We start from the raw sequence: 142,897 nt of genomic DNA, 5'->3' as shown, positions 1-142,897 counted from the left end.
TCTAAGGCAGTGGTTCTCAACCTTCCTAATGCCGTGACCCTTTAATACAGTTCCTCATGTGGTGGTGACCCCCCAACCATAAAATTATTTTTGTTGCTACTTCATAAATGCCATTTTGCTCCTGTTCTGAATCGGGTGACCCCTGTGAAAGGGTCTATTCAAGCCTGAAAAGGGGTCGCGACCCACAGGGTGAGAACCGCTGTTCTAAGGTATCCACTTTCAGATCAGTTGGTCGTGATTGCAGGGCACCTTCGAGTTCTGCTCGCAGGGTCATGGGGCATGATGATCACATGGTCCAGAGTCCACTGGAGCAATTGTTTCCAGAATGTACATGGTCCTTTAACTATATTCCCCACAAACGTTTTGAAGCCAGCTGGTACACGTTTCTGTTGGGTGTTTTGGCTGGGTGTTAAGTAACTGGGTCATTGTCATTGGTTGGTTGGTTCTCCACTGAGGGCTCTTTTGTCCTGGGGGAGACATTTTTAGTTGGCACACTGGGGTGGGGGTGCCACTGTCCTCTAGTAGGTGGAGGCCAGGGATGCTGCTAAACATCCCACAAGGCACAGGGCAGCCCCCGTGACAGAGAATTGTCCAGCCTTAAGTGCCATGGTGCTCGTGGTGAGCAATTGCTCAGCTTCCCTGGGGACTGCCAAACTTCCCCAACAGGCTGTGTGCACCTTCTTCAAGGTACACACCTTGTCCTGCCGCGTGGCCTCCCATCCACTCCCTGTCTACTGCTTTTGCCATCGTTTGAGAGGACCTCATGTGCGCCCAAGTAACACTGGGCTCCGTCAGGTTTTCGGTGGCTGGCTTTCAGAAGGTGACCACAAGGCCTCTCTTTTAAAGACCCCAATCTCCAACCTCTCGGGTAGCAGCTGAGTCCTGGCCACTTTTAAAGAGGACGCCTCTTTGCATATAGACGCAGTACATCCCTTCTCTCTCACACGCAGTTACCCTTTCTGGGACCCCAGGCAGTGAGGACATGACCTAAATTTAATTTCCATGCATTTCCGGCATCCCTGCACGCTGTGCAGTTTCTCCCTGACTTACAGAAATAGCTCCTGTCATCTTGGCCTCTGGGGAGACACACAGCTTGAATATATGGACACTCGATCTGGAAAGATAAACAGGAAATCCCTCTCCGCCTGGGAAAATGTGGCCAGGCTCTGGTCCAGGGAGTTGGGACTTGAAAGGCCAAGTGTCTTCCTGGGAGCCAGGGGACCAGAGGACCTAGTGCTGGAAACAGGCTGACCCGCCCTGGGGAGGACAGAGGACTTTCTCCCTGAAGGCTCCCTCTGGATCCTTTCTCCTTTGAAATGCACCCTCTGACATTGCAGGCCCTGCCTGTCTGCTTAATATTCAAGAAAGGGGCGAGACTCTAATTTCAGATGCACCAATGGCAGTTTGCGAGGGACGGTTAGCCCGTGGCCGATCTTCAGACCCACCCAGTGCCCCTCGGAAGAAAGTCCTGGCGATCGGTTTCTGTAAAGATGACAGCCAGGAAATCCCAGGGCACTCAGCCCTCCCCCTCTGACACGTGGAGTTACCAAGAGCTGGAGCCAGCTCGGTGCCAGCTGGGGTGGGTTTGGGTTTTGATTCCTTAAACTTGAATGAAACCAAACCAAACTGGTGGCTGTCAGGCTGGGTTGATTCTGACTCTCAGCGACCACGTGGGACAGTAGAAGCCACCCATGGGGTTCCCAGGTTGTCATCCTGACGGAAGCCGAAGGCTTGCTTCCTTTCTTGGAACAGCTGGCGCTCATTTTGATCTTCCTACTTTACAAGCAGTTGGACCAGCAACGTTGTATGTTGTTTGAATTAATGCTAAATACGACATGTGCAATACAGCCAACAGAAAGGGAGCACTGAGATAAACACGGCCTGAGATTACCAGGCAACCAGACTTCCCGCCAAATCCATTCCGACGCACAGTGACCGGAAAGGACAGAGTAGGACTGTCTAAGACTTCAAATCTTGACGACTCCTGTGAAACCTTATCTTCTTTTCAGAAAAGAAATCATTTGATGGGGACTCTCGCAGCTCTTAAAACAATCCGTGCATATGTTGCCATCATCATTTTCAAAACATTTTCCTTCTAGTTGAGCCCTTGGTAGCAGCTCCTTTTCCTCCCTTCCTTTTCCCACGCTCCCTCCCCCCCCCCCCCCCCCCCCCGTGAACCCTTGATAAATTATAAATGATCATCACTTTCGGATCTTACACCATTTGTTTTCTCCTTTCACCCACGTTTCTGTTGCTCGTCCCCCTGGACGGGGGTGTAACATGACGATCATTGCAATCAGATCTCCCTTTCTCCCCCTTTCTCCTCCCACCTGCCCCTGCCCCTCATGGTATCGCTACTCCCATTACTCTTTCTGAGGAGTTTGTCCTGAATTCTGTGTGTCAAGAGCGCTTATCTGTACCAGTGTACATGTCCGGTCTAGCCAGATTTGTAAGGTAGAATTGGATTATGATAATGGTGGGGGAGGGAGGTGAGGATGGAGGGAAGGAAACATTGAAGAACTAGAGGAATGTTGGGTGTCTTGTGGGTGCTATACTGCACCCACGCTGACTCATTCCTTCCTTGTGACCCTTCCGTGAGGAAATGTCCAATTGTCTACAGATGGGCTTTGAGTCTCTACTCCGGCCTCGCCTCACCATGGATGGTGGTAAAATACACATAACATAAAATATGCAAATAAAACCATTTCAAAATGTATAATTTATTGGCAATGAGTACATTCTTTTTTTAAAAAATCACTTTATTGGGGGTTCGTACATCTCTTATCACAATCCATTCAGTGTGTCAAGCACATTTGTACATTTGTTGCCATCATCATTTTCAAAACATTTTCTTTCTACTTGAACCCTTGGTATCAGTGCCCCATCCACCCATTCCTCCCTCCCCTGCCCTTGATAATTTATAAATTATTTTTTTTTCAGGTCTTACACTGACCAATGTCTTCCTTCACCCACTTTTCTGTTGTCCGTCCCCCAGGGAGCGGGGTTCCCCTTTCTCTCACCCCTCCCCCTCCTGGCATCGCTACTCAATGAGCACATTCTTAACATAGTGCGACCACCAGTGCTATCTGGTTCCACCACTTCTTCCTCACACTGAAAGGAAATCCCACATCCGTGGCTGTCAAGTTGATTCTGACACATGGCAACCCCCAGGGCTTCCAAGGGGTGGAACAGCCCCATGGGGCTTCAAGGTGGTCAGAGTTACAGAAGCAGACTGCTGCAGCTTTCTCCTGTGGGACAGTTGGTGAGTTTGAACTGACGACCTTTCCATTAGCAGGAGCCACGTGGCTTAACCACGGCACTACCGGGTCTCCTTATCCATCCAATCACGGCCTATTTCCCCTTGTCTCCAGTCCCTGGCAGGTACCAATCTACTCCTGTCTCTGTAGATTTGTTGAGACACTTTATACATTTGGCCTTTTGTAACTGACTCCTGTGACCCCGCATAATGGTTCTGTGACGTGACCACGTTGTGGCACGTGTCAACACTTGATTCCTTTTGTCATTGCTGGGCAAGCTTCAATCGCATGCGTCCCCAACTGCCTTTTGGACTGTTTCCATGTCGCGCTATTGTGAGTAGTAAGGCAGTGAGCGTTAACGTGTGAACACCTGCTTTCAATTCTTTTTCATTCGTGATTCCACAAGCTTTTTGGAATAGTCTATTCTCCTATATACTCTTAAATCATATTTAATAATTAAATATAATTATTCAGACTGTGGTTTCCATTGGGAGCCCTAAATCCATTTTGAATGTTGACCTAAGTTCAGCCTCCATCTGAGTTTATGCTGACCATTACCCATCAATTAAATGATATATATATATATATATATATTTCCTTATAGTCTATAGATTCATATTGAATTCTATTATGTATATATACTTGCAGTTAATTATATATTATACAGTTATTATTATTTACCATTATTCTTTTTTTAACTTCCCAATTTCTTCCTGATCACAATGCATATCGTTTTGTCTCTGTAGATTTGTTTTAGTTCGGGTCTATAACTTTTTTTAAATTTCTGATCTTATAGTTTTCTACTGAGGCTTCAATGAGTTCCTATATCAATGAACGAAAGAAGCACTAGATGGGCCCTTTCCCAGGCTTTGCGGGGCTGCTCCCAGCTGGCACGGGCGCGTGAAGTGCTTCCTGGACTCCTCAAAGACCTCCGCTGGTGGCTCTCTGTGTTATGCTTCATCTGCCTCCTGGCGAGGTTTGGTTTGGTTTGGTTTGGTTTGGTTAACAACCAGGGTGCCGCTGGGGAGGGCGTTGCTAGGGTGAGTGCCTTTTTGCACCTGAGATGCAATGACAGTAGCGTTACTTACTGGCGTGAGTAACTTATGGTGTTATCATCACTCTCTTCGGGTCTTGTTTCTGTGGTCACAGTGTGACCGGCCGACCTCTGGGCCCTGGTCCTACTCCATGAACCGATTGACATCAAGCGCTCGCTGAGTGCGGGAACAGCAGGAAGGGGCCCTACTGTCTGCACAGACAAGGAGCACCGTGCGGGCAGAGCGGTCCCATCACCACCGTACCTCGGGCACCTGGTCTCTTAGCCCCTCAGACTGCCAGGATTTTGACTTCTTCCCTCCCCTCCCTGCCTTCTAACCCATCTCCGTCCATACACAGAGGTCTGGCTATTGAGTCATGGTCCCCTAAGTGCTCTCTAAGAGGCACCTGTTGCTTAGGAAATGGACTTGGGGAGAACAATGGATCCCATAATGGGTAACTTTCTGGGGATTTTTGGGCCCTGGGTTTGTTGGCGAACACTGATACATAGACCGTGCATGCTCTCAGAAAAGGGGACAGAGCAACATACACCTCGGGGGAGTCAATAAATAAAGGGGTGTGGGGTCTAACAGTTTCACCAGCACAGGCAGGCAAGCAAGCAAACACATTGCCATTGAGTTGATTCAGACTCACAGCAGCCATGTAGGACAGAGAAGACCCACCCCGTAGGCTTTCCAACGCTGCCATCTTTATGGGACAGACTGCCACATCCTTCTCCGACAGAGTGACTGCTGGGTTATAACCTACGACCTTTCGGTTAGCAGCCCAGCACGGATCCAATGAGCCAGCAGGACATCCAAGATTCCAATAGTCACATTAAAGGGGCGGGGGAGGAGTAAAAAACCAAAATTTAGTAACATAATTTTTTAACCTAATCCATTCAAACGATGACCATGTCAACAGGTGTACAACCCCTGCTTTGCTCATGTTCACAAGCCACGCGAGACTAGAGGCCTCCGTGTGGGAAGCACAGCCTAAAAGATGTCCGCACGGGTCCCTTCACCAGCAGCAGTGATGGCAGGAGTGAGTGAGAAGCAGATGAGCAGGATGAGCAGGGCCTGAACCAAGAACAACGGTCTCAAGTGCGGTGCCGGCAGATAGGCACCTGCTCATGCCATACCCCTGGCCTGGAAAGCCTCTTCTCTGCCCACTGCCCTCGACTTTTCCTTCCCCGCTCAAATGCCACCCCTCAATTTACTTACAGCTACCAGCTGTTGGGCACTTGTTATGCGCCAGGCACGGAGCTGATGGGTTATCCTGAATTACACTATGGGAGTTCACATTTGTGATTCTCATTTTACAGAGGAGGAAATGGAGGACCAGAGATGGAACGGTGCTTCCCCACATTCACTCAGCTGGTAAGTAGAGCAGCCAGAGATTGAGCCCAGTATTGTCATCCGACAGAGCCTGGGCTTTAGGTGCCTGGCCCCTTGCTAGTCAGTGTGTCGTCCTTCAGCCAGCAACATCAGCATCACCTGGGAGCTTGTGAGAAGTGCAGAATGCTGGGTTTTATTGCAACTCGACTGAGCCGGCGTCTTCACTTTAATGAGCTCTCACCGGTTCATGTGCACATTACATTAGGAGAAGCACTGGTATACCGACTCACAGTGACCCCATGGGATAGGCAAGAGCTGCCCCTGTGAGTTTCTGAGACTATAACTGTTTTCTGGAGTAGAAAGCCCCATCCTTCTCCTGAAAAGCTTACTGGTGGTTTTGAACTGACACCTTGTGGACGGCAGCCGAGCTTGTAACTCTGGCCAAGTCTAGCCTGCGTTAGAGTCACTTGCCGCTGTTTGTTGCCCTCCTAGCCCTCCAGCCCCTCAAGGACCTTGTCTTTTGCACCTGTTCCCTGAACCCCCAATTCAGAGAGCCCAGCATAGTAGACTGCAGAGAAGGATTACTGAATTGAGTTCCTCCCCAGCACATTGTGTTTCTATAAACCAGCCTACTTCCTTTTTCTTTTGCTTCAAATCCTACCTGGAGAAAAGGAACAAGAACACCCTGCGCTTGGCCACTTCAGAAACGTGTGTGTGTGTCCTCAACATAGATGGCTGCACTTTAAAAGAGCAAAGGTTGACAGTGCCCTCAAGTTCCTAGCATGTAATATCATCTACACTAATGACAGTGCTGGTCCCAACACGTAGTTGGCAGTCAAGACCAAGACTCAGCTGTGCCAGTCTGTGGTCTGCCCTTTAGGAAATTATTCCTTCTGAATGGAACCTGCTCTGCTATTTCGCCTTCTGCAAGGATTACACCTGCAGGTGAAGAAAGCAAAAATCATCACAAGTGGACCCATCAACCACATCAGACATGGAGGTGAAATTAAAGTTGTGGCTGATTTCATTCCACTTGGATTACCAATCTATGTCCATGGAAACAGCAATCGAGGCATCCAATGACACTCCGCATTGGGTGCATCTGTTGCAAATGACCTCTTTAAAGTTTTAGCAAGTGAAAGTGTCACTCGGATGAGCAAAGTGTGCCTAACTCAAACCCTGGTCTTTTCAGTCGCCTCAACTACATGCAAAATCTGGACAATGAGAAAAGAAGACATGAGAATAATTGACACATTCAAATTGTGATGTTGGTAAGGAATATGGGCTATGCCATGGACGCCAGAAAAAGAAGCAAATGGACTTAGAAGAAGAAATACAAGCGGACTGTTCCTTATAAGCAAGGATGGCAAGCCTGCGGCTCAGCGACGTTGTATACATCCTCAGGAAAGACTGGTTGTTAGAAAAGAACATCATGGTTGGTCAAGTAGAAGGTCAGTGAAAATGAGGGAAGCCCTCAAGGAGGTGGATTGACATTGAGTCACAATGGACTCAAATGTGCCAATGGTTACAAAGATGGCACAGGGCTGAGCAACTCCCTTTTGTTCTTTATAGCTAGTTGCCATGACAACCACAACACAATCTTTGACAGCTACTCAGCAGAGATAATTTCCAAACAAAGAAGGACTTGCGGTTAGGTAGACTGGAGACCTTGAAGATGTGGTCATTTAGCACTACGTCACATTAAGAAAACGCCGGTTGAATTGACAGATCTGGTGGCCCCTTAAAAAGGCCTATCTTGAAGATGAACTTTTATAAGATTTAGAGAAACTAAATAGCAACCGATGGATGACAAAGACATGTAAAACTCCTTAGATACAATTCATTGACATTAAATAAAATTTATAAAATAAAAAGTTTTAAAAAAAAGAAGAAAGAAAATGCTGGTTGCCCATACTGAAGAAGAGGGTAGCATGATGAAATTGAGGACATGTAGGCTCCATGCCCCAGCACTGATCTTTTGGAAGCCACCCCTGTATTTAGGTCTCATGAGAGGACACAAGTCATTGGAAGACGGAAATTTGTGGTTCAGAGTTGGCCCTAGCCAATCTAGTAGGATCTTAGGATCTTCGAACCTGAGAGCTGGCACTATCAATGTCCTTCCTTTACATGAGCATTGACTGTGGATCCAAGCAAGATGAAATCCTTTCTCTGTTTATCCCGATGCTGCCAATTGGCTCAGTTGTGAGGACTTTGATTGTCTTTATAGTGAGTTGTAATTCATACTGAAAACTGCAGTCCTTGATCTCTATCAGCAGGTACTTCAAGTATTCTCTTTCAGCAATCAAGTTGTATCATCTGCATATCACTGGCGGTTAATGACCCTTGCTATAATTCGACACCAAGTTCTTCTTGATAAAGTCCAGTTTCTCAGATTATTTGCTCAGCACATGGATTGAAGAAGTATGTTGAAGGGATGAAAACCTGACATACACCTTTCTTGATTGTAAACTGTACAGTACCCACTTGTTCTGTTTGAATGAATGCCTCTTGGTCCATGTACAGGTTCTGCACGAGCACAATTCAGGGTTCCAGAATTCCCATTAGTTGCAATGTTATCCATAGTCTGTATTGATCCCTATAGTCTAGTGCCTTTGCATAGTCAATAAGACACAAGTAGGCATCCTTCTTGTACTCTCTGCTTTCCGCCAAGATTCATTTGATATCAGCAATGACACCCCCTCTTTCACGGGGCCTCTTCTTTTCCGGCATCTTCCTGCTAATGCACCCCTGCAACCACTGGTGAATTATCGTCAGAGTTTTACTTGCATGTGATAATAATGATGGTTTTTGATAATTGACCCATTCTGTTGGGTCACCTTTCTTTGAAATGGATACAAATATGGATCCCCTCTTGGCACAGATGAGTGTGTGCTCACCGTGCTTCATCAGCTTCTTAAAACGTTTCTATTCGTATTTCATCAAATCTTGGAACCTTGGCTGTTGATAATGTCTTCAGTGCTCCTTTGACGTCTGTCAGTCTCATTGGTTCTTGATCACAACCTCTTGAAATGACTGACTGTCAATCAATCCCTTTTGATGCGTCACTGTGTATTTCTTCCGTCTTCCCTCAGCGCCTCCTGCATGTTCACTTGTTTACCCATAGGAAACACCAAAGGAAGAAGGAAGGCCAAGACCCTGATGGAGGAAGACCTTCCCATTTGTGAGTTGGGGCTGAATCCCAGTCACAGTCACATTCTCCTGATTAAAAGTCATCCCCACAATCGCCCCCCATAAGAGTGCTACTTAAAAAAAAATAATTTCATTGGGGGCTCCTACAGCTCTTATCACAACCCATACATACATCTATTGTGCCAAGCACATTTGTTGCCCTCATCATTTCAAACCATTTTCTTTCTACTTGAGCCCTTGGTATCGACTCCTCATTCCCCTCCCTCCCTCCCTCCCCCACCCTCCATCCCTCATGAACCCTTGAGAATTTATCCTTTTTTTTCCCATTTCTTACACTGACTCATGTCTCCTTTAACCCATTTTTCTGTTGACCATCCCCCTGGGAGGGGGTTATATGTAGATCACTGTGATCCATTCCCCCTCTCTCCTCCCACCTTCCCCTTAACCCTCCTGTTATGGCTACTCTCAATATTGGTCATGAGGGGTTTAACTGTCCTGAATTCCCTGTGTTTCCAGCTCTTATCTGTACCAGTGTACATGCTCTGGTCTAGCCAAATTTGTAAGGTAGAATTGGGGTCATGATAGTGGGGGGGTGGGGGAGGAAGCATTAAAGAACCAGAGGAAAGTTGTATGTTTCATTGGTGCTATGCTGCACCCTGACTGGCTACTTTTAAGGTGGTTTTTATAAGCACTTGGCTCCTTACTATACGTCTCAGGCTTTATTGTCCGTCCCTCCCAAAGTCCAACCAACTCCCTTCTGATAATGATCATAGATGGCGCCCCCTAGAGAGGGCTCAGGGGCATCCAAGGTTAAGCTGCCATTTTAATCCTAGTACCTGCCCAGCCTGTTCTGTCTGTGCCCCTAGTACCTGCCCACCATGCTACGTATGTGCTTGTCAGGGCTTGCTGGCCCCAAGACTATATAGGCCTGTTATAGAATACATGTGCTCTCTTTCTTGTTCTGCCTTCATGGAAAGGCGAGCACCCCACATACTTTGACCATCTCACTATTTTCTCTCAATTACACAGCTGCTCCTCAGGACCCTCTCCTTTGTAAGGCTGGACCTGATGATTCCATTAGGCAGACTAGCCCAGGGATAAAAAATGTCCATTAACGCATGCCCAGAGAGCCAAGCACAGGAACAAGGAGTGGCGCACTGCACATGCTCAGAAGTTCAGGTTTCCTGCCGGTAGGCATGGGTGGGCGCTAAACCTGGATTGACCCACCTAGGCCAGGTGAATTCAATTCAGCCAATGGGGTCGATCAGGGGTCGTCCACCACGCCTCCCCGTGGAATCCTTGAAAAGGCAGGAGCCCAGAGTCAAGAGAGAGACTTTGCGTGATGCTGAGCAGCTTCCCCCAGGCTGCGTGGTGCCGGGTAAACCTGAAACTTCTTCTAACTCTCATAAAACGCACTTGGATCACGAACCAGGCTTCGGCGTGAATTCTTTCTCGCGCGGGGCCAAGGACTGAGGTGTAACTGTAGGTCCAGAGAGCTCTAACAATTCCTCAATCCAGGAGACAGGGAGCTTTGACACCAGAAGGCTAGTGATTTGGCAAAGATGGGGGACAGCAGGACCAAGAGCATGAGACAGAGGGGTGAGCTTCTGAGCTCATGTAGCAACAAAGCAGATTGTCTTTGGGACAGGAAGCTGCCTGGTAGAGTGGGTGGCCTGCAAGCACCTGATCAGAGGAAGATACTCACTGCCCTCAAGTTGATGCTGACTCTTAGTGACTCTGTAGGACAGGGTAGGACTGCCCCTGTGAGTTTCCAAAACTCTACACTCTTGACAAGAGTAGAAAGTCCCATCTTTCTCCCATGGAGTAGCTGGTGATTTCGAACTGCTGACCTTGCGGATGGCAGCCCAACATGTAACCACTACACCCCCAGGGCTCCTTAAACAGAGGGAGACAAAGTTGTGGATTCAGGGAGCTGAGTTGAGCACCTTTGGGCTATGGCTTACTGGTGGAGTGGGTGTCCAATTGGCAGAGCTACACTCACCTAAGCAAGCAGGGTAGAGGTTAAGACATCATGGGGCCGGGAGGCTCAGAGCTACAAGAGCCTGATCATGGTTGTCCCGGCTGGCTGATCATTGAGGACAGAGAGACGCATACCTGCAGGCATCACTGAGAAGAGGCTGTCCTGCTGAAGAACCATATCCAGAACATTTCTTATCCTGAATTAGAACCTGCTCATTTCCCTAATAGACTCATAATCGTACGCATGGTCTGTCAGTTCTATGTGGTCATTGTCATGAATGATTTAACCTAGCAGAGGAGTAGAGAGTGCCTTGGGAGGGACCGTTAGTGTCAGAATCAGTAAAGAAAATTGGAAGGTGGAGGCATGTCTGACCGCCACCTCATAGAAATCAGCCTTGGGCTGATGAATTCGATTCTCCATTCCCCTTGTGAACCCATAGGTGGTCAGACACATCCCCACACCATTGTTATACATGGATTTTTCAAGAATTTGTAATCACACTTTGTGAAGCTATGCTAATCTTTTCTTAATTATTTTAGTTGGATGATACTTGAAATGTATAGAGATTTATATTAGGCTGAATTCTCCAGATAAGTCCAATCAGTCACCAATCACATATTCACACACACACACACACACACACACACACACACACACACACACACAGAGAGAGAGAGAGAGAGAGAGAGAGAGAGAGAGAGAGAGAGAGAGAGAGAGATCCTAAAACCACAGCTGTAGAAGAAGAGGATAAGTCCAGTCTGGTTTCAAGTCTGAGGATCAGGTGTTAAACTGGAGGCTTCTTCTGACTCACAAGCTGATTAACCCAGGATCAGCAAGCAGAAACCACAGGCTGCAGAGGCTGATGGTCTCTGCAGGTCAGGCTTGTGACTGGAGAGGTGAGTGAATCCAAAGTCAACAGGTCAGATGGCTTGCTGCTATTGGCTCCTGGGGCTGGCAGGCCATATGGCAGGCTGTTGGCTCTAATCCAAAGAACCAGAGATTGGCCAACCCGATGCAGGATCCAGACCAAACAAAAAAGCAAGCAAACATACCCACAGCTCCTCCTATAGGAAGTAGGCCACATCCTCGAGGAAATCTTCCTTTTAATTGCAATAGGGCTGTGTCTGAGTAAGGGGGCTATGTTAGGTTTCTCAGGTGAGAACTACCTGGGGTCCTTGGCTTTGTAGCAGAAAGAATTCACGCTGCAGCCCCGTTTGTGATCCCAGTGGGTTTTTATAAAGGATGGAAGATGTTTCAGCTTTTACACAGGCGCCCTCAGGCACTTCACACCCACATGTGGAGACCTGAGCCCAAAGAAACTGCAGTACAGTCCAGGAACACCTGGAAGAGAGGAGGCCACCCGCACAGCGGCGCAGGACGACAAGCCAGCTGCGAAGGACCCCAGCCCTGCGACAGTGAAATATGTAGGAGCTGCTGGGAGAGGGGGAGGGGGAGGGGGGAGGGGAAGAGGAGGGGGAGGGGGAGGAGGAGGGGGAGGGTAGAGGGAGGGGGAGGGGGGAGGGGAGGGGAGGGGGAGAGGGAGAGAGGTGGTCTCAAAGTTTCTGGCTTTCCAGCCCTCCGTGGGTCTTTCCTTGCCCCATGTTGGAGGTGTGGTTGAAGGTACTGGTTGACCCCATTGGCTGAATTAAACTCACCTGGCCCAGATTGCGCAACACTCCTCCCCCCCCACCCCGCCCCCAACCAGGTGTACCACCTCACCTGGCTCGGGCCTGAATGTACTGAATGTCTGCCCTCTATCCTTTATGGCTGGCTGGGCTCACCTGATTCTCTGCAGCAACCTCCTGCAGGGGCGTCTTGGCATAGAGAGGGACAATCCCTTTCCGGCTACCTCACAGTTGCACTTCACCCTAATCTTACAATGGCTTAGCCGCTAACAGCAAATCCCCTTTTTGGAGTTGATTACATTATGTTAGGTCACATCACGGGGTATTACGAAGCATCAGTCCCCAAACCACTGACCTTAAACCCCACACATTTTTCACTCGAAACTGTAAGAGTCCACTCTTTGTTCACAGTGAGTCATGTGTGTGCATCGCGGTGCATAACTCCGGGTGACACTATTCTCTTGTCACCTCTGTGTATAGTGCGTCCTAGGGCTGTGCTCCCTGCTGAGTTGGCCCTGGCTGGCCCTCAGTGTCCCCATCTGCAGATTGAGCTAGTTGTTCTGGAATGATTCTGAGGTCCCCTCGGAGGCCCGGTCTGATGCTGGGACAAAGCATGCAGATTCATGCGGAGAATGTGAAACAGACAAAAGACCCAGCTGGAAAACGTTGGCCTTTGGATTTCAAAGGGTTTCACAGACTCAATCATTTTGTCCAGGAAGCCTTGCTGGTTTGCCCAGGTGCAGAGTGGGGAGGGCTCTGAAATGCCCCAGGATGCCGCTGTTTTGACCTTGGCCAACAACCTAGAGCTCATCTCATCAGGGACAAAGCACGTCCTTGTAGTAACAGAAAAGTGTCCCCTCTTCCTCATCAGATTCACAGCGAGCGGGCGTTAACCCTTGAAGGACATGATTGATGGGCACTGGGCCTGCTCGGCATTGGCATGACCTTTCTTTCCGTATTTGTCTAGTCCCTGGAGGACAAGCCCTCTGATTACATTCTCCCAGCCTGGTGTGGAGCTCCACAGGCAAGCTCCTGTCCTGGGCTGGCTGGCTGGGTACTATTTCTTCTAAGAATCTAATAAGGCCCTTTTACAGAGTTCAGCCTGGGAGCGAGAGAATGAGATTCGGCTCAGCGTGCTTCCCAAAGCCCTGCAAGAAGGGAGATGATCACGTATGATCTATTCATAGATGTATTCCATCTGAAAGCCCTGACCACATACCTTTTCTCTTTGGTGCCAGCCCAGGCCGGGCGTTTCGCCCAGTGGATGGAAACAAAAGATCCCTGCCCGCCTTGGTGGCAATTAGCCACACATCACCGATCTGAGCTACTCAAAGAAGAGACATTCAGCCCGTGTGTGGCAGGCCAGGCTCTGTGCTCACCAGTCCCCATCTCTTCCAGCGGCACAGATGGTGTGCTCTCGGCCACTGACCTAGAGATCCCTGGTGGCGCAAGGGTTAAGCACGTTGCCGCAGCCCGAACAAAGGAATGAAAGGTGGCGTGCCAAGGAAGAAAGTCCTGGAGTGCTCCCTCCAACTGCTTTTCTATGGCCCAGCGTTGCCAATTCCCGCTTTCTGTTGCAAGCCAGGCTTCCTAAACTTGAATCTCAAGAGACATGGCTGGCGAATGCTGCCCTTTGGATCTCCAAGGACCCCACAAACTCAGCGATATCCCCCAGAACGCATGGCCCGAATCCAAGTTCAGACCCATGGCCATCGGTCAATTCCAATGTACAGGAACCCTGCAGAGCAGTTGCACTGCTATGGATTTCCACAGCTGAAACCTGTATGGAAGAAAACGGTTACTTTTTCCATCCCCCCACCCCCCAACCCCCACTGCCTCTCCCTACAGAACAGGTGGAAGCTATGGACTCCCTAGCTATGGGTTAGCAGCTCAGGCTTAACCCATGAGCCACCAGGGCTCCTCCACAATGAGGAGAGCTAGAGAAAGCCCACCATGAGCTAATGTTGACATGATTGGTCGAACCCCCTTTAAAAGAATTGACTATCAGTTACTTCGAACTTAAATTCTGGCGTGTGGAAGGCTCTGGTCCACAGCTCCATGTTGAATTTGCTGTGAGCTCAGAAGCTATTGGGGCTCTTGATGGTACTTCCCCACTGCTACTGGCCACTGTGGTTGCGCTTAGGCACGTCCAGGGCAAGCCAGTGACGGCAGTTTGCTCTCGGGAAGAGTGTGGTTGAAGTAGATGAGCCAGTTTGCAGAAAGATGCTCATGAAAAGGGAACTTGCTTTTCCCAGGCAGGACGGCAGAGTTCGACTCGACTACTCACATTGCATACTTCTTAGATGGCAGCTAGGCTTTCCGCTGTTTGCGTTTCTCTCCGTCAAGGAGCTATGTAACAAGAAAGGAAGCAGGGTCTTTGTGATAGCCACATGGCAGAATTTGCATATACCACAGGCTTTATTTATTCCGATGACTTCAGTTATTCCTTTTGCGCTGAGTGCAAAAGGAACTACACCTGTACAATCAGAGCCCTGGTGGTGTAGTGGTTATGAGTTGGGTTGTGATCCGCATGGTTGACAGTTAAAAACCACTGGCAGCTCCTCTAGAGAAAGACTGGGCTTTCTACTCCTATAAACAGGTAGGCTCGGGAGCCCACAGAGGGTCGCTATGAGTCAGCATTGACTCTGTGGCAGAGAGCTTACTGCTGCACAACTAAAACAACTTCAAACGGAATCAGCTGTGAAGATGTTTGAAAATCCAGACGCCACAGGGCAGCTGTTATTTGACTCCCTGGCAGACACATTTGGCAGAAATAATTACAACACTGTACCAAAACAGCACTACAAGCATTGCCACCAAATCCATTTCAGCTCATGACAACCCTAAGAGGACAGACGAGTCAAACTGCCATACAGGGCTTCAAAGATCCTAAGAATCGCCGGTGGTTTGGGAGCAGCTGATGGGTTTGAACAGCCCACTTGGTGGTTGGCAGGGCAACACTCAACCCACTATGCCACCATGCTCCCAGACACGATCCATGTATGAAAAAATTCAATATGCATCGGGCAATTACTCAGGAACAGAATATCTTGACTTTCTTTTTTTAGAGTGCTGTTTCCAGGTGGGTGTTGAGGTCACTGTGGGAAACACTGACTTCTGACATCTTAATGCAGAGCGGGGGACAGTGTTGGAGGGACGTAGGCAGAGAGGCCGGTTGTGTGCCTTCTTCACTCCCGCCTCCTCAGCAGTGAGCACAGCTCACTCCTAGACCTTTGGTTTCTCCAAGCACCCCACAGGCCACTGCAGCATGGCTGGCTTCTTCCTTTACAGTCATGATATCTAAGCACAATTCAGACAGCGTGTCCCCGTACTCGTGCTCTCCCCTACCTGGCTGCAGCAGTCATGACAATTGAGATGTTTGGAAATGCCTGCAGGTGCTAATGTAGCCAAGGTCATTCAACCGAAATCTTACACATATGAAGACCAAACGACAGAGCGTGTGGAATGCATACATGTTCCGTGATGGGGGTCAGAAAAAGCGGAGGGACTGTGAATCAGGGCCTGTGAAGGACTTCTCCTTGGTGGTTTGTCTTAAGAGTTTTGCAGAGAACACCCAGCTTCAGATTTGAGACTTTCTGTCACCTCCCACCAGCGTGCCAGTGTTCACGGTGTCAGCCGATAAAGTGAACGGGGCCCCAGAGGAAGCCGAAGAGGCAGATTGTGAATTTGATGAGCCACACGAGATTGGATGCCAAGATTGGTTCTAAATTAAGGCACGGGGTTATGGGTAACAATACAGCCTGGCCCTTTCATCTCAGCCAGTGATTGAAAAGGCCCAAACCCTTTCATTTAGAAGCCAGATGTGGCCATGAATATTGAGAAGAAATGTAATCGGAAGAGGAGGTCAGAGGCTCCTAACTGGGCATTTCAGGACTCTAACGTCTACTGAAGAACTATTAAAAAAAAAAAGACTAAAAAGCTTAAGAGGGAGGCAACCATAAAGCCACAATGCAAAGCGTGACTCGCGGTTTAGAAACAACAAATTGAGTCTCCCTTGTGGAGATTTTGAAGAAAATCTCCACGCTTCCTTAAAAACCAGCCACAAATGGAAACAAGGGCACGTCCCTGGACATTTACCACAAGCAGCCCATCAGACAAGGGCTGACCAATTTAAATCGCAAAGGTTGGGGGTCCTGCCTTGGCTGGACTCACCTGGTGGCTATGACTCAGGGTTGTGAGTCCTACACCGGGGAATCAAAGCCCCAGCACCAGCCCTGTCATGGCAGCTGTGTTGGAGCTCCCTGTGCCTGTAGCCCTGGCTATGACCATGATGGGTTGGCCGGCCACCAGCCGTGCTCTTGTGATGGTTTCCTTTGTTCTCCGTCATGTCATGAACTCCATGGCAGGTGTTTGGAGCGTTCCATCAGCCTCTCGCAAGAAAGATGAGGCTTTCGATCGGCCGTCTTGGACACCCACAGGGGCAGCGCTACTGTGTCCAGCAGGGTTGGACTCAATGGCAGGGGGGTTGCTTTCTGGGTTATTGGCCTGGCTTCTGTGTGCGTGCACTTTCCCGCCTTCACATGATCATGTGGGTCTTGTCTGTGTCCTGTGTACGGCTTCATCAAAAGGTCTCTATAGAACTGGTTTGAATCTTCTTTTTCAAAGTGATGTAACCATGGAATTATATGATATGTGAATACTATATCAAGAAAACTAACAATAAAAAAGAAGCCAATGGTTACCATGGACGAAGGAGAAAGAATTGTTGTTTGGGGGTTGGTGGGGGTGGTATTGGGTTTATGTTAATGGTGGGGGGATAATTTGGACAAGGGTATCAGTAATGGCTGTATAACATGAAGAGTACATAAACAAACAAACAAACATGAAGAGTACAATCAATGGCCCTGAATTCTACACGTAGAAGTTGTGACATTGGAGAATGTTTTGTTGCGTGTATCTTTGGCACAGTTCAACTCTTCTGGGTGTGAATGGACTATTGACTTGTATGACATGAGGATGAACTGTTCAGAAAACTGTTTTCAAAAACCAACAAAACTTATTTGAATCGGAGGCCTTTCCCCCTAGCACCCAGTTCATATTTCCACGCAGTCACATCGTTTGGGTTTAAGGACCGTTTGAGCACGTAGCCACTGCACACCCAAGCCGAAAAACCAAACGCGCTGCCATTGAGTCGGTGCTGACCACCAGACACCCCTGTGGGTTTCCAAGACTGCACGTGTTTAAAGGAATAAAAAGCCCAGTTTGTCTCCTGCGGAGCTGCTGACGGTTTCGAACCGCCAACCATGTGTAACCACTACACCGCCAGGGCTCCTCATTCTGCAGCCCCGGGGCTCCCTGACTCTCTCTTGAGAAGGAGTATGCGTAGGGGCACCCATGAGTTGATGGACAGCGTTGTATCAGTTCTGTGTGCTGGAAAAAAGACACCAGCTTATTCCTCACGGGCAAGTTTCTTGATCTAGGAAGCGGGTCCCAGAGTCGGATAATAGAGATGGGAAACGAAGAAAATCCCTCTTTTGAGCACAACAGAGTCATCGTATTTTTCAGAGCCAGCCAGAGGTCTGGATGACCTATATTCCAAACGGTCTCATCTGATCCATTGCACCGGTCCTGTCTGGATGACTCATCCCAACACAGAGCAGGATAGGGACTGAGGAGAGCCAACGGGGTCCTGCCACCAAACCCCTAAAACCCCCCGGGACGCAGTCAGCTTCCGCAAATTGTGAGGCAGCCTGCTTCATGAGCGAAGAATCCTTTGTTTCCTGAGTGTCTGCTCCGTCCTCTCTAGTCTGATGTCCTGTGTGTGTGTGGCTCCCTCTGCTCTGCTAGCTTTTCTCCGAGGAAGAAACGCCGGGTGACACTGACATCCAACACGGCGCAGTATTGGGGTGTCAAGTGTGCTCCTGGGGATTTCTCATTGATGTGAATCTCATCGAGAGGTTTTGACAAACGGAGCTGACTGTCTGAGACAAGGGGGGGTGGTTGTGCCTGATGAGACGTGGGTGGGAGGAGCCCACCTGGCCTGAGCAAGGAGCAGCCTGGATGGATCCCACTACAAGAAGGAAGGGATGCTGGCCTATGTGGCCGACGCTGTCTTTTCTGAGTCTCCTTGTCAGCGAGGGCCATGCCCTTGTGGTCCAACAGGCAAAATGAGACAGTGCTTTGGGCCCAGCCAGTTAGGACTGTCACGAGACAGTCAGGGGACACTTCGTCCTTCCCAGTGCCCAGGACTGATCCTTAGACACAGTGGACTGTCTCAAGCACACCGTCTTTGCTTCCCCAGCTCTCCATGCCCGGTCCACGTTCCGCCCCGCAAGACTGAGCAGCAAGGGCATGGCCCCATTCCCTCAGATTGGGGGTTCTCCCGCAGGCAACGGGTGCCATGGGAGGTTGGTAAGCTAAGTCCTGGCTTGCTTCCCTCTCCTCTGCCACAGCCCCCCACATCCCACCCCCAGGGCTGTGCCTGCCTCACAGAAATGAGTTGTGCTTGTGCTGTGTAAGACACGTGATCAAAGAAGTGTTTTAAACAGGGCAGGACCATCTTAGCTCATCTTTGAATTCAGTTTTCCCTTGAAAAACAAACAAACAACAGGGAGAGCTGTGGGGATTCTGTGCCTGGCTTCCACAGTTGTTGTGAGCTTGGAATGGGATACACTCACCTCGTGTTAAATTTAGGCCAGGGCTTGGCCACAGCGTAAGAAGAGAATGGATGGAAACAGTTCTTATTAGACACCACCAGGTGGCAATGGTCCTGCTGATTAGGGGGCTGTTCACGAAGCACCTTGTTTTCCACTGGAGTCCCAGAAAAAAAAAAAAATGTGACCGTGTCTGGGCCTGGCTGAGAGTAATCACCAGAAGAGATACACCTAGGATAAAGTTCTCCACATGTCACCTAATTCACAATAAAAAGTCAAACAGACAGACTCCAAATGCGCGTTCCTTCTGCTTACAGCGTTCTCTAGCCTCAGTGACAGATTTCACCTTATGGGGAAGCTGGTTTTCTTTGTAGTTTTCAAAGACTGGATTCAAAACTGGATTAAAGTTGGGGTGGGTGAAAGAAGAGGCTATGGGGCATCCTGGACCTGGAGGAGAAGGGGTACCATCATACTTAAGATGGACAAGAATGAGAATTATGTCCTTTTAAAAAAAACATTTTATTAGGGGCTCATACAACTCTTATCACAATCCATACACACATCAATTGTGTAAAGCACATCTGTACATTCATTGCTCTCATCATTTTCAAAGCATTTGCTCTCCACTTAAGCCCTTTGCATCAAGTCCTCTCCCCTTCCCTCATGAGCCCTTGATAATTTATAAATTATTATTTTGTCATATCTTGCCTTGCCCAATATCTCCCTTCACCCCCTTTTCTGTTGCCTGTCTGCCAGGGAGGAAGTCCCATGTAGATCCTTGTAATCGGTTCCCTCTTTCCAACCCACTCTCCCTCCACCCGCCCAGTATCGCTACTCACACCCCTGGTCCTGAAGGGATCATCTGCCCTGGATTCCCTGTGCCTCTACCTCCTATCTGCACCAGTGTACAACCTTTGCTCTATCCAGACTTGCAAGGTAGAATTCGGATCATGGTAGTGGGCGGAGAGGAAGTATTTAGGAACTAGAGGAAAGCTGTATTCTTCATCGGTGCTACATCACACCCTGACTGACTCATCTCCTCCCCTAGACCCCTCTGCGAGGGGATCTCCAGTGGCTGACAAATGGGCTTTGGGTCTCCACTTTGCACTTTGCCCTTCATTCACTATGGTAAGATTTTTTTGTTCTGATGATGCCTTATACCTGAACCCTTAGACACCTAGTGATCGCACAGGCTGGTGTGCTTCTTCCATGTGAACTTTGTTGCTTCTGAGCTAGATGGCCGCTTGTTCACCTTCAAGCCTTTAAGACCCCAGACACTATCTCTTTTGATAGCCGGGCACCATCAGCTTTCTTTGCCACATTTGCTTATGCACCTGTTTGTCCTCAGCAATCGTATCATGGAGGTGTGCACCCAATGATATGATTTTTTGTTATTTGATGCCTGATAACTGATGCCTTCAGCACCTCGTGATCACACAGGCTGGTGTGTTCTTCCATGTGGGCTTTGTTGCTTCTGAGCTAGATGGCCGCTTATCTATCTTTAAGCCTTTAAGACCCCAGACACTATATCTTTTGATAGCTGGGCACCATTAGCTTTCTTCACCACATTTGCTTATTCACCTGCTTTGTCTTCAGTGGTTGTGGCAGAAAGGTGAGCGTCATAGAATCCCAATTTAATAGAAGAAAGTATTCATGCATTGAAGGAGTACTTGAGTGGAGACCCAATGTCCTTCCTCCACCTTAATACTAAACCTATAAATATAGGCATATAGATCTATTTCCCCATCCTCATATATACATATTTGCATATGTACATGCCTTTGTCTAGACCTCTAAAAATGTCCTTTGCCTCCCAGCTCTTTCCTCTATTTCCCTTGACTTTCCTCCTGTCCCACTATCATGCTCCGTCCCCACCTGGGTTTCAGCAATATCTCTTCGTTACATTACCCTTGATCATGCCCTACCAGGCCTGCCACCCCCACCTCACCACCAATTTGGATCACTTGTTGTTCCCTTGTCTCTGTGTTTGTTAACACCACTTCCTTACCCCCCCACCTCTCCCTGTCCCATTTCCCCCCGGAACTGTCGGTCCTGTTGTTTTTCCTCCAACTTGTTCATCCAGCCTATCTTATTTAGACAGACCTGCGGAGATAATAACATACACAAAAACAAAACAGAGGAAAACAAAGCAACAGTATACAACCAGACAACAAACAACAAAAACAAACCACTGACAAAGAACAAAACAAAACACTTCACAAAAGAAAAGCTTGTAGTTAGTTCAAGGATCGTTTGCTGGCCCTTAGGAGTGTTTTCCAGTCCAGTCTGTTGGGGCACCACGCCCTGGCCCCAAAGTCCACTTTCAGCATTCCCTGGGGACCTTGCCACTCCATTCCCTTGCTGTTCCTCTGAACTCCCCCAATGCTTTGCCTCAGTGTGGTGGGATCAGGTCAGGTGCAATTCCCACACTATGTCTCCGGTGCTGTCCCCCAGAGGGCCATGGATCAGTGAGGGGGCGTCATGTTTCATAGTGGGACCGGCCATGTGATCCTCTCTGTGGACTGGCTGCTCTAATTGGGAACATTGTCCTCACGGCCTGGTGGGCCAGGATGTGCTCCACTCTCTCCTCCTCCCCCTTCATCTGCTCCCGTGTGCTCCAATCAGATATGTCCCTCTCCCAGAGCTGCAGATTCAATGCCGTCCTTTGAAATAAATTCTTCTGGGGGGAGGAACAGGCATCCACTTAGTATTTGGTACTGGGGCCAGCCCCCCAGACCTCTCTACTGGTTCCCTACTCCACGCCAGAATGTCACATTCACACCTTGGGGCACCGGGTTGAAGTCTGGTCCCTCTTTCCCTGTGGAGATATAAACAATACCCTCCCCTTGGGTGGGTTAGCACCCCGTGCCCCCGCTACCCATTTCTTCCTCATTTCCATCCTTCCCCCCCCCTTTCCCTACCTCCTCCCCAGTTGTCTACCATGTGCATCCCTGGATTTGATCTGGTCCCTGCCATACTACATGGTCCTAACCCAAGAATGTTTGTATACAGTAGCTTTTCCCCTATGCTCCCTTTGCGTTTTGTTGTTGTTGTTGTTAATGCTTACCTCAGCAGGCTTATGTTGTACTTGTCCTTTTGTGCCTGACTTACTTCGCTTAGCATGATTTCCTCCAGTTCTTCCCATGCCGCTATGTGCCTCATACGTTCATCACTGCTTTTTAGCGATGCGTAGTACTCCCTTGTATGTATATACCACAGTTTTTTAATCCAATCGTCAGTTGATGGAATTTTGGGTTGTTTCCAACTCCTTTCAATTGTGAACTGTGCCGCAATGAACATTGGAGCACAGATGTCTGGCCTTGGTTTGTTTCTTGAGGAGAATTATGTCGTAAAGACAGGACTGGTTTTATGAGTGTGAGGGCCATGTAGTCACACGAGACTCCTGCTCAGAAGGGTCCCCACCTCCCGTGCCTGGTGTGGTCCTCTACTGTTGCCCTCTGGAAATTGTTAATATTTTAGAACAAAACCCCCTGCATTTTTATCTTGCACTGGGGCCTGCTGATTGCATGTAGCCAGTCTTGTATAGCTATGAGGGGAAGGAGGGACAGGGATTCCCCACTGAGCTGTCTACTCATGTGGACCATCCACCGACCATCTTTGTAACCCACACACCCCAGAATCTTCAACCAAGTCCCTTTGAGTGGACAGAAGGGACGTGGACACCAATTTTAAGGCAGATCTGTAAATAAGCAGGTAGAAATTTCCTTCTGAGCGACTATTAAACTCTTCACCAATGAAGAATTTATGCACATACAAACCCACCCAGCTCATTTCACATATAGGACAGCATGTCCCATGGGGACTTTTTTCTGCACAGAGGAATAATGAATGCGCTCTGGTGTTTCTGCCTTCTCACCATCTGTCTTTGGCTGGGTTCTCTGGAGAAGCAAAACCAGTCAAGGATGACTAGGTATACTTCTATAGAAGCCCAAGGGCCCATGTGAGAGACATCAGGCTGGAAGCTTTTCCTGACTCGGGCTTCTGGAACTGGAAGTCAGATGGTGAGTACCAGATGCAGAAGCCAGAGTGAGTTAGTCCGGGTGGACTGGAGAAACAACTTCATAGACTTGTATAGGTGTATAAGAAAGAACTTTATCGCAGAGTGGAGACCCAAAGCCCATTTGTCTGCCACTGGACTTCCCCTGGCAGAGGGATCTCGGGGAGGAGATGAGCCAGACAGGGTGTGATGTAGCAACAATGTAAAATACAACTTTCCTCTAGTTCCTAAATGCTTCCTTCTCCCTCAGTATCATGATTCCAATTCTTCCTTGCAAGTCTGGCTAGAGCAGAGGATGTACACTGGTACAGATAGGAACCAGAAACACAGGGAATCCAGGGCGGATGATCCCTTCAGGACCAGTGGTGTGAGTGGCTATACTGGGAACGTAGAAGGAGGGTGGGTTGGAAAGAGGGAACCGATTACAAGGATCTACATGTGACCTCCTCCCTGGGGGATGGACAACAGAAAAGTGGGTGAAGGGAGACATCAGACAGGGCAAGATATGACAAAATAATAATTTATAAATTATCAAGGGTTCATGAGGGAGTGGGGAGCAGGGAGGGAGGGGATAATGAGGAGCTGATGCCAGGGGCTTAAGTGGAGAGCAAATATTTTGAGAATGATGAGGGCAATGAATGTACAAATGTGCTTTACACAATTGATGTATATATGGATTGTGATAAGAGTTATATGAGCCCCTAATAAAACGATTCATAAAAAATAAAATAAAAAGAAAGAGCTTTATATAAAAGAGTAATTGTATATTAAGAAAACATCCCAGCCCAGTCCAGATCAAGTCCATAAGTCTGATATTAGATATTAGCCCATCTGTTTTTTTAATCATTTTATTGGGGGCTCGTACAATTCTTATCACAATCCTTACTTACATCATCTCAAGAACATATGTACATTTGTTGCCATCATCATTCTCAAAGCATTTGCCTTCTACTTGAGCCCTTAACATCTGCTGCTCATTTTCCCCCTCCCTCCCCACCATATGTTTGATACCAGTCTATAAATTCCTCTTCAGACTCATGCAGCGCATGCAATGATGCTGGGTGCAGGAAGATCACAGGCCAGTAGGGAGAAAGTCTTGTGGATCCAGTGGTGGTGGAAGCATCTCAGTACTGGCGTACATTCCACATGGCTCCTCCAGCTCCAGGGTTCTAGCTGCCATCACCATAGCTCCATGTATCTTGTCAGCAGGAATGTCTCACAGGGGGAAGAAGCAGAGAGTAACGTGTCCTGCCTCCAGTGAGCTATTTATCTCTCTAGCGCTTCCAAAGGAGGTCATCAAGCAGAGACCTGATTGACAGGCTAAACTCCGCCCCTTCCCTCTTCATAGTCCCCAAATTGGCACCAGATTATTGTAACTACCACACAGCGTGAGCAAAGACCTACAGACTTTTGTCCAGACATCCACAGGCAAGGGGGCTTCACAAAGTTCACGGAAACATGAAATGAAAGGATAAGGAAGTTTTTCTGTGAACTTTTTGAAGGGTAGACCCCAAGGAGACTCCCTTTCATTGGATCAAGGCTTTGACTAGATTAAAGATGTTATACACACACACACACACACACACACACACATACCACACCCCCCGCCCCCCCCCCCATAGGCTTACATCAGATCAGAGATGATCACACTGGACCCCAGGGCTGGGGATGATGGCAACATGACACAACCGCTAAGTCAGAGACTCATGGGCCAGCCAAGCTGTCGCAGCTGCTGTCTTGTTCCCTGGGTATCCCATGAGTTGCCAATCACAGCCCAGGGCCACAAACCTCCTCCTCACACTCGACTGGCCCAGGGTGGTGGTTTAGGGCTGCTGAACTCGGGCCACCTTTTGTCCTCCTGTGATTGCCCTGAAATGAAATTGCAGCCACAAACAGGAAGATTGATTGGAGCTGTTTCTCTCGTCCTCCGTCTCCTGAATTCACAATGCAAGATTGCCCTTGTACTCTTTGTTTCCTAGGTGAGTGTCATGTTCGTCAATTGTCCAAACGGGCTCTGATCCCCAGGGTTAGTGCCGTCCATGCAGTGATGGGGTCAAACAGAGCCTTGCCCACAGCTTAGAACCCAGGTTCTGCAGATAGGATGGGAACCGGTTTTAACAGGCTGGGGTGTAATAACCTCTTATTGTATTACTTAGGGCAGAAGTTAGGCCCCCAGTCACATTCCATTACAACCTTTCCTTATATCCTCTGGGGGACTGATGAGTCCTTTTCCCTGACCTTTTTCATAGAAACAGGGATTTGGAAAGTGAGGAAATAGACAGGAGAGACTTCGCGCACACAACAACAACACAGCAAAACAACAACAACCTTTTAGCAAGGGCTGTTCATTTTGTTTTACTTTTATAAATCTAAAATTATCTTTATTATGCCCCACATTTTATTACAATGTTTTATTGTGTTTCCAATGAAAGTTTACCTAGGAAATTAGATTTCCATTTAACAATTTCTTTGAGAAAATTTTAACCAGTTTTATTGGCATATAATTCACATATCATACAATAGTTCGATCTCACCAAGAAGAGTTGTACAATCATCACCACCATCCGTTTTACATTGTCTTCCTTCTCACACTCATCGTTATTGGCTCCCCATTTGCCCCCGGCCTCCCTGCCACACCTTTAAGGACCCACTGACCCAGCTACAGTCTCTGTAGATGTATCTCACCTGGTTTTTGTGTTCTGTAGTACTGCTTAATGACCTTTTTCATAGCAACAGGGAGGAAACAGACAGGGGAGGCTTCGCGCACACACAACAACAAAAACAACAACCTTTTAGCAAGGGCTGTTCATTTCGTTTTACATCTAAAAAATTATCTAAGCTGTAGATTCGTCTAACCTGGTTCCCTTGTTCCCAGGGTATCTCCTGGGGTTGCAGGAGTGTACGACAAAGGGAAGGGGAACTAGACATGGATTAAGCCTCGGGTGACCCCTCTGAGCCTGGACCGGAATGTGACTTACCTTGCTCTCCTGCAGAAGGCATGAGAAAGTGTATTGTTGCAGTTGCAGTTAGCTGAGAACTCTGCAGCCTATCACCCAATCGCCCTTATGACCCATTTACATTTGTTCTACTTTTTAATATTTCCTGCTTTCTTGTCAATTGAGGTCTTTACCTGTTTTACTTTGGTATTGTTGTTTGTCTTTATGAAATCCAGAATAGGTAAATTTATAGAGATAGGCACTGGATTACTGGATCCCATTGAACAAATTTCTACACAATATGTTTAGTGATTGATTTTGGTTACTTTCCCACGCTGTGCCAACTTTCTCATGATTTCCATTCTGGTTGCCCCATTATCAGTGATCTAGTTTCCCAGCCTCCTTGCTCATTTCATCTTTTAAGGCAGCTTTCTACATGTAAAATTCACATACCGTACAATTCACCTCTTTTAAGCCAACAATTCAATTGTTTGTGATTCACGGAGTTGTGAGACCATTGGCACAACACAGTTTTCCTGTGTGTCCATCACATCACCTCCACGCACACACACACACACACACACACACACACACACAATCTCTCACATCCCATTCCCAGCCCAATCTCCAGGCAATTATTAATTTACTTTCTGTCTCCATAGATTTGCCTTTTTTGGACACACGTATAGATGGAGTCCTAAAATATGTAGTCTTTTTGTCTGACTTCTTTCCCTGTGCAAAATGTTTTCAGGGTTATCCATGCGGTCTCACCAGGAGCTTGTTCCTTTATATTGCTGGCAACTATTCCGCTGAGCGGCTAGACCACATTTTGTTTGTCCAGTTCCCAGGTGATGAACATTTGGATCATAAATAACGTTGCTGGGAATATTTGTGTACAAGCCTTCGTGTCCAACAACTGCTCTATGGACAATGTGGAATTCTTCTTCCTAAGCACAGAGAGACAAACCCTTTCTTGGAAAATTATGTAGGCCTCAGTGCACCTGGTATGAGAATACAACGTAGAACATTAAAACTTATCTGCTCTCCTTGCGAAGGCAAAGCTGAAGGCTCCTGCTGGCCCAATGGTTAGATGCTAAACTGCTAACTTAAAGGTTCACGGTTCAAAGACGCCCATGGGAGAAAGTCAAAGACACCCATGGGAGAAAGTCCTTGTGATTTTCTCTCATACAAATGACAGCCTAGAAAACCCTATGGGGCAGTTCCACTCTGTCACCGGGAGTCACCATGGATCGGAATCAAAACAATGACACTTAACAACAGAAAGGGGGTCTCAGGTCTGATACTGGGGGTTTTCCCACATGTCCCTTAATAAGTAGGAACAAGTCCCAAGGAGGACACTTCACCCTTCCCTGAACTGACAGATGTGGATGACCAGTGTGGCGGAGATGTCTTCTTTCACTAGAGTTGCTAGGTTGGGAAAATGTAGAGTTGCTTCCCACAGGGCCTGTCAACAGAATTAATTTATCAATCAATCAATGAATTGCTAAATAAATACATTGTACATCAATATTATTTCACCCAAATACCTCAGAGGCCTAGGCGGCTCAGGACCATAGTGTCAGGGGACACCAAGGTCGACTGGCATCCCATCATTCACAAAGACAACGTCATACAGTCTACTTAGTGAGCAGCAACCGGGGGCCTTAAAGGCTTCTGAGAGGCCATCTCAGACTCAGCTGTTGGTCTCTCCCCACCCAGAGCTAAAAAACAACAACAAAGAAAACAAAAAATGCAAGGAAACAATTAATCCAAAAGACAAACGGACCATGAGAACTCCAATGTCCGTAACTCTGACCCAGAAGAACTGAACGGTGCCTGGCTTCCATTGCTAACTACTCTAATGGGAATCACAGAAGCAGGTCCTGGGCAGAGTGGGCGTAAAACTATGGACAAGAATTCAACATGATAATTAAAAAGACCAGGCTCACTGGCTTAATAGAGACCGGTGGAACCCTGCGACTATGGCCCTTAGACAGACTTCAGACCTGAAACGGAACTCTCTGGTGTGTCCCAACATCCCGCCGAAGAGCAGACAGGGCTGTAAAATAGACGAGAGCACCAGGGAGGTATGCGCTTCTTAGAACCATCAACTCAACCAAAAGAGAAGGCTCAGAGGTAGGAGGGGATGGGAAAGGAGGGATGAGAAGCGAGGAGAGACAGGAAGTGGGAAGAGCATGGCCACGTCATGGGGCTTGCAATCCAGACCCCAAAAACCAGGCGTGCATGGACTGGGGAATGGAAAGCCAATGTCCTCCGTACACTTTCACCCAGACCACAATGTAAACGCTCAAAAAGAAATGAAACAATACGTGTCGAGGGGATGTCATGAATGGATGATGTGGTGGGCTGTGGATGGAAGGTTCGCAGTTTGAAGGCACCAGTCTCTCTTTGGGAGAAAGAGGCGGTTGTGAGGCTGTCTGTTCCAGTGAGGATTTACAGTCTCTGAAGCGTCCAGGGGCGGTGCTCCTCTGCTAGGGAGTCAGAGCGGACTGGACATCCGTGTGCGTCTGAATGGACGGACTCCATGGCAGACGTGGTATCCACCCGGCTCTAAGTGGAAGCCGTTGGTCAAGACAGAGGAAGGCACAGGAAACCCTGTGTCCTGCATGCTGGGGGGAGGCCCCGGTCACCAGCCGCCTCCACACCATCCCGGGGGATGCTGGAGTGAACGGACCATTGAAAGGGTGTGAAATAAGTCACGTGACCAAATGGGTACCGCATTCGAAACACTGCCAGAATCTTCCCGCTCCATTTCACTAGTACTTCCCAACCACCCTCCTGGTGTCATGGTTACGCATTGGGCTGCGATCCGCATGGTCGGCAGTTCAAAACCACATCAGCTCCTTGGGGCGGGGGAAGACTGGGCTTTCTAACCCTCTAAACAACGCCAGTCTTGGGAACCCGCAGGGGTTGTCTATGAGACAACACTGACTGGAGTCCCTCCCCCGGCCCCCACTCCCCAATCCCGGGGATGCCTGCTTACTGACCTGACAAGGTAACAAGCTCAAAGGACTGGTCAGTAACAGAGCCTGGAGGGAAGGAAGCCCAGGTGCCCAGGACTCCACCCACTCCACTGCATCCCATATCTGCCTTGAGCCAGGGTCTGCCTGCCTGCTGGGAACGTGTGTGGGAGGGACAGGCAGCCATCCTAGAGCCTCACGACTCACTCTGTGGACCAGCAGCATCCACACCAGGTGGAGCTTATGAGAAAGGCAGAGTGTCGGGTCCAGCCCAGAACCACAAATCAGAAACTTCAAACAAGGCCCCCAGGTGAGTCACACATGCCACCTGCTCACTCCAGTGGTGGCATTAGCATCTCAGGGAGGGGGTGCTCAATGGCAGCTTGCTGGGGCCCCTTTACAGTCTCTGATTCAGTAGGTGTGGGGAGGAGCCTGAGAGCCTTTACAGAAGGAGCGTTTCCCAGTCAGACGTTTCTCCTTGAGACCACTTTGGTGCCTACCTGCTGACGCCTGACCTGTGGCTCTCGTCTATGTCTCAGGGTTTCACAAGTTTATTCCATTTATTCCCACCCCAGATACATGCCGGTTCTACCACCTGCAGAGAATTTGTCTTTGCGCTCCAGATGCCCGGACTCAGAAGCACCTTTTTTCACAAGATCAGGTGAGCATCTGTGTTGGCGTAAGGCATCACCTGGGGGACCTTGTGAAACCATAGATTCAGAGTCTATGTCTACGGGGTGGAGATGCACCTTCTCATCGGGGAGTGAGATGGGAATTGAGCACTTCCAACCGCTGCTATTTCTGCCCTTAAACCCCATCTCGGTTCCTTCTGGCTGTGCTAGAGAACAGAAACAGGTGGCCACCAGCTTCCTGTGAATAACCCTTCACACATTTGCAGGCTGTTATTAAATCGCCCTCAGATCGTCCTTCTTTGAAGACTAAACAAGTAGCTACCCTTCTGGGTGTCATGGGTGGAGAGGTTTTGGCTGGGTGTAGCTATCAGCCAGCACACGCAGTGGAAATGCTTGAGTCAGTGTGGATGCGGAAGTGGAATGGGTTGGGGTTTCCTGGGGGCTTCAAAGACTAGATCTGCAGACCTCCGCCTTCACCTTCACCTTCACCTCAGCCTCAGTTGGTTTGCCCACAGACAGCAAGTAAGACCACAAGGTGCCTGGCGGGATGAGGGGACCAGCTGGAGGTAACACCTCACAGGTGAGTCCAATATCCTTTCTGGGCTTATGAATGCTATCAGTGCAGCCGCCTGCCTCTGGGGATCCCCCCACCCTGAACCGCTCTAGCCAGAACTGTCCCTTGTGCTGTGCAGCGGGATGGCAGGGGCAGGCAAGCTCTCAGGGCAGCCTGACTGGGGACGATGGCTATCTTCCTCGGTAGGAAGTGGGTCCCAAAGAGAAGGTCCTAGCAGGTTGACGAAAGGGCTGAAACTTGGGCCACCAACATCCTAACCTCCTCTGAGAAGCTTGTGGGAGCATCCAGACTCCCCATCCTACTGACGTAGAACTTCCTGGTAAGGACTCTGGGAATCCAGTGAGTGAGGACTTTGACCCCGTGGTTGCTGTGCATAACAAGTTGGAAAACAACTGTCCCGGTGTCTGATGTGGGTCTCTGTCCTCGGAGTCTAGTTCAAGAACAAAGACTGTCCAAGGTGAGTTAAAGCCCTTAAGATAGCTTCTAGTCATAATAGCTACTTGCCTCCTGGTGTGCTCACATGTTGAAAATAAAGCTGGTAAAGGCTAACCTTTACTGAGTGTCTCCTGGACGACAGGCACTAGGAATGGAAAGAAGTCTCTGTTACCTTAGAGAGCACCTGGTACTTGCTTGCTCACAGTGAACCCAAAGGTTGGTGGTTCAAACCCACACAGCAGATCTTTAGAAGTGTCTTGATGATTGGTTTTCATACACATGGACCTTGAAAAGTCTCGGGGCCAGCTCTGCTGTTGCAAGGGGTCATGAGAGCCAGAGCCAACCAAGTAGCCCCGAAACATACCATAAAACACGCCAAAGCCAGAACCCATGTATGCAAAAACCTCATGAGAAAAAGAATGTGTGAATATTTGCCACGAATGGGAAAGTGCTAAGACTGTACCCTGTCAAAGGAGGAGAGCTGGTGACACCTGGGAACACAAGAAGTGTCATCGAGTATTGGGGCTCACTGTTTGCATGGCATTAACTTGCTGACACTCCATCTCCATGAAGTAGTGACTATTTTCCCATTTTACTGACGAGGAAGGTGAGGCTCACAGAGAGGCATGGATACGTTCACACAGCGCAGGTTGTCAGCCAGTATTGTCAACTTGCCTCCAGTTAGCAAAGGGGGTAGAGGCACCAAGGTCACAAATCATGCTTTGGGGAAAGGAAACAGGGACCCACTAGATGGGAATAATGTGCCAGTGTTTCATAGGCATTTCAATGTTCCTTGTGGTAAAACATATATAGTTGGCCCCAGCATCTGCAGTTTCTCGTGCGAGGATTCAACCAACCGTGAATGGAATACATTTGGGGGTGAAATAGAAAAGAAGGAATTCAGCAACCAAAGTAGTCCCTCCAGGGCTGAGGCAGGCGAGATCAGGTGAGGTACTGTTTGCATAACATTTACATGGGAGTAGATATTGTAAGTAACCTAGAGAGGATGGAAAGTGTTCAGGAGCATGTGCACAGGGCATAGAAATGTCAGTTGTGGATTTGGGTATCTGCAGGAGGTGCTGGAACCAACCCCCCCCCCTCTGATATGGAGGGATAATGGCAACATGAAATCTGTTTTAACTATTTTGAAGAGTTCCGTTGAGTGGCATTACCTTCCCCATGTTGGGCAGGCGTCACCATTATCTATTTCCAAAATGTTCCCATTGCCCCGCGGAGCAATGTGATGTCTCCTTAGCTTTAGTACACCTCCCCCCACCTCCATCCCTCAACTGCCCCAGCTCCTGGAAACTTCTTCTCGACACTCTGCCTAGTCTAGATCATGCAAGTGGGGTTAGACAGTGTTTGTTCTGTGTCTGCTGGCTTCACTCAGCCTCAGGCTGTCCAGGCCCATCCACAGGTAGCACATATCCGAACTTCACATCTCTCTGCTTTCCCCAATAGCTGTTGTGTCCGTTCCTATGCATGGCAGCCCTCCAGGTGAAACTGTGCTCATAAAGGCCTCATGTCAGGACCTTCCCAGAGCAGATTGTCAGGACTTTCTTCCAACACACCTCTGGGTGGGTTCACATGTGCCCATCTTTTGGTGAGTAGCTTAACCACTGGTGCTCCCCACAGTTCCTGACGGCTGAGTAACACACAATTGTCTAGACATCCCATGGTCTGTTGATCCATTCACCTGTTGATGGGCATTTGGGCGATTTCCACCCAAGTGGGCCACGTGCCAAAGAGTGGGATTGCAGAGCCCGAGGGTAATTCCCATATTTTTAAATTTTCTTGACCTCACACAGTTCCAGGAAGGAAGGCAGACACCCGTTGTGCTGGCGAGGAAAACCGGGGCTCTCAAGGTTAAGTGGCTTGTTCAGCCCCTTCCCCCCCCACACACACACTGTATAGGTGAGGCTGGACTAGGAACCCCATCTCTTGCTATGAAACTAACTGCCCCGGATGAGGATGGACGTGATGGGGGCCTGACTCTGATGCAGTGACTTGGCTATGTCAGGTCTGGGCTCACACTTAACAGGTAGCAGCCCTCCTTGTTCCCAGACTCGCTAGTTAATTAGCTCTGCGCCATCCGATCCCCTGACATTCAGCAACACTGCCCAGAGTACAGATCCAGCTAATGCGGGAGCTGAATGGCATGTTCGGGAAGCTGTATAATTACGACGGATGGGGAAGACAAGTGCTGGCAGCCTGCATGGCAGAAACGGAAAGTCATCTGAGCAGAATGTATGCTCCCATATGGATGCCAGCCACTGCTTTTAATTATAATGGGCATCCTGAGACTGGGTGGCATCGGTGGCACTGCCTGGGTAAAGACCCCCTGGGGAGAAGACCAGTCCCTCCGGCAAGTGCTAGCCACCCAGGGCTGGCTCTTCAACAGGTGAGCTCTAAATGAGGAATGAGCAACAGGTGAGCGAAACTGGAGTTTGTAGGGCCATCCTGTGTTAGGAGGGCCTGAACATTGGCTACCTCTTCCTGAAAGGCCACAGACACCTCGTGGAGGGCATGTTGGTGCTGCCTCCTGGCTGCTCACTCATAAATGTGGTTTTTGTCATGGAGGGAGCTCATGGTGCCCGGGCTTCCCAAACATGTGATCAGGCAAGCAGAGCACCGAATCTTCTGGACGTGGTGGTTGGTCCATAGACAGGCATGTGCCCCCATTCCTCCACACCCCCGCCCCCAAGCAGGAGCCATTCGTTCCTACAGGAGTTTAAGTGCTCAGCTGCTGGCCAAAGGCAATTGGAACTCACTAGCTGCTCCGAGGGAGGACGTGGCAATCTGCTTCTGCCAAGACCACAGCTCAGGAGGCCCTCGGTCTGGGGAAGTTCTAGTCTCGGCCAGAGGGTCTCTGTGAGTCGAGATCAACTGGATGGCACATGACACCAGTGGACTTAGCAGTCTTGGAGTGACTGATCGCATTCTCCCATCCTGGTAGGGCAGCACAGTTCTGACAGAGAGAGCTAGCCAGTTTCTGCCACGTCTTACTGATGCCCGGGTGAGCTCCTGGGAGGTGCAAACTGTTAACACCAGCTGCTGACCTTGAGGCTGGGGGTTTGAGTCCAGCCAGAGGCGCCTCAGAAGAAAAGTGTGGCAATCTACTTTAGAGAGCCGCATCATTGCAACCCCCCACAGCATACAGTTCTGGGGTGACCATGAGTCAGAATCAACTTGAGGGCCACTGGTACCTTGGGAAGATGACCTCATTTCTCTGAGCTCTACTTCCTCACCCACAAATGAGGGACGATAAGTAACAGTACTCCCCATCCTCAGGCGGTGGTGCGGATTCAAGAAGAAAGCATGCAGAAAGTTGAGCAATTGCCTTAAGAGTTGGAGACATCGTGGTCTGCGTTTGCTCATCCACCAAGTCTTTCTGAGCACCTATGGGGGGCCAGGTGCAGTGTGGTATTAGCCCCATTTAAAATAACCTCCTTCCCTGGGGGAGAGGTGCTCAGTATTCTGTTTCAGGTCTCCATGGATGAAGGTACCAAACTAACCCTAAGGGACTCCCACCCTATCTGGGCTCCCAAGATCCTGCACTGAGAGGCAGCCTGCCATGGGTAAGGGAAGCCCATCAGTGTGCGCTATAGAGGTTTCTGGCGGTGCTATGGGTTAGGCACTGAACTGTTAACCATAAGGTGAGGACTCAAGCCTACTCGCCACTCCTAGGGAGAAAGACGGGGCTACCTGCTTCTGAAAAGATTTAACTCAAGAACTTGCTGAAAATCAAGTCGATGCTGACCCCGTACAGCAGGAATGCTGACCCCGTGAGCAGTGACTGGTGGTTTCGAACTATGGGCTTTGCCTGAAAAGATTGGCGGACTTGCAAATGGACCTCGATGAGTCAGAATCAACTCAAAGGCAGTGGGTTTGGGTTGGTGTCCCAGCTCCTGCAAGCCATAAAGTCCTGGGTAAACCATGTCACCCCCTCTACCTTTTTTCTCTCATCTAAGGAGATGGGTCAGAATAAGTGCCAACATCTTAGATATCAGACGATGGAAAGCCAGAGTCTCCATAAAAGTTTACATTAAAACAGTGCCTGGTACACAGCCCTCAAAAATATTCGCTATCATATTTTCATGGGAATACAGAGCCAACCCTCTCACCTCCCTCAGGTGTCCCCAAGACACCCAAGCAGTCACCTTTCTTCTGTGGCCCTCCTTCCCCCCAAGCAGGCTCACCCCGCTCCAGTGGTTAGGAGATCAAGCTAGAGTCAAACGCAAGGGCATCTACCACCCTGCCGGAAGCTGGCATGGCAGGTTCTGGTGAAGTGGCTTTACCTGGCTGCACCTCTGTTGCCTCAGCTGTAAATTGGGGGTCATGACGGCCATCTGCCGCAGAAAATTCAGGGGCGTCAATAACACATTCCGGGTGACTGAAGGGATCAGGCACTGGGATGGCACAACAGCCGTGAGTGAGCAAGGCAGGGGACATGTGTGGTTTGCACCTGTCCTCCTCCTAGGCATATAATGTTTGTCACATGCTATGTGCTGCAAACGAAATGTGATTCCACACTAAAACGTGTCTAGATACACAGACTCGATTTTGACATCCAACTCCTATTCCCACGCATCTTCTCAGTTATTCCTACACAAATGCCCTGTGTTCTGTTTGCGCAATGACGAGGCACAGGAGCTGGGCGGTGACAAGGTTGAGCTGGCCATGGTGGACAGAGGAGTTCCGTTGGTCTGCATTTTAACGAGAAAACCAGAGCCGGCCCAGCCCACGCTCTGTGGCCTTAGGGGGGAAGGAGCAGTTTCGGGGTCCGGGTCCGAAGAGGCCTACCAGCAGGGCACCCCACCATGCAGGCAGGTGGCTCAGCGGACACGCCCAGGGACGCTCCCTCGCTCCCTGGCTGGCGCGGAACTTCGAGCTGGCAAAGGCGCGCACTGCCCCGGGCATGACGCTGGGTGGCGCTGCTTGGCCGCCCCGCGCTCGACCTGTTGCGCCCAGGGCGCAACTCCGGCAGGTTGAGGGTAAAGGGACGCTTCCCACTCTCTCCGCCCACCCACCCCCGCGGTACGGCTGCAGTACCTTCCGTGGGGTGGGGTGGAGTGGAGTGGAGTGGGGTGGGGGCGCCCTACGTCTCATCTAACTTGGGGTTCCCATTCGTTTGACCTCCGTATTTCTCTCCCCACCAGTTCTAGGCGCGTCGGGTGCACGGCGAGAATAAAGTTTTGCCAACCAGGGTCCGGGGAAAGGGTGCCATAGAGGGGCCCCCCCGCCCCGCTCCAGACGCCCTCGCGGGCTGGGCTCGTACCCCCGAGCTCCCCAGGGCTCTGCTCTCCGGAGGCGCCAGCCCCCGGACCGCAGGATGGGCTGACCCGCGCACCGCCCACTCCCACCCCTTCCTCCCCCGCCGCCGCCACGCTCGGGCCCCAGCGTCTCCACCCCGCCTGCGCTGGGGTCGCCGCAGTCCCCGAGGCCGCCCCGCGCTCCTGCACGGGCGCCCGGCCTGTTTCCAGCCCCCGGAGCGCCTCGCGGGGGGGGGGGCGGAGGAGGGACCACGAGCGAGGCCAAGCTCCCCTAACCTGGGAGGCGGCCCCGAGTCCCGGAGCGGAACGCAGGCAGTCGCAAGGACGGGGCGGCCGGCGGAGGGGCGGGCGCCGCTCATCAGCCACGCCAGTCACGTCTGGGGCCACCCGGCAGCCTGTGCCTTCCTTTCCCCCTTTGCCTTCTCCCTGCTCTCCGGCTGGCGAGGGCAAAGTGGCCGTGGCGGCGCCATGCCCGGGCCGGAGTGAAGTGCGCGCGGGCGAAAATGGCGTACATCCAGGTAGGGGGCTGAGGTTGCGGGGCGAAGTCCGGGGTCTGGGTGGGTGGGGTCTGTGCCCCCGCCGATGGTGAGCGCACCGTGGGCACAGAGCTAAGCTCCCACAAACTTGCCTCGAGAACAAGGGTGCCCGGGTGCAGACAACCTGTGCACTGGCTGGGGTGCGCCCCAGGAGGCGAGGCTGGGGACCCCGGGACCCCAGGATGGAGGACCCCATATGGGCACTCTGCATGCCAGCTACCCCCACTCCTCGCCCCGACCTCGCCACCTAGGGGAATAAGGCGGGCGGGTGGGTAGGGGGGAATGGGGCGGACTGCTCTCTCCTTCCCCTCCCCTCCCCCGCCTGCACCCCACCCCAGGGGAGGGGCCGCGGGGAAGGCGGCCGGGGCAAGCCAGTCGCCCGGCCCGCCTGCTGCTGTTGCCGTGGTGACGGCTGGGGCTAATTGGCCGGCGGAGCGAGCCTGAGGCAGCTGTTCGGACCAGGAGGGACAAGGACATCGCCTTTCCCGGGCACTGGGTGCTAAGGGATGGAGGGGGGGAACACACAGAGGTTTGAGGCCCAGCTGGCGGGAGCTAAGGATGGGGGGCGGCGGCAGCGGGTTACTATAGTCCACTCTTTTGGGGTCTGGGAGTTGGGGGTCCCCATCACCTTGGGGAACTCCTCAAGGATCCTGGGGCAGAGTAATTATCCAATACCTGCTTTGGAGGGGTGTGTGCTGCTTGCCCGGGAGGCCTCTCTCCCCGCCATCCCGGGGAGCAATGGCCACAGGTCAAAGCCAAGGTCAGGCAGTCAGCTGGTGCAGCTGCTGCCTTCTGGGAGCCTCTGGTCGAAAAGCAGGGCACTTCTGGGCCCACTTCCGCCTGCAGCCAAAGTGGGGGCCTGTTGGCCCCCATTCCCTTCTAGCTCACACACCCTGTCCTCTGGTCTGCAGACTTTTCTGCCTGCCAGGGACTGGGTTCTGTCAACTGGTGCCACGCCTCCTATGCCTGGCACCTTGGGTCCGTTTTGCTAGATGGTCTTCCCACACACAGCCATCGGTCTCTTCTCAGCTTGGACTCTTCAGAGCCTTGTATTGAAAGCCACATTTCCTGTACACCTACTGTGTACCTGATGCTGTTGGGGGCACTTCAACAGTCATTGGCCACTCGGGTGAAAACGGCACAGTCCCTGCCCACCCAAATGCACAGTGGAACGAGAAATGAACAGAGCAGGCTTGCTCAAGGCTCCGCTGAGTGCTATCACAGACTTGCCCAAGGCCACATGGCTGAGGTGGTAGAGGGGCGATCCACAAGTAGCGTGCCCGGTTAGGGTGATGGGGGCTGGCTGCGGACTAGTGGAGGGTCTGGTAAAGGGCCCTGGTGTTGTAGTGGCACGAGCTCAACTGCTAACCAAACCCCGCAGGAGCACCTGCCCATCATGCTCACCCCTGGATACGACCTCCTCTCTCAAGATTACAGCCTGGCAAACCCCAGGACAGGCCGTGGTCCTCTGTCATGTAGGACCTGTTTGGGCAGGAGTCGACGCCATGGTGCCCAACAACAATTGATAAGCATCTAATATGAGTCTGGCTTTCCTTCGAGAACAAGCTGTCAGATTTGGGGGTGGGGGAGTGAGGGAGGGGACGGAAGCCAGATGGTATATATTTTTGCCTTCACCGGCCGGGCCATCCCATTGGCAGCACTGAACTCTACTGCTGTAGCACCCAATAGGTCTGGGCAGTTCATGAGTGAGCGGGCGTGGCTGTTCAACAGAATGTGTTACCTGCAGACATTTATTTTAAGAACTATTCTCCGAGGGGTGAATTTTGGTCATAAAAGAGAAAAATCAACCTTAGTTCATGCATGCCACAAAATTCAACCGCGGCCAGATGTGGTCAGCTGCGCTCCATTTGTTTGTCAACTGCGCTCCATAGAAGATCGGGTTGTGCCACCTGACTCTGTCTGGCTCCAGTGGTTTCTCCATCGTGTGTATGAACCTAGCAGGCCCACTGTGAGGGATGACCCAGCCTGGGAACTACTGGGTGTCTTTGTTTGCTTTCTCCCTGCTCCCAAGTTTCCTCTCTGGCCCTAGACACCCACCTTGAACCTGGGCCTGGAGGAAGCTGGATGGCTTCCTCAGGGTGCCTGGAGGTGGCAGTGCCTCTGTCTCCAGTGGTTTGGTAAAGGCTTCTCTGGTCGCCACACATCTGGGAACAGAACCGAACCTGTTCTCAGTTGCTTCAGTCCCGACCGAAACATGTGAGTCTGAGAGTCGAGCTGCCCCACAGTAGAGCCGCTTCCACAGCGCCCCCCCGGGGCGAGGAGGGGGTTTCCGAACCCACCACTGAGGGTGGGGATGACCTGCTGAATAAAGGCATCTCTTTCTCCTGGTGTTTTATCCCAAACATGTTGAAACCCTCTCCCTTTCAAGCCCCAGAAGAACAGAACTTTTTGCTCTCTTATTCACTGCTGGGCCTGCCAGTGTGGGACCTGGCACCTCGCGGGTTCCAGGTGGGCCTGACAGCCACCTGGCTGGCATATGATGCAGGAAAGGATGCAGAGGGAGGGCTTCCAGCTGCATGGCACACAGAGAGTCAATAGTGTCCTGTCTCAGCTTAGCAGCTTCTCTTTGTGAAAGGGAGTGGCCATGTCACTAAGGACAAGGGGTCAGCTGAGGCTCAGAGAGGCCTCTTGAGGGGCCCATGCCACATGATAGGTTGGGGGTGGGGCCAGGCCACCACTTCTGCAATCATTACTCCTCCAAGGACTCCGCAGCCCCATCACCTGTGAGTTTGAGTTTGGGGTTTTCAGAGAGTTTGTGATTCAGGCCTGGGACTTTCTCCTCCCACTTGCAATGATTTTACCACTCCGAGTTCTTAGAGAGCCCTGGTGGCGGAGTGGTTATGCAATGGGCTGCTAATTGAAGGTCAGCAGTTCAAGACCATCAGAGGAGAAAGACAGGGATTTAAAAAAAAAAAACCTGTAAAGAGTTATAGTCTCAGGACACCCCCAGGGGCAGTTCTCCCCTGTCCTGTAGGACATCAGTTTAATGGCACTGAGTTTAGTCTTTTGGTTTTAGTGGCATTGGAGGTTATACTGGGCTGCTAATCACAAGGTCAGCAGTTCAAACCCACCGGCTACTTTGTGGGTAAAAGATGAGGCTTTCTGCTCCTATGAAGGCTTACAGTCTTGGAAACCCAATGGGGGCAGTTCTGCTCTGAGCTGAAATCCACTGACGGGCTTTTTTAAAGCTCTTTGCATTTTACACAAGCCACATATCACCTGAACTTAAGTTGGTTTTTTTTTAAAAAACGTACTTTTACTTTAAAAACCATATTAAAGTAAAATTCAACATCACTACCATGATAGAAAATCTGGATCACTTCACAGAAGGCAGCCAGAAAACTAACCTGGAGAATGAAAAAGACAGTTGGTGGATCTGACTTCTGGTAACTCTGTGTGTATCCCAGAACCATGCTCCATGGGGTTGACAAGGGGTGACCCTGTGTGTATCCCAGAACCATGCTCCATGGGGTTGACAAGGGGTGACTGCTCTACAACCAGATGACCAAGTCAGGTGAATGTGAACCACTCACCGTTTGGCTAGTGGCGGAGCTCATTAACCTTTTAATAGCACCGCATTATGAAATACAGTGGGATACAGCTCTTTTCAGTGCTGGGAGTTGGTGTCTGCTCTTCCTGCTGAAAAGGGGAAGGGGGGATTAACCTATATTGGAAGGATGTTAAAATACCATCGTATCAAATCGGAAAAGGGAGTCGCTTTCTCCCTCCTGAATCAAAGTTAATTAACGGTTCTGTGTGTGGGTCCCGCCTGGCTTCATCTCGTGGTACATTCCGGAGCATGGCGGAGGCGGGGTGCCTGGTGCCTCCCAACAACCTGAAGGAGGAGGAGAGGGAATCCATGCCTTGGGACCTATGAAGAGAGCCTAGGTGGGGAGTGGGGTGAAGAAGGGAGGGGGACCCCCTTTGTCCCCAGGAGGACAGAATGCTGGCTTCCTTTTCGGTCTCCTGGATTTGTGGGTGGTCATATGCAGCTCCCCACCATCACCATTGGAGCAGAATTGGGAGGTAGGGCCTCTGGGAGGGCGGGGAGCCGAGTGCCTTCCACTCCGTGGCTGCCTGCCTGCCTGTGTGCCAGCTAATCGTGTCTTTTTGGGGTGGCTTCCCGGCTATTTCTGGAGAGGAAGCTTTGCTGTTCTGAAGTGTGGCAGCACTGGACAGCATGACGGCCTGCCCGCTCAGATTCCGAACAGCGTACAGTGCAAATCATATCAAAATGGCCAAAGTTGCCCGTTTATTCCGGGTTGGTTGGCCAGCAGGCACCCAGCAGCCCTGAAATAGCAGTACCTTGTTAACCAGCCAGCTCCCTGCCCAGGATGGTAAGTGGAGAGGTTCTGGGCTGTGGGGTATTTTGCCTTTTTTGTTTGTTTGTCCCCCCCCCCTTCTTGTTCTTTTTCGAGTTGCTGGAATATTGCTAAACTGGTCTCGTCTCTCTCTTTTTGTAACCCCCTTGCCCCCCACACGTTCCTTGGCTTCATCGTGGATCTCAAAAAGGGCAGTTGGAACCATTAAACGAGGTGGGTGAACCGGCTGATTCCTTTGGGCCGCCTACTAATGGACACGTTCTTGTCTTCCATCTGGGAGTCTGGGCTGGGACTGGGGTTACTGCGCAGTCCTCAGAGCCGAGCCTGGGGGGGGGGGTGTGACAAGACACTAGTGGGCAAGATGGGTGCCCCTCCCAACCTCTACAGAGTCCATTTACCTGTTGGCTTTTGAATCACTATTCATTATTCTTTTGGGTTTTTTTTTAAATCAAAACAAAACATTACCCCCCCCCCCTTTTGCTTTCAAGAAGCCAGAATCATGTTCATTTTGTTTCAAGAACATCTTGTCTAAGCCTCCTGGTGTTGAATAAACCACCCACATATCAAGAAAGCCGGGGCACATAAACTACAAAAGAAAACACCTGCAAATGTTGTGCCGGCTACGAACCGGCTCCAGTGAGTTGGTGTTTGCCATCTCTGTGTCTGCCGTTGGTAAATAGAGACGGAAAGCGATTTGTTCTAAGTGCCTCCGGGGCCTCTTGGAGACAGGGCAGGGCGTCTGAATGTCATTGTTTCTCACCAGGGATCGGCTGGCTTGTAATTTCGGATGTTGTTGTTCTTCCTCCTCCTCCTTCCTCCCCACCCTCCCGCCTCTCCCCGCTTCCATTGCCCACTCCCCCAATGGCCTCAGGGTTTTCTTTCTAGACTCTCGGACCTGCTGCTGTGTCGTTGGACTTGCCGCCACTGCTATCAGAAGTGTTGTGAGTCCAGCTGCTGCCAGTCCAGTGAGGATGAGGTTGAGATCCTGGGGCCGTTCCCTGCCCAGACTCCACCCTGGCTGTGAGTACCACTGAGCTGACCGGCCTCCAGCTCCCCCTGAGACTTTCCTTTTGTTCGGAGACAGGGTCAGGGCCTTAGGAAGGGAGGGTTTGTGCAGGTGACGCCGGGGAAAGGGTGAGGCTCTATGGAGGTGCGGGGGTATTTGGGGCCCCGTGTTTTGTTGGGTGAGCTTGGGGAGCCCAGTTACTTTCACACGATGTCCAACACTTGGGGACTAATGTCACGTTTTTGCTCTGAGTGAGCAGGAGACCCCGACCCCAGAGTATCACTAAGTCTGCAAGGCATGCCCAGATTCTAACCATGTCCACTCTGGCCTCCATAAGCTGTCAGCACCGGGCCCTGTGCCTGGCACCCCGGAGAGCAGCGGTTCTCAACCTTCCTAATGCCACGACCCTTTAAGACAGTTCCTTGTGTTGTGGTGACCGCCCCCCCCCCAGCCATAAAATTATTTTTTTCATTGCTACTTCTTCACTGTCATTTTACTACTGTTGTGAATCGGGTGACCCCTGTGAAAGGGTCGTTTGACCCCCCAAAGGGGTCGAGACCCACAGGTTGAGAACCGCTGCCATAGAGGTTGGCTGCACTGAACATGCAAGCGCCTCTTGCTGGTCTGAACTCCCGCACGCCAGCGACAGGGAAGCCGAGCAGCACCTCCAGGCTGCAGCCCGCAGCCCGTCTTCCAACGCTGTTTGTGCGCTCTGGGACCCTTCGTTTCATTTCCCATCCGTTCTCCTCCCGCGTCTGCACGCAACATCTCCATCTGCCAGTCGCTCAGATATTTTGGGAACAGTTTTGAAGCTTCTCCAGCACACGCCTGGCCCTCCCCTCGGTGGCCTGGGCTGCAGGGATGTGGTCAGAGAGCCTAGGGTCCCAGATTGGGGAAGGGCTAGCAAATGATTCAGTGTCACTTCGGGGGAGCCCCATTGATGGGGAGGCCCAGGGAGGGAGAGCGGCAGCTGAAGGGGACTCAGTGCCAAGAGTCCCACGGTGCCCTGTCTTTGTCCCCAGGTTGGGATCATGCCTCGGTCTTTTCCATTACAAAATGGCTCTGTGCTCCTTCTCTGCACCAGGCTACATGAGTTCAAGTCCTACTTAGACTCTTTGCTCATTCTGAGCGTGTAATGGGTTTCGCGGTGGTTGGGCCACTTGCTAGCCCTAAGGTAAACAAGGTACGCAGTACACCATTGGAAGCCACCAGCTGCTCCCCCGGGGAAAGATGAGCCTTTTGATTCTTAAAGATTTACAGTCTCAGAAACCCACAGGGACAGTTCTGGTCTGTCCTGGAAGACGGGCTGTCTTTGGAACTGGGTTCAAGGGCAGTGAGTTCGGTTTGTCTCATTGTGTGACGTTGGGCGGCTGGGTCTCTCTGTGCCTTGATTTCTCATCTACAAAATGGGGACGACGTGGAGACGGCAAACGGTTCTGTCCCTGGGTTTGGGCGGGATTTAATGAATGAGTATATGGGAAATGCTTGCGTGTGTTCGTCCCTGGGTCAGTGACCATCAATCTGTCTCCTATTCGGGGGCCTCGGCTGTCACACCTGTAAAAGGGGAGGAGTCATAGGACACACGGAGTTGTGATGAAGAGTGAGTGAGGCTTGTTGATAACTTGTAGCACGGGGCTTGGCGTGGAGTGAGGCTCTGTGGGTAGCTGTGTCCGCCATCAGTAGCTGCTGATGAAAGTTCATTCAGTGAACAGAAAGCCACCATCAGGGGCTGTCCCAGCATCAAGAATCCAGCTGGTGTGTGGAGATTGAGCTGCCTGTTGGAATCAGCTCATTCGTCTGGGAAGGGTCCCGGGGTCCCCGTTTTCCAGCGCCTGTGGGCAGAGGAAGGAGGGCTGGCAATGTTGTGGTTCAGGTGCTCAGCTGCCAACCGGCTGCTCTGTGGGAGAGAGATGTGGCCCTTTGCTTCCGTGAAGAGGACAAGCGCAGGAAGCTTTCCTCTAGAGCTGCTGCGAGGCGGATTGGCCTGCTGGTGGTGGGTCTCTTTAGTGTACCTGACATAAAGGGGGATACGGGGCCAATCCACTCACCTAAAGGTAGAAATTGAATCTGCCTGTACAGTTACCTCTGTGTCTTTGCCCGTCTGTCTGAGTGCCCACTGTGCATAAAGCATGGCAGAATACACACAGCTAAACCGGACCAGTTAGCATGCTCAGGATTTGAAACCTAGTGTGGGCGAGAAGGGGAGGTCTGGTCTCCCCTCGGAGTTGGGCAGTATGCCCCCTTCACTCCGATGGGGGACAGTCCTGCCTAGACTCTTGTTAACGGAAAATTCTAGGGCCACTGGCTGCCCCTAGCTCCAGGCATAGCTTGAATCAGGGTCTCAGATGATGGCTCCTGGGCTCCTTTCTCTCTCTGGCATGCTGTCTGCTTCTTCTGTGTTGGCGTCTTTCTTATTTTGAGAGAGAGAAAGAGAGAGTGTGAGTGAGTGTGTGTGTGTGTGTGTGTGTGTGTGTGTTAAAATATAACAAACAAAAATAATTTGGCATTTTAGCCGTTTTTAATTCCATGACATTAATTATATTCACCATGCTGTACAACCATCTGTCTCTCAAATTTTCATCATCCCAAATAGAAACTCAGGGCCCCTCTAGCAGTATCTCCGTTTCCTTCCACCCTGGACCCTGCTAACCACTAACAAGACGCTGCTCTCCATATATACTGTAGTCCATTTGTGTTGCCTCATGTTGCTCCTCATGGTTTCAAGGGTTATCCATGTCATAGCAGATACATATTTTTTAATTATTAAAAAAATCATTTTATTTATTCATTACAAAATCATTTTATTGGGGGCTTGTGCAACTCATCACAATCCATCCATTCATCCATGTGTCAAGCACATTTGTACGTTCATTGCCATCTTCATTTGAAAAACATTTTCTACTTGAGCCTTTGGTATCAGCTCCTCATTTTTTCCGCCTCCCTCCCACAGAAATCAGAGCTTAACTTCTCTTTCTGGCTGATCACTGTGGGACTAAATAATGGTGCCATTTTTAAAAATTTTAAATAATGTTTTGTGTGTTTGGGGTAAAAGTTTGCGTGGCAGTTTCGGGTTCTCTTTCAGCCATTTCTACAGGAAGAGTTCAGGGACCTTTGTACCATCTTCACCGTGTGGGGCATTCTCACTAGGTCCATTCTGGTGGTTCCGTTTCCATGCATCTAGTTTCCCTGTCCCCCAACATCCTCAACTTTGGTTTAACGTTGTGGTTGACCCTCTAGAGGGTTTCTTACAGGAGCAGTATTGGCATCAGTGGCTTCCTTCTTACACTTGTTCTCTGAATGTGGCATGAATGACTGCCTTACTTTCTATTGGCTTCTCTTCATCTTTTTAACAGCAGGACAAACCGACAAAAAGTCCAGTTGTTGAGCCAGTCACTTTGGAATGGAGGAAATCGTGGTAGCTGCGGGCTGTCATAGTTGTCTAGTGCTGCTGGAACCGATATACCACAAGGAGACGGCTCTAACCAGAGAGCTGCGTTTGCTCCCAGTGCAGGAGACTGGCAGTGTGAAGTCAGGATGCCTGTTCTCCTTGGGAAGAAGCTCAGGCGGTATAGTGGGTTATTCGTTGAGCAGTTAACCACGCGTTGGCAGTTTGAACCTACCAGTTGCTCCGTGGGAGAGAGATAGGACTGATGGCTTCCATAAGGGTGGAAAGTTTCTGAAAGCCGAAGGAGCAATTCTACTCCGCCTGAAGGGTTGCTATAAGAATTGACTCCATAGCACTATTGGCTTGGGGTTCTCGGGGGAGGCTTTCTCTCTCTCTCTCTCTCTCTCTCTCTCTCTCTCTCTCTCTCTCTCTCTCTCTCTCGGGCTTGGGGGAAGGTCTTTGTCTCCTTCGAATATTTGTATTCCTTGGAGACCTCCGTGTGTCTTGGCATTCGTCCTCCATTCGGTCTAGGAGGTTTTACCCCAGTGATCTCAAGTCTAGAGGATGGGCTCCGCTCCTGGATCTTCTTTGTTTGGCACTAGTGTGGTCTCAGAAAGGAGAGGGACCACGTTACTGCCAAAAATGAAGAGCTGGGAGTGGAGCACAGCCCTTGAACTTGGCATCCCTGAGCCAAGGACCTCCCTTATCTCATGTTACATAAAAGGTGACTTGAATAAGGGCAGTGACCCAAGATACTCCCCATACGAATCGAATCGTGCCTCATCAATACATAGAGGTTAGGGTTTATAGCACACCGCAGACTAGAGGATAGTCACACCAGGTCACAGAAGGGAGGGCAGCCACACAAGCGTGGGGGCCATGGTCTAGGCAAGTTGACATTCAATTCATGACACTTACTTATCCTAGAACTGGGCTCATACCCACGAATACACATGAACTGACCTCACAGACAAGGCCCAACAAACGTTTTGTACAAAGGGCCAGAAAGTAAATATTTCATATTTGTCGGGCACGTGGTCTATACTGCAATAACTCACTCTTTCGTTGTATCAAGGGCACTATGAGTTGGCATGGACTCCAGGGAAGTGAGTTGTTTGGTTTTAGTTATTGTATCAGGAGCTCTGGAGGCATAGTGGGTTATGTGGATGCCTGCTAACGGGAAGGTCAGCAGTTTGAAACCAACCAGCTATTCCGAGGGAGAAAGACGAGGCTTTCTACTCCTGTGATGAGTTGTTGTTGTTAGGTGCCACCTGTGGGCTCCGACCCACAGTGAACCTAAGAACAAAACACAGCACGGTTCTGTGCCATCCTCATAATTGATCCTAGGACTGAACCCATTGATGAAGCCACTGGGTCAATGCATCTCGTGGAGGGCCGTCCCCCTCCTTTGCTGCCCCTTCACTTTACCAAGCATGCTGTCCTTCTCCTTGGACAGGTCTCTCCTGACAAGTATGTCCAAAATGTGTAAGATGAAGCCTTTCCATCCCTGCCTCTAAGGAGCCCTCTGGCCTCACTTCTTCCAACACAGATGGGTCTGTCCTTTGAGCAGTCCCTGGTACTTTGAGTATTCTCCTGCACCACAACGCAAATGCATCGATTCTTCTGGAGATGCCGTGGCTTAGGTCAGACGCACTTTAGTCCTCGAAGTAACCCCCTAGAGCTTCACTACTCTCAAGAGGTCTTGTGCAGCAGATTTGCCCGATGCAATGAACGAGTGACCGTCCTGGAATCCCACTGGGGCAGGTCTAGCCTGTCCTCCAGGGCCGCTATGGGTTGGAAGTGATTGGTGGCCGTGAGTTTGGCTTGGGTTTGGTCACTGTGCGGATCATGGAAGCAGCCTTGCGGCTGTTGTGTGCTGTTGAGTCCACTCCGGTGCCTAGCTGCCCTAGAGACTGAGCCGAACTGCTCGGAGCGTTTGCCGGCGTTCATCTGTATGGGCCGATCTCCTGGTCTTTTCTTCTGCACAGCCGCTGGTGGGTTTCCATTGCTGACCTTTCAGAGTTGGGGACTCTCCTGGTGGACAGTCTAGTTCATTGGCTGGAGAGGAGGGAATGGAGCCGGGCAGGCAAATAGCACACGTAGCCACGGCTCTGGGAGAGGAGGGGAAAACCCTGGAAGACCAGTTGGGTGTCCCAGGTAGGGTTCTGAATGCAAGTCAGGAATTTGCGTTGTTTTGTTTTTCTGAACAATGGAGACCCCTGGTGGACACTGAAAACCACACTCCAGTAACTGCCCCCAGATCCCTCCTCCTCCAAGGTTCTAGCTGGACAGCCGAGGTTCTACCACCACCTTGGAGGACAGTTGAGCTTGACCCTGGCTGCTGACCCTTTCTGGGGCAAGAGGGTGGGGTCTCCTGAGCAGACACGCCTGCAGGACACACACACACACACACACACACACACACACACACACACACACACCTACTCCAGTGGGTACCACTCACGTGGTGGTCATGACAAGTGACACTGCCTAATGTTGTGCGGTCCACAGACTGAACAGCTGCACATGACCCTCCTGCTTCCCCGGATGAAGCGGTCCTCCCTTGAATCATGGTCTTGGCACTCGGAGCAGTGCAAAACGGCACAGGCAATCTGTAGGGAGCGGCGATGACATCATGGAGAACGTGCGCTTACAGCTTGTGCTCACCCCAGATTTATTTACCAAGCGGGCAGTTGCATGTTACCAAACAGGCAGGGCGTAGAAATGTCAAGTGTATGGGCTGTGCTGAGCTCTTCCTGCTGTGACATCGGAGCCTCAGCCTCGGGTCCTGCCTCTCTGCGAGGCAGCACCTGGCAGAGGAGCTGGCCCTTTGTGGGACTCCAGCAGTTGTTACATTTATATGCACATGTCACGTGGAGCCCCCTACTGCTTCTGGGGAGCCAGGGAAGCTACATCATTCATGTGAATGCAGGAAATACCCTAAGGTGTTTGCGTGTGGGTGGGGGGAGATGCCAGACATACCCTCACTGGAATGAATCGAAGACAGGTGTGTGTATGTGTTTGGTTAGTCCAGTGGGTGGGTATTGAGTATCTACTGCGTGCACAGCCCTGACAGACCTCATAGGGGCCTTCATACATAGTGTGAAGCCTGCTACCTGGGGTCAAGAAGAACTGGGCTCAGTCAGGGTCCTCTGGCCAACAAATGAGCCCTCGACCCCCCCCACTCTACACCTTGTGTACCCATTTCCCTGTCTGTGCAGCAGGAATGGGATGGGTGGTGGCAGTCGATAGCATCCAGCTTGATTGATAATGTCACAAACAAGCCCTGGAACAGCAATGACTAAGCGAAAACAATGCTGACCGAAAGATAGGCAGTTTGAACTCACCCCGGGCCGCTGCGGGAGAAAGGCCTGGTGCTCTATTTCCATGAAAGAGTGCAGCCTGGGTGACAGCGAGTCAGAATCAAACTGACAGCACCAGGAACCAATGAAGAAGCCCTGGTGGTGCCGAGGGCTAAGTCCTGGTGCTACAATGGGTTGCTTACCACAAGGCTGGCAGTTTGAGTCCAGGGGAGAAAGATGGAGTGTCGGTGTCTGTAAAATTCATGGTTTCAGAAACTCCGGGGAGCAGTTGACCCAACCTGTAGGGCCATGCGGGAGAAAGATGAGGCTTCCTATGCCTATAAAGAGTGACACACACAGGGGCAGTTCCACCCTGTCCGTGGGGTCGCCATGAATAAAAATCTACTCGGTGACAGAGAGAGAGAGAAGGAGAGAGAGAGAGAGTTAGTTAAATAGGCCTCTCTGAGATGGAATCAACTTGATGGCAGTGGTGTGGGGCGTTGTTTAAGGATGATGGGAGAATGTTCACTAGAAGCATTCAATGCAGTGTTGACACACAGTAGGTGCTCAGAGCCAGGTACCGTATATCATAGACGGTACAGATCGGACTGTTAAGAACTGCCTGCCCGGGAAGGGAAAGCGGGGAGAAAAGGGTGGGGGCAATAGATAACATTGATGGCAGAATGTATCAGGATAGTAGGTGAAGGGATAGAATGGGCAGTGTAAGATATGTATAAATAATAATAACAATACATCATCTATTAAGGGTTCGTGGGGGTGGAAGGGTAGGAGAGGGAGGGGAGCTGCTATCAAAGGGCTCAAGAAGAAAGATAATGTGTATAAATTGTGGATGCCAACAATTATATATGTCCGCTTGTTATCTGTAAGTGCTCCCAATAAAATGATTTGTTAACTAGAAGGGAAAAGTGCCTGCTCTTTTGGGAGGCTGACAATGTGAGCATTCAGATAACTGCGACCCCAGATAAAATGGGAGCCCCAAGGAAGGTATGGCTCAGTCAGAGTGGAGAAAAGTAGGCGACGCACTCCAGCTGTGCCAGCCACCAGCCCACAGGCTGCTGCCCCCATGGAGTCAAGTGTCAGACGCAGGTGACAAGCTGGCAAGCACCCAGGGTGGCTGAGTACCATTCCCTGCTGTGACTCAGGAGGACAGGGCAGGACCCTCTCTGAGAAGGCAGGTGACACTCCAGCAGAGACCAGCAGGATGAGAAGGAGCCCATGGACACCGGGGCAGGTAGGGCAGGCTGGACACGGGGTGCAGTGTTGGCAGAAGCCTCCAAGGACAGAGACTGGGGCTCAGGGCAAACACAGGCACCTGTGTCTCTGAAGAACGACCAAGGCTTCAGTGGATGGTGTTTAAGCTAGTTCTGGAAAGCAGGCAGACATGGTCACAGGCGGGCACCAAGGCTAAAGAGGTGTAAATGTCCCAACCCACCTTCCTTGGAGCCGTCTTCATTTCAGGGGAGAGAGAAGGGTGATTAATAGAGTTGGGTTCTGTCCCTGCCCCTCCACCCCCACTTGTTTCACAAGCTGCATGTACTGTTATAGACCCACGGCCGTGGAGGCGATTCTGACTCAGAGCATCCTTATAGAACAGGGTAGAACTGTGCCTTTGGGTTTCCCAAACTGTTATATATATATATATATATATATATATATATATATATATATATATATATATATATATATATATATATATATATATATATATGCCGGCAGCCTCAACATTGACACACACACACACACAACTGGTCGGTTGAAGCACCAACCTGTGGTTATCAGCCTGATGCTTAACCCACAGCACCAGCAGGGTGACTGCCCAGGAGCAGCAGGCAAGGAAATCCTGGTATTTCCCCACATGGCATGCCTGGCTTTGTCCTCCTTCCATCGTGTGTTTTGGAAGAGCCTCATCTCACTCGTGCACAGGGTGCCTCTGAAGCCGATCACTCACAGCTTGCAGATATGCAAGACTAGTTCCCCTGCAGACCCTCATGTCACAGGAGGGGGGCACCGTGCATCTTGGAGGGCAACCCTCGGAAGCCTGGGCAGCATCGGTCTTTCACCCAGGTCTCCAGCCTTTGGTGCTTCTCCTGCCCTGCTCCTCAGCCCCGTTACCTAGTTTCACGAGGATTGGGGGGTCCCAGGAGTCCAGCCTGCTTTCCTGATAGCATCGGCAGTGCTTCCCTGCTGTGCACTGTGCCCAGAACTAAGCATGTTCTTCAAGTGAACTCCTTCATCCAAGCAGCTACATAGCATGGCAGCTCTTATCATCTTGGGTAAGCATGGGGCGGCTATTAACTGCAAGGTTGGTAGTTCAAACCCACCTGCCACTCTGTGGGAGGAAGAGGCAGTCTATATCTATAAAGATGTACCCTCCCAGAACCCCCAAGGAGCTGTTCATTGTGCCCAGTCCTAGAAGGAGGGCAGCTGCGAGTTGGAGCTGCTTCAATGGCAGGGCGATTGTTATGACTTCCATTTCAGAGATGGGAAGTGGAGGCACAGGGAGGGAGGGAGAAGAGCTCACTGAGGGTCATGAGCCAGGCTTCCTACCAGGTCTTAAGACTCGTTTGCTCAGGTTCAGCCTCCTGCTGAGAAGTGGCATTTCCACCTCAGCTAGATCAGATCAGATCAGCGGTTGACTAAGATCCCCTATGATGGCGTTAGTCTTGGGTCTCTGTCAGAATCACCAGGAGGTCTTGCTCAGATGCGCTGTCCACAAAGCCCCGGGGGAAGCTGGACGCTGTGTGCTCCCTTGCTGTTGGCATCTATCGAGTCCATCCCAGCTCCCGGCAGCCATACTGTTCAAGGCTACATCCTTTTGGAAGGAGATCACCAGGTCCAGCTTCCAAGGTGAACCTTTGGCTAGTCGTCAAGTACTTAGCCATCTGCGCCACCTGGGGGGGGTGTCTCTGTGTTCCCTCCCTGAGCTGGGCCCCAGACCCGCCCTGCTTTCCCTCCACATTGAGCTTGTATTCATCAGTCGTAGCCATTGCCACGCACAGAACCTTGAGTGACACTGTGACGGGGTATTTTTAATCAATGTTAAATTATAGACACCGTGACTGCTGAAACGGCAGAATACCTCTCACCAATCCACTTGCATAAGTTTGGTGCCCCCAGGACTGGAGGTGGCCACTCCGTGGCAGCAGTGTGAGCAGGCTGACACATCCCTCCTGTGGGCTCTGGAAGGAGGAGAGTCCAGGCATGTCGTCTCACACATTGTCACGGTCTCCAATGTGCATATCCCACATTGCATGGACTGGGTCTAAGGGTCCCTGGGGGGTGGGGGTGCACACCAGGCAAATCCTGGGGTGTACCACCATGGAGCTGGCCTAGACCACTGAGACCTCATCCCTTCCTATAGGATGGCCAGCCGGAGCAGTGACAAGGATGGTGACTCTGTCCACACGGCCAGCGATGTCCCTCTGACCCCACGGACCAACTCCCCCGATGGGAGGCGCTCCTCCTCGGACACCTCCAAGTCCACCTACAGCCTGACCCGGAGGATCTCCAGTAAGCGGCTCTGTGGGGCTGGGAGGAGGGGTCCCAGCTGTGGCAGGCCTGAGCTCAGCCCCTCGGGATGCAGTGAATTGTCCTACCCAGGAATGGAGAGAGCAGGCCTTTCTGGTCATTCCGCAGCCTCCCCAGGAAGAGCTGTGAAGGGCAGTGCTGTGCTGGGAGGAGGGACGGGGGACAGTGCTCGAGACGAGGGTGACAGGAGTACAGTGCCAGGCTTCTAGCGTCACCCAGAAGCGACCATTTTGATGGATTTTTAAACACCGATCACCAGTTTGATTGGGCGGGCTCCATTGAGTGTGTCAGCATACATTATTTTTGCCCTTGAGAGGTGGGTGTTCCTTTAGGAGACAGCAGGGATTGCAAACTCAGATGTCTCTGAGCTGGGGAAGCTGTGTCAGCATCAACCCTGATTAAAGGCCCACCCAGCCCTCTCTCATCCCCGCTCCCCGGGGGCTAGGTCAGCAGGTACCCCATCCTCCTCTGCTTCTTCAATGTGCTTATTACCAACTCCAGGGAAAGGAGGGTCTCAGCCCAGGCACAGGGATAGGAATGCCCAAAAGAGTATTGAAATGAGTCTCACCTGCTGCTTTGAGAATGGTGGCAAAAGGGCAGTTTGGGGCTGTAGGTTAGCTTGTCTTTGGGGCATCACTCGATCCCCTCCCGTCCAAATGGTGGTTGTGTGCCCAGATAAGGTTGCTGTCAGTCTGCGCCAACTCGATGGCAGGGCGTTAGAGCAAAGCCAGCTCCCCGCCCTGCAAGCACTTCTCTTTGGACAGTGAGCAGGAAGGCTGTGAGCTCATTCTAGAAGAGGGGTGACGGGAGTCGCTCGCTCTGCTGAGGGACTGTCAGGAGAGCAGTTCCCCAGAAGGGGTGCGTCCTGGTTGTGGCCCGGAAGGAAGTGCATGGGAAACAGGCTACCCTGAGGGTCTCGATGCACCGTGGCCTGCCGTGGCCCATGGGCTTTCAGTGGCCCGGTCGGTAGACCAGACCGCCAGCCCTTTCTTTCTGCTTACAGTAGTCTCCCTCCAGAACCCTTGCTCTGCAGTTGGAGGCAGCTGGGGGACCAGAGTAGTTAGAACCAGCCCCTGCTGGGCTCGATTCCTGGCTCCATCCCTTCCTAGCCACGCAACGAGTGGCTTCAGGTGGTTCTTTATCTGTCACATGAGGTTTGATGGTAGTGATCTAACACCTCGGGCGTGAGGATGAAATGACTTCATATAGATGCTGCACTTAAAACCCCCAAACCCTGATGTTAGTGTGATGGATTCCGACCCCCTAGCAGCCCCAAGAATGATAGGGTTAAATTGCTGCAGAGGCCTCTCTTAACTGGAAGCAGCTTGCCAGACCTTTCTTAGGCAGCACCGCTGGGTAGGATGGAGCTGTCCTCTGTTAGGTGAGGCGTTGAGTGCAAGTCCTTGGCGCTTCGCTTTGTGATGGTGGCTAAGGTGAGGGCAAAGCCGCCTTCTGCGGCTCAGGATAAATAGGGGTGCCCCGCGGTCAGGGAGCGCGGTGCCCCGCCCGCAGTACTCATTGTGTTTCTGTGCAGGTCTCGAGTCCAGGCGGCCCAGCTCCCCGCTCATCGACATCAAGCCCATGGAGTTTGGCGTCCTCAGCGCCAAGAAGGAGCCCATCCAGCCCTCGGTGCTGCGGCGCGCCTACACGCCCGACGACTACTTCCGCAAGTTCGAGCCGCGCCTCTACTCCCTGGACGCCAGCGGCGACGACGTGGACGCGCTGACGGACGAGGAGATCCTGTCCAAGTACCAGCTGGGCATGCTGCACTTCAGCACCCAGTACGACCTGCTGCACAACCACCTGACAGTGAGGGTGATCGAGGCGCGGGACCTGCCGCCCCCCATCTCCTACGACGGCTCGCGCCAGGACATGGCCCACTCGAACCCCTACGTCAAGATCTGCCTCCTGCCCGACCAGAAGAACTCGAAGCAGACGGGCGTCAAGCGCAAGACCCAGAAACCCGTGTTCGAGGAGCGCTACACCTTCGACATCCCCTTCCTGGAGGCTCAGCGGAGGACCCTGCTGCTGACCGTGGTGGACTTTGATAAGTTCTCCCGCCACTGTGTCATCGGGAAAGTGTCGGTGCCCTTGTGCGAGGTTGACCTGGTGAAAGGCGGGCATTGGTGGAAGGCGCTGATTCCCAGCTCGCAGGTAAGCAGTGGGCTTGGGGGCAGGAGCTCACAAGAAAAGATGATTTGAATGCGACACCCGTGGCTTTGGCTTTTGCGTTTTTAAAGCGGTGCAGTGTGAGATAATGTCAGATCTCTGGGGAAAGTGGCAAACCCAGGGCAGAGGATGGGCCCGCTCTTGCTGCAGCTTCCCGCCTGGTGACTTCCTGCAATAAGGGTGTGCAGTCAGCGTGAGGAACTTGAATTTGAGGCAGTGCTAGTAACTGACTCTTGCTCAGATGTCCACCGCCCAAGGTCAACCGGCATCCTCTGGTCTTCCTCCTGGCCGCCCTGCCTGACAGTTTGCTTTTTTGGTGTGAAGTCCTGTAGGATTTTCTCACACGCATAACCAGAGCCCCCGCCCCTGGGAGCTTTGGTGGTAGATGCTGGGTTATTTAGTAAGAAGAATGATCGAAGTGGGAAGCTATCAGTCATTTTGACTTTCAGAAAAGTCAACCATGCACCAGAGAACAGGATGAAATCTCGGTGTTTTCTGGCCAAATTGTTGGGTTGGCTTCCTTCTCTCTTTGCAGCCCAGCGCCACCCACAGACCAGGATCTGTCGCAGCCCCTCCTGTGGGCATCACTGTTGTTAGGCAGGGGATGGTGGGAAGCTGGGAGAGTGGGGCAGCGGGGTGGGGGGCACTGGCCCGGGCTCGCTTCTCTGGCGCTGTGGCCAGATCCCATTGCATGGTGGCTTGGACTCCAAAATACCTCCAAGCAGAAGCACCCAGGTCTCCCGAGGCCTCTGCTGAGAGCCCGCACACAGTACTAGGAGGTTCTCAGAGCTGGGAAGGAGACTGGAAGACAGGAATGGGGGCTCCACGCCAACAGGGTAGGCTTTCCTGGCCACCACATGGAAGGCAACGTCCGCACTCCGCAGGAGCCCTGTGCCTCTCGCGTGTCACTGCCGTGTCTCCGCACGCAGCATGGCTGGGATCGTTCACCGGGTGTTCCATGTTGGTTGAACCAACGAGCAGCCTCATGACATGGGAGTAGGTGGATGGAGGAATGGAGAGCTTCGAAAAGGCACAGCCCCTTTGAAAGAAATGACAGCTTTCGCTTGTGAATTGGGCGAAGGTTTACAGGACAGATCAGTTTTCCATTCAACAATCCATGCACGTTTTCGTTTCCTCTCATTGTCCTTTGAGCCTCCATTTCCTCATCTCCAAAATGGGGATTAGTAGCCTAGTTATTTTTGTCAATTGCCTATCTATCTAGCTATCTAGCTATCTATCTATCTATCTATCTACATATCACAACATGTGCCAGTGCTAGACTTTTCACATGTACGATTCATGTTTCACAATCATCACTCGGGTTTAGGGAAACCCAAGGCTCCCTAAACCGTGACTCCTCTGCCCCACCCCGTCCCACCTCTAGTAACCACAGTAAACCGTGTGGTTCTTAGCATGGCTCTTGATTATTGGTGGTGCCGGGCACCGTGTTTTACACCCCTGGTCGCTGTGAATGCTCCCCACACTCTGAGTGAGCTGGGTATGCTTCTTATCCCACTTTACAGAGGGGGAAACTGAGGTTTGGTGGGGAATGAGTAACGTAGCCCTGGTCACAGCTTGGAGGGAGAGCCAAGGCTGTGACCTGAGGCATCTCTTCTGAACCGCTCAGCCCCTGCCTCAAGGGATTGTGGTGTGGCATTTTGGAAGGGACCAGGTACAAACCCTTGCACACCCTAGGACAGAAGATGTGATAATTATGATTTCTAACACAGCATTCATTTCACTTTTTAAATGCAGTGTCCGGTATAGAGGGGAACCCAAATCAACCAGAAATCTCCGTGCCCAGATAACCCCTGTTGACATTGAGAAGAGGGGGACAAAAGGGATGCACGGGTAAGGGGAGCAAGTCCCCACAGGACAAAAAGCTGCATAGTGACCGGGGCACTCCTCCTGCCCGCCTCCTGCCAAGCCCCTGCACCTCAAAAGTAAATACAAATCCCACTGCTGGGGTGCCAGGGCCCACTCAAGGCAGGCCCTTCCTTCACCAAGCAGAACTGCTCCACTGGGTTGCCTTCACTGTCATTGTGGCAACCGAACCACCAGGCCTTCCTTCTGCTGTGCTTTTGGGTGGCCTGGAACTGCCAACCATTAGGGTAGCAATTGAGTTGCAAGCTGTCTGTGCCATTGAGGAACCTTAAAGATGACCCCCTTTAAAAAGTACCCTGGGATTCTTTTCGGAAATACATGAACCCCTAGCGGTCCAAACTCCACGTGTTGGCTGGCACCCGGTTGGTGGCACACTGTGTGTGCTTCAGAGAGCCTTCCAATTGAGCCCATGCAGGTCTGCCGCTTACGAATTAATGACAGTGTCTCCTTTGGAGGGATCCCGTTGGTAGAAAGGAGAGGCAACCGTAGCCATTATTGCTGGTTCCCAGGGGGTCCTTATGTAATTGTCCGTGTTGATGAGATGGCCCCTACTCATGGTGACACTGCGCCGTGGAATACGATGCTGTCTGGCCCTGTACCATCTCCATGCTCCATTGTGATCCATAGGATTTGGGGAGGGGAGGAGGGACAGACTTTTGGAAGTAGATCGCCAAGCCCTCCTTCCTAGTCGGTGTTAGTCTGCCTATTCAGTATCACAGCAACACGCAAGCCTCCACTGCCAGATGGCTGTGACTGTGCAGCAGGTGCAGTGACGGGAATCTGGTCTTTGGCGTGTTGTTGTTAGGTGCCTTTGAATCCGACTCACGCAACCGTGTGTGCCATGGAACGCCGCCTGTGCCCTCCTCCCAGTAGGCGTGTTTGAGCCCCTGTGATAACCCGTGTCAGCCCATTGCTTTGACGGGCGGTCTTCCTCTTTATCATGGACCCTCTAGCAAGCATGCAATCCTTTTCCAGACACCAGTTTCTCCTGATAACATGTCCAAAGTAGGTGAGACAAGTCTGGCCATCCTTGCCTCTGGGGAGCATTCAGGCTGTACCTTCTCCAGGACAGATATGTGCGTTCTTTGGGCTGTCCAGAGTACTTTCAGTGTTCATCACCAACACCATAACTCATCCATAGCAGTTCCTCTTCTGTCTCCCTTGTTCATTGTCCAGCTTTTACATGCACACGAGGCGATCGAAAATACCGTGGTTTGGGTCAAGTGCACCTATTGCTTGGGTCAGGGGCACCATCGCCTTCAAAGTGACATGCTTGCTTTTAACACATTAAGGAGGTCTCGTGCAGCAGATTTGCCCAATGCCACGCTTCCTTTGATTTCCTGACTTCCGCTTCCATCGAACATTGATTGCGGAGCCAAGCAAGATGAAGTTCTTAACAACGATGTTGAACCGTCGTTATCTGTGTATCATGGTGTTGCCCAGTGGCCCAGTCATGAGGATATTCTGCGTAGCTGGTGAGAATCCACTTGCTGAGCCCCAGAGGCCCGTCTGATCAGTATACCGACCGGGCTGAGTGTAGCCTCCAAAGGCAGGCGATGAGGGGACCTCAGATCACTCCCCATGCCGTGCCCTACGGGCTGAGTTTATCCCAGGACTATGGTCTCCCACCCACAGAAGAGCCCGTCAGCAAGGTTTTTAAAACAATACTGTGTTTGCAGTCAGTGAGCTTCCCTTTTGGCTGTTGCTGCTCCAGTTCTTGATTGGCATCAGTGCCAGTTTTCAAGGTGTGGCAGTGTCCTCTCTCCTGCGCCCTGCCTGTTCCCTTTCTGGTCCTCTACTTTCCCTGCCCCCTTACCTTCTCTGCTTTCGACACTAATGTAATTATTTAGATGCGAGCGTAATTACTGATCATTTGGCTTCCTGTAGCCCTTGAGACCTGGAGTCGCCTAGGTCTCACAGCAACGGGGTTTCCCGGCTCTCTGTACGGGCAGCCACTGGGCTGCCAGCAGCTGACGTCCTGACCACCTGCACTTTTTAATGTTCTGTCCATCTGCCCTCACTTTGAAACCGTTGAACCAGCCCAGGTCCCCATCGCACCACCTTCGGTTGCTGCAGGTGAAGCTTTGACATCGTTGAAAGGGCGTCAAGGGGTTTCTGGAACTAAAACCAAAACAAATCCCACTGCGATCGACTCTTAGAGACCCTGTAGGCGCGGTGGGTTAAGTGATGGGCCGGTAATGGAAATTGGTGGTTCAAACCCACCAGCGTCTCCACAGGAGGTTGTGGCAGTCTGCTTGTGTAAGATGTGGCGTCTCAGAGCAGTGCTACTGGGTCCTGTGATTCTTGTGCTGAAATAAGAACCACATACACCTGTGCTCACTCACTGCCGTGAGTTGATTCTGACTCATAGGGACCTGACAGGATGGGGTGCGTTGCCACTGTGGGTGACTGAGCCTGTCATTCTTTATGGGAATGCAACGCCTCATCTTCCATGGAGCCACTGGGGATTTCAAACTGTGACCTTGTAGTTAGAAGCCCAATGCTTAGCCCACTAGTCCACCAGGGTTCCTTAAGCACCTGTGCAGACTTACAAACCCCTAACTTAGAGATACGCTGAGGACTGGCTCTCCTTCATAACCCGAGAACTTCCCATACTCAGGGACATGTTAGCCCAGTGGTTCTCCACCGTCCTCCTGCCGCGGCCCTTTCATACACTTCCTCATGTTGTGTTGACCCCCCAACCATAAAATGATTTTCGTTGCTACTTCATCACTGTCATTTTGCTACTGTGATGAATTGTAAATATCTGATAAGCAGGGTGTATTTTCATTGTTACAAAGTGAGCATCATTAAAGCATAGTGATTCATCACAAAATCAATAGGTAATTCTATATTGTGAAATCTTTATTTCTAATGACAAATAAATAAGATTTTATCTTGAAGCATGGTGTAACATGGGTAACAGTCTTCATGCCAGGTACTCGTAGGTGGGCGTATCTGCATGTGGGTGGACCCACCTGGAGACCATAGAGGGGTGGTATCTCAGTTCCTAAGACCATGGGAAATATGTGTTTTCCCATGGTCTTAGGTGACCCCTGTGACAGGGTCATTTGACTCCCCCTCCTCCCCCAAAGGGGTCACGACCCACAAATTGAGAACCATTGTGTTAACCCTTTATTTTGTTTGTGTACCTGTTACCTCACTTAAAGGTAAACCTTTTGGTTCTAGGTTTAGAGTCTTGGGACGATAGTCTCGAGGAGCCCTCTTGTTTCAACTGGACCAGTGAGCCTGGACCTTTTTTTTAAAGAGTTTGAGCTGCATTTCCCCCATTTTCAGAGGGTCCGTGATCAGAACAGTAGGTAGAGAGAGGTAGCCAGGTGTCTCAGCTCCAGGTGGGCTCACCTCCCTGTCCCTGAGGTGGCCCCTCCCCCTTGGTGCGGCAGCCTGCACTGCCTTATGACCCAGGCCAGCACGTCAGCAGGTGGTAATAAACGTGCAGTGAGGCCTTGTTTTACGGGGTAGGCGGGGTGTGCGCATGCATGTGGGATGTGCCTGTGTGCATTAGGGGGTGGGTCCTAAAGTGAGGGCATCCCTCACCCTGATGAAGGCCATAGTCTCATTTGGAAGGCCCCCGTGGGAGATGGACGATGGGCCTGAGTTGTAGTACCTCGCACTCCAGCGCCTACACGCATGCATACACATACACACACACACTCCCACCTCTGTGTACTACAGGGTCTTATGGCCCAAGAAGTGGGACCACCAGGGTGCACCACTGCAAATGAGCATGCCTCTGTCTCCTGATAAATGTGTCAGAGGAGCTTCCAGGTAGGTGGAATGTGCTGCCTGCAGAGCCCTGCCCAGCACCGTGCTGCTTTCTTAGCGTTGGGAGGGGAAGGTTAATAACTGATGGATCTGAGGAGGGATGGCACAGCATGGCCCAGACCACCTAAAAAGGGCCCCCGGCCTGCAGACCCCTGGATGTTTGCAGGACTGTCTTTTCCCTCTGGATAGCACATCTCTTCCCACGGCGTCCAGAGGCCTGACTGCTGATTGCTTCTTCGATTGCTGATATGGTCTCCTCAGTGGCAGTGAACCACCGTCCTCTGGAGAGTCCAGATGGGCCTGGTCCCTGCAGACTCGGTTGTGAAAGACAGCAGGAGAAGCCAGAAGCTCGGGGCCGGGCCCTCAGTGTATGCACGCACCCGGGCGCCCCATGCGGACATGAGCGCCACAGCCCACGCACGGGCATGTGCTGGGACCATACCCTGTGCCAGTATCGGGGTCATGGTTGACCTGCTGTCGCAGATGTGCTGTGTGCTCACCTGCTGGCTCCACTAGAGGTCCTGATGCTAAATAGATAGAGATGAGTTCTCCTGCTTGTAAATCATGGATTGGTGCTACCACGTTCTGGAGTCCCTGGCTGGTGCGAATGGTTAAATGCTTGGCTGTTAACCGAAAGGTTGGAGGTTTAAGTTCACCCCGAGGTGCCTTGGAAGAAAAGCCTGGTGGTCATAGTTCTAGGAAGCCAGCCACTGAAAAGCCTCTGGCGCGCAGCTCAGAATTGACTCAATGGCAACTGATTGGTTGGTTGGTTTATATCATTCTGTCTATGTGTCTGTCTACCTATCTATCTATCTAGTGACACAGTGGTTATGTGTTGGGGTGGGATCCAAAAGGTCAGCAGTTTGAAGCCACCAGCTGCTCCCTGGGAGAAAGATGAGGCTTTCTACTCCTGTAAAGTGTTAGAATCTTGGAAACCCACAGGGGCGGTTCCACCCTGTCCTACAGGGTCCTACAGGGTCGCCATGCATCGGAATGGACTCAATGGAAGTGAGTTTGGTTGTTAGCCTTTTGGATCCATGTCTGTCCATCCATCCACCCACCTGTCCTTCCTTGTCTAGCTCATGTTCTAGGGATTGAGTCTAATAATATAGCTGAAAGCTTACAGTGGGCCACGCGGTGATCTGACTGTGGTCTTCATGTAGGTTCATTTCATAGAGGCGGAGACTGGGCGGAACAGATACTTCACAAAAGAAGGCACGGAAAAAAGATGATCAATTTCATTAGCCAACCGGGGAATGTAAACTTGATACCAACACATACACATACACACACACACACACAGAATGGCTAATGTGACAAAGACTGACAACACTAATGTCGACAGGGAAGTACGTGGAAAAGATCCAAGTCAGATCCACTGCTGATGAGACTTTAAAATGATACAGCCGCTGGGAAGCTTCTAGCATTTTCTGTGTAAACATGCACTGAACCCTTGACCCCAAAATGCTACTCCTGCGAGAGACTCTGTCTAAGAAAACTGTGTTGTTGCTGTTGTTGTTATTGTTGTCGTCGTTAGGTGCTGTTGAGTGAGTTCTGACTCATAGCGACCCCTGTGTACCCCAGAACGTCGTGCCGCCCCGCCCTGCGCCCTCCTCACAGTCGTTGTTTGAGCCCATTGTTGCAGCCACTGTGACAGTCTATCTCCTTGAGAGTCTCCTTTGTCTCTGACCTCTGTTACCAAGCATGATGTCTTATTCCTGGGACTGGCCTCCTGATAGGATGTCCTCTGGCCGTCCTTGCTTCGAATGGCTTCTGGCTATACTAGACAGAGTTGTCTGTTCTTGTGACGGCCGAGGAATCTTCCAATATTCTCCACTGCACCACCATCCAAAGGCACCAATTCTTCGGTGGTCTTCTTTAGTCATTGTCCATCTTTCACGTGCCTATGGGGTGACGGAAACTACCAATCCTCCAAGTGACATCCTTGCTCCTCAGTACTTACGCGGTCTTAGGCAGCAGGTTTACCTGATACAATATGTCACTGGATTTCTTGATGGCTGCCTCCATGAGTACTGATTGTGAATCCAAGCCAAATGAAATCCTGTCGACTTCCGTTTTTTTTCCCCTCACTTTAGTCCTGATTTCACAAGACGACTACATGAATCATCACAGGACATGATAGAGAGGCGCCTCAAACAGCCAAGGGCCAGTTAGCAGGAGGTAGGCTAACAAACTGAGATGTGTTCATCGTCATCCCCTAAGGACAGACTGCCATTGAATCAATTCTGACTTTTAGCGACGCTGTGGGACAGATTAGATCTGCCCCGGAGGGTTTCAGAGATGGTACGTCTGTACAGAAGCCCACACCACATCTTTCTCCCAGGTGAGTTCGAACCACCAACTTTTCCGTTAGCAGCTGCGTGCTTACAAGCGTGCAATGGCTGTTGGTCTGCGGCCACATCAGCGCTCCTTCTACAAGGGGGCTTCCAAAGGTTTGTGGGGAAATGCCATGTTCTTGGCATTCATGTTTCCCGTGCATGTTCTTGGCGTCTTAGACTGTGGACTTAAACTGTGGGCACACCAACCTGGGGGACGGCCACAGACAATCCGGTCAGTAAAAGCAGCGAGTATAGTCTACAGCGAGTATAGTCTATCAGCCTGAAGTTCCCCAACAGGCACAACTAGCCTAGGGAGACACGATCAGAGCAGTAGTTGTGATTGGGGGTGTGAGGAAGGCCAGCCCCAAACGCGCCACCTTAACTGCTGAGCCCGCCAGCGCGGCATTCGCTCACCCGCCTGCTGGCTATTTCCATTTCTAAACATTAACCTGACACTTGCTCCCCTCAAAGCTCTTAGACCTTGGCTGTCTGGCATTCAAGGTCCTGGAAGCTTAGGACGCACATCTGTGTGTGCCACCTCTGACTGGGGAGGCGGGGTGAGGGGGGCACACGCGTTTGGAGCACTCGCTACATTCCAGACCCTTCTCTGCCTCCTTGTCTGAGTGGTTCTGCTCCTGTTCGCATAAACCCTGGTCCCAGATTGTAGCATCTGAGCTTTCCCGTCGCCACTGCCAGTCTGACTCGGTATTGATTGCTCTCCAGGCTCAAGTCAGATTTTCCTGCCTAGTTAAATGGTTTCAGTCGCTATTCTGCAAATCGACTAGATATTCAAGAAAGAAAATGAGGTTTTGAGTTAGGCTATGTGTTAGACTAGGTGGAGGAGAGAAACAAATCCAGAGACACTCATGTGTGTAAGAGAGAGTTTTATATCAAAGAGCAATCGTATATTGAGAAAACATCCCAGCCCAGTCCAGATCAAGTCCATAAGTCTGATATTGGCCCATATGTCTGATACTAGTCCATAAGATCCTCTGTAGACTCATGCAGCACATGCAATGATGCAGAATGCAGGAAGATCACAGGCTGGTGGGTGGAAAGTTCTGTGGGTCCATGTTAGTGGACGCATCTCCAGGGCTCTGGCTGCCATCCACGTGGCTCCATGTGGCTTGTCCACAGGAAGGTGAAGCAGAGAAAGAATGTGACCCACCTCGAGGGAGAAAGAGAGGAAGTTTCCAGACTCCTCATGAGAAGGTCATGCCCACAAGGAGGGATCATCAGGTTGTAACCTGATTGACCGCCTAGACTCCACCCCTTCGTTCTTAAGTTGACAGGCTGCTTGGGTGAACTTCGCGTTACATCGTTCCCAGGTGTGGTCCCCGTGCTGCTGTAATGCCGGGAGCTGCGCCAGTGAGTGCAAACAGCACAATCACAATGGTTGTCAAGACGGCACAGAACCAGGCAGCCTTTCCTTCCGCTGTACCTGGGGTCGCTCTGTGTTGGAACCAACTCAACAATATCCAATGACAACAACGCTTCGTTCCTTAGAAGCGAAGATGTTGAGACGTTGTCTTGCTTGCTTGGACAAGTCATCCGAAAAGACCAATTGCTAGGAAAAGACACCCTAGTTGATAAAGTAGAAAACTTGAAAAGCCATCAAGTCGGTTCCAATTCCTAGTGACCCTCCAGCGCAGGCTAGAACAGCCCTGTGGTTTCCAAGTCTGTAGCTCTCCACAGGAGTCAAAAGTAGAGGATCAGCAACCAAAAAAAGAGGGAAACTCTTGGGGAAATGAAACGCACAGTAGCTTCAACAAAGACCAAGGAGATGATACAGGACTGGGCGACAGCTTCAGAACGTGCATGAGAAAATGAAAGATAAGGGTATGCAGTCACCACCGGCTGAGCGCAGCTGACGTCCACGATGCTTACTGCACGGCTTTGGGAAAGTAACAGTCATGCTAGCGAGACAACAGTCATGCTAGCGAACTCTTACCTACCAAACGCCAAACCAAGCCCTCTGCCATCTCATCGATTCCAACTCCTGGCGCCCCTCACCCGCCCTGCCACGGGGGCGCCTTACCTGGTGGTTATCCGCTTCTGTAAAGACGCCAGTCAACAAAACCCTAGGGAGCAGTTCCACTTTGCAACACGTGGGGGTGCCGCGAGTCCTCAACCTGAAGGCAACAGTTTGGTGGATTTTGGAGGGTTGGTCTTAACCTTGCCCAGGTAGACAGAAGACAAAGAATTTAAGGCTTTTTTTTAGAAGGCACCAAAAACATTGGAAGGGATCAGGTGATGTGCTGATTGGGTCTAGTACCTAGAAACTTCACAGAGAATGTCCCAGGCTGCCATGTCAGCTGCCTGGAACAGCCAGTAAACAGGCTCCACCCTGCATGTTGTATTTTGAGTTCACTTGCCACCTGATTTTGTGTGGGGTACCAGCCCCCACAATCGGACAGGTCCAAGGGGCGGTTGTGTAATTGAGGGGTAAAATTAAGGAGACATCAGACAAGATAAAGTATGCAGTCGTTCACCTCTGGGACGGCCATGATCTCAACGGCCAGGTCCGCGCAGAGAGAGTGAATATATTTTCAATCATGATATATACACATTTTGGAATGTGCAAGCCCCCCTAATTACATCATAACATGAAGAGGTTGTACCATTGGCATACATGCAGTAAGAGGGGGACACGCTAGGTGTGTATAGCAATAGGAAGGGGAGGGACTAGGGGTACACATATGACAAGATGGGCGGACCCTAGATTCAAGATGGCAGCCTAACCTTGGGCCTCCTTGAGTTGACTTGACCTTGTCTCTGGGCTCTCCTTCGGAGGAACAACCCACTGCCCCGATCAGCAGGGAGTGGGCCCTACTTAAGGTGGGACAGACTATAGAGTCTGATTCCTTCAGATGGCTCATAACCCTTTAAGCAGCCGACCTCCAAGTGTATGGACATTTACCATGTGTTAGCAAGCAGCGTCTTGGGTTTGGCATATAATATGGGTGGGTGGGGGGTAGTTGGGGGGAAAACCTTTCTGTATACACAATTCTGTAACAGGTGAAGCTCTTGACAAAGTAAATGTTTCTTTTCCCTCTGGTTTTCCCACTTTGCTTATTAAAAGCAAGGGCTTCATGTGGGCCTGCTGTGAGTTAGGCTTTTTGGTTTTCAAGACAGAACATTGAACAGGATGAACCGCCATTGCCATTAAGCCGATTCTGACTCAGAGCAACACGAGGGCCAGGCAGAGCCGCGGCACAGGGTGTCCAGGCTGTACATCCTTATGGAAGTGGACATCCTCACCTCTCTCCCACTTTGGAGCTCCTGATGGGTTTGAACTGCCGACCTTGCCATTAGCAAGTTCTTAGTGAGTGTAGGTTAAGTCTTCGTCAGTGTTGGCTTTCAAACAAAAACCCCTCTTGAACGTGGCCAGCAGGTGCTCTGTTGTCCTTGACCCGCCAGCAGAATTCTAACCTCCGTGTGTGTGTGTGTGTGTGTGTGTGAGAGAGAGAGAGAGAGAGAGAGAGAGAGAGAAATTTGCTTTCTGTCCCAATGTGGGGGAACAGCAGGGCTTTGCTTATGCTGCACAGCCTGAACCAGCCCAGGCCAGAGCTGACAAAGTAGCTGTTCATTAGAAGCTGCTTAGCTCATGGCCTTTGTTGCCTTTTTCTTCTTCCCCCTCCTTAAATACAAATTGATTTTGCATTTTGGAGCTTAACCCAAGCAAACCAAATCCACTGCCATCCAGTCAATTAGGACTCAGAATGACCCCGTAGGACAGAGTAGAACTACCTGATAGGGTTGCCAGAGGCTGCATGTCTATACAGGAGCAGAATGCCTCAGTCTTCTCTCAAGAGGCTTGTGGGTTTGAACTACTGACCTGGTGGTTAGCAGCCCAATGTAGAACCCACAGCTTCTCTAGGGCTCCCTGAACCTTGACAGGGCCATCTAATTCATAGTTATCCCATGAACTAGAAGAGGGCAGATGACTTGGTCCAATACTTCTATTGTATAGATGAGGTCCCTGCAGCACAGAGACATTCAGTGACTTATCTGGGGTCACAGAGATAGGACTGGAGTGACACTGCCTGCCTTCCAGACCAGAGGTTCTGGCACTCCTCTGCTTCCCACCACTAGGAGAGGGACCTCCAGGGTGGGTAAGAACATAGCCCTGGAGTCACACAAGCCCACGTTCAAGTCCCAGCTCAGCCACTGGCTGGAGATGGGCCTAGGCAAGCATCATATCCTCTCTAAACATTGGTCGGTTTCCCCCTCTGTAGAACGAGGACAGCGTGGTGGCCTGGAGCCAGCTCACAGTGGGCACAAGGCCTTTGCTGTTAGCTTTTCCGAAGCACCTTCCCTTGGTAGTGTGAAAACTGCCTGTGGTGTGGGAAATTGGCAAACGCTGCTGCAACTTAGCCTTTTTCCCCTGAAGGGCCTGCCGAGAGCTTGCACCCCCAGCACCCCCGCTGATCATAATGGCATGTATCCAGCGGTGTCCTATTGGGGTCCAGAATTCAGACCTGCAGCCCCATGAGCCTCGGGTCTCGGCAGTCCTGAGTGCAGCCTTGGGCGTTACTCAAGCTCAAGGTCGCAGCCACCAATAATGGTAATTGCTGCTTCTCGGTGGCTGCTTCCTGTGGACCAGGTGCAGGTTTACAGGCTTCCCAATGCAGACCCCAGAATCAAACGCGTTTTACAGAGACCCGTTTAGTAAGTCTGACACACAGCAGAGACAAGATCAAGATAAATCATCTGGATGGGGAGGACCATCAACATAAACAAGCTAAATGGTGTTCAAGGCTTCACAGTTGGTCACTTAAATAGTGGAGCCCAATGGAAACTCACAAAGTCATGACTGGCAGCAGATCAGTGCATCACTGTCGCTGGTGGGACCACAGCAGTGAGAGTGGGGCTCTGCTGGGGCTAGGTGCACTGCTGCAGATCAGAAAAGCTTACAGGATGGCTTCAGGGGCCTCGGACCACCTTGATTGGGGCATGATTTCATAGCCATGCCCCCAGTTTCCATCAGTGGCTCACCCAGGCTAGTTTCTAAGAACAACGTTGCTCCTCCCTTGGCTGGCCACCCTACAATCTGCTCTCACGCATACGCCGCAGGTCGATGTTCAGAAGTGACTCACTGGAGGCTGAGTTGATGGGGATACCCAAGGCGGCCAGGGGCTCCCCCTGTCAGCCAGAGTCCTCCGCAAGCCTAGTACTCAGACTTTGAGTACTAATGTGCAATTTAGATTTGAAACCCACCCACCTCAGTGACACACACATCGAGACAGCGACAGGCTGGGTAACCTGTGCCAAGCCAGAGTCAGTAAATGGCAGAGATAGCCCTCAGATCTCGGTAGTCCACGTGACAGTAGGTAGACACAGCACTCAACGCCTCCGTTGTCTCATCTGCACTGCAAGGGTTGCTGGGAAGAGCAGATGGAGACACGGAAGCTCAGGACACTTGGGTAGTGGCTGTGTTAGATCTCTCGGGAGATAGAGTTGTACCTCGGTCCTTGGCTCTGCGCAAGAAAGAATTCACGCCAAAGCCTGGTTCGTGATCCAAGTGAGTTTAATGAGAATTACAAGAAATTTCAGGTTTTACACGGCACCCATAGGACTCCTCCCGACCATGCAGCCTGGTGGAAACTGCTTAGTGTCACGCAAAGATCTCTCTCTCCCCCTCTGGGCTCCTGCCTTTTCAAGGATTCCACAGGGAGGCGTGGTGGACGACCCCTGATCGACCCCATTGGCTGAATTGAATTCACCTGGCCCAGGTGCTTGGCTCTCAGGGCATGCGTTAAGGGACATTCCCATCACTGCGCTTACCTGCCTAACCGCTGCCCACGAGGTGCCCAGGTCAGTCGTGGAACCCAGGTCTCCGATGTGGAAAGACAACAATTCTACCACAGAACTGCCACTGCCTTGGTGCTAACGGCCCCCATTTGTAGCACAGATATTTGATGGGTGGACCTGAGGGCAGAGAGGAGCGGCCAGACGGAGGGAAGCTGAGGGGGTTTCTTTGCAAAAGGGAGATGAATGCCCTGTCCCCGCTGGCCATGGCTGCTCCCACCTGAGGGCCCGTGTTCTGACCATTATGCACTCTACACCTGCTCCTTCCTTGTGAGCTCATGAGTGGCTGGAGACTGGCTTTCTGATTGGGAACATAGTGTCCCATGTTCCAGGCGAGCCGCTCTCTGCCTGCACAGCAAGACACTGGCAGGGCATTTTAGGATGAAATCGGTGCCTCCCTCTTTTGAGGCTGATTTTGCAACTCTCTCACAGCAAGAGCCTTTCTCTTGTGCCTTCTCCGGGAGCTGCTGCTTCGTACACAAGAGGTAAATAAACACGGCACTTGACCAACAGGGTGGTGTCAACCACGATCACGTAAATGCAACAGAGGCTGTGGGAATGGAGCAGTCAGCATCTTCGTTTGCTGGTGGGCATGACTCAAGAAGAAACAGCTGCAAGAAATGTGCTATTGGTTGGAACTTGGAACATGTGAGGTATGAATCTAGGAAAATTGGAAGTGGTCAACAATGAAATAGAATGCACAGCGATCGATATGCTGAGCATGAATGAGCTGGAGTAGATGGGCATTGGCCACTTTGTTGAGAAAGTCACCATGTCGGGAGAGTAGCACGGCAAGGAGAAAATGGCACTGCATTCGTTGCCCCAGCATCGATTTCAAAAGCAGTCTCGAAGCACAATGCTGTCTGTGATAGGGTTCTATCTACCTTCAAGGAAATCCAATCAGATTCATGTACCAACCACAAAAGCTAGTGATGAAGAAACTGAAGAATTCTACCAATGATTTCCGTGGGAAACTGATCAATCATAATTATCAATCAAGAAGCATTAATAATTGTTGGCGGTTGAGATGCGAAGGTTGGAAATAAAGAGGAAGGAACTGTAGTTGGAAAATAATGGCCTTGGTGATAGAAATGAAGCTGGAGATCGCATGATAGAACCTTGCAAAACCAGTGACTTGTGTAAATTATTTATTGGGGGTTCATATTAACTCTTATCACAATCATATACATATGTCAATTGTGTAAAGCACATCTGTACATTCGTTACCCTCATCATTCTCAAAATATTTGCTCTCCCCTTAAGTCCCTGGCATCAGCTCCTCATATTTCCCCCTCCCTCCCTGCTCCCCCTGCCTCATGAACCCTTGATAATTTATAAATTATTATTTTGTCAGTATCCGACATCTCCCTTCACCCACTTTTCTGTCGTTCATTCCCCAGGGAGGAGGTTATTTGTAGATCCCTGTAATCAGTTCCCTCTCTATACCCCACCCTCCCTCCACCCTCCTAGTATCACCACTCTCACCACTGGTCCTGAAGAGATCATCCATCCCGGATTCCCTGTTTTTCCAGTTCCTATCTGTACCAGTGTACATCCTCTGGTCTAGCTAGATTTGTAAGGTAGAATTGGGATCATGATAGTGGGGGCTGGGAAAGAAGTATTTAGGAACTAGGGGAAAATTGGATGTTTCATTGTTGCCACACTGCACCCTGACTGGCTCATCTCCTCCCTGTGACCCTTCCGTAAGGGAATGTTCAGTTGCCTGCAGATGGTCCCCACTCTGCACAAAACCAGTGACGTGGTCATAACAAATAACCTTTTTCCAACAACACAAAAAGTGACTGTACACATGGACTTCCCCAGATGGAATACAAAGAAATCAATCTGACTACATCTGTGGGAAGCGGCTCAATATCAGCAGCTAAAACCAGGCCAGTGGATGTCTGTTGGGCAAACTATCAAAGGCTCATATTGTAAGGTCCGGGGAAAGGTAAAGAAAATGAGAACAAATCCACCAGAGCCAAAATATGAGCTTGAGTCCATCCCACCTGGATTTTGAGGACATCTCAAGAACAGATTGGATGCCCGGAGCACTAGTAACAGAAGACCTGATGAGCTGTGGGGGGACATCAATTCGTGAAGCAAACAACAGGTCATTAAAAGACAGGAAAGAAAGAAAAGGTCAAAGTGAATTTCAGAAGAGACCCTGAAACTTGCTCTTAATCATAGAGTAGCTAAAGTAAATGGAAGAGAGGATGAAGTCCAAGAGATGAATAGGACATCTCAAAGGGCACCTTGAGAAGACAAAGCTAAATAGTATAATGAAATGTCCAAAGACCTCAAATTAGAAAAGCAAAGGGGAAAGATACACGTAGTGTATCTTAAAGTGAAAGAATTCACACCCTCTTTGTCACTGTTGTTCCCTTGTCCCTGGGTTGGGCAATATCACCTCCTTTCCTCCATCGACCCCTCTCCTATTTCCCCCCGCAACCATGGGTCCCATTGTTTTCTCCTCCAGACTGTTCAAGATAAATGTGTGCATAAGCAAATGTGAAGAAAGTTAATGATGCCCAGCTATCAAAAGATATAGTGTCTGGGGTCTTAAAGGCTTGAAGATAAATAAGCGACCATCCTAGCTCAGAAGCAGCAAAACCCACATGGAAGAAGCACACCAGCCTGTGTGACCACGAGGTGTCGAAGGGATTAGGTATCAGGCATCAAAGAGCAAAAAATCATATAATTGTAAATGAGAGGGAGTGCAGGCCATCTGTAGGCAACTGGACATTCCCTTACAGAATGGTCGCAGGGAGGGGACGAGCCAGTCAGGGTGCAGTATAGCAACAATGAAACATACAACTTTCCCCTAGTTCCTAAATGCTACCCCCCCACACACACACACTATTATGATCCCAATTCTACCTTACAAATCCAGTTAGATCAGAGGATGTACACTGGTACAGATAAGAACCGGAAACACAGGGAATCCAGGACAGATGATCCCTTCAGGACTAGTTGTGAGAATGGCAATGCCAGGAAGGTGGAGGGAAGGTAGGATAGAAAGGGGGAAACGATTACAAGGATCTACATATAACCCCCTCCCTGGGGAATGAACGACAGAAAAGTGGGTGAAGGGAGACATTGGACCATGTAAGATATGACAAAATAATAATTTTTAAATTATCATGAGGGAAGGGGCAGTGAGGAGAGCGGAAAAATGAGCTGATAACAAGGGCTCAATTAGAAAGCAAATGTTTTCAGAATGATGAGGGCCACAAATGTACAAATGTACTTGGCATACAATTGATATATGTGTGCATTGTGATAAGAGTTGTACAAGTCCCCAATAAAATGATTTTTAAGTGAAAGAATTCAAGAAAAAAAATTCAAGCATCAAGTTGCAACCTTAGAAGGTTCTATGAGCAAAATATTGAGTGCTGCAGAAAGCATCAAGAGAAGATGGGGGAAATACACAGTCACGGTACCAAGAAGCAGGTACCAAGATGACATTCCACCATTTCAGGAGGTAGCAGATGAGCAAGAATCAATGGTACTGAAGGAAGATGTTCAAGCGGCACGGAATGCATTAGCCAAAAACAAGGCTCTAAGGACTGATGGAGTACAAATTGAAGTGTCTCAGCCAAGCTGAAGAGCCCTGGAAGCACTCATTCGTCTGTGCCAGGAAATTTGGAAGACTGCTCTTTGGGAAACTGATGGAAAGAGATCCATATCTGTGCCCATACCCAAAGAAAGGTGACCCAACAGAGTACTCACTACAAAGCAATATCATCAATACTGCACGCAAGTAAAGTTTTGCTTAAGATCATCCAACAGGGATTGCAGAAGTACATTGGCAGGGAGCTGCCCGAAGTTCAGGATGGATTCAGAAGAGGCAGTGGAACAAGGAATATCCTTGCTGGTGTCAGATGGATTGTGGTTGAAAACAGAGAACGCCAGAAAGGTGTTTACTTGTGTTTTGTTGCCTGTGTAAAAACATTCGACTGTGTGGACCATACGAAGCTGTGAGTAACCTTGAGAAGAGTGGGAATTCCGGAACACTGCATGGAGCCCACAAGGAACTTGTACATGGATCAAGAGGCAGTTGTGCGGACAGAGCAAGGGCTACTGCATGGCTTCAGTGCGAGTCGGGGCTGTATCTTCTCACCAGACTTGTCCACTCTCGATGCTGAGCAGTTCATCAGAGAGACGGGCTTGTATGAAGAAGAATGGCATCGAGAGGAAGGCTTATTCACAACTGTCATACCCGGATGGCACAACCTTAGCTGCTGCCAACTTGAGGAGGACTTGAAGCACTTGCTGATGAAGATCAAGGATTGCAGCCCTCAGGATGGATTATAGGTCAATGTAAAGACCCAAATCCTCACCATTAGACCAATAGGTGTCATCAAGCTAAATGGACAAAAGATTGACATTGTCAAGGATTCTGTCTTGCGTGCATCCAAATCAATGCTCATGGAAGCAGCAGTCAAGAGATCAAAAGGTGAGTTGTATTAGGTAAATCTGCATAAGACCTCTTTAGAGTATCGAAAAGCAAAAGATTTTACTTTGAGGACTAAGGTGCCACCGGACCCAAGCCATGGCATTTTCAGTTGCCTCCTATCGATGTATAAGTTGGACAGTGAATAAGGAAGACAATCGAAGAATAGGTGTGTTTGAATTGTGGTGCTGGAAAAGAATATTGAAAGTACCATGGACAAACCAATCTCGGTTGGAAGTAAGGCCAGGGTGCCTCTTAGAGACAAGGATGGCAAAGGTTTGTTTGACAAACTTTGGACATGTTGTCTGGAGGAACCAGTCCATGGAGAAGGACATCAGGCTTGGTAAAGTGGAGGGGCAGCAAACAAGAGGAAGACCCTCGGGGGGATGGATTGACATTGTAGCTGCAACGATGGACTTGGGTATGGGAACAATCGTGAGGATGGCGCAGGTCCCTGCAGTGCTTTGCTGTGTTGTTTTTAGGGTCGCTATGGGTTGGAACCGACTCGCTGGCACCTTACAACAACATATGACCCACAGGCTGGACATTCCCCACCCTTGACCTAGATGGAAGATCTGTGAAGAAGCAATAACTTCTTCACATTTTGATATTTTTAGTAAAGGTGCCTATGATTTGGTAGCAATACCTTATGACTTACCCACATAGGTTTGCCAAGTACATAACTAAAGAATAATTAACATCCATACCACCTATGGCATTTCTATAAATTACTGAAAAAAGGACAGATAGCTAATGGAAAGGGGGTGGTGGTGAATGGGATCCTCATAGATGGGAACACGTGGTAATGACTGACAAACATGAAGAGATGCTCATCCTCTTTAGTAGTTAGGGAAATCCAAATGAAATTAAATAAAATATCCACGGGACAGGAAAGATGAAGAAGCCTGGCCATAACAGACAAGGAAGATCCAAATGGAAACGAGTCTTATCAGCTGTGCTCTGGGCATTTAGAGGAGGGTTCTTTGAGCCCCACTGAAATCCTCAGAAGTCAGAAAAAGTGACCATTTCCATCAAGGAGGAAATGCAGTTAAATTGATGTACGAATAGACATTCAGACAAAGTACTGCAAACTAAAACCCACATGCTTATACTTAGCAACCACCTTCAATCCCACCAGTGTTTCTAAAAACGTCAGTGCCCAGTGCTGGTAATATTCATCTGGCAATTAACAAAACAAAACTATCAATTCTTTGACCCAGTGCCCCTAATTTTAGGTCGTATCCGAAGAAAAAGACCAAGGTGTACAACTTGAGATTATTCAAAATAGCCTGAGAGCAGCTGGCAGGCTTGAATGAGAAGCTTGGGGGCAGTGACTTTCAGGGCGGTGGACCGGTTTGGGGCGTGTTTGCACGACGTCAAGGACCGGATCCATGCCAGTGAGTTGGACGTGGAGAAGTTGTTTAAGCAGTGTATGCATGTGTATATTTCCACTGAGGTTTGAAAACAAGGCAAAATGAAGACATTTCAGACCATCGAGAAGATCATAGGAATATGGTTCAAATAAATTGCAGCCTTTCTGCCTACCGGAAGGTCATTGTGGACCGTAAGGTCCGTCCCCGTGATGGCCAGGGAGTGCAATGGGAAATGTGTGCGCGTGGGCTTGCCTTACCATCCCCGAAAGGCATTCCAGGTGCACCGATGGCAATGTGTCTGTGTCTGGATGAGGCTGGAGATGCACCAACAGGAAGGGAAGGAAGTATTTGTTGAGACGTGTAAAGTGCAGAGGCCTCAGTGCAGAGAGGAAGAGATGCTTCGGACCCTGGGGAACAGCAAAGGCAGCCACGAAGCGCAGCTGTGTTTGGGCAGCGGGGGAAGGTGCCTGCGCCCCTGGAAGCTCGCCTGGGTGCTCCTGGCTGACACAAGTGCCATTTAGAAGCTCTTCAAAGGAAGCATGTTGGGATAGCAGCGCTGGGCTGGTTCCCCCAGAAAGTATCCTTTTCCTCCCAAATGGGTTTCTGTGATTTCCTTTTATGGACTTGAGCAGCTCTGTGTTTAGAGACTGCAGGGGAGAGAAAGCGACTCTGGGCAGCCGCCTGGGCCGGGCGCGTTCCTGTGTGCGCGCGGCTGGGCTTGCAAGGCCGGTCTGGGATGCTTCTCCGTGTGCAGAGCCGCTGTCTCCCCTCTCCAGTCCTCGCCATCTGGTTTGGCCATGTCAGGCTTGTCAGACAGTTCAGACAGGAAATGAGCCCTGTCTATGTGGTGTGGCCTGAAAGGAAACAAGCCAGTCACCCTCGTGAGCTTCAGGTCTCGGTGGCTCTCCAGGGCAGGTGTCAGGTCACGCTGGCGATGCCCAGGGACCAGGATATGGCAGCTCTGCCAAGGCCTCTACTCGGGCCCAGGAGTATATTCGTCTGGCCAGACTCTGCAAAGATGTTGTTCTAGGTGCTGTGGGTGGAGTGGCATCGGATGAGGAGAAATCAACAAGGTCAGGAGATTGGGGTTGATGGAGGTGTGGTAAGGTGGCATTTTCTACTGGGTGGCCATGGACCGCTCAGGTGCATTGAGTCGACGCCATGGATACCAGAGAACAACTGCTCCGTGGGGTTTTCATTGGCTGATTTTTCAGAAGCAGGTCACCAAGGCCTGTGGTAGTTACTTACATAATGTGTTGTCAATTTGAAAGGATTAAGAGTGAAGAGGTGGAGTCTAGCCTGTCAATTAGGTCATAGCTTGATGACCTCAATTAGAGGTGCTAAGGAGATAAACAGCTCACTGGAGGTGGGACACATGCTCACTCCTTGGGAGACATTGCAGCTGACCAGACACATGGAGCTATGCTAGTGCCCTGAGCTGGAGAAGTCATGTGGCGACCCCCGCCAGCACTGAGATGCTTAAACCGCTGCTGGATCCACAAGACTTTCCTCCCACAGCCTGTGATCTTCCAGCATTCAACATCATTGCATGCATTGCATGAGTCTGAAGAGGACTTTATAGATTGGTATCGAACATATGGCTAATATCAGACGTATGGGCTTGATCTGGACTGGGCTGGGATGTCTTCTCAATATTCAATTGCTCTCTCTTACACACAGGTGAGTATCTACGAATGTTTCTCTAGTCTACCCAGGCTAACACAAGGCCCTTCTTCTTCTTCCTCTTCCTCCTCCTCTTCTTCTTCTTTGAATCATTTTATTGGGGCTCATACAGCTCTTATCACAATCCATCCATCCATCTATCCATCCATCCATTGTGTCAAACACATTTGTACATTTGTTGACAAGGTGTTTCTTCGGAGGCTTTTCTGGGTGAACTCAGAACATCCAAGCTTTGGGTTAGCAGTTGAGCATGTTAACCATTTGCCCCATCCAGGATGCCCTGAGAAGCAGGCAGGAGCCGAGTCATGTAGATCTTTCTAGACCGTTGGTTCGCAGTCTGCCAGCTGGCCCCTACTCCCCCAGGATACATTTGGCAATGCCTAGAAGCCATTTTGGGTGTCACGTCTGGGGAAAGGGGTGGTCCCAGTGTATAATGAGCAGAGGTCAGGGTGCTGTTACTCATCCTACAGGGCAGACCCACCACAGAGGACCATCACAGTAAACCCTCCTGTGGACTAGACTCAGGAGGACACTGGATTTGATTCTAGGGAAGGATGAAGGGACACCCACTGGGACACCCGCTGATGGCCTGGCACCATTTTCTGTACTAAGCTTAGAGTGCTGCATTGCACTAAGCAGCCTTCTCTGACTACGTTTAGACAGGGAAGGGGAGACATCATCCAGTAGGCAATCCGTGCCCTGGGGAAATGATCTTGGCATGATTTCTTTTCCAGGCACTGGGGTGGCGATGCTCTGAGTTCGCCTGAGGCTGGGAAGGAGATACAAAGCCAGCCCAGCAGAGGGAGTGGATGGACGTTCCCCCGGGCATTGGTAGAGACTGTAGGGCAGCCTCAAGCGTGCAGATGGAGTTTAGTGTTTCACTAATTTTGGAAAGGGTTATTCTTTCTTATGGGGATTCCTGTGCTCTATAGGGTGTTTAACAATTTATGGGCCACTGCCCACAAGATGCCAATCATAGCCCCATCCTCACCGCCCCCCACTCCCACGTGTGACAATAAAAATGTTTATCGACATTGCCAAATGTCCCTGCAGGAGTGGGGACTGGGTAGGGAGAATGATCCCTGGTTGAGATCTACTGGTTTGGCTGATCCAAGCCATGTCCCAATAGGTCATGGGTGTCCCTGGATCCGTGACCCTCCTGGGGGCAGTTGGAGAACCACTGAACTAGATGGTCCCATGGTTCCCACACTCTAAGTTCCTTCAGCTTTTCAGTTTGCTATCAGACCGTCCTGTTCAAACTCAAAATCCAAGCTCACTGCCATCAAGTTGATGCCGACTCATAGTGACCTTACAGGATGGGAGCACTGCCGCTGTGCATGTCAGAGACTCTAACTCTGTGGCGGAGAGCCTCACCTTCCTTCCGTGGGGCAGCTGGTGATGGCCATCAGCTGACCTTGCAGTTAGCCCCAAACACAGCCCACTGCATCCTCCGGGCTCTGATAGACCTTCTAGGGACTACCATGCTGCCTCCGGGAGCCATCCCATCTCCTCTAGCTCGTGGAGCTGCGGCGTTTTGTTTGTGACTTTTCGTTGTGAACGAGGGGAAGGGTTATAGGGCAGATCCTAGTTCCACAGTCCACAGTCCATACACATTCCGACTCAGCCCATCCACTTCGTTGTACCCTCGCTTAATCCCACGTCCTCCCTGCTGTTCCTCTTTCCCTCCTTTCCCTTCCCTCTCCCTCGGAGCTTTGCTATCAGGTATAAATGCTACCCATTTGATCTTAAATGGTTGATGCTAAAGAGGGAGTGAGTCAGGACCAGACCTGAAGGTTGAATGACGAAGGGCCCTGGGCTCTTTGACCATGTTGTGAAAGCTTAGATGGGAAGCTTAGGGGCACTGAGTTGATGTTACATGGGGAGGAACAGCACGGAAAACGGGGAACACCTCATCCGGGTCACTGGATTGCACCTGTAGAAACTCTTGGCTTAGTGTATGCTTTGCTGTATGAATTCTCAACAACAACAAACAGAAAATTAAACATTTTAAATACGGAAGTAGCCCTGTGGCTTTTACACCCAGGGGGACTGAAGGGCAGGCGGACGAGGTGCAAGCTCAGGCAGCATTCTCTAGCCTTTGTCTCTGAGGCCAAATGAGTCTGTGGGGACAGCTCTGCCAGTGCCCCTGCAGGGCCCTCAGAGGAGAGGGGGAGGCCCCCTAGCAGTCATGAGAAGGATGCTGAACACCCCCTTCCCCTTTTTTTCTTACTCAGGACATCGTTGTCCATCTATCTTAAAAAAAAAAAATAGGCCAACTCATATGTCCAGGTGCTCAGCAGTGAAGCACTTGGCTGCTATCTGAATGGATGTTGGTTTGACCCCCCTGGCAACTCTTGAGGGGAAAAACCAAGGGATCTCCCCTTACAAAGAACTCTGTCCTTAGGTGCCGCTGGGTTCATTTCAACTCATAGCAGTCCAGGTAGCACTGCCCATGGAGCTGTCCAGGCTACAATCTTTGTGGGAGCAGATCATGGGTACGTTTTCCCGGGTAGACTAGAGAAACAAATTCATAGGCACTCCGATGTGTATAAGAAAGAGCTTTATAGACGAGAGCAATTCAATATTGAGAACACATCCCAGCCCAGTCCAGATCAAGTCCTTAAGTCTGATATGAGCCCATATGTCCGATACCAATCTATAAATTCCTCTTCAGACTCACACAACATGCAAGACACCAAATGCAAGAAGATCACAGGCCAGTGGGTGGAAAGTCTTGTGGATCCAGCAGCGGTTTAAGCAACTCAGCACTGGCAGAGGGTCTCCATATGGCTCCTTCAGCTCCAGGGCTCTAGCATAACTCCATGGATCTTGTCCGCAGAAATGTCTTACAGGGAGTGAGCATGTGTCCTACCTATAGCGAGCTATTTATCTCCTTAGCACAGTGGTTCTCAGCTTGTGGGTCGAGACTCCTTTGGATGTCGAAGGACCCTTTCTCAGGGGTTGTCCGATTCATAACAGTAGCAAAATCACAGTTATGAAGTAGCAATAGAAATAATTTTATGGTTGGGGCGGGGGTCACCACAACACGAAGAACTGTATGAAAGGGTTGCAGCATTAAGGTTGAGAACCACTGCCTTAGCACCTCCAAATGAGGTCATTTGATTGTTGATCTGGTCAGTCATGTTCTTGAGAATCTACTATGTGCCAAACATTGCTCTAGAACTTTCCTTGGACCTTCGTTAGCTGAAATGGCTGGAACAGAGACAGATTGAAGATGACTGGCATGGAGCCCTGGTGGTGGAGCGGTGATGCGTTGGGCTGTGATTCGCATGGTCGGCAGTTCGAAACCACCACCAGTTCCAAGGGAGAAAGACTGGGCTTTGTACTCCCATAAACAGTTACAGTCTCAGAATCCCACACGGGGGTCGCTATGAGTCAGCCGGGACTCAAGGGCAGGGGGTGAGTTTTGAGGTGTGGTGAAGTGAGATTTCTTTACGTGGCTCTTCAACTCAGGTCTCTGTGACTCCCAGCAGGTGACTGGGTGGGACCCATCACCCAATCATGGGTGTTAACACGAATAGAGGGGATGTGTTAGTTTTCATTTCATTCATTAATATAAGAATGAGCTATCTCAGAAGCAGGAACAAGAGGGAATTCCCGGGACCCTCAAGGCAGAAGAGCCACCAGTGGGGCACATTCAAGATCCCTCTCTGTGAAGCGATGGAGTCTGAGACCAGAGACATCAAAGGCAGTGTGTGACACAGAGACCAGGGAACAGAATAAGGAGCCATATCGAGACCAGACACAGCGGCAATGATCCCGTGAGGAGCACTGTGAGGCAGAGCAGCGGGCGGGCTTCCTAGACCACTGTGGGCAGAAGCCCAGGGACCTCGTGGCTGAAAGGCTGAGTTCCAAAGAGAGTCTTGGAGTTGGTTAAGGAGAGGCATTGCTCTACAACTGTGTCCTTCATTTTTTTCGGATGCTGGACCGTGGTAGCTTGTTAACTTCCCTAATAAATCCCGTTAATTGTGAGTATCATCTGTGAGTTCTGTGTGGCCGTTGCAGCAAATTACTGAACCCAGTAGAAAGGTCAGAGCATAATGGAAAGAATGGTGAAAGGAGGCTGGCGCATGGAGGCGTGAGTGACCTCTGTCTTGTGCACTCAGCCTTGGGTTGCGTGTTCTCCTCCCCACCGAAGCCGGAGGAGGTCAGAGTGGCCTCCACGCCATTGCCGCGGCTGGATATAAAGATGTACAGATTGTATTGAGGGAGGATACATACTGAAATATTACAGATAATATGATGTCTAGGAGTTACTTCAAAATAATCTTGGGACCTAAAGCTTCCAGAGAAAGGGCGCTGGTGGCGGTGGAGTGGCCTACAAGTTAGGCTGCTAACCACAAGGTTGGCAGTTTGAAACCCCCTGCGGGGTTGCCATGAGTTGGCATTGCCTCGGTGGCAGTGGATGTGGTTTGTTTGGTTTTAGTGCTACAATGAGAGTCAAGGTGAGTCAAGATTGAACATGAGAAGAGAATCCCACTGAGGACTGTCTGCATATGTGAAGCAGAGACCACACACCGACAAAGTTGGGGAGAAGGCTATCTCAGTAAGAGAGAAACAGGTTCCGTGAAGCTGCGTGCTTGCCCAATAGCACGCCGGCTATGTCTTAGTTATCTGATGCTGCTACACCAGAAATACAACGCGCATGTGACTTTCTGAAACAGCATCTTATTCACGAGGCTGGAGGGGAAGACGTTCCCTCCCTTGTTCACGCTGAGGAAGGTCCTGTCTCTCCAGCTTATTTCCTGCTTCTTTGCAGGTTTCCATATGGCCTGGCATCTGTTTTCTTCTATCGCTGTTGATTTTTGCTGGTTTCATATTTCTTTTTCTTTTAATCATTTTATTGGCTCGTACAACTCTTATCACAATCCCTACAAACAATATCCATTGTATCAAGCATATTTGTACATTTGTTGTCCTCATCATTCTGAAAACATTTGCTTTCTGCTTGAGCCCTTGGTATCAGCTCCTCATTTTCCCCTCCCTCATAAACCCTTGATAATTTATAAATTATTATTTTATTTCTTATATCAAAAGATGCACCCTACACTAAACCTAATCCTATCTCATTAACATGATCAAGACGACCCATTCTCAAGTGGAATTACAGAGCTACAGAGGTCAGGATTTACCCGACATATTTTAGGGGGACACGGTTAATCCATGATAGCCAAGAAGTTCCACAGCTGGGATTCAACTCCAGTTTGGTCTGATTCCACCCCCACCCACTACTGTTGAGTCCATTCCAACTCATAGTGAAACTCTGCGACCTATGCAATTTCTACTGGACTCTCAGGTCTTCTGTATTGGATTAAATTATTCTCATCCCCGCTCCTCTCCCAGCCCAAATGCATCAGCTTGACTGCACCATGATTCCCAGTGGTTGGGCAGTTATGTAATGATGTGCTCTTTCCCATATTATGATCTGATTGACCCGTCCAATCAGTGGTCAGGGGATTCGGATGGGATATGACATCCTTTCTCAAATCACAGCCAATATAAGGGGTGTTCCCCTGGGGTGTGGCCTGCATCACCTTTCATCCTACAAGAGGTACAAGGAGAGAGAAGTGAGCCAAAAATGAACAGCTGGGAGCAACCTGGGGTCCCTGTGATGAGAACCTCGTAGACCCAGGGGGAAGATTAATGGCAAGACACATGGAGATCACTGAGAAATGCCAGGCCCACATCTGTCACCTGGAGGCAAGACCCTTCCCTCAGAGCTGACACAGAACCCCTTCCTCTAGATCTGGAACTCTAAGTTTAAACTTCCAGCTTCCTACTCTGTGAAAGAATAAACTTCTCTTTGTTGCTGTCACCCACTTGTACTTCTGCATGATGGAAGTTCCTGGGATTGAGCTCTGTGCCTCTCTTCTTTGGAAGATTTTTGCTTCTTATTGAAGACACCCTCTTTATTACACAAGAAAAAGAAGATTGCCCATCAGTGGGTCTTTGTTTAAGCTGAGAGATCATGGACATCCGAAGGCTCCTTTGGAGTGTGTTTGGAAATTTCCCATAATGAATGTGCTTGTTTAAGTGCCTTATCAGTAAGAGACACGCGCTGAAGGACATGGAGGTACAGATGCAATGACATCATGTCTGGGACTTGGCTAAAATATTCCACAAGGAGCATGTGTGGAACAAACCTCATTTGGCAAAATGTCGGTAATTGTTACAACTAATGGATGGATACATGGGAATTTTTATTTCTAGTCTATCGGTGAAAAGACCCTCACTGAGGTGGAGTGACAGTGTGGCCACAACAATGACCCAAACAGAACAGTAAGCAGGATGGCCCGGGACCAGGCAGTGCCTTCTCTTGTGCCCAGGGCCATGGACTGACTAGCACCTAACAGCAATCTAGTTTTATATATTAATTTTCTACAATACTTTAAAACATTTTCCTACAATAAAGTGTTTTCAAGGACAGGGACAGAGAAGTGTGGGAGGGGGGCTTCTTACTGTCTAAGATCTTCTGGAAATATGGATCCATACAGTTGGCTGCTTGTATCAGGTTTGTTTGTTTGTTTGTTTGTTTGTTTGTTTTAATGTGGTGGGGTTCACATTGAGAGAACAGGTATTCTATAACAAGAGATGTCACCGGGCCAGGCATTGCATGGTCAAGCTGGAAGCGTGGGCACAGTTGTGGCTACAGGTGAAGAGGGCCTTTTCCATCCACATGGGTATTTGGCCCGCTGGTACCCTTCTGGAAGGCAGGATCACATAGTGGCCACGGCATCTGGAATTGGGTCCCCAAGTTTCCATGACCAGCTTTTGCCCCCTTCTAGCTGCAGGACAGGCTTATTTAACCCCTCTGCGCCCCAATCCCTTAGGCAGAAGTAACACTCCCTCCAAGATGGGAGCAGCTGTTAGTGTCGTACAACTTAGGACAGCAGCTACCTTGTCTTCATTTCCTAGTATTGACACTTTGGCTCATTGGGCATTCTAAAAGGAGAAAGAACTTTCTGAAGTAGGGGGAAGAAAATAACTGGGGACGATGGTTAAAAGAAGCCTAAGAAGTAGGCACCCTGTTTTAGCTGATTCTATCCCACTCCACCCCACCCATCCCCGCTCCAGACACCTGCAAGCGGGCTGCTGCAGCCGATTCCCTTCACGGTGGGTGGATAAGGACTGAAAGGGTTTACCTGACCCCGTTTCCTTTCTCTGCAGAATGAGGTGGAGTTGGGGGAGCTGCTTCTGTCCCTGAATTATCTCCCCAGTGCCGGGAGGCTGAATGTGGACGTTGTTCGAGCCAAGCAGCTTCTTCAGACCGACGTGAGCCAAGGTTCAGGTACAGTGGGATCGTCCCTCCTCCCCGACGTGTTTAACAAACCCCGACCCCCAGAAAACCACTGCCACTGAGTCAGTTCTGACCCTTATCGACACCGTCACGCAGAGAAGAACTGCCCCATAGGGTTTCCACAGGGCCAGTGGAAGGGTCAGACTTTCTGACGTCCCGGTTAGACTTTCTGACAGCCGGACACTTTAGCCACTGTGAAACCCGGGGCCCAGTTTTCTTTTTCTGTGTCCCAGATGCTATTGCTAAGGCCTGGGGGGTGGGGTGGGGGAGTAACATCCAGAGCCGATTAGTGAGATGCCTGTTGAGATGGACTCCACCCACTGCTGTGGAGCCGTCTCAGTGCAGCCCTCTGAGACAGGGTAAAACTGCTCCTGGGGGGGTTCTGAGACTGTCAGTCTTTGCACAGGTAGAAAGCCTCACCTCTCGCTCAAGGAGTTTTTAACTGGTGGTTTCTAACTGGCGACCTTGTGGTTTCGAGCTGGTGGTTTCTAACTGGTGACTGTGGTCCTCAGCCCAACACGTAATGCTCTACGCTGCCTGGGCTCCATTGGAGATGAACAGGTAAGGCTGTTTGGGTCAGAGACTTGATTGGGATTAGGTGATGACTACTGAAAACCGAGAGCCTCGTTTCTACACATGCAGCCCCAAGCAAAGCAGCTTCCTGGTTCTTCTGACTGGAGGCGGTAGTGAGCAGTGATCTTGCATTTGAATAGGCTCGAGAGGTGGGTACCCCCTGAGCCTCTCTTCTGAGCTCTCTTGGAAAACCAAACCCACTGCCATTGAAGCCATTCCAACTTAGAGCACCCCTACATAGAGTTTCTGAGGAGGCCTGGTGGCACTGTGGATTGGGTATGGGCTGCTCACTCACAAGGTCAGCAGTTCGAAACCACCAGTCAGTTCTCAGGAGAAAGACGAGACTTTCTACTCCTGTCAAGGGTTACAGCCTCAGAAACCCACAGGGGCAGGTCTCCTCTGTCCCTTAGGGTCTCTGAATTGGAAACTCAAGGGCAATGAGTTTGGGTACAGGGTTTCTGAGACTGCAGATCTTTACAGATAGATAGTTCCATTGTTTTGCCTAGGAATAGTGGGCGGCTTTGAACCGCCAGCCTTGCAGTTACCGAGCCAGTGTCTAACCCATTGTGTTTAAAGATCATTGTGTTTAAAGAGCCAACTTTGTAACTAACCCAAGTTTCATGAATTGAAATGGAATGGAATAGATCCCATTCCCACCTGTCGGTAGCTTCTTCTATCATTGAGGTTGTATCATCAAAGCAGCCAGAGTTCCTGGAACGTCTTCCGGCCTTTGGGGCACATTAAGTTCCCGACATGCAAAGCTAAAACCAAAGGCTTCTGTCATAAGGCAATAGCTGAATTTAGAAGACACCTTGCATGTTCAATAGCCACATTGTCAGAATGGAGATTCTAAAAGGTTCTGTGGAGGGAAGGCTGTTAAGGCTAAGAGTCTCAGACCCACCATGATGGGAGAGGCCATATACTCCCATGAGGGAGGCCTCTAGTGGCCGACTGACTGCATTGCAAACGATGTGGCCTTGGGAAAGTTCTCAACCTTCATTTCTCCATCTGGTAAATGGAGATAAAGTAACCTACAATGATATTTGTATATTAACTGGGAACCTGATTTTGTGTGTAAACTTTCACCTAAAACACACATGCACGCACACACACACAATTTTTAAAGTGAGTGATAGTTATAATGTGTTCATCTCTCATTTCCTTTGTGATGAGTCTGGTGGCCTAGTAGTGGGTTACGAGTTGGGCTGCTAATCACAAGGTCAGAAGTTTGAAACCACCAGCTGCTCTGTGGGAGTAAAAGGAGGCTTCCAACTCCAGTGGAAAGTGACAGTCTCAGACACTACCCTGCCCTGTAGGGTTACTGTGAGTCAGAGTTAGTTCAATGGCAGCGAGAAACTTTTCCGTGTATGGACTATGAACTAACTCACTGCGGCAGAAAACTCTGCCTTCCCCGGCCAGATCTTAAGCAAATCACTTCTCATTTTGTGTCCTCCTTTTCCTCCTCTATAAAATGAACATAACACCTGGTACATGGGAAGAGCTGAAAACTAACGAAGGGCTTGGGGAAAGAGGAAGGGATAAGTAGATAAGTGCGATTGGAGCAAAGGATGGATGAGTGGTCAGTGGATGAAAGCAGTGGTGGATCGTGGACAGATGGGCAGAGGGGAAAATGGAAGAAAGAAAGCAAAGATGGTAGTTGGACCATCAGTTAACTGCATAGATGGATGGATACAAGAAGGTACAGTCAAAAGGATGCTGGATGAGTGGACTGCTAGATCATTGTTTTCCAAAGTTTCCTGGGGGGCTCTGGAATGATCGGGGAGGGGGGCTGTAAAAACAGATACTTACACTTTAGCCTGGATAATGGGGTATAGTGCAAAAGTGTGTAATGGCTAGGGATGTGTTGAGTAATTTTTTTTTTTCTTTCTGAAAACAGGGCAGTAAGCCAAATGTTTGGGCACCTGGGTGCTCGATGAGTGAGACGATGCACGGAATGTGGGGGTCTGTAGAGGAGCAGGCACGGAGGGATGGAATTGCCAGGGAATGGCTCTAATGTTCTGATGCCGTGTCTGGCCCTCAGATCCCTTTGTGAAAATCCAGCTGGTGCATGGGCTCAAGCTTGTGAAAACCAAGAAGACATCCTTCTTAAAAGGCACCATCGATCCTTTCTACAATGAATCTTTTAGCTTCAAAGTTCCCCAAGAAGAACTAGAAAACGCCAGCCTGGTGTTTACAGGTAGGTAGCTTTCCAGGCCATGATGGATGTATTGACCTAGAGACAGAAGGCATCCAGAAAGGGTTACCTTTTTTAAGACCTCGTAGCTAAGGTTCAACTCCATGGGCTTGAATCCACTTACCATCTACGAACATGGGCAAGATTCAAAAGACCACCAGTGTAGAGCCATAGAACACATTGTGGCAAATGTGGATTCAGGAGCGAGACTGCCTGGCCCTGTCACATAGTAAGGCTGGTTAGCTGCTAATTCCTCTGAACCTCAGGGCCGTCATCTATCAACTGCAGGCAGTAATCCTACTTGCTTTATAAGGTCGTTGCACTGAATGACTGAAGACTTTGGAACAAAACCTGGCATTTAATGGCATATAATAAGAATTCATTCTTTGTTTTTCTGTTCGCTTAGATGATGGTGTTGGTGTTGGTGGTGGTAGTGATGGTGCATGAAAAGACAGGGCCATCTAACCCAGACAGGAGGATTTTGAACAACTTCCCAAAGGACATAGTGTTTGAGTAGATGGGGCCTCGTGTGCCATGCTCTGGTAGAGTTGAGTCTGTTGTTTCCAGGATTGGGTTCGTGAAAGGAAACCTGATGGTATAATGCGGATACACAAAGCCGGTTGGCAGCAAAACCAAAACCAGACTCCCTGCCATCAAGTCGATTCCGATGCGTGGTGACCCTGTAGCTTAGGTTTCCTAGACTAACTTTTTATGGGAGTAGAAAGCCTCACCTTTCTTCCTCGGAGCAGCTGGTGGTTTTGAACAGCTGGTCCTGTGGTTAGCAGCCCGACATGTAACCTCTATGCCACTGAGACTGGTAACAGAGGAAACAGTATTGAATCAAGAAGAGATGGAAACCTAAGCCCCTCCTGAGAACCAAGCCTCATTGTACATTTAGATGAGGGGCCCAGGAGCTGGAGAATGCTCAAGGGAAGCCCGGACACTTATACACATTAGGGAAGCCACTGTGTGGCTTAGGAAGCCCTTGGGTGTATAATGAGCACACAGCAGACAGATGTGGAAGGAAGGAGAGTCAGCAGAGCAGAAGTGGTGGGGGCTTGGGCTGGGTGCCAGTGCCTAGCTCAAGTCCGGCTTTGCTGCTTGCCCGATATCTGGCTTTGGGCAACATCTGTGTGCTTAGATGGTCTTTCCTGTCCAGGTCACCTCACAGGGTGGTTGTGTGGGTTAAATAGGATCAGTGCATATGCGACGCTGAGCAGTATGTCTGCCCTCTGTCATCGAGTGGACTCCGACTCAACGCCCCGATAGGACAGGGTAGACTGCCTATGAAAAATCGCAATGGGAGTAGAGAGCCTCCCCTTTCTCCTAGGGAATGACTAGTGGGTTTAAACCACCAACCTTGTGGTTAGCAGCCAAACACTTGAGCTACTTCACCACCACACCAAACAATTCTGACTTATCACCACCCTATAGGATAGGGTAGAACTGGCCCGGTGAGTGTCCGAGACTGTAACGCTTGACCGGAGTAGACGCCTCGTCTGCCTTCTGAGGAGCAGCTGGTGGTGTCGTACTGCTGGCCTTGTGGCTCAGAGCCCGATACAAAACCTGCTAGCACACTGCCACTGCATGTAGAGGATATCGTTCTTTTAAAATATGATGTAATGTGATGTGTGCATGGATGAAAACAGGCTGAGCAAAGCGTTGTGAAAGGACAAGTAGTGTGTGATTTATGCAAAGTAAGCAAGTCTGGGGTACACCAATGATTATTAGGGGCCACTGAGGGTGGAGGAGAAGGCCTGGTAGGCACAGCGGGTAAGCGCTCAGTTGCTAAACCAAAGGTTGGCAGTTTAAACCCACCAGTCAGTCACTTCATGGGAGGAAGATGTGGCCGTCCACTTCCCTAATGACCTCAGTCTTGGAAATCGTATGGGCGGTTCGGCTCTGTCCTGTAGGGTCCCCGTGAGTTGGCATCCACTAGGTGGTAAGAGGTTTATTTTTCATTTTTGGTTTAGGGGAGGGCGGGAGGGGGAAAGGAGGAGGTTTAGCTGCGGGGTGTGGAGTTTACAGTGGGGTGGTGGATTAGCAACAAAAGTCGAACATTGTTGAGTTGGCAAAGGTTTTGTTGCATCTATTTTCACTGTAATCCAAACAAGATGCAGCGATTCGTCCATTGAACTAATAAGCCCTGAGTACCTACTCGGTGTTGGGCCATTTCCCAGTGCTGGGAACATGGCAGTGAGCCAAACAGATCAAAACCCCGGCGCTTACCTGGAACCAGTCTATCGACATGACTACACACAACCAAGAATTCCGTCATTCCTTCCAATTCAGAGCTGCTAGAGAGCAGCGTCGGGGGGTGGGGGGCGCGGCTTGAAGTAAAAGTAACAGGTGTGTTGAGGGCTAGGGACGGTCCAGACCAGGGAAGCGTCCACATCCACCCAGTACAAATGGCCACTCCACCGACAGTGGGGAGGAAAGCCTTTCTGCACAGGCCGTGCAGGCTCTGGAAGTTATGAACTCTTACTGACCCAGAGACAAGCAGGGGAGTCCAAGTGGGGCCATCTAAAGGTGGGATTGAGCAGCGATAGGTGGTCGCACAGACTTGCGGTGACATGATGGGGAAAGGCACAGTTTACTGGTTCAAGGTTCAGTGGACCACCGGATGGTCTCCAAGCAGTGGCAGGACAGGTTTTACTGGTGACCCGCTAGGAGACTTGCCTCCTTGGTCATGTCTGTCTCTGAGGGTCCATTGCAGAGATTTGCCCATGCTCTGTGCGTCCATAGTCCATAGTCTGTGCGTCCAGATGCCTCAGGTATCAGCCCTGTAACTGTTGGACCGTAAAGGAAAGAGCCCGAGGAACCTCAGGGAGGAAGAATGCTTCCTTACCTTTAAACGCATGGGTCAACTTCAAGCCTAGGTCAGCATCCAGGTTAGGGAACCACTGTGAGAAAGGCAGGTTTAAAAATCCCCCTGGGCTCTAGCCTCACGTCAGGACGGTCAGTGGAGTTCAGCTCCACTTTCAGACTGTTCTGTCCACACCCAGGTGCCTCTTGTTTTAAGCTCACTTAAAATTCAGATAAACCTGTCAATTACTGTGGGTAGACTACTGTAATCATTGCATACTGTACTGTGATAAGGGAGCCGTGGTGGCACAGTGGCTCTAGCACTCAGTTGCTCCTGAGTGCTCTGCGGAAAAAGATGTGGCAGTTTGTGCTCATAAACCTTCACCGTCTCAGAAGCCCACAGGGGCCACTTCTACCCTGCCCTTCAGGGTGGCGATGAGTTGAAATCCCTCAACAGTGGGTGTGGTGTTTGGGTCTTTGTCTTTTTTCATACTGTGATGCAGGAGCCTCGGCCACACAGTGATTAAGCATGGGGCTGGCTCTGGTGGTGTCCTGCTTATGCGTTGGGCTGCGATCTGCATGATCGGTAGTTCGAAACCACCAGCAGCTCCTCGGGAGAAAGACTGGGCTTTCTACTCCCGCCAAGAGTTAACCATCTCGGAGACTGGCAGCGGGTCGCTCTGAGTCAGCACGGACTCATGGCAGTGAGCTTGGTTTTGCCCACTGGAAGGTCAGCGGTCCTCGCCCTCCCCTCGTCTTCCTGAGAAAGTGGGGCAGTTCTCCTGGGCTCTGTGGGGTTGGTGTAGCCAAATGGACTCCACACCTACAAGCCTGGGGTTTGGGCTTGGTTTTTTACATCGTGCTGAAAGCAGAGGTTATTCCTTTGCGCAGGATGGGGTTTGGGGAGGGAGGGTGGTTGCTGGCATTCATTGGTGACAAAGCCTCAGAGAATGTGGCAGCTTTGAAGGGTCTCCTCCAGGGAAATGCACAGAGAATTTCCCATACAACAATGCAGAGGCTTCGGGAATGCTTCAAAGCCCCTATGTGAGCCCCAGAAGGCAAAGCCTTCGGAAGGAGAGGCTCTCACCCCCACCGCCTTGGAGCTTGTAGTTGAGCCACAGTGCCCCCGGTGGTGCCCGTCCGCTCCTGCCATAGCCCGCAGCGCCAGGGGGGCGGGCTGCACCCTCCTTTCCCTGAAGGCTTGCTTCTCTGGTATTGCTTAGGGTGGCTGTCGTGCCCCATAGCGACCGAGCTTTCGACCCCTGACTCAGCGTGCACACTGCTGAGGTTAAAATCCCATTGGAAATACTCTCTCTGCACAAAAAAGATTTGCCAGGCCTCCTCCCCGCTCCAGAATTCGGGCTTCTCAGCGCAGGGGCTCCTACAGAATAGTTTGGGGGCTATAAAAAGTTACCAATGACCAGTCCCAACCCCAGAGACATTGGATTCAACTGGACCAGGAGTCCCTGTAGCGCAAAGGGTTAAACACTGGGCTATTAACCATGGGATCGGCTATTCGAAAGTACCAGCTGCTCCTGGGGAGAAAGATGTCTTCCTACTCCTCTCAGAAACTCACAGAGACAGCTGTACATTCACTATGGGTCTGAAAGACAACAGGGCAGTGAGAAGGTGGTGCCCCAGTCACCCCACAGAACACAGCTGTGAGAGGGAGTTTTGGACAAGGGCGAGAAGGTGGTGCCCCAGTCACCCCAGAGAACACAGCTGTGAGAGGGAGTTTTGGACAAGGGCACAGATGGGCACAAGCACACTGAATGGAAGAATAAGACTGTGGTGGATGTCTAGACAAAACTACCCAAACCAACCTCCCCACTGCCATGGACCTGCAGGGATGCCGCATGTTGCAGACTGAGCTCCATCCCATTGGCTGTGGAAGCAGACAGCCTGGCCTTTCTTCTGCGTGTCCCTGGGTGGGTAGTAGAGGGCAACCTTTAGGTTTGTGTTGAGAACCAATCTCAACCATTAGCACCAACCAGGGACTCAAGCAAACGTACCAGTCTCCGGACTTCAGATCCACAATGCCCGGGGTGGTTTTATTTATAGGGGGAGAGCCTGCCCCTCAGGGGAAGGATCCGACACTAGCCCATTAGCGTGTTTCCAAACATTGCATCCCGCCAGGAAGTTGAGCTGAAATTTGCTGTTTGCGGAGGACCAGAAGCCTGTAATTAGCCCCGGGCTGGGTCTGCAGAACCGCCCTTTCTGTGTGGGCTGAGGCTTCTCTCACAGTTTGCAATCAGGTGATTTTTTTTTTTTTTGTAGCTGAGGTTTTTGTTAAAAAAGAAGAAGATGGAGGTGTGTTTATTTTTGACTCCTGCAATAGCAACAGGCAGTCCAGAGGCCTTCTGGGAAGTTCTGGAAGGCTAGGGGGTGGCGTCCTTGGGCTCATATCACCAGAAGTAGGGGAGCGAGTGTGAGCAGCACAGAGCTCAGGGCCAGGGTACTACCTGCCACTTCATCGCCAGTGGCCTTGGCATTTCTCTTGGCCTCTTGCTGCCTCAGCTTCCTCTGCAGTAGAGCCGTGATGCTGGTGCCCCCTGAGGCTTCTCCGAACGCAGACAGGTTGCATCTATTATAGACCAATGGCATGCCCTCCCTGCTACGTGAGTTCGCAGTGTGGATTCTGGGAAGGGAGCGATGGTGTGCGTCCCTGCCCTGGGAAGGCGAGCTGTGCTCTCCCCTCCCCTCCATGGAAGTGAGTCATCCCCAGTTAAAGGAAGCAGATGTCAGGAACCCTGAGTCCACTCCCACCCACCCACCCCACCCCTCAGCTTCCCCTAAGCCCCTAGAGCTTCTGGTCCCTGAAAGATCCTGGGCAAGCTTAATCAAGGGACCCCCCCAGTGCCTGGGGAAGGCAGGGTGGGGCATGTATCTGTGGACAGCCTGCATGGAGCTGACCTCCTGGGGGTACTGAATGGGGACTGAGAACCTGCTATGCACCTAGGAGCCTTAGTGGCTCTGTGGACTAAGCATTAGATTGCTAAACCTCAAGATCAGTAGTTCAACCCCACCAGCCACTGCACAGGAGCAAGATGAGATTTTTCTGCTCCTGTACAGATGTACAGTCTCAGAGACCCTGGAGAGCACTTCTACTGTGTCCTATAGAGTCACTAAGAGGCAAAATTGACTCCGTGGCGGTGGGTTTATCAGTGGAGACCAAAGGAAATCAGTTCTGAGAGGGCCGGAGCCATCAGAGAAAGTCAGAGACCCCTGGAGATGGAGAGAGAGAGGCTGGACAAAGGTCCTCCAGCAGCCCCACGGAGCTCTGCCCACCCATGCCACACCTCCCCTTCCTTCCTGACGCACTGGGCAGAGCCCTGCCTGCTAGAGAGAGGGCCACCCCACACTCCTGGGTGTGGACTCATGTCAGCTGCTCTGTCACCTCTACCTCTACCACCCAGCAATTGTGTGACCTTGGGCAGGTGCTGGCCCTTCCTGAGCCTCGTCTCCTCTGATTGAGCACCCAGCCCAAGTGCTCCATCAGAAAAGCTGTGGGAGGTGCCTTGTACCTGGTTCACGGTCAGTCAGCACTCAATGTGGTGTTGTGGGTGTTCATCTTCATGTGATCATCCAACTGCAACCTGATAGTGTCCCCCTCACCCCATCATGATCATGATCAAGTCAATTCCGAGTCATGGCAGTCCCCTGCATGTGGAGTGGGACTGAGTCAGAGGGCTTTCAAGAGGGGGACCTTTCAGAAGCAGACCCCCAGGCCTGTCTTCCACGGCACCTTAGGGTCCATCACCTTGCCGACCTCCCAGCCGGCACCTAGCCACTTGTACCACCCCGAGGACAGGCAGACAGGTAGCTGTGTTGAGTCAGTGATGACTCCTGGCAGCCTCACACAGAACTGCCTGGTCCTGTGTCCTCCTTAGGCCCTATGTCCTGCCACCAGGTTCAAGTTCAGCACCAGATGGGCTGTGGTCAGGTTCTTCATCACCATCTCCGGCCCTCGGCTGCACCCCTTAGGACATGTCCAAAGCAAGTGAGCCTGGCCATATTTTGATGGGATCCGTCAGGTTTTCAGCAGTAGGGATCACTCTGGCCCTTCTTCCTAGTCTGTCTTAGTCGGAAAGCTCTGCTGAAACCTGTCCACTATGGACGACTGCGGGTATTTGAAATACTAGTGGCCTAGCTTCCTGCAGCATCACACGGCACCACACAGTGTGAGATGCACAGGGATGGATGATGGACCATGGAGGAGTAGACCCTGAAATTAGACACACCTGTACTTAGTGATAGGACATCCTGGTGGCACAGTGGTTGTGCATTGGACTGCTAACTACAAGGTCAGCAGTTCAGTACTATTAGCTGCTCGGCAGGGGAACGATGAGGCTGCTACTCCCATAAAGAGTTACAATCTCAGAAACCCAGGAGGGCAGTTCTACCCCATCCGCTAGAGAAGTGGTTCTCAACCTGTGGGTCGTGACTCCTTTGGGAGGTCGAACGACCCTTTCACAGGGGTCGCCTAAGACCGTATTTCCAATGGTCATAGGACCCGAGACACTGCTTCTCTATCTGTCTCCAGGAATATCCACCCACATGCAGATATGCCCACATACGGGGTCACCACAACATGAGGAATTGTATTGAAGGCTCACGGTATTAGCAAGGTAGAGAACCATTGCTATAGAAGGTCACTATGAGTCAGAATTGACTGGATGGTAATGAGTGAGTAGTTACTAAGCCAAAAGTCGGTGGTTCGAAACCGCCAGCCTTTCCATGTTGGAAAGATGTGCCATTCTCTTCTGTGAAGATTGTGGCCTTGGAAACCCTAGGAGTTTCCTGTAGGGCCGTTAGGGGTCGGGTCAGCCGCAGAGAGTTGTTTGGGTTTGAATCTCAGCCTCATTGTTGACCGGCTGTTTGGACCTCGAGCAAGAAATGCTGCCTCCCAGAGCCCCAGCCTCCTCTTGTGGAAAATGTCGCCATCATTCCTGTTATGAGAATGCAAGGCACATCACCACGGACACCCGTCCAGGCCGTGCGCACGGTGGCAGCATGGGAGCGCGTGGAAATGCGGGCGCTTCGGAGGCTCACAGCTCAGCCCAGCTGCCTGCGATTGTCTTCCTAATATCTCTCTCACCTAACGGCCATTGCCCCAAAGCTGCCAGCTGGTGCAGTGTCCCGGAGCCAGGCATTAACACGGCCTGTGCCAAGCCAGCCAGAGAAGCTGGCCAGTTGGGTGCCTGCCGTTCCCTGCGGGTGGGGAGGTGTGTGAGAAAGGCCAGAGCGGGAGCTGGCAGCGGCACTTGGCTGTGGAGCCAGACACCGTCATGGGAAGTGGGGGACAGAGCAGGGAGACTGGTGTACCCTGCCCTCTTAGTCAGAGAACTATGAGCGGGGCCCTGGGAGGCAGAGTGTGAGAAGTCCACAGTGTCCACCCATCGGGCAGGCAGCTTGGAGGGATTGTAGATGACTCCAAGTGGCTCTGACCCTCTGCGTATACCAGAGGCCAGAGCTCCTTAAACTGTGGGTCGAGCGAGCCCCCAGATGGGGGTCGCATAACTGATTGTGGGGGTTGTGGAAAAGTTAGCAACAGTAAAACATTTCTACATGCGCAGCCACCAACAATGAATCCACAGTCAAATCGTTAATGAAGCCAAGGTGTTTCTGGCGGCTCTGGCCCATGTTGGAAATTTCTCTTTTAGATTTTTGGTTATAGGAACCCTGGTGGCAAAGTGGTTACCAGTTGGGTGGCTAACTGAAAGGTCAGTGGTTGGAAACCAAAGCCATTCCACAGGAAAAAGACAGGGCTTTCTGCCCCTGTAATGAGTTACCATCTCGGACAGTCGCAGGGGCAGGCCTAGCTTGCCTGGTAGGGTCACTATGAGTTGGCATGGACTTGATGGCAGTGAGTGGGTGAGAGAGTGAGTGAGCAAGTGAGTGAAAAGGGGTTATAAATGGAAACAGTTCAAGGAGCTCTGGTTAGGCCACCACCCAGGTCCCAGACTGGCCTGTAGGATGCACACACACCAGGGACAGAGCTGAATAACACTGCAAACTCTTTGCAAACAGAAGAACCTACAGAATGCAGATCAGCACTTGTAGTGTGAGGCTAACCTTGGGAATCGCCTGCTAAATCTGAGAAATCAATGCACTCAGTCGGACTTAAATATGACCCGGAGCCATATAACATAACCTCAACATCCCTAAGGTATAATCCAGACTCATTTGATTTACAAAGGATATGGAAATGCTGCCCTTCTCAGAGAAAGTATATCAACAGGTGCCAATCTGTTGGCCTAGATGTGGAATTAAGAGACTAAGACTATGGTCACCACTCCTCTTAAAAAGAAAGGTAAGATCAGCAACGCATCAGCACAGACAAGAGGGGGAAACGGAGCCAAATAGAAGTTTGGGGATTTCCAAGATCCAATAACAAAATCTTCGCTAGATGAACTCCATAGCAGAAGGGCAAACATTCCTGAACTTGAAGCCAGAGCAGGAGGAATGATCCAGTCTGACCAGCAGAGGGTGGAATGATTGGGGATGGGCGGGTGAAGAGCAGAGAGTAAAAAGGCGTGGGCGGGACAAGATCCAGGAGTGTAGCGTTCATGTTATGTAGCTCCTGGGAGAACAGGGGGGCGGGGTGAGCCTTAGGAAGACATTAGCATGTTCACCCCCAGAAGAAGTTTTTGTAAGAGGTTCCTACCTCAGCTAATCACTACTGTTCATCCCTGCCCCCAGAAAGCACTAGCAAGTCACAGTCAATCAACCAGGCCTGCCTTTGAAGCTTTGCTCTGTGTGACCATGAATAAGTTGCTTAACTTTTCTGAGCCTGGGCTTCCTTGTCTGAACATTGGGGAAACTCAAAACCCATTGCTCTCAGGTCTAGTGAGACTCACAGGGGCCTTGGAGGGCAAAGTAGACCTGCCTTCCGTAGGATTTCCAAGGCTGAAGTCTGCGTGGAAGCCAACTGCCACATCTTTCTCCCGCTGGTGGGTTTGAACCACTGACCTCGCAGTTAGCAGCGAGTGCTTAACCACGGTGCCACCCCCTCCTGTGTGTCCATTATGTCACTTGCTCTGTCAACAGCACTAGGAGGCATGTCCTGTGTGGCCACTGCGCACTGGAAGGAAGTAATCAATGGGACGGAAGGCCTCCCTTGGACCAAGCCACCCAGCTGGTGAATGGGGCAGCCAGGCCTTCCAACGACAGCTGTTTGGCCCCAAAGCCTCCACCGGTCCCCATTACACGGTGATGCGCCTCGGAGGGAGCCTCTGACCAGGCAGCTTCTGATTCATTAAGCTTGGGGCGGGGCCTGAGCATCTGCGTTTCTAAGAAGCTCCACGTGACTCCGCTGCTGCTCTAAAGAGCAAGAAGGCCCTTCCTCCGTCCTCTGAGTTCCTCCAGGGTGGCCAGGGAGACTTGGAGAAGGAGCCGGGGGAAGGTCAAGAGGGTGGATAGGGTCAGAAGCTTGTGTTTTAAGCGCCGTGAGAAGCCTTGGGAGGGTTATGCCCGGGAAAGTGGAGTGATCTTAGTGTTGTAGGAGGTGGTCAGTGGGCCATCAGTAGAGGGTGGGAGACCATCGGGAAGCTACTCTTCTGGTCCAGGTGAGAACTGATAGTGGCTGGGACCTGGGAAGGACAAGAGGCGTTTCAGAGAACTCACTCGGTGGCATATAATACTGGTGGTTGAGTGCAAGGAACTTGTTGACAGGTTAGGTATAGAGGGCAGGCCCCAGCCTTGGGTAACTGATTTGCCTTCTCTGAGCCAGGGTTTCCTTGCCTGTAAATCTCAGGCACCGGCTCCCCTTCTCTGGGGACACATCCCCCTACTCTGGGGACACGCGTGCAATGTGCTTGGCTCAGGGAATGTGGCCTTGGACCTTGATGTGTGCAGAGGCCAGAACTCCAGCTGAGCGCTCAGGAAATAGAAGCGGACACCGGTCACCCTGGCACCCCTCTGTGTATACACGGAGCCTCTCTGGCACCCCCCATACCCCCCCGCTCCAGAGAGCTCCTTGAGGCTGCCCCAGGCTGCCTAGGCAGCAAGGCTTGGCTAGATCGTACACATCCATTTCAGGATCAGTGGCGGCCTTTGAAGAGCAGGCCGGCTGCCAGGCGTCCTGGAGATTTGATTCCATCTGAACGGCTGTTTAATGATCGTGGTGCCTTTGGATGGAGATGCAGTCAGACAGTTCCCTGTGGGGGCCCATCGAGGGGCTGAGGATTTAGCCAACCGCATGTGTGCATGCTGGCACCAGACGAACTGGGGCCAGAAGGGGAGCCAGCAGAGGCCCGGTGTCAGCCTTGCCTTGGTTCTGCAGCCAAGGCCACTGCCTGGGATGGGGGTAGGGGAGTGGGGTTTCCAAATGCAGGCCGGTGCGTGGAATAAAATCAGAAGCTAAGAAAGTCCTCCCAGCTGGTCCCATCTGTCCACCTCCTTGTCTGAACTGTTTCACCAATGCAGAGCTGTCAGGGGGAGCAGGACGGCTTCAGATGCACACACCAGAGCCTGCCGGGCACAAGCTTTGCAGTGCCAGCCTGCCGGCATCTCGGGGGACCCTTGTACTGTCATGAAAGTAACTTGGGCTTAAAAATCAGAAAGCTGCATTCCCAAAGCTCGGTGATGTGTCCTCTCGTCTGGGCCTCACCATCCCATCTAGCAGGTGCAGATAAAGGTGATCCCGAAGGACGGGCGACTGGGTCAGAGTGTGACAGTTACAACAGCCAGCCATCGTGCGGCACTTCCTGCAGGTGTTGCGCATGAAGTCTCTCATTTCACCATCATGGCACCGTGACCTACAACTTAGGCTCCAAACCCAGGTGGTTGCAGTCCAGAATCGGGCCTCCTAAACCACTTCAAATATTTATTGAGGTGACGCTCCGGTTCCTAGAGAAAAGACCAGGGCAGAAACAGCCATCCTCTCACCATGCTGGTATTTCTAACTGGGGGGGAAACAAACCCCAAATGGAGGCTGCTCTCTGTTGTGATGCTGTGGGGTGGGTTTCCCACACAGGAGGCGTCTGTACAAAACAGAACAATACACTCCCCAGTCCTCCACCATCCTTGCAATTACTATGTCTGACCACCTTGTGACAGCTGCTGGCACTGCCCCCAGAGCACCTTCATTTTACCCATACAAACCAACCCAAATGCCCTGCCATCAAGTTTCTGACAGCAACCCTTTTAGGATCGAACAGAACTGCCCCTTTGAGTTTCTGAGACTGTGAAGCTAGTGGAGCCTAGAGCCTCATCTTTCTCCCTCAGAGATGCTGGGAGGCTCGAACTCCTGACCTTGTGGTTAACAGCCAACATGGAACCCCTTAGACTGTCGGGGTTCCTAGTCATTTTCTAGCCAGAGAATCTTTCAGTATTGCAGCTTTACGCCTGCGTCTTTCTTCCATTCTAGATCTTTGCACATTTCCTTATAATGACGTACTTTGTCTTCTTCAACCGCCCTTTGAAACCTTTTGTTCAATTTTTTTTTTACTTCATTTCTTCCCTTTGCTGTGGTCAAGTCTCAGAGCCTCTTCCGACGTCCACTTTGGTCTTTGTGCTCGTTCCTGTCTGTCTGATGTCTTTGGCGTCATCCCACATCGCATCTGACCGTAGTGTGCAAATCCAAGCTTGCAGTGGTCTCTAAAGAAATAGTGTCATGTGATAAGCATGCACTCTAGTCAAAAACGGAGCAAGGCAGCAGGGCAGACCTTGAAAATGCATCTTATGGGCTGAGGAAGGGCCCGTTGTGCAAAGAGGGGAAGAAGAACATGGCAGGCAGAGGAACCCAGCAAGTGCAAAGGTCCTGAGGCAGGAATGCACTAGTTTTGTTCCAGGGAGAGATCGGCAACCAAGTGGCCGGAGCATAGTTACTGAGGGAGTGAACTCCAAGGGGAGGTCAGCGTGCTGCTCGGGGGCAGGGGAAGGAGCTCAGACCAAATGCATTGCTCGTCGTGACCTTAACTGGACCTCATGGACTGTCCCGTCGACTTTCTAAGGCAGCAAACCTTTATTTAATTCAACGGCGAGTCAATAAGTACTGCAGCTGGGGTTCCAATTCACACATGCACAGATTTATTCCAGACAAAACTTGTTTAAACATGTCTCTGCGATCAGTGGGTGGCTGGCTACAGGCAAGTTCTCTCCGTAATATTCTTGTCTTAATTGTTTTAGGGTGTCTTAAACAAACAAAGAAACAAAATCTAATAAAAAGAATTGTTTCCATGGGGGCGGGGAGTCTCTGCTGGGCCAGTTCAATTCAAGGCCGAGAGGTCAGCTCAGAAAGTTAGGGAGGTGGGTTCTGTGGGGGCTCCAAAGGGAAGTTAGCCCTAAACCAGTGAGTCTCAACCCTGGATACACAGCAGGGATACCTGGGGACGCCTATTAACAATTGCAGGTGCCACTTCCAGAGGTAGAGTCAAGTGGTCAGGGATGCCCACCTCCCCACGCATGACCCAGGGCTGAGGACAGTGTGCATCAGAATCACCAGACTGCTGGGCCCAGCCCAGGGTTTCTGATTCGGAGTTCCTGGAAGATAGGTGTAGCTGCGAACTGAGAAGACAAAGGTTCAAGTCCACCTAGGGGCACCTTGGCAGAAGGCCTTATTTTCCCCCTAGTCTGTTTGAGTCTGGGAGCTCCACTCAACCCTGCTCACAAGTGGCCCTGCTGGCATTTGAAATCCCAAGGGCCAAGCTTCCAGCAGCACAGCACAGTACAGCCAACTGACAGGCAAGTGGTGGGGCCCACCGACTCCAACTTAAAAGACCTTGTTTCCAAATGAGGTCGCCTTCACAGGCTCCAGTCTCTGTGTGTTTGGTGGAAGACCAATTCTGCCCATCACACCCATAGAACCCCTTGGGGAAAGGCGATGGGCACCCATGGTGCTTTTTATAAGGCTTCTCAGTGATTTTCATGTGCCTGATATTTCTGTTCATTTATTATGTTAGACAGGGTTCTCTAGAGAAACAAAACCAGAACACTAATAATTTTATAGATAACATAAGAAATAAACAGTTAATTAAATTATAAAGCAGTAGTCCTCTGTAGAGCAATTCAGGCTATCCGGGCACAGGCAGCAAACAGCAAGGCAGGTCACCAACAGTCAGCCAGATGACAGGGTCTGACAGTCCCCATCTCAAGAGATGTAAATTCCAATAGTGTGGCAAAGCAGGTCTCCAAGGAAGCTCAAATTACAGAGACACAGTCCATGGGTGAGGTGTCCCACAGGTAGTGTAGCTTGCAAATTGAGGCACAGAACAAGCAAGGCAGCCGCACACTGGTCCAATGATCAGAGAAAGAGACAAAAAAGGTGAGGCTCACTGAGCCATTTATCTCTCCGCGCTTCAATTAATCCCACATGTGTTTATCCGCCAGGTTGGCACAATAAACAATAACTATCTCATTTATTTACTTAGTTATTGTGGAAGAAGAAGAGGGAGAGGCTTGCATAATCATCCCTGAAAGCACACGTGTCTTGTAACTAACCCGTGGTGAACGTGACCCCCAAGCAAACCCAGTATGTGCCCAACCATGGTCCGAAGATGGTCCTCCTTGCAGTCGTGAAAACAAGCAGGGACTTGGCTGGTCACACCTCGAAGTGCTTCCTCGTAGACGGTGGGGTTTACAGCCAGGCCCGAAAGGGGTTCTTCAACCACACGTCACCTCTACAAATGTCGGTGCCACCAGGCAGGGGAATCCGAAAGGAGATTTCTGGTTTTACTTCCATCTCTTAATGAAGAAGAGAAAGAGAGAGAGGGAAAGGGAGAGGGAGAGCGAGAGCGAGAGAATTCACAGACCATGCCGCCTCTCTCGGAACTCCCTCCCTCCACTCCCAGACTCAGCTCTGGTTTCTTTTCTATGTGACTGACCAGCTCTCACATTTCTCTCTCTCTCTCTCTCTCTCTCTCTCTCTCTCTCTCTCTCTCTCTCTCTCTCTCTCTCTCTCTCTCTCTCTCCCCTTCCCCCCTTGGGGCTGAGCACAAGGTCGCTGGCTCTACAGGACTTTGCTTTGGGGAGCGGGGAGGGAGGACGAGATGTCACAAGATGTCAGGAAACCTCCTTGCACACGCTTTTTCACTCTCAACCTCAGCACTTGGCGACAGTTGGGGCCAGAGAGAAAAGTTCTCTGTGGTGTGCACTGGAGGGTATTCTGCAGCACCCAACCAAATGCCAGAAGCACCCCTTCTTCCCTAGTTTTCACCAACCAAAATGTTGCCCCCAAATCAAAATGTCCCTCTGCCGCTGCAGGCCCCATCCCTCGGCGCTGAAGTCACTGCCCTCCCAGCTTTGAGTGGTGTTCCCATCTCCCAGGTAAACCTTTATGGAAACCTCACACTCCGGATCCAAGTTGTCCAAGATCCAACCCTCTGAAACCGGGGCCCATAGGAGACCATGGCCCAGCACCCTTTGAAGCCAAGCAGGTCCGGCTTCCTATTCCCCTCTGACTGTCCTCCTGCTTCAGAATGGTCCTTTTCTTTTTGTGGAGGGTAACAGAGGTAGCTCCTTTGGCCGGTTTCCTGCCTGTAGAATTCCAAGGGACAGACTACTGTCTTTCCTTTTGTTCCTCCTCTGGCCTCTTTAGTCCGGGCAGGGTGGGGGTGGGGGTCTTCTGTCATGCTAGTTGACAACTTCCCTTAGTCACAAGTTCAATCTCCTTAACCAAAGATCGTGTGGCTGTCTCCTTGGTACACATTCTAGGGCAGGTACCCTTCAAGTGCGTACAAGGGAATTTTCCCAAACTTTAAAATTCAATGGCCATTCTGCCCAGTTCATTTTGTGTGTGTGTGTGTGTGTGTGTGTGTGTGTGTTTCAATGCTTATAGTACTTTAAAAAATCATTTTATTAGGGGCTCATACAAATCTTATCACAATCCATACATGCATCAGTTGTGTAAAACACATTTGTACATTCATTGCCCTCATTCTCAAAACATTTGCTCTCCACTTAAGCCCCTGGCATCAGGTCCTCATTTTCCCCTCCCTTCCCACTCCCCACTTCCTCATGAACCCTTGATAATTTATAAATTATTATTTTGTCATATCTTGCATTGTCCGATGTCTCTCTTCAGCCACTTTTCCATTGTTCGCCCCCCAGAGAGGAGGTTATATGTAGATCCTTATAACCAGTTCCCCCTTTCCAACCCACCCTCTCTCCACCCTCCCGGTATCACCACTCTCACCACTGGTCCTGAAAGGATCATCCTCCCTGGATTCCCTGTGTTTCCAGTTCCTATCTGTACCAATGTAAATCTTTTAGTCTAGCCAGATTTGTAAGGTAGAATTGGGATCATGATAGTGGGAGGAAGAGCGGGAGGAAGCATTTAGGAACTAGAGGAAAGTTGTATGTTTCATCGCTGTACATTGCACCCCGACTGGCTCGTCTTCTCCCCATGACCCTTCCATAAGGGGATGTCCAATTGCCTACAGTTGAGCTTTAGGTCTCCATTCCGCATTCCCCCTCATTCACAAGGATATGATTTTTTTGTTCTGATGATGCCTGATACCTGATCCCTTCGACACCTTGTGATCACACCGGCTGGTGTGCTTCTTTCATGTGGGCTTTGTTGCTTCTGAGCTAGATGGCCTCTTGTTTACCTTCAAGCCTTTAAGACCCAGATGCTATTTTTTTTATAGCTGAGCACCATCAGCTTTCTTTGCCACATTTGCTTATGTACCCATTTGTCTTCAGGGATCGTATCAGGCAGGTGAGTACACAATGATATCCCAGTTCATTTTTAAGTCCGTCCAGTTTTACTGTAAGCAATAATTAGAAACCACACAATCCTTGTAAGATCTTGCTTAGAAATCTCATCAGCCAGATACCCAAGTTCATCCCTTAAAAGTTCTACCTTCTACCAAACATTTGAACGTGATTCAGACAAGTTCTTTGCCGCTGCCTAAAAAGCATCACCCTTCCTCCATTGTCCAATCATGTGCTCCTTTATGTTAAACCTTCCCCAGAAGCACATTCAACATTCACACGTAGAGCAACATCGCACCGTGCTGTGCATTGTGCGAGGACAGAGGCTTTATCTATGGCTCTCGTCACCTTCTTCTGATCCCTCATCAGAATTGCCTCTGACATCTATAATTCTACCAGCAATTTCTTCAAGGCAACCTAGACTTTTACTACCATGGGGGTGGTTGTTAGGTGCTGTCAAGTCGGTTCCGACCCATAGTGACCCTGTGCACAACAGCGGAAAACATTGCCCGGTGCTGTGCCCTCCTCGCGGCGTGGTTACATGGTCTGTTAGTTACATGGTCTGTTAGTTAGATGGTCTGTTAGGTGTTGGGTTTGAGTCACTGTGTCAGTCCATGTCGTCGAAGACCTTCCTCTTTTCCACTTCCCCTCCACTCTGCCAGACACGCTGTCTCTCCCCAGGGACTCCTCTCTCCTGATAACGTGTCTAAAAGTGCATGAGATGAGGTCTCGCCATCCTCGCTGGCACCACCTGAACACTCTTCCAGCCTCTACCCAACCCCCAAACCACTTCCACGTTGTTACTGTGTTAGAGCAACACCCCACGCGCACAGTCCAATGTGTATTCGGTATTGGTGTTGCTGTACCTGAAACACCACAAGAAGATGGTATTCGACAAACACAAGTTTATTCGCTCACGGTTTAGGGCAGTAGGAGTCCAAACTCAAGGCTTCAGCTCGAGGGAAGGCCTTTTCTCTCTGTTGGCTCATGTCAACTTCTTGGCTGGTCCGTTGCAGATCTGCATGTCGCTTGACTTCTGTCTTAGCCCATCTCTGCTGCTGCATGCTGGGTAATCCCTTATGATACTCCAGAGAGATTGACTCCAGCTAGACCCTGCACGCATCCTGTGCCATGAACACAACAAGACAATTCTCCCCCAAATGGGCTCCTAGCAGAGAGGCTAGCATTTACAGCACATTGTTGTGGGGATGCAGTTCAGCCCATCAGTGAGGCCAGTGCGACTGGGCTGGTTTGGGGAGGGACGCTGAGCAGGTCTTCCACAAGGCCCCCTTGTGAAGCATTTTCAAGGATCGTCCATATTGTTTGGCACCACTTGCCGGACATGTTGGTTTGGGAGCTGACCCTTCTTCAAACGCACACACTGCAAGTGGGTGAACACTGCTCCTCTTGTCCTGTTGCCAGTGAGTGTCGGCGCTCTTGTCTTTGAGGCTGGAGAAGAGAACGTGCCGCTTAGCTTCGCATTTCCAGTTCTGCTGTTACCGCATGCCCAAGGTCACATAGCCACTTGGCCTTGTGAACGTCTAATTCCCTGTCTGCAAAACGGGAATACCCTGACTTCCCCAGCCAAGCCTCCGGGCCAGGGTGTGGATTAAGTGAGGAAATGAGCATATGTAAAGGATGGTGCTTGATCCCTTATTCACAGAACTCAGGATTCTCTTTTTCATCATTTTTAATTAGTGTAATACTGTTATCTACGTTGCCATGATTACTTTGGAAAGAAGAGAGTGAAAAAAAAAAAGTTCTGTCCAAGCAGCTGCTGTGAATCACAGCATGAGCCAGAAAGCTTGAAAAACACCAACCTTTAAGTCATGGGCAAATCTTAGAACTAAGGAAATGTCAGAGCTTCACATCCATTTTCTCGGTGTGGAAACGGAGGCGTTGAGATCTGGGATGTGGCCTCCATGCTTCTAGGGAAAGACTGAAGCAGCGGTAGGTTCAAGAAGGAGAATAAAGGCCATACTGTAGTCTAAGGACAAGGAGCCCTGGTGGCATAGTGGTTACGAGTTGGGTTGCTATCCACAAGTTCAGCAGTTTGAAGCCACCAGCCGCTCCTAAGGAGAAAGATGAGGCTTTCTACTCTTGCAAACCATTACACTTCCAGAGAGGAGGCTTGTTGGGGGACGAGCAGAAGAGATGGGACTGTTTGGGATCTCAGCCAAGATTTAAGATCGCTCCTGACTGTCCGCCTGACCTGTGGGGACCTTTCGGAGGGGAGGCGTTGGGAAGACTGTGGGAATCATGGCTGTCATTGTTAGGTGCTGTTGAGTCGGTGCCCTCCCGTAGCGACCCCGTGCACAACGGAATAAAACACAGCCCCGTCCTGCTCCCGCCTCACAATTGTTCCTGTGCCCGAGCGCACTGTGTGTCCATCCGCCTCATCGAGGGCCTTCCTCTTGTCCACTGCCCCTCCACGTGACCTTCTCCGCGGCTGGACTCTCCTGACAACATGTCCAAAGGATGTAACATGAAGTCCCTCTGCCCTTGCCTCCAAGGAGCACTCTGGCCATCCTTCTTCCGAGACAGATCGGGTTGTCCGTGGCGTGTTGAGCATTCTTCCCCAGCATCACATAGGTGGTGTTAACCGTTAACATCCTTCACTGCTCACCAGAAGGTCAGGGGTTCAAGTCCGTTCACAGGCGCCTCCGAAGACCTGGAGATTAGCTTTTGAAAACACCCACGGAGCACAGCTCCCCACTGGCGTCAGGGTTGCTATGCGATGAACTCCACCGGATGGCGGCGGGTTTCCATGGTTTGTGAAAACAGCCTCAGTGGGGACGGGCTGTCTTAGGGGACTCTGAATGGGGCAAAGCGGGGAGCAGCACAACCCGGCACACACGGGTGGACTGCAGGGGTCAGTCACTGACCGCCGCCTGGGGGGGTCTCTGCACGCTGTTGCCAGGCTCAGAGCTGCCTGTGGGAGCAGGGCGGGCTGGAGGGGCAGGAGCCCAATGGGTGAATCTATGGCCAAACGTACACAGTATGGAGCAAGCTCCGTCTGCAAAGACCAGGACTGGGCACCCCCAGCCCCAGCCCCCACCCCGCGCCTTTTAATCAGCGGTGTTTATGACACCCACACACCGAGTCTCCCAGCTCTTCCTCCAGAACCCCGTCTGCCTTGGCAAGCAGAAGTAGCAACCAGAATAGTTTAGCACCTGCGGTGAAGAACAAATGTGTTTTACTGCAAATATCGACATGTGCAGGGGCCCCAACTTCCCCCCCATCCCCACCCCCGCCGACTCACTTCTAGGGCATGAGGGGGAGCAACGATCTCACCCTCACCGCTTGGAGCCTCGCTCTGTCCATCTGTGAAGTGGGCCCTTAATAGCCACTCCCATGGCGCCTTGCCCGACGACAGTGGTTCTCAACTGGGATCATGCTCCCCCTGCCCCTCATCCTGCCCCCCCCAGGGTATTTGGGCATGACAGGAAACACTTTAGGCTTGGGGTTTTCATAAACAGGGGCTGGGGTGTTCCTGGCATCTAGGAGCCGGGAGGCCCAAGACACTGCTAAGCTGTGCCGACCGACGCGAGCCCCCACCACAGAGTGATCTGACCCAACTACAGTGCTGCTCAGGCTGCCAAACTCTGCCGCTCCCCAGGTGTGGCTGTCTAGATTAAAATGAGTCATGTGCATGAAGAACTAGGTCCTGGCAGCTCCTGGGGGGGTCTGCATGGTGACTTCCATGCCATCCCATGATTCCGCCATGGTTGACTTCCAGGGAAGGATTTTCCACAGTCAGCAGGTCACCAGCCCTTCCGCCCCAGTCCATCTTAATCTGGAAGCTCCGTCAGAAGCCGCCCGCCGGCCTGGCAGCACACACAGATCTCTGACGGGCGAGTGGTGGCTGGACCTGTGGTGACTGCCCAGGAATTCAACCCGTGCTAGGTGGGAGTTCTGCCCTGAGCCACCACTGTGCTCCAGGCAGACACCCAGTAGGTGCTTCCTGGGTGGCAGCATTGATACCCCCTGCAGCCCCTCAGAGGCTGATCGCTGAGCCCTCTGGAGGTGGCTGCCCCTCACTGCCCCACCGTGACTGGCTCTCCAGGAGACAGACATGCTGCAGAGTCGTTTCTGTGCCCTGTCGGCTGGGAACTGGCCTTGAGGGGTGCCCTGGTATCCGCAGAGGGAATGCTTGGGATTCATCTCGTTAAGGGCATGAACACAGGGGAACCGGTCGCAGCAGGTTCCTGGGAAATGTGCCTCCTGAACTTTCTAGTCCTCGGGGGAGGGCAGTGGGGGGTTCTGATGAGTGCAGGTGTTCCTAAGAAACCTTTCCATGTTTTAAACTGCCCACTGCCTTTAATGGGAATCTTCTCACACTTCCGCTGACCCATGAAAAGGAGTGTCAAACTCTCCCATCAGTTCGCAGCATCTTTTTAAAAGGATTTAAATGATCACACAGTAAATATCCCATAGTTTGTGGAGCAATAAATGGTGGTTGCCTCTGCACCAGATGACCTCCCCCCCCCCACTCCGTTCTAGTCTACTTTGGGGAGTTCTGAGATCTACCTGGAAGGCTGCAGCCCCTACATTAAAGCCATTTCCTCCGACCAGGTGACCTCGTCTGCTCTAGCGCCACCTGAAAATCCAAGATAACTCTGCCAGTTCTAAGGACGCCTGAGCTGCCTTCTCGTGAATTTCTTTGCACGAGCTTTGTGGCATATTTTTTTGACAGTTCAGATTTGTTTTAATCCCCTCACACCTTTGATGGTGCAGATTGTTGGGCGGTTGCCTGCAGGTGACTCAGGTACAATCTGTACCTCCGCATGGTCCCATGGCGATGCTAGCAGCGTGTCAAATTGTCACAGGGTCATCCAGGGTGGACAGGTGTCCTCAGACTTCCAGACTACAGCAGTCTAGGAAGAAAGGCCCGGTGAGCCACATCTTCATAGTAGCCAATGAAAAGCCTATTGGACACCATAGAATACTGTCCAAGATTTCGCTGGCAGGTGAGCACCTGACGCTGGAAAGTACCACACAGTAGCCACGAGCCGTGGATTCACACGGGACAATTGCGAAGGTGGCATAGGACTGGGCAGTTTGGGATTGTTACATGCCAGCTAGCCATGACTTGGAGTCAACTCGGGGTAACTGATAACCACTATACAGAGAGTATAGTGGGGGCTTCCATTCATCCATGCTGATTTATTTCAAGTAAAGCAGGTTTAACTGTGTCTCTGTGATCCGTGGTTGGTGGAACACAAGTTCCCTCAGGATTACACTTGCCTTCCCAAACAAGGTCCGTTAGATTCCTTGGATGGATAATACTTCGGGCCTTGGCTTCACACGAGAAAGAACTCACGCCGAAGCTTGGTTTGTGGTCCAAGTGGGTTATTTATAAAGGACAGAAGACGTTTCAGGTTTTATAGTCAAGAACATGGGCAACCTCATGGGACTACATACCCATACATGGCAGCCTGAGGCCAGAGAGACTGTGGCTGGGCTGAGCAGAATCTCAGCCCAGCCAAGCGGAACCGCTCCCTGGCCAGAAAGCGCAGGAGGAGCGGCTGAAAAAGAGGGTGGTCTCCTGGTTCCAGCCTTTTTGGGCCTTTCGGCTGGGAGGCGAGGTCGCCAGTACTAGTTGACCTCATTGGCTGAATTAAGCCCACCTGGCCTAGTTTGGGGCCCACCCAGGTGTACTGGCTCAGGGGTCTGAATTTGCATGTGCCCTTTAGCCTTCTTGACTTCCAACTTCCTGTAGGGGGGCCCTAGGTATGGAGAAGAGCAACCCTCTATCTTGCTACCTAACAGGTCCAATCAAAAGGTGGCTTTTGTAGGCTTCTATTGGGCCAGTTAAATTCAAAGTAGAAAGTGAGCTCAGAAAGCTATGGCCACTGGGTTTGGAGATTCCAAAGAGGCATCATCCAAAGGAGTTCTGATAGTATAGTGGTTATGACTTGGGCTGCTAACTGCAAGGTCAGTGGTTCAAGACCACTAGCCAGCTCCTTGGGAGGAAGATGAGGCTTTCTACTCCCGTAAAGGGTGACAGTGTTGGCAGGGCAGTTCTGTCCTAAATAAGGAGTCACCTTGATGGATTTTCTTGAATGATAGATGATTATAGATGCTTTTGGAGGGGCTTCAGAATTTTGTGTAAAAATTCTATTCTCTTTTTTTCCCCATTATATTTTCACTCCACTTTACCCAAAACTTTTTGGAGACCCCCTCATATGGAGAAGTTTCAGAAAACTGAAACTGCATTGGTGTGAAAAAGACCAGGAAAGTTCCACCCAGAGATTGTTTTAGTGGTTACAAGTTGGGCTACTAACTGCAAGGTCAGCAGTTTGAAACCACCAGCCACTCCTCTGGGGATAGACGGGGCTTTCTACTCCCATAAAGAGCTAGAGTCTCAGAAACTACCCTGACCTATAGGTTGTCATCAGCTTGACGACAGTGAGGCGGAGGAGAACGGTACACCTGCTCATTCTTCAAGGGTTGTCGTTTGGGAATCGCATTGGGATCCCGCCCCCCTACAGCCCTAACCTTGCTGCTTCAGAAGTCTTTGTGTTCCCCAGATTCAAAGAACATTTAAAGTGACTATTGTGCGGGTCTCTCGGGTGTCTCGAGGAAGCCCAAACTGCTCTGTTAGACTTGGTGTGACTCTAAAGGTGAATCCTTCCAGGAAGGGTTGGGCAGAGGGAAACTTCGTTTTCAGAAGTGCATAGACCTGGGCGGAGGAAGTGTCCAGAAACAGTAGCCTTACATTTTGATATTTTCGTTTAGTCAAGATGTCTGTGACTTCCCTTTGTAGGCTAGTGATAGGTGACCATGTTAAATCCGTTTCTCCTAACCATCAGGACCACCCGGGAGTGCCTTAGACAGCGTTTCTAGCTGTTTACAAACAGCTGGTACGGTTTGGCATCCTTTGCAGATTACTGGTGGCGGTACTGCTGCTTTTATCGCCAACTTGCTGTGTGTCTGGGTTTACTTGTCTATAAATGGGAGGGGACAGGGCCAATCAGGGCCCATCATCTCCTAGCCCCTTTGTGGAGTCTACACAGACCCAGCCTTAATTTGCTATGTTCTCTCTAATAACACATTCCTTAGAATTTACAGTGATGGCAAATTCTGATACTCTCAAGGGCTACTCTTGTCACGGGAGTCACTGCTTATAATCAACTCGAGCTTATTAGAATTTGCATTTTCAACCTTTTCATTTTTTAACAGACTGTTAGGAGGACCCTAACTTAACCACTCATTTGCATGTGCCAGAGCCTGCCCATTAACCCAGATGGCCCCAGCAGCAAGGGCTTGCCCTCGGAAAGGCCGGCTCCTCAGCCTTCCCACCTGCAAGCCACGGGAGGCAGCAGCCAGGTGACTGCATATTGGCCTCAGGGGCATAGGATATTACACTTCCTGTCTGTGTTCCTCTCATCTGGTGAGTTCGAGGTGGATTTTCTAATACCAATGTTTTGCTTTTTTTTTCTTCCCCCCCTTTTGAAATAGTGAATGTACTTGCAAGAAATTAAAAGGATCTGTCCTTGCGTCCTACTGTTTCCTGACCCCCCAGAGAGTGGGGACTGTCCCTCTAGATACCGTTCCACGTGTTTATTTTTCCCTTAACAAAGGGCGGGGGGAGGGGAAGGGGTTTGGGTTCATGCATATTCTCTCTCGCAGTTGGCACTTTAGTAACCTAGCGAGGGCTTTCCATTTGACGTGTTGTTTTCAGAGTCCTTGGCTCATGCACTCAGCTGCTGCAAACGAAAAGATTGGGGGTTCAAGCCCACCCACCCGTCCCTGGGAAGAAAGGCCTGGCAATCCACTTCTGGTCAACCAGCCCCCGAAAACCCTCTGGAGCCCACCATCCTATTCTGATGCTCCTGTGTGGTGCACACCGGGCTGGCACACCTGCTGGGAGGAGTTCCCCCCCCTACCCCCCATATAATCACATCAGAAGTTCTTTGGCCTGGCCCCTCCAGTTCTGACGCCCCCCATGGCTGATCCTGAGATGACAGCATGGGTACAAGAAGGTCACTAGGGAAGTGGCCGCAGGACGCCCAACAGGGAGAGGAGAAGGGGGAAGCCAAGCAAGGACTGCCGCTGAGCAAGCGCCCGCTGTCCAGCTGGGCTCCGTGGGCCAAGGCAGCTCCCTGCTTCACCTCCTCCCGTCACTCGCTGGTTGAGAGTAGTTCCTGAGAGTGTCACCACCTCTAGAGGTGGGACTTGTCCTGTTTGTGCCCAGGGACAGAGGGTGCTGAGGCGGAGTGCTGCGGGTACTCCAGGGAGGACCCAGACCCCGTCGGGGTGTGGGAGAACCAGCCCCAGAAGCTGCAGGGAGTCTCGGGGTGGATCACACCCCCACCGCCTCGCCCGCTGCTGCTGGCCTTTCCAGTGTTCCAGTCCCGGCGGGCTTGCCAAGCACAGGAAATGTTTGAGGCCCTGCAGGCTGCATGGGCAGCGTCGTGGGGACCACTCGGCTCTGCCCTGACAGTGTGAAAACAGCCTTCAACACGTGCGGACAATCGCGTGTGGCTGTATTCCCATAACACGTGACTTCTACACACACGTGAAGGGCCAGGCTTGGCCAGCAGGGCATAGTCTGCCACTCTCTTACAGAGACTGTTCTCGTAGGGGTGTCATGGCCCAGGTGGGCAGAGCTTTGTGTGGGGCGGGGGAGGGGAGGCCACTGTCTAGGAGTCTACTCGCTGCGTCCTGAGGTCTGAAGCCTTTTGCTTTGCATCAGGTTCTATGAGCCCACTCCTCCTCCCAGCGGTAGTGAGTGCACGATGGTTTGAGACCTCCTCCTATTTCGCCACCGCTTTCTCAGGGGAGAAAGACCACCCAGTGGCTAGAGAGGTCTCTGGAGTGTTGGAGAGGCAGGAGAAGACGAGAGCATTTTGCTTAAGGAGACGGAAGCCAAATGGTACCTGGGATGGTCTCTGAGGAATACCATGGTTTGGCTTCGTGGTTGCACCACGTGCTTAGCTGAGGAGCCCTGGTGGCGTAGTGGGTGACAGGGTGAGCTGCTCACTACCAGATCCCCGAGGTTCGAACCCACCGCCAGCAGCCCCACCGGAGACACGGTGAGGCTTTCGACTCCGATCCCCCTGGAGGAGTTCCACTCTGCCCTGTAGGGGCGCCGTACGTCGAGCAGAGTGGATGGCGGCGGGCTTTGTTGTACTGTTTTGTCGTGTTGATGTGCTTCCTGGCCACCCGGGAGATGTGCACCTACTCAGAAACACTCAAGACAAAAGGCCTGTCCATCGACCTCTGGAGCAGTCATCCCCGGAAACCCAGTGCGTCAGTTGTGCTCCGTCCAACACACGCATGTCGCCATGGCAACCGTGTTTGGTGGTGGTTTTCACCTGAGCGCCCTAAGCCCTTTCCCACACCTACACGAAGTACGCACGGGTCCCATTTGTGTCCGCAAAGAACGCACGGTCCCATTTGTGTCTTGATGTAGATCCCGCAGCGTCCCTCTCAACACCAACCACCCTGCGTCTTGTTTGGCTTTTAAAGAGGAGCTATGGGGCCGTTGCTTTTTCCGATCTTCTCTCCCACCCTCCTCCCCGTTTCCATCCTCGGGAATTCTCGATGTGCCCACAGGGCAGAGCAGAGGGGCGCGCTCGCCAGCCTCGAGCTCGGTTGCAGGCTGCCTGTCCTAGCTGGTTTATTTGCTCATCGGGACCCCTCCTGGCATCAAGCCTGCCTTCGTGGGGCTCACGCTGCGCAGATCGGTGATATCTCCCTTCATGTAGCTCCCAGGCGCAGCCTGCGTCCCCGTCAGCGAGACGGCACCCCTGCGCTGCTCACACACAGATAAAACGTTTGGCGGCACTTGCTGCAAGCAGGAGCCAAGGAACCCATCTCATTAGTTTCCAAAGGCACAAATTAAGCTTGTGTTGGAATTAATGGGGAAGCCTTCCCGAGACACATGCATCACAACAAGGAGGGGAAGAGATGGCGCTGGGGGCCGTGGCCTCTGTCGTGTATAAAAAGGTTGGCATCTGTCGTGTATAAAAAGGTGTAAAAAGGTTGGCATCTGTCATGTATAAAAAGGTATAAAAAGGTTGGCAGACAGAAAAACAGCCTACAAATGGCAGAGGGGCTGTCTCAAACCCTTGCTGTGCACCACGATCTGTAGGCACATTTCCTCGCCGGAAACTCAGAGTCAAGTACTATGAAGATTCCAGCCGAGGAAGCCCCTCCGCAGGGTCCTTGGGCTCCTCAGATGGCAGAGCCAGGATTCAAAGCAGGCAGTCTGTCCCAGAGTGTACACGTAGCCCATTGGTTTGCCACGGGCACAGATTGGCCCCGCAGGGGATGGTCAACAGGGTGTGCAGCTCTTCCGGTCATCACAACTGAGGTAAGGTAGCATGCTACTGGCACAGACAGGTGAGTGGAGGTCAGGGATGCTAGCAGACACTGTGCAGTGCAGAGGACAGCCCCACCGCGGAATCTTCCAGCCCTCCCGCCCCCCGTGTGTCAGCAGCGTCCTGTTGAGAAGCCCCAAAGTAATGATTCAACTGGACACCAGTGATGGTGCCTCGAGGTCACCGGTGGGAGTGCGCTGTTGGCCCCGCAGCAGCGGGTCAGCTCCAGGGTCCTCCCCGGCCACTGCTCGGGGCTGCAGTCTGTCCGTGTCGGCGGATTGTTGTCAGGATGCTGACCAGGCTCCAGCAGGGTAGCCAGGCTAAGATGGACTAGGGAGCAAGGCCTGATGGTCTACTTCCAACACACTCAGCCAGTGGCCAACGATGGTTCCCACTGCAGCCCCTCATGGCTCATGACCGGGCAGCAGGCAGTCTCAACAGTGTCACCAGTGGCGAGGCAGTGAGGCGCAGGTTGAAAGGTATATGCCGCAAGCGGTGCAGGTATCTGCAGAAAGAACAGCCGGTACCCAGACTGTAAGGCAGGAATGTGCCCAGCGTGTGTGAACAAGGAGGGGCCGGGGGGAGGGGGGAAGACACTCCCTTGCTTGAAGACATCAAATACCCTTGCACAGACTAATGGCTTCTGTCTTGTCCCTGCCCCATGTCTGTCTCCCTCCTCCCTCCTCCCTCCTCCCTCTGGCTCCTCCCCAGTGTTCGGCCACAACATGAAAAGCAGCAACGACTTCATCGGCAGGATTGTCATCGGCCAGTACTCTTCCGGTCCCTCCGAATCCAACCACTGGCGGCGGATGCTCAACACCCACCGCACGGCCGTGGGGCAGTGGCACAGCCTGAGGTCCCGGGCCGAGTGTGACCGCGTGTCTCCTGCCTCGCTTGAGGTGACCTGAGGCTGCCAGGAAGGCAGCTGTCATATGTAAAATAAAACAAGAGAGAGAGAAGAAAATCTAAGACCGAACATGTCACCAACCTATCATCACATCAACATCCTCATACACACTCTAACAGCGACCCCTGCAAACACACACACACACCGAGTCCTCCCAGAACGGAGGGGAAAACGGACTGCTGATCTCAACACGGCCCCCCTTAGCAAGGGAGGCCTGAGAACTTTCTAACAAGCCCTCCATCCGTGTGCCACAGTTGAGTGGATTTCTGCTATGGGACTGGCTGGCAGTGCCTGCTCTTGTTGGCACCCTTTGACATCTGCCCCCTTAGGCACTTCCAACCCTTAGGCCAGGGAAAGAGCCTCCCAGGGGCCCCCTTCCTTCAAGACTCATCGACCGAGCATTTGGCCAGAGCGGGGAGCCCTGGCCCCCCACCCAGGCTGCCTCCTTGGGGGAGGGGGTGTCTTCAACCCAGTCCTTTCCCGAGGGTGTAAGTGTCTTCATCTTCTCTTTAGTGAACATGATAAATAGATTAGATGATTATTTGAAGAAACCAAATGACAACACAAACCATCCCAAGGTAGGAAAACTCTTAGCTTAACTGAATCTGTCCTTGTGTTAACTTAGTTCAGGGCTCTCCCTGTGGGGGTGTCTGTGTGTTCTCATGCGTGTGCCCTCACAGATGAACGCATGTGTGTCCGTGTGTCCTCCCGGTGAGCAAGGTGGTGGGCTGGGACCCCGACACTGCACTCCCTTCCCTCAGCCTCTCCTGCCCAGTGAGCCTGTGCACAGGGCCTCGTGGCTCTCCAAGGCCCCACCCACGGTGGCAGCACGCGTGCGTGTGTGCGTGTGCGTGTGCGCGTGCATGGTGATTGTGACCCGAGAAGACTGTTGTCATGGAATAGAGTGGCTAACCTGTCCCCATCCAAGAGATTTGTCCTCATGTTCTGGGAGTCTGTGTGTGTGTACGTGTGTGTGTGCACGCACATGCGTGGGCTTGCACATGTGCGCCAAAGTTGTCATTCATAGATGGGATAGAGCCCTCGCTGTTGGATGCTCCTATGTCTTTTTCCATAGCATATTGTCTGGTATGACGGGGAGCTATTTATTGAAATTAAAGAATGTTTATTTGTGTCACACATCTGAGCGACCTTTTTTCTTCATGAATTGGACTATAGACTCTGGGTGGGTGTTCCACCCACATAACAAACCACCCAGTGACTCAGACAGCGACGCTTCATTCTCACAGAGTTTGTGGGTCCGGAATTCGGGGCAGGCATGATATCCACACTATTTCCACCGCATGCCCCACACACAGCATGCAAGGGAGTGAGTGCTGGTGGCGAAAGTCCAACATGTGTGTGATTTCCATAAAAAATGCACTTGGCCATCAGCCAGGAGATGCCGGCTTGGGGAGAGAACCACCTGAAGGTTTGCTCACTCCCACACCTGGCGGTTGATGCTGGTTGGCTGACACCTGGGGGCTCCACCCTTCTCAGGGTGGATTTTTCCATGTGGGCTAGTTCTGGTTTCTCATAGCACAGTGGCAGCGCCCCAGGTTGAGCAAGCACAGCCAGGGAAAGCTATAACCCTTCTGTGGCCTCGCCTCAGAAGGAATTCCGGTGGCTCAGTAGTTAAGCGCTCAGCGGCTAACCCAAAGGTTGGCAGTTTGAACCCACGAAGCAGCAACAAGGGACACAGACCTGATCTGCTCCCACAAAGAGCCCACAGCCTCGGAAGCCCTAGGGCTTCACGTGTGGCCCCCCAAGGAGTTAGAATCTGTGCCGCAGCACCCAACATCAACGCGAGGCACGGCACGGCACTTCCACCGTCCTCTGGGTCTCAGCTCCTGCCGGGATGAAGGGGAGGAAACAGACGAAAAGGCAGGAGTGCTCGCGTTGCCCACAGGGGAGCCCCTGAGATCAGTGATGGGGAGCTTCACACCTGACAAGTCAGGCCCAGGAGGAGCCTCATGAAAGTCCCACCAAGCTTGGCAGCTGGAGTCTTGGGTCTCGGGCAGACACTGTCGTGTGAAGGACTGAGCCCTTCAAGGTGTGAACTTGGACCTTGCGCTGGGTGGTCCGAGCCAGCGAAGGAAGAGCTGCATTCGCAGAGAAGACTGCAGGTGCTGAAGGAGGCCACCCAAGCCCGCCTCGCCTGAATCCAGGCTAACCGTGCAGGTTGGTGCGAAGGCTTGCTGAGATGATGCTGCGCTTTCCCGTGGACTCGGCGCCGGGCTCGGTGGCTGTTACCAGGCAGGGTTTGTTGGTTGAGGAGTGGGGACCGTGGTAGGACAGAGGTTGGAGATGTTGCCAGGGTTAGTTTGCCAGGAGGGAAGAGAGAGGTGCTAGAAGGTGGTGGGATGACTCCGTTTCTATAGAAACCTGGGTCCAAGACTCTGTGTGGGCCTCCCACTCCTTGGTTAGCATCCTCCTCCTCCTGAGTAAGAAATGACAAAGGAGATGCATGGGCCACCTAAACCTCCCCAAGGGGGTGGGGACCCAAGTTGAGGGAAAGGAGGCTGGCAGTGGTGGTATGGTTATTATTATTGTTGTACTGTGTTTTATTTTCGTCTCTGCTAGTGGAAAGTTTCCAGTTACATTTATTCCATGGTCAGTTGAATGCTTTTATTTTTTTTTATCATTTTGGGGGGGGGCTCTTACAGATCTTTTAACAATCCATCATTCTATTGAATTAAGCAAACTTATGCATACGTTGCCATCATCATTTCCAAAATATTTTCTTTCTACATGAGCCCTTTTTATCAGCTCCTCTTTTTATCTCCCCCCTCCTCTCCCCTCCCACCCTCATGAATCCTTGATCAATTATATATTATTATTGTTATTTCGTATCTTACACCATCTGTTGTCGCCCTTCACCCACATTTCTGTTATTCGTCCCCCTCAGGGCTATATATCCCACCTTGTGATCTTGTTTCCCCCATTCTCCCCCTCCCACCCCCACCCTTCCCCCTACCTTCATGGTATCAGTACTCCCACTACTGATTCCACGTGTTCAGAGCTCTTATCGGTACCAGCTGCCAGGCATGAATCCTCTGTCTCATGAGTCAAAGGCATTGTCCTCTTTCTCTTGGCAGCGACTCTGAGCTCAGGCTGGACCTAAGAAGCCCTCAGACTTCTGGCCCACGTCCCCAGGACATGACAGCCTACTACTCCTGCCCAGTCCTCTGCAGACGTGATACGTCCCAGACTGCTGGGAGCAGCTTTTGGGGGCCTTGATATTTTATTCCCAGAAAGTTGGAGGTCACTGTAGGGGATGGGGATTCTTTGCTTATCTTCTACCACCAACGGGATACTTGCGTTAAAAAAAAAAAGGTTAAACACTGTAAAATAACGCGAGAATGACTGCAACGATGTAAAAACTAATACCTGGAAAAGAGACTGCCCCCAAATTTGGCTGATCTTATCCTCTGGGTGATTATTTTATTCTTTCTGATACAATATTTTTGAATACACTACAGTTCTCTGATGATGAACATATCCTGTACACTTGTTCTATATCAGGCATTGTCTCAAACACTTGTAAGAAAACCAAAAGCTAACCCACCACTGCTGAGATGCTTAAACTCACAAGGACTGCCCTATAGGACAGAGTGAAACTGCTCCACGGGGTGTCCAAGGCTGTAATCTGGAAGCCGACTGGGACATCTTCTCACGGTACAGCTAGTTAGTCGGTTCACTAACCTTTCAGTGATTGAACAGGACTGATGGTTGAAGATGTGCTTGTATGAGGGGAAGTGCAAACAATTTGTCCCTATTTTTCAGATGAGGAAATTGGCTTCAAGGCAGTAATTGAGCAGTGTCTGACCATTCAGCAGCAGGTCTGGAATTTGAACATGTGTCTGAATTAAAGTCATTCATTGAACTAACCTCGATGGCCTCTTTTATAACAGAGGTGAGGAGACAGGGGCATGTGTTTTATTGGTGAAGCAACAACATTTTTAAAATTTTAAGTTAAAGGGATAGACAGACGGATGGATGGATGTTCGGATGGATCAATCCACTGACCGAGCAATCAATCAATCATTACTGAGCTCTCAGTCTGCCCTGGGCAGAGTGTGTTGAGTGTGTGTGTGTGTGTGTGTGTGTGTGTGTGTGTGTGTGTGTTTACACCATCGTGCAAAAATACAGCCTTTAAGAAGCTAGAAAACATGTATTCTCACAAAGAGATTGCCACAATCTCTCCAATGGCAACAAAGGTCAATTTATTAAATGGAAAAATCGTCAACTTTCTCAGCAGTGGACTGGAGCAGGGGAAGTAGGGATTGCTCAATGACAGGACAGCCCCGGCCAAACCTGGCCCGCCACGTGTTTCTGAGAATAAAGTTTTATTGGGGCACCGCCACGCCCATGCCTGTGCTGTCCTGCCTCTCTTCTAGCTACAGCGCTGTCATTGTGAAAGAGCCTCAGATACCTACTACCTGGTCCTTCAGAGAAAACATGTACCCACCTTTGAGAGCAGTGGGGACCTTGTTAAAACTCAGATTCCAGTTCAGTTGACCTGGGTCAGACCTGAGTTTCTGCATTGCTAACACGTTCCCAGACGGTGCCAGCTCAGTGTCCCCATCCAGAGAGCGGGCAGGGTCTGACTTACAAAACCCTCAGACATCAAATAAGCAACTTAGGGGTGGGGTTGTTTTGTTTTTGTTGTTTGGCTAATCAGAGGTTTCTCTGCCTCCGCAGGGGTTTTCAGGAGCTGGGGGTGTTGTGTGAGAGCCCAGTGTGATTTACTGCCCCCCTCTCCCTGAGAGGTCCTGATAGCAGGGCCCTCACAGTGCAAGGGGGAGGGGGAGATATCTAAACGCCCTTCTAAAGGGGTCAATTTGTGGGCATGGCACAGTGGGTTACATGTTGGGCTGCTAACTGAAAGGTCAGTAGTTCAAACCTACCTGCCACTCCAAGAGAGGATGTAGTCGGTTGCTCCCATAAAGATGTATGGCCTTAGAGACCCATTGGAGAAGTTCGACCCTGTCCTACAGGTTGCTGAGTCAGATTCAGCTGAATGGTATTGGGTTTGGATTGAGAACAGATGTAATAGATCAGTACCATAAGTAGTCCATGCACATCCTTTGTAAGATTCTATAAAGAAGATTCTTAAAGACAGACGTGCACAAGTACAGACATTCGGAGGTGCTGGCCTGGATAAGGCATGCTGAAATGGGTCTTTGCTGTGTTCCAGACCAGACTCAGGCCAGGACAGGTGCTCAGTCTGAGTTAGCTATGTGGAGCACCCTGCCTGAGCATTGGGTGCTCCAGAGGGCGCCAGGGACCTGGAAGCCAAGTGGAGGCCTTCCCATGAGAACCGACCCAGACAGGCCTGGGAACTGGCTGAGCATTTGGGTCTCGGAAGGGTGTAAGTGTAGGAGGATGGGTTCCTGCCAGGAAAAGGCTCACACTGGATCAATAATGATAGTAGTCATAGGAGAACTCATTGTTTATTAGATGCAACTGTGTAGATGACGCATTGCAATGAGCACATCTAGACAAGGCCTCTTTAAAGAGCAAGGATGCCACTCTGAAGAAAGTGGCGCCTCAACCAATCCACGGCTAGTGCCAATCACCTCTTACGCATGTGCAAGTTGGTCATTGATTAAGCTGAAGAAGAATCGGTGGATTTGAATTACTGTATTGACGAAGAATGTTCAAAGTACCATGTATTAAAGCAGGGGTCCTCAAACTTTATAAGGGGGCCAGTTCACTCTCCCTCGGACCGTTGGAGGGCCGGACTATAGTTTTTTTAAAAAACTATAAACAAATTCCTATGCACACTGGCTGAGTCGACTGTTAAGCAGGACAGGCAGCGGGCGGCAAAAACACCCGACGGGCCGGATAAATGTCCTCGATGGGCAGCACGCGGCCCCCAGGCCGTATTTTGAGGACCCCTTATTAAAGAATAAAAAACAAAGCTGTCTTGGACCAAATACAGCCAGAATGCGCCTTAAAGGCAGGAAGGATGACACATCCTCATGTACATTGGCTCTGTTACCAGGAAAGATCAGTCCCTGGACAAAAGACATCATGCTCGATAGATTAAGTAAACAGTCAGCAAATAAATAAATAAGAGGCAGCCTCTAGCAGATGGATAGACAGAGTGCCTGCAATAATGGGCTCAAACTCAGCAACCATTAGAGAGAGATGGTGCAGGACTGGGCAGTGTCTCGTTCTGTTAATGGCACCTACCAACAATGACAACAGCCTATGAAACGTTGTATCTTTGTGGTGGGATAGTGTCTTAGGCTGGGTTCTCTAGAGAGGCAAAGCCAGAGAAGTTTATCAATCCAGAGAGGTTTTTAATCAAGCGTATGGGCCACACGCTTGTAGAGGTAGGCAAGTTCCAAGTTCATCGGTCAAACGTCAGGCCGGAGGCTTTCCCCGACTCATAGCTGCAGAGGCCGATGAACCCACCACCAGCGGGTCAGATGCCAGGGCTCTAGTTGCAGAAGTGAATGAGTCCAAGGTCAGTGGGTCAGTCCATTGGCCCAAGTCCAAAGAACCAGAGGTAGAGTGATGATCACATGCAAGATCCAGACCAGCAAAACGCAAGCAAGCTTTCCCACAGCATCCACTTGTATGGGAAGCAGACCGTACACCTGAGCCATGGTCACTAGCACTTACCTGCCAAACTACTGAGAATTCTGGCCCAGCTGAGTTGGCACACAACCTTAATAGTCACAGTGCACTGTTATTTTGTTCGTTCCCATTGAGTCAACTCCAACTTGGGTGTCCAAGTAGAACTGGGCTCCACAAGCTCCCAATGGCTCATTTCCCCGAAGTGTATCACCAGGCCTTTCTTCTGAGGCACCTCTGGGTGAACTGGAGCCTCCAACCTTTCCGTTAGCAGCCAAGAACATTCATTGTTTGCACCGCCCAGTGACCCAGTGAATATTATTATTGTTTCCCATTTTGTAGAGGAAGGAATGGAAACTTGGAGAGGCAGCAGCATGATGTATATAAGGAGACACAAACCAGGGAAGAAAAATATTATTAATTTGAGAGAGATTGGTCTTCTACACCTGTGCTGAGATCCCAGTGAAAAACACCAGCAGATTTCAAAACCTTCAAGTCTGAGTGAAACCAACCATATGTACCACTACACTAATAACGTACACTGCTCTCTCTTCAGCACTCTGGGTCAAGAACCTTCCAGCAATGTCTCCTCAAACCCTTTAAGGGGACCCCCGACAGGGGGAGCTGCAGACCCGTGACATTGACCTCTGGGAGCCTGGGTCAGTGCTTCCCCCAACAATGAGGTCTCCAGCCCCTGCCTGGATGGGCTGCCTTCTCTCAGCTCCCTGTGGCGGCTGCCTGTGCAGAAGAGGCTAAGCCTTGTCATCTTCTCAGTCTGGTCAACCGTAGACAGAAACCCAGATTAACCCTAAAATCCCCCAAGGATACGCCCTGACAGCAAAATTTTAAAATGTTAAACCTTGCCTGTACCCAACAGATCTCAATGAGTGAATTGGCCGGGGCCCACACTCAACACGGATTTACATTTGCATCCTTTGCCCTGGTGGCACAGTAGAATAAGTGTTGGGTGGTTCGACCCCTCCAACCACTCTGGGGGGGAATATCGAGGCAGCCTGCCGGCATAACCGAGATAGGCAGGAAAAACAAACCGACAAAACTCACGCCTCCTCTGCCACTTGGAATCTCCCTGAGTCTGAATGGATAGGTGGCAACAGGCGTGGGTTTGGTTTTATACGTTTTGTGCTCAATCCACGGAGGCTGAGCTCTCTTGTGGAGCCTGGCAGGCTGGGATAGAGGGGCTCGAGGATCGCCCCCTTGTACGGAGGAGTAAACCGAGTCCAGAGAAGCTGGAGTTTGCCCTAAGCCGCACAGGAGCTCCGAGGCAGGGCTGGGAGTGCTTGCTTCTACAGCTGTCGCTCAGAGCTGTCCCCACCACGGAGCAAAGAGGAGGGAGGACGGTGGAGGGAGGAGAAAGAAGGGGGACTAGGACCCTCCCAGACTGCTCCAAGCGCTGGGCAGCTCGGCTCACACCCAGAAGAACAGTCCTAGCTCTGGTCGAAGGGCCTGTCTCTCCTCTCAAGTGCAGTGACGGCTCTGTCTGTGCTTAGGATGCAGAGATGGGGGCTCTGGGCCATGGCCCCCCTGATCCTACTGGCTGTCCAGGCCTTCCCACAAACAGACATCAGTATCAGCTCAGGTAAGTGTGAGGGCTGGGCCAGGTGACACGGGGCTACCCCACAAAGACCTGGGGTTCCATCCCTGAGTCCTGGCCACTTGGGCACAGACCGGTCTCAGCAGAGGGATATTAGGGGACCTGGCTGAGCCTCATGATAGCCCCAGCCCCAACCCCGAACCCCTATCATGGGCCCTCCCCAAGACTAGTTTAATCGGCACCAAGGGTGTGTGTGTGTGGAAATGGTTTTATCTGTAGCTTGTTGGTGTCGCTGGGTAATGTCAATGCTTAACACACTGGGCTGCTGATAAAAAGGTCACAGGTTCCAATCCACACAGAGGGACTTCAGACAAAAGGCTTAGTGATCTGCTCTTGAAAAGTCAGCCACTGAAAAGCCAACAGAGCACGTCTTTGCAGCTGACAGCTGTGTGAGCTGAGCAACCTGCTTAACCTTCTGAAAAAAGGGGGTGCAGATGGGCCCCCTAGGACTGCTATACAAGGGAGACAGACATAAAGGGCGCCCGGCATTTCATCTGACAGCCCTGTCCTTAGCCCGTCGGTTTCCTCCAGCACCGGAACAGCCCAGGGCTTTGGTTTTAGGAAGCTTCCCTCCAGGTGTTTCCTTATTTGTTTTTACCTTCATGGGGACAAAATTCCCATCTCTGCCAAAAAGTCACGGTGGAAGTTAAACGATCCAAACATGAACAGAGCCCAGGTGTCGTGACTGATATTCTTATACCCCTGGGATGAGAGCTGTTTGAAACATGAGTGGGAAAGGCTCGCTGATGGCATGGGCAGCCTGGAAATGGTGGCTTTGGGTCCCTTGCTTGTGACACGTCCCCAGGGAGCTAACACACCCTATTGCTGCATCCACCAAGGGTGAGCGACTGCAGAGGGCAGAGCTGTCCCTCTAGTGGCCTCCCTGGAGACCTGGCCTTGTGACTTCCCAAACCCAAATCCCACTCCTGGCCATCAAGTCGCTGTTGACTCACAGTGATCCCATGGGACAGGGCAGAGCTGCCCCTGAGGGTTTCCAAGACTGTTCTTTTACAGGAGTAGAAAGCCCGTCTTTCTCCTGAGGAGTGGCTGGTGGTTTTGAAGGGCTGTCCTTGCAGTCAGCAGCCCGACACATCACCACGACGCCCCCAGAGCTCCTACACAGTTTGTGGGGTATCCCTAGAGATTAGGGTCCGTCAGGCTTGGGCACCCGCGCTCCCCTCCCCACCCCCCAGTGTTGCATCTGAGAACACGGGGCTTCACGTGGACTCGGTTTCCTCCTCTTTGCACTGGGGAGGCTTGATGCTGATTCTGGGGACCCTCTGTCGATCGGGATCCCATCCACGGGGAGGGCTCCCCAGCCTGTAGTCTCCTGGTGGTGTCAGTTCTGGCTCGCGAGCCCTCCCCAGAGGGTTCTTGCCACACATTTTTTAAGAGATCAAATGAAACCAAAGAACCCCCAGCTAAATTTGCATTTCAGATCAACAATGGAGAAACTTGAGCATATGTTCCACGTCCTGCCTGGGACACAGTTACACTACAAAAGCGTCTCTTGTTCATCTGAAATTTAAATTTCACTGGGCGGAGCCCTACGTTGTTTTGTTTCGAGTTTCTTTTTTTAAAAAAATAATTTTATTGTGGCTCATATAACTCTTATCACAATCCATACATACACCAGTTGTGTAAAGCACATGTTAAACCTGGCAGCCTGGGTGGTGGCCAGTGAGGGCTTCCAGCAGCCGATTCAGGGGCTCTGGGGCTGAGCCCGAGGCCTCACCTTGTGTGAGACCCTTCCCTCAGCACTTTCTACCCTTCACCATCACCTGAGACCCTGCTTCGGTCCCCCGGTAGAGGAGCACCAGCTCAGTTGTAAACTCAGGAGCGACTGTTCAGTTATAAACTTGGAGCATCTTTGGCCCTGGCCTTGGAATCTCAGTAAGAGTCTTGAAGTTGTTGGCTGTTAGCATTCTGCCTACAGAACTCTTGCTTTTCCTGATTCTTGACCCAAGGTTGCTCCACAGCAAAGGGAATCCTGGCAAACGGCCTTGGAGCCCAGGGCCCACACCAGGGAGCTCCAACTGGGCCAACGGGGATTCAGTGGAGTTTGAAGCCTCTTCCTCTCCCGGCAGAAGCTGGGATGGCACACTCTGCTCCAGCGACTGGCAAGGTCTGGGGTCCAGGACATTTTTGCAGTGTCAATTTCCAGGATGTGCTAGAGCTAGGCACTAACTTCCCTGAGGCGGCAGCACTGTCCTCCTGCCCATTTTACAGGGGAGGAAATGGGACCACAAAGACTGGGGTTTCCAGATGGAGGCATGTGATTCTAGAGCCCAAGCTCTTTACCTGGACCACAAAGGTGTAGGCAACTGCATGCCTTCTAGGGAGCGCTGGATGGCCAGACCATCGAGTCCGATCCTAGAGGGTCCCTCAGGTACTCTGGCCCATATCCAGCCCCTTCTCTATGGTCTCTGTACAGGCGTCTAGACTTTTTTGTTGAAGTTGTTGCTGGTGGCCCAGGAGTCAGGGCTGCCAGCCCTGCACTATCTCCAGAATCAGTTGCAGATCAGACCAGTATGACCCCAAGGGTTTTTCCTTTGGCTGATTTTTGGAAGTAGCTCAATCGCCAGCCCTTTCTTCCCCATCCTTCTTCATCTGGAAGCTCCGCTGAAGCCTGTTCAGCAGCAGAGCAACATACAGGCTTCCACTGGCAGGCGGGTGGCGGCTGTGCTGTGAGGTGCACCTGCCGAGCCTCAGACCTGGGTCTCCGGGTTCGTGGAAGGTGAGAATTCTGCCTCTAACCCACCACTGTGCTCAGATCTCTCTTGAGAGAGGATGACTCCTTGTCCTGTGTGAATTCCTCCCCAGACGGTGGACAGATTGAGAGCACGGGCCTCCTCAAGCCCTCGGGAAAGAGGGGACACCCCCCCCAGCGGAATCAAGGGGTGGTTACAGCTGCTGTTTAGCATAGAGGTCTATTTTACCAATGAGAAAAACAAGGCCAGAAAAGACGTTCTCCCGGGACACCAGAACACCCAGATGTCATCAAGTCCCGACCCTGAAACTTGCTTGCTGGGAGCAGAAGTGATCCACTTCCGCAACCTCAGTGTCCTCATCTGCAAAATAGAGGCCACATCCATAGCTCCCTCCCAGGTTGCTGGGGAACAGACAGCCTCCTCTTTCTCTGGGGGAGTGGTGAAGTAGACCCCCTCCCCCGCCCAGCATTCCCACCCCACTTCCATCGCTCTAGCCTCAGGAAGGGCTGTGCCCCATGCTCGGGGGAAATTGAGGTCCAGGCAGCGGGGACAGGGGGCTGCTGGTTTTGCTCACGGAGCCAGGGCTTCCTGGGAAAGAGTCCGTTGGCCCTGAGATGTGTGAATCTGCGAGTCGGTCAGGATGGAGGGCCACCAGGGTGCTGGAGCCTGCGCAGTGGCCTCCCTCCTGGAGACCTGGAGGCACCTCCTTCCAAAGACAAAGAGGGTATCTGGGGGCCCAGTATGGGGTGACTGTGGGCCAGAGCCCCCCATCCTGGCCGCCTACAGCTGAGCTGCAGGAGGCGGCAGGGTGGTGCGTTTGATAGTGGGCGGCTGGCTTGAGGCCAGCGGGAGCGAGCAGCCAGATGAGTGGGAAGGTGACAATTTATTCTTTCAAAAAGAGGGGGAATAAAAGAAAGAAAGAACAAGCTCCACTGGCGTGTCCCCTTTCTATAACAATCTTTTGTTCCGGTCCTTGAGCCTGGCCCCCACCCTGGCTAGGAAACCCTAGGGGCCTTTAATGCTGCCCATTGGGGCAAAAGACATTGCCATTTGCCTCCTGGTTTCCAGAGCAACCAGCCTCTTGAAGCCCCGCCTTCTCTCCCTTGATTGCCCCTGGGCCTTCCTGTTTCTGGGGTCTCTGCTGGGCCCCACCAGTTCTCCAAATGGTCCTTCCTCTCACGGGTCCCCTCTCACAAGCCACACGCTCAGGCTGACATTGTGTGTGGGAGGGACTGACATGATCTGTTTAGGTTTCAGGTTGATAAGAAGCTCCCTAGGTCACTGGTTCAAATCCACTGGCTGCTCTGCAGGAGAAAAATGAGGCTATCTACTCCTATAAAGATCTACAGCCTCGGATATCCTATATAGTGTTGCCAGCACGCATGATACTTTGAGAACTAAGGTCCCCCTGATCCAAGCCATGGTGTTTTCAATCACTCCATGGGCATGTGAAAGTTGGACATTGAATCAGGAAGAGTGAGGAAGAACCGATGCCTTTGAATGGTGGTGCTGGTGAAGAATATCGAAAGAATGCTCCTTGCAGGCAAGGATGGCGGGATTGCATCTCTCTACTTTGGGCAAGTTGTCGGGAGAGACCTGACCCTGGCGAAGGACGTCGTGCCTGTTAAAGTGGAGGTGCCCTGAAAAAGAAGAAGCCCCTCAAAGAGATGGATTGCATAATCCCACAATGGGCTCAGATTAAAGAACAATTTTGAGGCTGGCACAGGACAGGGCAGTGTTTCATTGCACATGGACTCGCTACGAGTTAGAGCCAACTCAATAGCCCCTAACAACCACAACACGAGTGGTGATGGACCAAATAACAGCGGGGTCTGGGTTTGTTGGTTTGTTTTTTGGCGGTGGGGGGTTGGTTGGTTGGTTGGTTGGTTGGTTGGTTGGTTGGTTGGTTGGTTGGTTGGTTGGCTGGCTGGCTGGCTGGCTGGCTGGCTGGCTGGTTGGTTGGTTGGTTGGTTGGTTGGCTGGTTGGCTTGGGGAGCCTTCTAGTCCCAGTGTCTAAAACCCCAAAGGTAGGAAGAGTGGGGTGGGATGCCTAAACCAAACTTGGAGTTAATTGGGCCTAGGTAGAAAGGGGGGACCATGAGGCAGTGACCTACCATGGCCCTATTTTCTGGTAGGTTTCCCCTCAGGAACCCATGACTTCCATTTGTCCAGTGGGCCAGAAGTGACCAGGAGGGAGGAGTGGATGGGGCTCTCGAGCGTCTTGTCTTAGGGAGCTCATTTCTTTTGAAATACAACAGGCTTTAGGACCCAGGAGCAGCCTTGGAGCTGCTGCTGGGAGCTGACATTCTTCCCTTTCCCCCACCCAGCCCCAGTGGCTAATGGATTATTCAATTCGAATTGCCAGTGCGGAAATATGTGGGTGAGTGGCACACAGTAAGACACTACAGACAAATCAAATCACCTTGCGATCTATCATGGTAAAATATGGATTCTATATATCCAACCTTGTGATAGGGTCTGCCTTTCTCCCCCTTCCCCCCACCCACCCCTACCATCCCCCTACCCTCATGATATTGCTACTCCCACTACTGTTCCTGAGGGGTTTATCTGTCCTGAATTCCATGTGTCACAAGCTCTAATCTATACCCTTGTGCGTACTCCAGTCTGGCGGGATTGGTAAGGTAGAACTGGGTCATGGTAGTGGGGAGGGGAAGCATTAAGGAACTAGAGGAATGATGTGTGATTCCTCAGTGCTATACTGCATCCTGGTTGAATCTTCCCTTCTTTGGAACCCTTGGGGGGGGAGGGCGGCGGGGAAGATATCCAATTACCTACAGATGGGCTTTGGGTCTCCACTTTCACATGGACATAATTGTTTGTTTTAGATCTTTTGATAACTGATCCCCTTGATACCTCACACAGGCTGGTGTGCTTCTTCCATGTGGGCTTTGTTGCTTCTCAGTTAGATGGTTGCTTGTTTATCTTCAAGCCTTTAAGACCCCCAATCGCTCTATCTTTTGATAGCCAGGCACCATCCGCTTTCTTCCCCACATTCGCTTTTGCATCTATTTTGGCTTCAGTGATCATGTCAGGAAGGTGAGAATCACAGAGTGCCAGGTTATTAGAGCAAAGTGTTCTTGTGTTAAGGGAGGCCTTTGTTAGATCTCTCTGGAGATAGAGTTACACCTTGGTCCTTGGCTCCACAAGAGAAACAATTCACGCCGAGGCCTGGCTCGTGATCCAAGTGAGTTTAATGAGAGTTAGAAGAAGTTTCAGGTTTTGCACGGCACCCATAGGACTCCTCCTGACCATGCAGCCTGGCAGAGACTGCTCAGCATCACGCAAAGATCTCTTTCCCTGTGGCTCTCTGTTAGATCTCTCTCCCAAGTTCTCCTCCAAAAGTCTCCTCTCAAGCTCCCCTCCCCGACTCTAGGCTCCAGCCTTTTCAAGGATTCCACAGGGAGGCATGGTGGACGACCCCAGATGGACCTCATTGGCTGAATTCAATTCACCTGGCCCAGGTGGGCCGACCCAGGTTTAACACCCACCCATGCCCACCAAGGGAAACCCTGGGCCTCTGAGCATGTGCAGTGCGCCGCCCTTTGTTCTCATGCTTGGCTCTCTGGGCAAGGCCCAACGGACATCCCATCCCTGCATTTATCTGCCTAACACCTTGAGTAGAGGCCCAAAGTCCATCTGCTATCTTAATACCTAACATAAATATGTACATTGACCTATATCCCTATCATTATAAATTAATATATTTACATACAGACATGCCTATAGCTGCACCTCTATAGACAGCTCTTGCCTCCTAGTTCTTCCCTCGGTTTCCTTTTGCCTTCCTCCTATCCTACTATCCTGCTCACAAAGGGGAACTTTTATACTGTGGAATAAAGAAGGCACAAGGGCAGGCGGGGTCATGATATCTGAAAAAATGACAATGGTAGTTCGAAACCACCAGCCGCTGTGTGGGAGAAAGATGGGGCTTTCAAGAGTTACAGACTCTCAGACTCACAAGAGCAGTCCTACCCGGTATTATAGGATTGCTATGAGTTAGCATCGACTCAGAGACACTGAGCTTGGTTTGGAGAGCTTGTCGTGGGGAGTGTAAATGGTTAATGAGCTAGGGTGCTAACTGAAAGGTTGGTGGGTCACATTCCCTGGGGTGCCTTCTGAAAAATCAGCCACTGAGGGGGGCAAAAAAACAACAACCAAACAACCACTCGGGAACACAGTTTTCCTCTGGCACATGGGGAGTCAGCCAAAATTGAATGGACTCACCAGCAACTCTTTTTGATAGCCTGTTAAGAACCAGGTAGGAGGAGTGTGCCCTCCACAGGCAGCCCCAATGCACAGTGAAGCCAGAATCACGTGCCCCAGCCCACCCACCCCACCCTTAGCCCTCCCTGTACTGCTTGCAAAGATTTCCATTACAGTGACAGCACTCAGCTCAGCTGAGCACACAGTGAGACGGGGCTCCCAGGCAGGACTATGGGAACAGAAATTGCTTTCAAAGGTAATTTAGCAAATTACACTGAAGCCTTAAAAATCTCTCCTCAGAAAATTACTGGCGATGCTAAAAATCGATTTATTCACGGAGCTGTTCGTCTCAACATTCTTTGTACTAGTTTCTTTTTTTTTAAAAGGAAGTCATATAATTATCCAAATGTCACAAAACGGTTAAATAAACTCTAGTACAAGGGGACTTCAGATAGTTCATGGGAAAATGGAATGAAGAGATAACATTGTACGTCTGGAGTAGTGGTTAGGCGTTGGGCTGCTGACCCAAGATCAGCAGTTCAAACTCACCAGCCGTTCTGTGGGAAAGAGATGAGGCTTTCTACTCCTGGGAAGAGTTCCAGTCCTGGAATCTCACAGAGGCAGGGTGGCAATGAGTCGGTATAAACTCAGAAGTGGGTTTGGTTTAGTTGAGTCCACTCATGGAGTATTCCAGAAATGTTTAAAATTATGTTTACCCAAAATACATAATCACCTGGGAAAACACTTACATATTCACAGTATTTGTGAAATCAGGATGCTGACATTCTGATTCCAATTGAGTTTTCTGAAAATACCTTCATTCCCTACCAGAGTGAGGAAAAATACAAGCCAGTGCTAACATTTCCCGAGGGTCCTGTAAGGCGCCTATTCCATGTCCAGTATTTTGTCAATTTTAGGGATGCCTGCACTTTTCGGACCTCGGCATGGAATTGGATTAATCATGATGGGTTCTGTTTGACCTTCATTCTTGGAGACACTTAATAAGCGTGGAAACACGGTCACCCTTGCCAGCCTCCCTCCCTGTCTGTTTTCCTCTCTGCCCACAGCCCTGCCAGAGCTGCCCCAGGTGTCCCTGTGCCCCCTGTTCTGGATGGAGTTCAAGGGCCACTGCTTCCGGTTCTTCCCGCTCAATAAGACCTGGGGGGAGGCCGACCTGCACTGTTCCGCATTCTCCATCGGTAGGAAGTCCGCCAAGCTGGCCTCCATCCACAGGTGAGTGGGCGCCTTGGTCCTCCGTAGCCAAACACCAACACCACCTGGGAAAAGGGAATTAGGGAAGGATGCAGAAGCTGGTTTTAATCCCGCCCAATCTCCCCTGGAAAGTGATCTCGGCAGTAGAAGGCAGAGCATGGAGCAGGGTAGAAATTAGTGTGTTAGGGGATCTGGCTTTCTACATGCCAAGAGACTCTGTGTCACTTGTATGCCACAGGCTCACACAGGCTGTTGGTGGAAGCCATGGAGTCAGCTCCAGCCTCTAACAATGGAGCGAAACACTGCTGCAGTCTCCTCACAAGTGTCACATCGGAGATTCCTCTTTGACACTGACTCTCTACCAAGCAGGAGGCCCTTTTCAGGGATGGGGCTCGCCTGATAACATGGCCAAAGTCATGGTGTCTCACCATCCTTGCTTCTAAAGAGCATCCTGGCTGTACGTCTTCCAAGAGAGATTTGTCTGTTTTCTGGCCGTCCATCGTGCTCCTTTGTGAGCTGCCTGATTCCTGTTCAACGTTCTCATGTGGTGCTTGAAAATACCACGGCTCGGGTCAGGTGCGCCTGAATCCTCAAAAAGACCTATTGGCTCCTCATCGCCCGACCGAGGTCTTGTGCAGCAGATTGGCCCAAGGCACTAGCTCTCTTGATTTCTTGACTGACGCTCTCATGGTGGATCCAAGCAAAATGGACCCCTTTGACGACTTCATCCTCTCCGCCATTTATCATGATCTTTTCTATTGGTCCAGTCGTGAGGATTCTGGGTTTCTGTACATGGCGTTGCAACCCATACTGATGGCTGCCGTCTTTGATTTTCATCCGCAAGGGCTTCAAGTCTTCTTCCCTTTCGGCCACCAAGTCCGTGTCATCTGCGTCTTGCTGTTTCTCAGCACAGTTGCTCAGCATACAGGTTGATTAAGTAGGATGAAAGGATACACCGGTGACGGACACATTTCCTGATTTATCAGTACACGTATAAGGAAGGTATTAAAGAAATACAAGGAATAGTAAGTGACATCTGTTTAGTAAGTGTTTCAGGCACGTCATCACATTGGGGCCCCCTCAAGCCACGTGGGTAGGTGTTTTATAGATGAGGAGGTCTGAGGAGGTCAGTGCCTTGTTCAATGTCGCACCGCCAAGAAGTGACGGAGGTGATTTTTGAACTTGAGCAGTTGGATGTCTTTGCTCCCCCTGCAAGACCTCCTTGCATGCCTCTGTGTCTCTTAAGGCCTGGCCACACCGGCCAGCTTGTGGTTCTCCATTCTGTCCCCTCTGCTGGGAGTGCGGGTTCCTATCTTCTCCTCCAGGGAGGTACATTCTCAACCTTCAAGGTGCAGCGCTGACAGTCTCGGGGCTGGCCGTAATCATGCCCATTTCCTGCTCTCCCTGAGAACTTCCTCCCTCACAGTTCAACCACTTGCATTCCCACCGACTTCTCGCTGGTTTGTGAGTTAGTGCCTTGAAGTTCCTTGGCACCCAAAGCACAAACTCACCATTCCCGCTCCTCTCAGAGACTGCGCGTTAGAAAGACGATGGGTACTTGCCGATTTAGATCCGCTGACTTTTGTTAAGATGGAAAACAAATCCTCCATCTGAGTTTCTCAAGGGGTTTGAATCGATCTGTACGTTCCCCGAACAGAAATGGTGGGCACCGAGGAACATACCAACCAAGGAGGGTCTGACCAGGAAAGCAGGAACCACAAAGGGTCTAAAACAGCGCATAGTATAGGGGCAGGGGTTTACTCGACTGATGGAAGCTGAGCGTTTAAAGAGGAAATGGGTTCTCAGGGGCAGGAAACCACTGCTCTGCCAAGCAGCTGTAGGAACTCGCATGCCCGAGAAGAAGCAGCCCCATCAGAGACTCCCAAGGAAGGAAAAACAATAATCCCAGGAAAACCTCACTGCCTTTGGATTGATACTGACTCACAGCAAACCCATAGGGCAGGGTCACGCTACCCCTGTGAGTGTCCGAGACTGTAACGCTTCACGGGATAGAGAGCCCGTCTTTCTCCCTCCTGCTCAAGGCAAAGAGGGCAAGACATGCCTTGACGTCTCTCTTCCAGCCTCCCCTCATTCATCGGTGCCTCCCATTGGTTGGAAATCAGCTCACGTGGCAGCCTGGGCAATGCACCCACTATGACACAGAGCCAAGCACACCCACCAAATGGCATGTACAAAGGCACAATAAGTGGCTGTGATATAAATGAGTGGAATATTGCTCCAAGAATTCCCAGACTGGGGAGGAAAAGAGACACAGTGAAATAGTGAGTGAGTGTCAAAGGGATTCTAAACAAAGATTTGGCGTTAGTGTGCCCGCAGGGAGGGCACCTCTGCCCGATAGTAGTTGCCAGCTTGATGAAGTGTACATCAGCAAATTTTCTGAGAAAACCCAGGGGTTTCCAGCAATCCCTGACCTGGTGAAAATTCTTTCTGCCACAACTTCCCTTTCTTCCTCTCCTCACCACGCCTGGCGTCCCTCTTGGGTTCCTCCTTGCAATCACACACTGTATTTTCTATGATGACCCCTCTAAACTCTTCATATAAGAAGTTCCTCACTTGGCCACATCTTACTTTCCTGGAAACGTTTACAGAAGAGTTGAGTTTCAGTTGTGATGTGTGGGGTTCAGCCCCCTGCCCCAGCCCCTAAGACCCCCACACAAGCATCCTCACTGCCATCAAGTCAATTCTGACTCCTGCCGACCCTAAAGGGCAGGGTAGAACTGCCCCTGTGGGTTTCCAAGACTAACTCTTGAGGGGAGCAGAAAGCCTCCTCTTTGTCCCTTGGAATGGCTGGTGGTTTTGAACTGTTGATCTCAAGGTTAGCAACCCAACACCTAACCCCAATGCCAACAAGGCACCTATAAAGCTGACCAATATTATCCCATAAAGCTAAACAATATTGCACATCTTGTGTTTCAGACACGCTTGAATTCTTTCTGGCATTTTCTTCGTGCATTCTCATTCTGTTCTTTGTAAGGACGTGCAGTCCACTGATGTCCGCAGGGCATCTGATGAAGGGTATCCTGCTCTCGGTTTACTGAATCATTTCCACCTTGGTTTCAGTGGACAGTGGCCTTGAATTAAGTTCATTTGAACTGTGCTTCTTATTATTTATAGTATCACACTGGGTCTCTCCATTGTTGAGTTCTTTTGATCAAATATGGCCAACAAAATGCCCCAAGAGTTGGCCAAGCAGGTGCTGTTGAACAAAGATGGACGTGGCGTCCGCATGCCTCACCTTTGCCACTGCCGTGTACAATTCGACACTTCCCCAGCCAGAAAGGAGCATCTCCCTCCTTGTATCCTGGGGATCCTGCTTCCAAGATGCGCCCTACAAATCTCCCCTAGCATCGAATTGGCCAAACTGGACAGAATGGCCAGCATTTGAGACAAAAGAGATAAGGACAGTAAAACCTGACTTTTCTGGGTTCCATTGTGAACAACAGGCAAAGTTGGTGGGAGCAGTTCCTAACTCTTCCTGCCTTCTGAATTCTGTCCTTGGGCAAATGTGGTCCTTGTTTGTTTGTTTGTGTATCTCAAATCACTGACTTCTCTAAGGTGTGCCTGCCTCTCAAATGTTATTGTCTCCCCCTTGTAGACCTAGCCATTTTTGGGGGTGCTGAAAATGGAGCTGTGGGAGTTTCATAATTTCATGTCAACTTGAAGCAATATAAAAATGTGCTGTTCAACCTGTCAATCAGGTCGCAGCCTGATGGGGCCTCCTTGTGGGTGTGGCTTCTCATAAGGTGGGCCCAGGGAACCTCCCCTTCTCTCTCTGCCTTCACCTTCCTTCTGGCTGGACACCCAGAGAGCTGCTGGAGCTCGGCCATGTTTTCCACCAGCCTCGGATCCACAGGACTCTGCTCCCACCAGCCTGTGATCTCCCTGCATTCTGCAGCATGGCATGTGGTTTTGTGAGTCTGAAGAGGGACTATGGACTAGTATCAGACTTACAGACTTGAGTTGGACTGGCTGGGGATGTTTTCCTGAGATAAAAGCACTTCTTGGTGTAAAGCTCTTTCTTACACCTATGTGAGTGTCGCTGGATTTGTTTCTCTAGTCACCCTGGCCTAGAACAGGAGCCTTGTGAGTGAGTCCAGTTCTAGGCCTGAAAGGTGACTAAGGGGTTCCACCAGTCTCTCTCAGACAAGTAAGTCTGGTCTTTGTATGATTTTGAGTTTTGCTTCTTATCTTTCTCCCATTCTATCCAGGGCCTTCTAATGTGGTCCCTTTCCATGGTGGTTGGGTACTGTCTTCTGGTCTCCCAATTGTGGAAGCTGGGGGTCACGTGGTTTCCACACCTCGTCAATCTTCTTCACTCTTCCTTTTCATGGATGGAGAGAGACCAGTAGCCGCTAAAAGGAATATGTCCCATTTTCAGCTCCATTTGATCAAAGGAGCAGTGCAATGGCCACAGGCTTGACTGTGGGCCCAAAGAGGCCCTCGTTAACATGTCCCGGTGTCTCCTACCTCTACAGCTGGGAGGAAAATGTCTTCGTGTACGACCTAGTGAGCAGCTGTGTTCCTGGGATCCCAGCGGATGTCTGGACTGGGCTTCACGACCTTCGTCAGGTGAGGAAGCTCCCCTGAGATCTCTGCTCCAGGCTTCCCTCAATTTCAAGGGTCTGAAAACTTGTGACACAGAAGAGGGATCCCGTCTCCCCTAACAATTTTAAAAATGATTAAACAGCCATAAACACATCTTTACAAACAAATAAACTCACCATTATCTGAATCATATCCTTTAAAAAGTGTGTCCAGAGCCGCATGAATGTACTGAAAGGGACAGAGATGGCTGTGGAGTGGCAGTTTGCCGACCCATGTGCTATTTTGACCTACCTTCCCCACGGGGCCTATGAGACAGAGTCCGCTCTGCACCTAGCATGCCAGGGAAGCAGGCACCCAGATGGCGCAGGTAGCAATGACTTGTGTGAGGCAAGAGCATATGCTGGGCACATAGGGTGTGGAGAATCCCGGGGGCCATGGCAGGGACCCCCCAACAAAATACACACCAGGACAGGACTAACTGCTCAAGGGATTTTGGAGGGGAAATGTGTGAAGGGACCAGGAATAGGTCTGGTGGGTCCTCCAACCAAACTGCAGCTCTGAGCTCAGTGGCGGGCAGAACTCTGAACACAGCTTGACTAGACCGATGGGTGGAGTCGAAGGCCAGGATGCTAATTGCAGGAAACCATCTTTGAGAGGAAGCGCCAGCCCTATGCCCAACAAGCTCCACCCACCGCTGTTGGAGGAAGTATGGTCTCCCCACGAACACAGTGGGGGGTCCCAAGGGGCAGAGCCAGGGCTGTTAGTCAGCTACACTCCCTGCATCTGGTCCTTCAGGAGACGGGAGACATGCCGGTCTGTGGCAGGTGCCGCCTTTGGGGCCAGGGCCATTTCAGCCACTCTGATGGCTAGTGAGGAGCCGCCAGAGGAGGAGCCTGAGAGAGTCTGGCACGTTCGAGGGAGTTAAAGAAGATCGACAAGGGGTGGAGTGGCTGCACGGGTGGTCGGACAGTGGGTTAAAGGGCTACAGAGGGGGCTGGGAGATCGACCGGCAACATCATGGCAAACTGTACCTGGAGATGTTCTTCTCAGATGTGGATGACATTAATGAAAATTGAGGGCAGGGGTTGGGGGAGAAAAGAAGAAGAAAGTGGAGGGAATGTATATCCCAAGGCTTGATAGCAATAATAGTGACAAAATATATAGTCAATCGGCCTGGTGTCAGTTCATTTTTCCCAGGCTCACTTTGTGTCAGATCCTGCACTAGATCTTTTGTATCTTTAGCTCAGTCAACCTTCACAACACGTCTCTGAGGAAGATACCTGCTCCAGGGTACAGACTAGGCTCAGAGAGTCTCAGCATCTTCTTCAGGGTGCAGAGCTGGGATTGCAAGCTCCAGCAGCTCTCTCAGGAGGAGTGTGCTGTGGCTGCCGTGCAGCCTGGCTTCCACCACCATCAGCACATGGAGGGAACCTTTTCTGAACACTTGAGTAAGTGGAGAAATGGGTTTTGTCCGTGACCATTGTGGCTCTTGCCACAGTGTGTGTGCCAAGTTGTCACCGCCCCCAACAGGACTCCCCACAAATCCCCAACAGGACTTTGCAGGACAAAGAATGAAGCAGCTGGCGTGGCACATAGCGATTCCTCAGTAAATGACAGCAACTGAGAGCGGTGACACAGCTGTGTACTGGGCTGCTAAATGAAGGGTCTCTGTGGGTCAGAAACCTGTGCTCAGAAAGATGACAGCCTACACAACTTCTCAGACCATTCTACCCTGTCACATGGGGTCACTACAAGTCAAAATGGGCTGCGTGACACATAACAACGACCACAATTGCAGTATGAGATCAAAGGGGGGAGCTTTTTCACACGGGGAGGCATGTGAGTGTTATTCCTATGTGGATCTGACTCAAAGGCCTCATCTTCTTCTTCTCCTTGGCTTGCTTCCTTGCCTCTGCATGGCACCTCCAGGAAGGGCAGTTTGAATGGAGCGACGGTTCATCCTATGACTACAGCTACTGGGACGGGAGCCAGCCGGATGATGGCATCCACGCGAGCCCACAGAAGGAGGACTGCGTGCAGATCTGGTACCGGCCCACCAGCGGTGGGTGCCCCCGAGCTTCAGCCGCCCTGACAACTGACAAGTGGTTCAGCACCTTGGAGAGTGGTCAGAGGTTGCTGGGCAGGGGTTGGCGCTTCTCTACAGGGGGTGTTCTGAACAATATTTAATGGTAGGACATTGACATAAGGAGTTGTAAGGTCTTTATTAGTATTCTCTATTTTTCCACTTCAGATTTCTCTACTCGATCTCCGCTGGGTTCTAATATCCATGGCAATGGCTACATAGAAACGCACAGACACCATTTATGATTCAAAGATTGATTAAGGGTGTTAAGTTGTAAAGCCAATGAGAAATGCTCAGTGTAGCTATTTACCAGGACATGCTACAATGTTTCAGGTCTTCTAATAATTGCCCAAAGGGACATGCCGTTCTGTTGTAAGCCTCAAGCAAAAGGCAGTCAGCTCAAGTTCCGTGAGTCAGCAAACCCAGCTCCCTGAATAAAGTGCCCAGAGCACCCCACTCCAGTAAGTTTCAGCCCCAAGGAACTCAGCTCCACTTCCTTGGGTCAGCAAGTCCAGCTTCCCCAATTAAGTGCCCACAAGCCAGCCTCCTGCACAAAAGCCCAGCTTCACTTGCTCCGTGGGTGGGCAGTCCATCTGTTCCATGCTCTGGCCCCTGGTCCTGCTGCTGCTCCTCTGATGGTGTAGCTGTCTTCTGGACCCAGGAGGTCCACTGCACAGGGAGCTCAGGCCCAGAGGATATGCTCCGCTCCTGGCTCTTGCTGGTAATGAGATCCCTCCTCCTGCTTAGCAGAGGCTCAATGGATACACCATAGGATGGCACTCCAGGGAATCAAGTTCACAATTACAGGTGAATTCACACAGGTATTCAAACAGGTGATTCCCATCAGCATCTTCCCCCACCTTCTTCCAGACCCATGCAGGGAAAGGTCATTTGGCCAGAGTTACAGACTTTGGCTGGAAAAGCTACATTACATAGTTCGCTGCCCCTGCAGGAGTGCTGGTGGCACAATGGCTAAGCATTCAGCTGCTAACCAAAACGTTGGTGGTTCAAACCCACCCCGGGGCTCTGTGGGAGAAAAGACCTGATTGCGTAAAGATGCCAGCGTAGGAAACCTTCTGAGGCCATTCTACTCTGTGGTATGGATTGCTGAGTTAGAATCTCCTCGAGGCACCCAACAAGAGGTCATTGATATGTGGACTATGACCCTAAAGATTTATTTTATAAAAATAAAAATTTTAAAAGCCTCCTGTCAAAAACTAGTCAAAGTATAGGATTTCTGTCAGCTCCCTCGAATACTTAATTACCAATGCCCAGCCCACAGCATTGAGGTAAAGGAGAAAGACGAGAACTCACAGACGGGGCAGTCCACGGTTAGCATAGTATCAGCCATCGCTGTCACCATCTGCAACAGCATCGTCACTCCTCACACCTATCTAAAGGAGCATAAACAGTGGATTGGTTTATAAACCAGTCATTTTAGAGATGAATAAACTGAGGCTCAGAGAGGTTAAAAAGACTTGTTCAAGGTCACACAATAAGCAAGTAGTGGATTGGGGCATTACAGAACTCCAGGCCCAAGCATGAACTGGTCATTCTCTTTTGGTGTCTTGGTCTTGTTCCACCTGGGGAGGGAGCAATGGAGCAGTAACTTACTCTGTGAGCCTACCTGGAGCCTAGACTCGGATCATGCCGGACAGCAATTCCGCCAAGTGCCAGTGAGGAAGGGCTGCCCACGTGGACAAGGCCTGATGGAGAAGGCTTGTGTTCCAGTATTATGGTGGGTGAATATTCATACAGATTCTCACTTTTGTTTTTTGTCCTCTGCAGCTCTGAGGACATGGAATGATAATGTCTGCAGCCGAGAGTTCCCCTTTGTCTGCAAGATCCCATCTCTGACCAGCCACTGATCCTGTCTGGCCCCCTGGATGGAACGGAACTCCACTCCTGTCTTGTAGTTGTCCCTGGGGGCAGAGCTGACACTCAATAAACTTGGAAAACACGGAGAGGGTCGGTCTCCCAAAGATTTCATTTTTACTTTTTTAATCATTTTATTGGGGGCTTATATAATTCTTATCACAATCCATACATACATCCATTGTGTCAAACACATTTGTACATTTGTTGCCATCATCATTCTCAAAACATTTGCTTTCTACTTGAGCTCTTAATATCAGCTCCCCATTTTTCCCCCTCCCTCCCTACTACCCCTCTCCCTCATGAACCCTTGATAATTTATAAATTATTATTTTGTCATATCTTACACTGTCCGATGTCTCCCTTCACTCACTTTTCTGTTGTCCATACCCCTGGGAGGAGGTTATATGTAGATCCTTATAATCAGTTCCCCCTTTCTACCACACCTTCCCTCCACCCTCCAGGTATCACCACTCTCACCACTGGTCCTAAAGGGATCATCCGTCCTGGATTTCCTGTGTTTCCAGTTCCTATCTGTACCAATGTACATCCTCTGGTCTAGCCAGATTTGTAAGGTAGAATTGGGATCATGATAGTGGGGAGAGGAAGCATTTAAGAAGTAGAGGAAAGTTGTATTCTTCATCATTGCTACCCTGCAAACTGGCTGGCTCATCTCCTGCAACTCTTCTGTAAGGGGATGTCCAGTTGCCTGTAGATGGGCTTTGAGTCTCCACTCTGCACTCACCCTCATTTACAATGATATGATTTTTTGTTCTTTGATGCCTGATACCTGATCCCTTTGACACCTCGTGGTCACACAGGCTGGTGTGCTTCTTCCATGTGGGCTTTGTTGCTACTGAGCTAGATGGCCACTTGTTTATCTTCAAGCCTTTAAGACCCCAGACGCTATATCTTTTGTTAGCCAGGCACCATCAGCTTCCTTTGCCACATTTGCTTATGTACACATTTGTCTTCAGTGATCATGTCGGGAAGGTGTGCATCATGGAATGCCAATTTAAATGAACAAAGTGTTCTTGCATTGAGTAAGTACTTGAGTGGAGGTCCAATGTCCATCTGCTGCCTTAATCCTCAACCTATAAACATATTCACTATTTCCCCACCATCCTATATAAATATATTTACATATGCACATGCCTATATTTAGACCTCTATAAATACTCTTTGTCTCCTAGTTCTTTCCTCTATTTCCTTTTACTTTCCTCTTGTCCCACTATCAGCCTTCATTTGGGTTTCAGTTATTTCAGTAATTTCTCTTGGTTACATTGTTCAGGCCTCTCACACCCTCCTTGCCACTAATTTTGGATCACTTGTTGCTCCCTTGTCCCTGGGTGAGTCAACACCACCTCATTACCCCCTCTTCCCCTCTCCCATGTCCCCCCAGAGCCATAAGTCCCATTGTTTTCTCCTCCAGACTCTTTATCCAGCCTATCTTATCTAGATCTGCAGAGATAATAATATGCACCCAAAAAACAAGGCATAGCAAGACAAAGTGACAAAAGAGAACACAATGATGACAACAAAAAAGAAAACCAATGACCCATAAAAGAATAAATTAATTTTAAAACAAAGAAAAAAATTAATTTAAATAAGAAAGAAAAACCTGTAAGTAGATCAAAGTCTGATTTTTGGCTCCTAGGCGTGTCCTCTAGTCAAGCCCAATGGAGTGCCATACTCTGGTCCCCAAGTCTATCCTTTGTACTCCCTTGGGAGTTCCCTGCTCTGATCCCCCTGTTGCTCTGGTGCATGCCTTTAGTATTTGCCTGGGTGTCGCAGGGTCAGTCTGCATCAATCCCAACACTGAGTCTCCAGTGTTGTCCCCTGTAGGGCCATGGGGTCAGTGAGGGACATCGTGTCTCATAGTGGGATCAGCCTTATGGTTCAATTGGTGCATTGGCTGTTCAGAGCAGGGATATCATCCTCAAGGCTTGGTGGGCCAGGATGTGCTCCAGTCTCTCTTCCTCTCCCTTCATTTGCTCACGTGTGCTCTGATCAGACCTGTCCCTCTCCCTGAACTGCAGCTTCAGTGCTGTCTTCTGAAGTAAATTCTTCTGGGGGGAGGGGCAGTTATCCACATAACTGGTATGGGGGCAGCGCACTCAGACCCCTCCACTAATAACCAAGCACAAATTGAAATATCTAGGGATCTACCTGACTAAACGAACAAAAGATCTCTATGAGGAAAACTACAGCACACTATTATAAGAAACCACGAGTGACCTCAACAAATAGAGGAGTATCTCACTTTATTTTTTAACTTGGTACTTCGACTTGAGTGATGACTTCCTGAGACAATCACTTCTCCATCCAACAGGTCACACTCGTTTTGTTTCACTTAATTGGTTGCCGTCCAGACGATGTAGCATCGCCTGGCCCATGTCCTCCCTGCGTTTCCACCTGCATGGCCTCTGAACTTCTCCCTTGGGCAAATGCTGCCCTGTTGATCTCACACGGGCGAGGATTCCGAGGTGTGGGTAGCTCACGCACACAACTGGTGGTGTTCCCTGTACGGACTTGTCTGTCATTTGGCTGAACATTGATCCGCTGCAGTGAGTACAGTTTCAATCCCGAAGGGTGGCTAAAGGCCACAGTCTCAGAGACTCCACCAGCCTCGATCTGACCACAGATTTTAACAAACCACTCAAAGCGACAGAGTGGCCACATGGTCACAGATGATAAGAAACTGGCTTCGTAAATAAAAATAAAATGGGTCTGGGTGGGTTGAATGGCTCAAGGAATAGAAGTTCAGGGTTGCTATGGTTTCAGGATAGAGCATCTTGGGTCCCAGGGCCATTCCTGAAGTGATCCCTTGGCCGTGCTGATGGGCGAGGCCCAGCGCAGATGTGCATATCTGGGGACAGCCAGTGTCCTCTGCTCCACAGGAGCCAGAGGAAGAGGGAAAACCAAATTGTCGGAAGAAGAAAGAACAGACAGCAGGCAGGAAAAATAAACCCGGTGCTGTCCATTCAATTCCAGTTCGCAGCAGTCCTGCAGGACAGAGTAGAACCACTCCCTCGGGGCATTCCAAGGTTGCAGTCTTGACAGAAGCAGACGCCACATCTTTCTCCAGTGGGACAGCTGGTGGGCTCATGGGTTCGAGCCGCCAACCTTTGATCAGCAGCCAAGCGCTCTCATTACTGCACTCCAGGGCTCTCCACGGAAAACGGATGAAACTGGATTCATGGCAAGAGCACTGAACATCTCCCGGGGAGTCCTGTGGTTTGGGCCATGTTTCTCTGGGCCATGTTTCTGCTCTGGTCTGCCCTGGGAGAGGGAAGGGAAAAATGTCCATGTTGGTTCCAACTCATAACCATTCAATGTAGAACCGGATAAAACAAGAGTCTGGCCCTGTGATGGTCTCACAACTGTGGCTGTGTTTGAACCCATTACTGCCGCCCCGGTCAGTCCAGCTCATGGAGGGTCTCCCTCTAGTTTGCTGACCCTCTACTGTCCCAAGTCTGGGGTCCTCTTGCAGGGATTGGTCTTTCCTGGTAACATTCCAAAATATGTGTGGCAAAGTCTCCACGTCCTCTCATCTAAGGAGCTTTCTAGCTGTAGGTCCTCGGAGAGATTTGCTTGCCAGGAAAGAATTGGTCCTGGCACCCAAGAATTGAAAACAATGGCTTCTAAGGATCCTTCATTCTCAGGTGAGCAATGACTAAGTGAGGCCTGTTAACCTTTCGCTGCAGGTGACATCAGGGCCCACTGCCCTGTCCACCCAAGGAGATTCCAAGACAGACACCTTTGGAGAGCCTAGTGTTTCCCATGAAGGGTCCTTTCATCTTCCTTTCCCATGGAGAGGAAAGGCCCTCGCCCCACCCCCAGAGCCAAGCACCAAGAAGACATTGCTTGTAGAGGTGGGTGGGGTGCATCAGAAAGGGAGCTAGGCCCTCATGGTCCAGCAGGAGACTGCTGGGCCATGGCGATCGCTGGCCCCCTCTGGCCTCTACAGGAACAAGAGGGACTTGTGGAGCATCCTCGTGGCATGTTTCTGGGTGTTGGAGGCCATCTGGGAGCAGATTCTTATGCCCACTGAGACCTCGAGGGAGGAGGGTCCCGGGGTCACCCAAAGCAGAGAGAGCAAAGGGACTGTGGTCAGTGGATTTGTGGGGGCAGAAAAGGATGCACAGACAAGGCTGGGAAGGTTCTGGAAAGGTCCCCCTGGGTACACAGGAAGAAGCACAGAGGTTCCAGTTCCTCCTCCGTGCCTCGGTTTCCCAATCTGTACAATGAGAACAGTGGTGGTTCCTACCTCAGTGAGACAGTGTGTGTTAAGACTTTGAACAGAGCCTCCACATCAACCGGAAAAACGAAACACGGGACTGTCGAGCCGGGTGCCACTCATGGTGAGCCCGCGGTGCCGCGTGGAATGTATTTCACCGCCTTTCTTTCTCTTGCCTTTCTTTGCAGCGGTGCATCGCCAGGTCTTTCTGCCGTGGCTCTTCTAGGTGAGTGCAAGCTGTGCACCTTCCAGTTAGCTGTTGAGCACAAGCTGCTTGTGCCACCCAGGCACCTAGGAAATCGTACGTAGGTTAGGTTGTCATGACCATTGTATGGGTCGCCAGTTCTTGCCGCCAAAAGCGCGATGTCACAAGCCACCCAAAATGCATTTGGCTTACAACAACCATCACTTGAGCTCATGAGCCTGTGGGCCAGCTGGGGTTTGGCTGATCAAAGCTGAGCAGCTGTGCTTCAGACTACTGTGTCCAAGACAGCTCTGCTGCTCGCTGTAGCTCCCTGCGTCAGTGGGGTGGCTCTGC

General features: G+C 50.8%; 2 protein-coding genes across 2 annotated transcripts; both read left to right on the top strand.

Annotated features, from left to right (window-relative positions):
- The first annotated feature begins 41,599 nt into the window (after positions 1 to 41,599).
- Positions 41,600 to 114,381, top strand: SYT17 (synaptotagmin 17). The gene is made up of 6 exons (XM_075528323.1): positions 41,600 to 41,744; positions 51,800 to 51,948; positions 53,501 to 54,120; positions 82,656 to 82,776; positions 85,400 to 85,555; positions 113,056 to 114,381. Exons 2-6 carry the CDS (start codon positions 51,801 to 51,803, stop codon positions 113,250 to 113,252), a joined length of 1,242 nt encoding a protein of 413 aa, XP_075384438.1. The 5' UTR covers positions 41,600 to 41,744; position 51,800; the 3' UTR covers positions 113,253 to 114,381.
- Positions 114,382 to 121,345: 6,964 nt separating this feature from the next.
- Positions 121,346 to 138,112, top strand: CLEC19A (C-type lectin domain containing 19A). Its single transcript, XM_075564917.1, has 5 exons — positions 121,346 to 121,433; positions 129,451 to 129,616; positions 134,092 to 134,185; positions 136,091 to 136,223; positions 138,033 to 138,112. The coding sequence occupies exons 1-5, from the start codon at positions 121,346 to 121,348 to the stop codon at positions 138,110 to 138,112; spliced, it is 561 nt and encodes a 186-aa protein (XP_075421032.1).
- Positions 138,113 to 142,897: the final 4,785 nt, after the last annotated feature.

The sequence above is a fragment of the Tenrec ecaudatus genome, chromosome 12, assembly GCF_050624435.1.
Source record: "Tenrec ecaudatus isolate mTenEca1 chromosome 12, mTenEca1.hap1, whole genome shotgun sequence".
Taxonomy (NCBI): domain Eukaryota; kingdom Metazoa; phylum Chordata; class Mammalia; order Afrosoricida; family Tenrecidae; genus Tenrec; species Tenrec ecaudatus.
Note: the sequence above shows the minus strand (reverse complement) of the source record. Positions and strands in the feature narration are given on the sequence as shown.

What these genes read in the sequence shown, in the direction of transcription:
- SYT17 (XM_075528323.1), top strand. Translation starts at nt 51,801, where the DNA reads ATGGCCAGCCGGAGCAGTGACAAGGATGGTGACTCTGTCCACACGGCC. An exon ending in CCTGACCCGGAGGATCTCCA is followed by an intron (nt 51,949 to 53,500) that starts GTAAGCGGCTCT and finishes GTTTCTGTGCAG; the next exon opens with GTCTCGAGTCCAGGCGGCCC. An exon ending in CGACGTGAGCCAAGGTTCAG is followed by an intron (nt 82,777 to 85,399) that starts GTACAGTGGGAT and finishes TCTGGCCCTCAG; the next exon opens with ATCCCTTTGTGAAAATCCAG.
- CLEC19A (XM_075564917.1), top strand. Translation starts at nt 121,346, where the DNA reads ATGCAGAGATGGGGGCTCTGGGCCATGGCCCCCCTGATCCTACTGGCT. An exon ending in AAGCTGGCCTCCATCCACAG is followed by an intron (nt 129,617 to 134,091) that starts GTGAGTGGGCGC and finishes CTACCTCTACAG; the next exon opens with CTGGGAGGAAAATGTCTTCG. An exon ending in GGCTTCACGACCTTCGTCAG is followed by an intron (nt 134,186 to 136,090) that starts GTGAGGAAGCTC and finishes TGGCACCTCCAG; the next exon opens with GAAGGGCAGTTTGAATGGAG.